General features: G+C 40.0%; 2 protein-coding genes across 2 annotated transcripts in view; one reads left to right on the top strand and one right to left on the bottom strand.

Annotated features, from left to right (window-relative positions):
- The window catches only part of LOC121847357 (proteasome subunit beta type-6-like), a 12,944-nt gene extending 9,039 nt beyond the window's left edge, over positions 1–3,905 (top strand). Inside the window, exons 5-6 of the mRNA XM_042327954.1 lie at positions 193–337; positions 3,657–3,905. Coding sequence (XP_042183888.1) covers positions 193–337; positions 3,657–3,784 — 273 coding nt within the window. The 3' untranslated portion in view covers positions 3,785–3,905. The remainder of the gene's footprint in view (positions 1–192; positions 338–3,656) is intronic.
- Positions 3,906–15,026: 11,121 nt separating this feature from the next.
- Positions 15,027–110,445, bottom strand: kif1c (kinesin family member 1C). Its single transcript, XM_042327953.1, has 25 exons — positions 109,866–110,445; positions 90,211–90,338; positions 83,029–83,105; positions 82,814–82,928; positions 80,705–80,769; positions 79,837–79,902; positions 79,546–79,724; positions 62,589–62,700; positions 60,311–60,533; positions 59,760–59,838; positions 56,888–57,036; positions 56,519–56,769; positions 54,570–54,649; positions 46,759–46,834; positions 46,582–46,661; positions 41,394–41,488; positions 40,594–40,677; positions 34,499–34,724; positions 33,185–33,257; positions 32,254–32,352; positions 30,505–30,666; positions 22,052–22,339; positions 21,411–21,476; positions 18,003–18,224; positions 15,027–17,721 (listed from the first exon to the last, which is right to left on the bottom strand). The coding sequence occupies exons 2-25, from the start codon at positions 90,314–90,316 to the stop codon at positions 17,554–17,556; spliced, it is 3,141 nt and encodes a 1,046-aa protein (XP_042183887.1). The 5' UTR covers positions 90,317–90,338; positions 109,866–110,445; the 3' UTR covers positions 15,027–17,553.
- Between the last annotated feature and the right edge of the window lie 26,002 nt (positions 110,446–136,447).

Below are 136,447 nucleotides of genomic sequence, written 5' to 3'. Positions count from 1 at the left end.
TGAATTGTTTTGTTCAACAGACCAGAACGTTCCCGTGAATCAACCTTATTGACTATCATAGCTGGGCCTCCGTCTGTTTCATTTCAATCAGTATCTTACACATCCTGATTAACAGACTGAGTAGTTTAATTGAATTGGTTTATGAACATTGAGAACATAATTCTCGTGACACCCCCCCCCCCCCCCCCCCAGGTGTACACTGTCCCAGTAGGAGGTATGCTGGTCAGACAGCCTGTATCAGTTGGAGGGTCAGGATCCACCTATATCTATGGTTACATGGACTCCAACTACAAACCCAACATGACAAAGGACCAGTGTCTTCGCCTGGTATCTGGAGGTACAAACACAAAACAAATCTTGTTCTTTGTTCAGTTTTGAGACTGGAGCGCATGCTACGGGTGGGTGTTGCTATGGTGACTAGTGAGCTGAGATAAGGTGGGGCTTTACCTAGCAAAGACTTATAGATGACCTGGAGCCAGTGGGTTTGGCAACGAATATGAATTGAGGGCCAGCCAACGAGAGCATAGAGGTCGCAGTGGTGGGCAGTATATGGGGCTTTGGTGACAACACGGATGTCACTGTGATAGACTACATCCAGTTTGCTGAGTAGAGTGTTTGAGTTTATTTTGTAAATTACATCACCGAAGTCAAGGATCGGTAGAATAGTCCGTTTTACGAGGGTACGTTTGGCAGCATGAGTGAAGGATGCTTTGTTGCAAAATAGGAAGCCGGTTTTAGATTGGAGATGCTTAATGTGAGTTTGGAAGGAGAGTTTACAATCTAACCAGGTATTTGTAGTTGTCCACATATTCTAGGCCAGATGTGTGACAAACAGGTGCTGTTAGATTACAGTATTATAATTTTTCTGACCATTTGGAACAGTGTAAACAACACTAAATAAATTCTAAGTAATAACAGAGTGTTCTAACGGAAATACATATTTAAAGTTTTTATTACATTAAAAAAATATTAAAAACTGCTATATTATTGTATTAACTGTTTTATAATAGTAACTATATTAACTTGTTAACTTATATTAACTATATTATTATATTAACTGTTTTATAATAGTAACTATATTAACTTAACTTATATTAACTATATTATTATATTAACTATAATTAAATGAACTATATTATTATATTAACTATAATTAAATGAACTATTATATTATATTAACTATAATTAAATGAACTATTATATTAACTATAATTAAATGAACTATTATATTATATTAACTATAATTAAATGAACTATAATATTATATTAACTATAATTAAATTAACTATTATATTAACTATAATTAAATGAACTATAATATTATATTAACTATAATTAAATGAACTATTATATTAACTATAATTAAATGAACTATAATATTATATTAACTATAATTAAATGAACTATAATATTATATTAACTATAATTAAATTAACTATATTATTATATTAACTATAATTAAATGAACTATAATATTATATTAACTAATTAAATTAACTATTATATTAACTATAATTAAATTAACTATTATATTAACTATAATTAAATGAACTATAATATTATATTAACTATAATTAAATGAACTATATTATTATATTAACTATAATTAAATGAACCATAATATTATATTAACTAATTAAATTAACTATAATATTATATTAACTAATTAAATGAACTATTATCTTAACTATAATTAAATGAACTATATTATTATATTAACTATAATTAAATGAACCATAATATTATATTAACTATATTATAAATTAACTATAATTAAAACTATATATTAAATAATTAAATGAACTATATTATTATATATAACTATAATTAAATGAACTATAATATTATATTAACTATAATTAAATATAATATTATATTAACTATAATTAAATGAACTATTATTATATTAACTAATTAAATGAACTATTATATTAACTATAATTAAATGAACTATTATATTAAGTATAATTAAATGAACTATTATATTAACTATAATTAAATGAACTATTATATTAACTATAATTAAATGAACTATATTAACTATAATTAAAGAAACTATAATATTATATTAACTATAATTAAATGAACTATTATATTAACTATAATTAAATGAACTATATTATTATATTAACTATAATTAAATTAACTATAATATTATATTCACTGCTTTATTATTATTTAGTAGTTTCACCCCATTTCTCCTCCCCAATTTTGTGGTTTACACTTATTATTATATTAACAGTATTGTTATATTGTTATATTCCCTGCATCATTATTATTATTATATTAACTATTATGATTATATTAGCTATTATTATATTAACTATTATGATTATATTAGCTATTATTATATTAACTGCTATTATGTTAACTATATTATTCCCCCAACAGCCCTGTTATCATGTTAACTATATTATTCCCCCAACAGCCCTGTTATCATGTTAACTATATTATTCCCCCAACAGCCCTGTTATCATGTTAACTATATTATTCCCCCAACAGCCCTGTTATCATGTTAACTATATTATTCCCCCAACAGCCCTGTTATCATGTTAACTATATTATTCCCCCACAGCCCTGTTATCATGTTAACTATATTATTCCCCGACAGCCCTGTTATCATGTTAACTATATTATTCCCCCAACAGCCCTGTTATCATGTTATCATGTTAACTATATTATTCCCCGATTTATCATGTTAACTATATTATTCCCCACAGCCCTGTTATCAACTATATTATTCCCCGCCCTGTTATCATGTTAACTATATTATTCCCCCGACAGCCCTGTTATCATGTTAACTATATTATTCCCCCGACAGCCCTGTTATCATGTTACAGCCCTGTTATCATGTTAACTATATTATTCCCCCCGACAGCCCTGTTATCATGTTAACTATATTATTCCCAGCCCTGTCCCTGTTATCATGTTAACTATATTATTCCCCCGACAGCCCTGTTATCATGTTAACTATATTATTCCCCGACAGCCCTGTTATCATGTTAACTATATTATTCCCCCAGCCCTGTTACAGCCCTGTTGTTATCATGTTAACTATATTATTCCCCCACAGCCCTGTCCCTGTTATCATGTTAACTATTATTCCCCCGACAGCCCTGTCCCTGTTATCATGTTAACTATATTATTCCCCCGACAGCCCTGTTATCATGTTAACTATATTATTCCCCCAACAGCCCTGTCCCTGTTATCATGTTAACTATATTATTCCCCCGACAGCCCTGTTATCATGTTAACTATATTATTCCCCCCGACAGCCCTGTCCCTGTTATCATGTTAACTATATTATTCCCCGACAGCCCTGTTATCATGTTAACTATATTATTCCCCCAACAGCCCTGTTATCATGTTAACTATATTATTCCCCCAACAGCCCTGTTATCATGTTAACTATATTATTCCCCCGACAGCCCTGTCCCTGTTATCATGTTAACTATATTATTCCCCCAACAGCCCTGTTATCATGTTAACTATATTATTCCCCCGACAGCCCTGTTATCATGTTAACTATATTATTCCCCCCGACAGCCCTGTTATCATGTTAACTATATTATTCCCCGACAGCCCTGTTATCATGTTAACTATATTATTCCCCCGACAGCCCTGTTATCATGTTAACTATATTATTCCCCCAACAGCCCTGTCCCTGGCTATGGAGAGAGATGGGTCCAGTGGAGGCGTGGTCCGGCTGGCAGCCATCTCAGAGACTGGAGTGGACAGACAGGTCATCCTGGGAAACCAGCTACCTAAATGGTCTACTGCTTAAAGACAGGGACACACAGTTCTGATAGGCAGACCAGGAACCAGTGATGCAGCATGAGTTTGTAAAGCCCTTCAGATTTCTAATAAAAATAAGCAAATTTAAATAAAGTTGTTTTGGAAGTAAATATTGTTTATTTTGTGGTCACTGATGAACAGCCAGTTTAATTGTTAATCAGAAAGGGAGAGACTGGAGTGTAGATATACCCTACTATCTGTCTAAAGGACTGGAGATATACCCTACTGTCTGTTTAAAGGACTGGAGATATACCCTACTGTGTTTAAAGGACTGGAGATATACCCTACTGTCTGTTTAAAGGACTGGAGATATACCCTACTGTGTTTAAAGGACTGGAGATATACCCTACTGTGTTTAAAGGACTGGAGATATACCCTACTGTCTGTCTAAAGGACTGGAGATATACCCTACTGTCTGTCTAAAGGACTGGAGATATACCCTACTGTCTGTCTAAAGGACTGGAGATATACCCTACTGTCTGTCTAAAGGACTGGAGATATACCCTACTGTCTGTCTAAAGGACTGGAGATATACCCTACTGTCTGTCTTAAAGACTGGATATATACCCTACTGTCTGTCTAAAGGACTGGAGATATACCCTACTGTCTGTCTAAAGGACTGGAGATATACCCTACTGTCTGTCTAAAGGACTGGAGATATACCCTACTGTCTGTCTAAAGGACTGGAGATATACCCTACTGTCTGTCTAAAGGACTGGAGATATACCCTACTGTCTGTCTAAAGGACTGGAGATATGTCTGTCTTAAAGTCTGTCTAAAGGAAAGGACTGGATATATACCCTACTGTCTAAAGGACTGGAGATACTGTCTGTCTAAAGGACTGTCTGTCTTAAGGACTGGATATATACCCTACTGTCTGTCTAAAGGACCGGAGATATACCCTACTGTCTGTCTTAAAGACTGGATATATACCCTACTGTCTGTCTAAAGGACTGGAGATATACCCTACTGTCTAAAGGACTGGAGATATACCCTACTGTCTGTCTAAAGGACCGGAGATATACCCTACTGTCTGTCTTAAAGACTGGATATATACCCTACTCTCTGTCTAAAGGACTGGAGATAAACCCTACTGTCTAAAGGACGAGATATACCCTACTGTCTGTCTAAAGGACCGGAGATATACCCTACTGTCTGTCTTAAAGACTGGATATATACCCTACTGTCTGTCTAAAGGACTGGAGATATACCCTACTGTCTAAAGGACGAGATATACCCTACTGTCGATCAAGGAACAAGCCCACAGGCTTTGACTATAGACTCCGAACCAAATGTTGTGAGGCACAAGGTAAACATCTCAGTAGCCAATTCCACTCAAACTCCTGATGAGTCGATCTGTTTTCACCATGAACACAAATGACACATCACGTCGTTGCGAACAAAGAACTCAGAGGCAATACCTGGAAACAGTCCTGGAGGACTGCTTAACCTGTGACGCGCTGATTGATTCGGGTTCGACAATATCGTTCATCTCTCAAACATTGTTCCATGATCTCAAAAGGGCTGTGAACCCAACTAAACGTTGGGTGAAAGTGGAACGATGCGACACTACACTTCGAGGGGTCACTCAGACTACCTCGTCTCTCACATTGAGAGTCATGCTGAAACTACACTTCAAGGATGTATCCCTCGTTCACCCTGTGTATGTTACCAGCCTCGAAACTGTAACCCTGCTACTTGGAGCAGACTTGATGGATCGGTTACTCCCATTGATGGATTGGGAAAACAACCAGATTGTTACTAGCCCAACACTCTAACCACTAGGCTACCCTGCCGCACCCCTGCTACTTATTTGAACACATCTAAGATATCGCTGGTTGTAATAGAACACCAGTGGACTTTCCACCTCCCCAACAAATGGTAACAATAATAATTCCTTGCCATGCGTAGTCTCAACTACAATACAACTAGTAAAATGCTCTAATCATGTGTTACGGTAGGATAATATTTCAGAATAAATCGGTAGGATAACTGCCCCCCTTGAGTACGAGTACCAATACCAGCAACAATCAGGAAGAGGATTAGAGACACAAATTACATTTCTATTGATAACAGAGACCGGAGTCACTCAGAGTGCAACACGGGGAAGGGAATCTCCAGAACACTCTCCCAATGGTTAACACACATGCCACTAATAAATAGAACCCTCCATTCAGGAGTCATGAACCATGATCACACCGTGTATGACTGGTTCAGTACTTCCGTCGTGAGGTTAGCTCCTCCGTAGATAACTTAGCTATGAAATAGACTCCTCCTTCAGACCTATCGCCACTACAATGGTGTAAGACACAGTGATGTGTAGTAAAACGACTACAGGTCACCTTGGCATATGGTTTGAGGTCGGCATCGATTCCTACTGACACACGGTCATGGACACGGAAATGATCTGATGACGTCAGGAGTTATTCTGCCCAGGTTGCAGCCTACCAGGACACTTGGTTTTCTTGCCCTTTGACATGTGCGCTTGTGTAAGCATAAACGCTACACGCACAACAACACATTTAATGAGTATTTATACTAAGATCACTTAAGGGTCCGAGCAAAATACCAGTCTTGGTAAAGTTGAAAATAGACCCTGAAATCTCTTTGACTAGCTACATTAATCACCTGTTCATAGGTCATCCCTGTAGACTGTCCGAAGCCTGTAGACACATGTAGTTATCAACTTAGGATTGTGCTGTAAGCAACACAGCACTAAGTAGGATCGCCCTCGATATGACAGACAAAATGCTGTGATAGTCATTTAGTGAAGACCGTATAGAATAGTCCAATTAGCTGATTACGGTGTAACCATAGTTTGTTTGTCTTTTTGTTTGTGTTTTTATTCTTAATTTTTATTTTCATTATCTTTGACACTTAGGAAGTGATACGGCCACAGTTCCTCATACAACCACCAGTTAGTGCCACAACTTGGCTCATTTGGGGAAGAAATGTAATGATGTATTTTGTGAGTGTTGTGCGTTGTTAACGTCTGCCTAAGTTACAGCCTAGATCCACCAGCCTGAACAACCAGACGACGGGTCCGGAACGATGATCCACAACCAGGCCATTCTTGTGGGGCTCTGCAGTTTGCAGAAATCCTACCAGGTTAAACAACTAGAGGGGACTGTCACAATGGTCCACAAACCAGGATACCCTGTGGTCATTCTTGAGGTGGATTGCAACTTGCAGAATCCTTCTAAGATTGAACCCACCAGAAGGGGACTGTCATGACTGTCCTGTGAGGATCCAAATAGGTCAGATCAGGTTTGGAATTAATGACTTCAACCAGACCCCCTCTCATCCGCAGGGGGTGGGGGGGGGTGCGGGTTAACAATTCAAGCCCTGTTGTAAATCAAGGAGAGAAGATTCAGGTCTCGCTCTCCAAATTCACCCAAGGAATGTGCTTTGTTTCAAATAATACTTTTTCCCGCCGACACCCTGACACGTTCAAAAGCAACTACTGGAACAATATTTCTATCATAGAACGTGGGAAATGGTCAGAGGCGATTTATAGAACTCTGTCATATTGTGAGCTATTTTGTGATGTCAAAGATATAATGGCTGCTGTAGAAGGTTTTGATCCCAGGTGTGCAACTACCATTTTTGGCCTTTAAAAAATACTTTACCTTGGAAAGTATACTCACTACATGTACGAAATATGAACAATGATGAAATTGTTTTTGTTAAGATAGGGATATGATTTTAGGAGCCATACAAGTGACAAGTCCGCCCCTGAGTGAGGTCAGAGAGCATGTCAGCCTGATGGAACCACCCCTTTTGAACAAACTGTATACAATGATGGGTTAAGAATTAACACATCAGACCAGAGAGACGTAGAGCTGCAGCTGCACGTTTAAAGTTTGAACTCTGAATCTCAACATAAGGTAGAGACGATAAAGTCACCTCCCGGACAATCAGTGGTACGGCTGAATAACTGTCCTAATTAAAGTATTTAGAAAAGCTCATTGAGGTGGGACCATTCTACTACTCTGCTCAAACCGTAGTACACTATTATCATCACCACCATGGGAACCATCGACAGGGATGGCATATCTTTAAAGAGGCAGCTTCATGATCGAATGGAAGGAAAATCAACTCTGTAGTTCTGTTCCGGATACCGGAGAACTACAAAGAACAACAACAGCATGAGACTTGTCGGAAACATTTTGGACAATCAGGGCCGCAGAAAGGCCCAACCCCCTTTCAAAGGCGGTCCGGTTCCGAGACGGCCTTTCACGTAAACACATTCATGATTTCTTACTCCAAGCGGGCAGTGGTTTGTGTGCAAAGTATGAATACTATAAGTGAGAGTAGTTTCTAAATGTAACAGCGTTAAGTGTGCTTGTCCCTCTCGCCCTCTCCGTGTTTTTTTGTTACAAGCAGCCATATTGTCAGTCCGCTAGGGACCTGTTTTTTGTATTAAGTGTGTATGTTTATCCTGTGTAACCATTTAGTTATTTGGTCAAACAAATATTAAACCCAATTTGTGTAGTACTGAATCATAAGTAAGGCTCTGGTTTTTGCAGATGCAAGGAGGTTATGACTGTTCAGAATGATAGGATACGAGGTTATGATTAATAAGTTGACTGTTTATACAGTTGAAGTCGGTAGTTTACATACACTTAGATTAGAGTCATTAAAACTCATTTTTCAACCACTTTTAACCATTTTTGTAACAAACTATAGTTATGGCAAGTCAGTTAGGACATCTACTTTGTGCATGACACAAGTCATTTTTCCAACAATTGTTTACAGACAGATTATTTCACTTACAATTCACTGTATCACAATTCCAGTGGGTCAGAAGTTTACATACTGTACACTAAGTTGCCTGTGCCTTTAAACTGCTTGGAAAATTCCAGAAATTATGTAATGGCTTTAGAAGCTTCTGATAGGTTAATTGACATAATTTGAGTCAAATGGAGGTGTACCTGTGGATGTATTTCAATGCCTACCTTCAAACTCAGTGCCTCTTTGCTTGACATCATGGGAAAATCAAAAGAAATCAGCCAAGACCTCAGAAAAGTCTGGTTCATCATTGGGAGTAATTTCCAAATGCCTGAAGGTACCACGTTCATATGTACAAACAATAGTACGCAAGTATAAACACCAAGGGACCACGCAGCCATCATACCGCTCAGGAAGGAGACACTTTCTGTCTCCTAGAGATCAACATACTTTGGTGCAAAAAGTGCAAATGAATCCCAGAACAACAGCAAAGGACCTTGTGAAGATGCTGGAGGAAATGGGTACAAAAGTATCTATATCCACAGTAAAAATGAGTCCTATATCGACATAACCTGAAAAGCCACTCAGCAAGGAAGAAGCCACTGCTTCAAAAAGCCAGACTACGGTTTGCAACTGCAAATGGGGACAAAGATCATACTTTTTGGAGAAATGTCCTCTGGTCTGATGAACCATGTTTGGCCATAATGACCATTGTTATGTTTGGAGGAAAAAGGGGAGGCTTGCAAGCCGAAGAACACCATCCCAACCGTGAAGCACGGGGGTGGCAGCATCATGTTGTGGGGGTGCTTTGCTGCAGGAGGGACTGGTGCACTTCACAAAAATAGATGGTGTCATGAGAAAGGAAAATTATGTGGATATATTGAAGCAACATCTCAGGAAATCAGTCAGGAAGTTAAAGATTGGTCGCAAATGGGTCTTCCAAATGGACAATGACCCCAAGCATACTTCCAAAGTTGTGGCAAAAAAGCACGACAAAGTCAAGGTATTGGAATGGCCATCACAAAGCCCTGACCTCAACCCTATAGAATATATGTGGGTAGAATTGAAAAAGCGTGTGCGAGCAAGGAGGCCTACAAACCTGACTCTGTTACACCTGCTATGTCAGGAGGAATGGGCCAAAATTCACCCAACTTATTGTTGGAAGCTTGTGGAAGGAGGCTACCCAAAATGTTTGACCCAAGTTAAACAATTTAAAGGCAATGCTACCAAATACTAATTGAGTGTTTGTAAACTTCCGACCCACTGGCAATGTAACGAAGGAAATAAAAGCTGAAATAAATCACTCTCTACTATTATTCTGATATTTCACATTCTTAAAATAAAGTGGTGATCCTAACTGACCTAAGACAGGGAATTTTTACTCTGATTAAATGTCAGGAATTGTGGAAAAACTATGTTTAAATGTATTTGGCTAAGGTGTATGTAAACTTCTGACTTCAACTGTAGATGTGATAGGTGAAGAGTTTAATTCGGGAGATGGTAACTCTTTTTAAAGAGCCACTCTCGTCCGTCCCTGGAATCTCGCTGTCGTCCATCCCTAGATGTTGCCCGGAGAGAAGCCGCTGTCGTCCATCCCTGGAAGTTGCCCGGGGGAAGGTCGGTCTCATCCGTCCTTGGAAGTCCGCTGTCGTCCATCCCTAGATGTTGCCCGGAGAGAAGCCGCTGTCATCCATCCCTGGAAGTTGCCCGGGAGAAGGCCGCTGTCGTCCATCCCTAGATGTTGCCCGGGAGAAGGCCGCTGTCGTCCATCCCTAGATGTTGCCCGGGGAGAAGGCCGCTGTCGTCCATCCCTAGATGTTGCCCGGGAGAAGGCCGCTGTCGTCCATCCCTGGAAGTTGCCCGGGGAGAAGGCCGCTGTCGTGCATCCCTGGAAGTTGCCCAGGGGAAGGTTGGTCTCGTCACCAGAGGATGGGGATTCTGCTGGAGCTGTATTCTCTAACACCTCGGTAGACAAAGACAACCGCATAGCGTCTTTGTACATCTGGCTCATAGTGTTACGTTTGTAAACTGAGAGCAGATGACGATCCAGCCTCGTAAGTTTGCGCTTACCACAGATAATGCAGTCTCGAATCGGTCTGCCCATGGCAACAAGTCGACAGGAACTGGCTAACTGAACCAGCCATTTAGCTTAACCATAACACACTGTCCCTAACCAAAACACACTGTCCCTAACACACTGTCCCTAAAACACTGTCCCCGACCATAACACACTGTCCCTAGCACACTGTCCCTAACCACAACACACTGTCCCTAAAACACTGTCCCCAACTATAACACACTGTCCCTAGCACACTGTCCCCAACCACAACACACTGTCCCTAACCACAACACACTGTCCCTAACCAAAACACACTGTCCCTAATCAAAACACACTGTCCCTAACCAAAACACACTGTTCCTAACCATAACACACTGTCCCCAACCATAACACACTGTCCCTAACCACAACACACTGTTCCTAACCAAAACACACTGTCCCCAACCATAACACACTGTCCCTAACCAAAACACACTGTCCCTAACCATAACACACTGCATTATTCAGCCTCAATCTCTCTCTAGGACCATCCCTCCTCTGCCATCCTCCCCTCATCCCTCCTCCCCCATCCTTCCCTCTTCTCCTCCTCCCCCATCCTTCCCTCTTCTCCTCCTCCCCCTTCCTTCCCTCATCTCCTCCTCCACCATCCTTCCCTCTTCTCCTCCTCCCCCTATCTCCTCCTCCCCCATCCTTCCCTCTTCTCCTCCTCCCCCATCCTTCCCTCTTCTCCTCCTCCCCCATCCTTCCCTCTTCTCCTCCTCCCCATCCTTCCCTCTTCTCCTCCTCCCATCCTTCCCTCTTCTCCTCCTCCTCCATCCTCCCCTCATCCCTCCTCCCCCATCCTTCCCTCTTCTCCGCCTCCCCATCCTTCCCTCTTCTCCGCCTCCCCCATGCTTCCCTCTTCTCCTCCTCCCCCCATCCTTCCCTCTTCTCCTCCTCCCCCATCCTTCCCTCTTCTCCTCCTCCCCCCCATCCTTCCCTCTTCTCCTCCTCCCCCATCCTTCCCTCTTCTCCTCCTCCCCCATCCTTCCCTCTTCTCCTCCCCCCTCATCCCTCCTCCCCCATCCTTCCCTCTTCTCCGCCTCCCCATCCTTCCCTCTTCTCCTCCTCCCCCATCCCCCTCATCCCTCCTCCCCCATCCTTCCCTCTTCTCCGCCTCCCCTTCCTTCCCTCTTCTCCTCCTCCCCCATCCTTCCCTCCTTCTCCACCTCTTCCCCCCCAACTAATCATCAAGCTTTGATAATTTGAATCAGCTGTGGAGTGTTTGCGCAAAAACCAAAACGTGCACCTATTTGGGTCTCGAGGACCTATTTTGGGAAACGCTGCCTTAGATCATTGCTGACAATCGTCGCCAGCGGTTACCTCTACTTCAGGACAGTTGGCCAATAAGAATTCACGGTGGGAGGGGCCCTTAGGGGAAAGAGGAAGCAGAGCAGTTGTTTGCGGTGAAGTGATGAAGTCACCCTCTGGATACTGATCTGAGGTCAGCTTTGTATTTCCCTCCTAGTGGTTACTGTGAGGGTTTGAGGCCGTTAAGCTGAACCTGTATCTGTGCCAAAAGGCATTCTCTAACCGGAGTTTGTTTTATGTCACAGGAGGGGTATAAAACAGTTTCCTGTTCTCAGCTTTGTCAGTATTGTACCAGCCTGCTGCTACACACAGACACAGCACAGCAGTAACGTTCAGCAGAAGGTAAGAGGTGGGTCTTTGTAGTACAGCGGGGTCAAACTCATTCCACAGACTGCCGAGTGTCAGCGGGTTTTTGGTCTGTCTGTCTGTCAAACCCAGAGAAGAGCGGAGGTATCAGAGATGAAATAACAGCTGTCACTGTTGAGGACTGGATAAAACACAGAGACAAAGACGGTGTTGATCAGTTTGACTCTGTCGATCTTTATTGCCACATCGTTGCATCATCACATTCAGCCTCAACAACCATCAAAGCAGGAAATAAAACAACACAGAAATGAAAAGAAAAGAACGACGAAAGAAAGACCAGCTAGAGGGGACGTGGTCTCAGTCCACAGAACCACCAGAGGAGTTCTAGAACCTCACGGAACCCTGATGGTTCTACTGTCTGGTTACCATGGCAGTGACTCCCCCCTCCTCCTCCAGACCCAAACTAACACACAAACAGGATATTCAAATTAAAAACACACTTTCAGCTTTAAATCAAGAACACCTCCCAAACACACACAAGCGGTTAGCATGAGCGCAACACACAGATGTTCCTTTCAGCAGCTTCGAGTACAACTGGGGTGGTGATGACGAGGGGGTAGTGGTGATGGGGGGGTGACTGGGGGTAGTGGTGACGTGGGTGGTGGTGACGGGGGGGGTAGTGCTGATGGTGGGTAGTGGTGACGGGGGGTTGGGGGTAACTGGGGGTGTGGTGACGTGGGTGGTGGTGACGGGGGGTGTGCTGATGGTGGGTAGTGGTGACGGCGGGGTTGGGGGTGGTGGGGGTAGTGGTGACGTGGGTAGTGGTGGGCGGGGGTTGGGGGTAACTGGGGGTAGTGGTGACGTGGGTGGTGGTGACGGGGGGGGTAGTGCTGATGGTGGGTAGTGGTGACGGGGGGTAGTGCTGATGGTGGGTGGTGAGTGTGCTGATGGTGGGTAGTGGTGACGGGGGGTAGTGCTGATGGTGGGTAGTGGTGACGGCGGGGGCGGGGGTAACTGGGGGTAGTGGTGACGTGGGTGGTGGTGATGGTGACGGTGTGTATCAGCAGAGCAGTAGATTATTATTGAAGAGATCACAAGGCAGATTACATGTAGACAAAGCCAATCTAATATTAAACTGGAGAAGGCTTATGGTTGGAGACACTGCAGATAAAAGAAAAACAAGGAACATACGACTTCCAGAAAGCCTAGAGGCAATGCTCAGATTGTCCTGTGATTGGTCAGAGAGCAGAGAGGGCGGGGGGGTTCCAAGACACTCCCATTCCTGTCTGCGTCTCAGTGCCGGCCAATCAGAACCACTTCCTATGTTCCACATCCTGTGTTTTTTGTCATGGTGACTCCATAGCCATGCGTGAGGCCGAACGGAGCTTTCCCATTGGTTCATATCAAAGGTCAAATGGTTAAAGTGTGGAAAAGCTCCACTAGTCATCTCCCAGAAGCCCCTGCTCCCTGCAGAGGGTGTCAGGGGTCATTCCTCCTAACTTCGTCTCTTCCTACTTGGTTATAGTTCCTACTTTACACCATCCCATCCTCCATCTCTCTCCTGCTTTCCTCTGCTCAATCTCCTGCAGTCTACTCCTTCCATCCTCCATCCTTCTCCAGATTGTGCCTTTGAAGGCTATCTGTAATTCAATGGTCATTTCAGTTCATCCTCTGATTCTTATAGTCTTATAAAGTCCTAGTCGGCAGTAACCATAGTAACACAGAATATTATAAAAACTCAATATAATCCCAAAGGTGTGTGCCATATTCACAATTCCCAACGATGCCAGCTCCTGTTGATCCTGATATCCCAGAATATATTCCCAACCTGATTCCCAAAGTCAATATGGAGGTAGAATCTCCAAGACTGTTTCTATAGCAACACTATGAATCCAACTACGTCCTTTGTAGTGTATATACCTGACCTGGTCTCTCTGTACAGCTGAGCTGAGGCAGGGTGCTGTGGTTCCTCCCAGCCACTAGGGGGCTCCACCACATGCTTCTTTCCTGCTGCTCTGCTCTCTTTGGGTTGAATGCAGCTATGATACATTATAACAACAAGGCTAACAAATGCTGGCAAAGGCTAACCCACACTAACACAGGCTAATACAAAAGCCTTAGGCTAACACATGAGCCCGGCTAGCATAAGGCTAACCCATGCTAACCTGACTAGCACAGTCTAACAAATGCTAACCTGTTTAGCGCAGTATAACATGTTAAACCATTATGATGATAGCATGGCTAACACATGCTAACAGGCTAGCATGCTAAACCATCACGGCGTCTGGTAAGGCAGAAACGTCCGTCTGTTCTGTGATAGAAGTTATCTTCATACAGAAAGAATCTAACTACCATCTTCATTGAAATCTCTTCTGGTGTACAGCGCAGGTGGCAGAACAAATCAGTTGGATGGGCTTTTGACCGGCGGCATGTTTTTATAATGAATGTTATATAAAGACCACAGGCGGCACATGACTTTTAAGTTTGGGGAAGATTACAATTGATTTGCGTATGTGCATTTTTTTTTCGTGGAACAGTTTAATTTTAATAATAACATTTTCACTTCTCAAAATCATTGTCACATGGTTAATCATACAAATCTAAAGGTTAAAAATGAAACCAATGCGAGAGCCTAGAACTCAGAGATAGTCAAAAGGTCAATGTAGCAGTAGGTCTATAACTCAGAGATAGTCTATAGGTCAATGTAGCAGTAGACCTAAAACGCCCGTCACCTACTCAGTAAAATACATATTCCTAAAGCCAACAAATAAAAACAGTCAAAAAATATCCCGATAAAATATTTATTCTTTCATTTTCAATCGCATTCATCTCTCTACTCTGCTGTCTGCCTCCCTTTCCATTGTTCTTGACTTGATCATCAACTGAGTCCAGCCCAAAGGCAAGCGAACCTGCAACATTGTATCAACTATTCCGGCCCAGTGAGGTCGGGACAGAAAGCAGTTTCTGCTGTTTCCACTGGATATATGCGATCATCAGATCATGATATTTAGCTTTTTTCACCCCGAGGCTGGGTGATTCTCATAGGCCAGGAGTGTTTTTTTTCAAAAACCGTGAGGAACTATTATCATTCGCAATGGATGTAAAAAAAAATGTCAGACTTCATTATCTTACTGTGTGAGGAAAAAATGACTGAGAGGCTCAGCTGATTAGTTGTGGCTAAGACAATCAGACATCCCAAATGAGCTTTTCTACATATGCACGCAGCAGGCCAGGTAGGCCTACTGCTAGGCATGCTCAGGTGCACACACTCCCCCAACATTATCAGGGTAGAGAAACCAGACACATGCTCTCCCTCAACACTACCAGGGAAAAGAAACTAGACACATGCTCTCCCCCCAACACAATCAGGGGAGAGAAACCAGACACATGCTCTCCCCCAACACAATCAGGGAAGAGAAACCAGACACACGCTCTCCCTCAACGTTATCATGGCAGAGAGATCAGACACATGCTCGTTGCTCACATTTAGCGCACCAAACAAAAGACAATGAAAAAATGGACAACAGGAGTAATTATATAATTTTGGCAAAACATATATTTTCTTTAAGGGAAGTATCCTAACAGAGACCTGTGCACCTGCCAACTGTCCAATTCCCAAGAGGCTGAAACCAGAGATCTGTATATAATGACTAGATGCTCATGTCTCCGCCCTAACAACGGGAGTCATTGTCCTAATGGCAGGTAGGTAGGCGACATGCTTAGGTCTGCATATTATGCCCATAGAAACGCATTGGGCTTATTCTGGAGAGACTTCCTCTCCGCTGTAACTATCTCACTGGAGAAAGCATTCGAGCCAATCAGCACCCCTCAATGTTACTATATGTCTCTGATGCTGTCTGGCCAGAAATAGTATCACAGAGGACACAGATCAGACAGAGGAGACAGACAGAGGGGACAGACAGAGGAAACAGACAGAGGGGACAGAGGAGACAGACAGAGGGGACAGACAGAGGGGACAGACAGAGGAAACAGACAGAGGGGACAGAGGAGACAGACAGAGGGGACAGACAGAGGAAACAGACAGAGGGGACAGACAGACAGACAGAGGGGTGCTGTTTCTGTCACTCGGATGCTTTATCTGAGATTGATGGGTCTTTGTGTTGACGCGCGTCCAGGTCAAATAAAGGATCAATTTGTAATTTGGACGGGAAAGCAGGTACGGTCGTGTGGGCCAGGCCGCCGAAGGCACCTCCCATAATGCCCTGCCGGTGCATGAAAACTTATCAACAACTAAAACAGAACTGCTGACCTTCAGAAAGACCCTCAGAACTAATATTTAAAAAGACCTGTTGTATATGAGAACGCTAACCACTACAGCAGGAACACACACATACACACACACACAGGCGTTATTTAGTGTTGTGTGTGAGTGACAGAGTGTGCAGACTCATTGTTGTGTGCTAAGCAAAGCGTTGACACACACACTCTGTTCTGTATTCAATTACACAATGGCAGAGACAGAAGCATGCAGACACACACATGCCCCAGTCCATATAGCTACATTATACATCATGTAGTGTAGTAGCATCAGTTATAACAGCAGTATGTAGTGTTATGACAGGTCATAAGCCTGTCAGCTGGATATGCAGTGTCCTTATAGGAAGGTTGTCTGTGTGTGGGGTCAGGGGTGAGAGGTCACACAGGGGTCTCCTTGCTCTTCAGATCGGGGGCACTAAACTGCCTCTTCATGCGAGGGGGGGTGCTGTACCCCTCCTGAAACCACCCTGCACCTCCTCCTCTTCCCTGGGGGGATATGTGGCCCCCTGGTGGAGGGTGGTGGTTACTGCTGCTGTGGTAGAGGTGTTGGTGAGGAGGGATGTAGTAGGGGTGATGGTACCCTCCTCTGTCTCCCCCCTGCTGAAACCTCCCTCCTCCTCCTCTCTGATCCCTCTCCCTTCCTCTTCCCTCCATCCCCCCTCCTCCACGATAACGCGGTCGCCCCTGGTGACCACCTCCGTTGTTGTTGGGGTTGCCGGGGTAGTTGTTTCCCTGGTGATTGTTGTTGTTGCCCTGCGGGGAGCTGTCCAGGGAGTTCCGCCTATATCGCCACGGAGGCGGCCCCTGCTGTTGCCCTGGAACTGGGAAGTGTGGGTTCCCATGGTTACTGTTGCTACGGTGCTGTTGTGGTTGTTGCCAGGTGCGGTGTGGGGAGGGGGTGTGGCCTCTAGGGACCATCTGGAAGGGGAGTGGGAGGAGAGCAGCAGGAGGAGGAGGAGAGGGAGTTGCTTTTCCACCTCCTCCCTCTGCCCGCTCCTCCCACTCACCATCTATCCCCCCCTCCCCCAGCATCATCAGGGCAGTGGCAGGGCTCCATGAGAGACGGTGGTGGGGGTTGCTCTTGAAGGGGAACTTGAGTTTACAGTCCTGTGGGGGATGAAGCGGCCGGTCCCGGGGAGGTGGACCACAGGGGGGTGCACTGGGACCAGAGGGGTGTTGGGGGTTGGGGAGTTCTGGGTGTTCTGGAGGAGGAGAAGAAAGATAGAATGGTTTATATTTTGCGTCACAGGGACTATACTACAGGGCCCCCTGGTGGAGCTGCGTCACAGGGACTATACTACAGGGCCCCCTGGTGGAGCTGCATCACAGGGACTATACTACAGGGCCCCCTGGTGGAGTTGCGTCACAGGGAAAATACTACAGGGCCCCCTGGTGGAGCTGCGTCACAGGGACTATACTACAAGGCCCCCTGGTGGAGCTGCGTCCCAGGGACTATACTACAGAAGGTGGAGTGTATTCGAACCTGTCTGAGTCTTTTAGTAATATTCTGTTGTTGAAGGTTCTGTAGTCGGGTCTGTTCCTGTTTCAGCCACCTCATCCTCCCTCGTCTAAAGGCTGGGTCGTCTGTCATCAGCTTAACTACTCTCTTCTCATTGGGTGGATTGGGCTGTCCGTCATCATCGACCCCGTCACCATCACATTGGGAACCGCCCCCTTCCTCCTCGTCATTTTCCATGTCCTCCTCCTGAGAAGAGAGAAGAGGAATGAGAGAGAGAGAGAGGAGGGATGAGAGAGAGAGAGAGGAAGGATAAGAGAGAGGTATATATAGTGTGTGTGTGTGTGTGTGTGTGTGTGTGTGTGTGTGTGTGTGTATAGTGTGTGTGTATAGTGTGGGTGTAGTGTGTGTGTATAGTGTGTGTGTAGTGTGTGTGTGTGTGTGTATAGTGTGTGTGTGTGTGTGTGTGTGTGTGTGTGTGTGTGTGTGTGTGTATATAGTGCCTTTAGAAAGTATTCAGACCCCTTGACATTTTCCACTTTGTTACTTTACAACCTTATTCTAAAATGCATTAAACAATTTTCCTCAAGCTGATCCTAACCGTTACAGGCCTATTTCTATTATGCCCTGTTTATTGTTGGAAAAAACTTGTCAATAATCAACTGACTGGATTTCTTGATGTCTAGTAGTATAGTATAGTATTCTCTCTGGGATGCAATCTGGTTTCTGCCCAGGTGATGGATGTGTCACTGCAACCTTAAAGGTCCTCAATGATGTCACCATTGCCCTTGATTCTAAGCAATGTTGTGCTGCTATTTTTATTGGCTTGGCCAAAGCTTTTGACACGGTAGGCCATCCCATTCTTGTGGGCTGGCTAAGGAGTATTGGTGTCTCTGAGGGGTCTTTGGTCAAGTTTGCTAACTACCTCTCTCACAGAGTGCAGTGTATAAAGTCCGAAAATCTGCTGTCTCAGCCACTACCTGTCACCAAGGGAGTACCCCAAGGCTCAATCCTAGGCCCCACGCTCTTCTCAATTTACATCAACAACATAGCTCAGGCAGTAGGAAGCTCTCTCATACAGTTACATGCAGATGATACAGTCTTATACTCAGCTGGCCCCTCCCCAGATGTTGTGTTAAACGCTCTACAACAAAGCTTTCTTAGTGTCCAATCAGCTTTCTCTGCCCTTAACCCTGTTCTGAACACCTCCAAAACAAAGGTCATGTGGTTTGGTAAGAAGAATGTCCCTCTCCCCATCAGTGTGACTACTACCTATGAGGGTTTAGAGTTTGAGGTAGTCACCTCATACAAGTACTTGGGAGTATGGCTAGACGGTACACTGTCCTTCTCTCAGCACATATCAAAGCTGCAGGCTAAGGTTAAATCTAGACTTGGTTTCCTCTATCGTAAATGCTCCTCCTTCACCCCAGCTGCCAAACTAACCCTGATTCAGATGACCATCCTCCCCATGCTAGATTACGGAGACATCATTTATAGATCAGCAGATAAGGATGCTCTCGAGTGGCTAGATGTTCTTTACCATTCAGCCATCAGATTTGCCACCAATGCTCCTTATAGGACACATCACTGTACTCTATACTCCAATAATGTTTGCACCATGTGTTGTTGCTACTATGCTGTGTTGTCATGTGTTGTTGCTACTATGCTGTGTTGTCATGTGTTGTTGCTACTATGCTGTGTTGTCATGTGTTGTTGCTACTATGCTGTGTTGTTGCCATGCTATGTTGTTGTCTTAGGACTCGCTTTATGTAGTGTTGTGTTGTCTCTCTTTATGTAGTGTTGTGGTGTCTCTCTTTATGTAGTGTTGTGGTGTCTCTCTTTATGTAGTGTTGTGGTGTCTCTCTTTATGTAGTGTTGTGTTGTCTCTCTTTATGTAGTGTTGTGGTGTCTCTCTTTATGTAGTGTTGTGGTGTCTCTCTTTGTATGTAGTGTTGTGGTGTCTCTCTTTATGTAGTGTTGTGGTGTCTCTCTTTATGTAGTGTTGTGGTGTCTCTCCTTATGTAGTGTTGTGGTGTCTCTCCTTATGTAGTGTTGTCTCTCCTTATGTAGTGTTGTGGTGTCTCTCTTTATGTAGTGTTGTCTCTCTTTATGTAGTGTTGTGTTGTCTCTCTTTATGTAGTGTTGTGGTGTCTCTCCTTATGTAGTGTTGTGGTGTCTCTCCTTATGTAGTGTTGTGTTGTCTCTCTTTATGTAGTGTTGTGTTGTCTCTCTTTATGTAGTGTTGTGTTGTCTCTCTTTATGTAGTGTTGTGGTGTCTCTCTTTATGTAGTGTTGTGTTGTCTCTCTTTATGTAGTGTTGTGTTGTCTCTCTTTATGTAGTGTTGTGGTGTCTCTCTTTATGTAGTGTTGTGGTGTCTCTCTTTATGTAGTGTCTCTCTTTATGTAGTGTTGTGGTGTCTCTCTTTATGTAGTTTTGTGGTGTCTCTCTTTATGTAGTGTTGTGGTGTCTCTCTTTATGTAGTGTTGTGTTGTCTTAGGACTCTCTTTATGTAGTGTTGTGGTGTCTCTTTATGTAGTGTTGTGGTGTCTCTCTTTATGTAGTGTTGTGGTGTCTCTCTTTATGTAGTGTTGTGGTGTCTCTCTTTATGTAGTGTTGTGGTGTCTCTCTTTATGTAGTGTTGTGGTGTCTCTCTTTATGTAGTGTTGTTGTATCTCTTTATGTAGTGTTGTGGTGTCTCTCTTTATGTAGTGTTGTGGTGTCTCTCTTTATGTAGTGTTGTGTGTCTCTCTTTATGTAGTGTTGTGGTGTCTCTCTTTATGTAGTGTTGTCTCTCTTTATGTAGTGTGTGGTGTCTCTTTATGTAGTGTTGTGGTGTCTCTCTTTATGTAGTGTTGTGTGTCTCTCTTTATGTAGTGTTGTGGTGTCTCTCTTTATGTAGTGTTGTGTTGTCTTCTTTAGGACTCTCTTTTATGTAGTGTTGTGTTGTCTCTCTTTATGTAGTGTTGTGGTGTCTCTCTTTATGTAGTGTTGTGGTGTCTCTCCTTATGTAGTGTTGTGGTGTCTCTCTTTATGTAGTGTTGTGGTGTCTCTCTTTATGTAGTGTTGTGGTGTCTCTCTTTATGTAGTGTTGTGGTGACTCTCTTTATGTAGTGTTGTCTCTCTTTATGTGGTGACTCTCTTTATGTAGTGTTGTGTTGTCTCTCTTTATGTAGTGTTGTGTTGTCTCTCTTTATGTAGTGTTGTGGTATCTTAGGACTCTCTTTATGTAGTGTTGTGGTGTCTCTCTTGTCGTGATGTGTGATTTGTCCTATATTGATATTGTATTATATTGTATTTGAATCCCAACCCCGTCCCCACAGGAGGCCTTTTGGTAAATAAGAATGTGTTCTTAACTGACTTGCCTAGTTAAATTGAAGTTAAATAAAGGTTGAATAAAAAACATTTAAAGTGTGGTGTGCAGTGTGTCTCTCTACCTGTCCAGTAGGTATAATGCTCTCCATCTTGACCATCCTGTCTCTCAGAGCTTTGATCTCTTCATCCTTCACAAACAATCACAATTAGAATCAGAATCACAACCAATCACAATTAGAATCAGAATCACAACCAATCACAATTAGAATCAGAATCACAACCAATCACAATTAGAATCAGAATCACAACCAATCACAATTAGAATCAGAATCACAACCAATCACAATTAAAATCAGAATCACAACCAATCACAATTAAAATCACAACCAATCACAATTAGAATCAGAATCACAACCAAGCACAATAAAAATCAGAATCACAACCAATCACAATTAGAATCAGAATCACAACCAATCACAATTAGACACAGAAAGAGAGAGAGACAGACAGAGAGAGAGACAGAGAGACACAGAGAGACAGAGAGAAACAGACACAGAGAGAGAGACAGACAGAGAGAGAGTGAGAGAGACAGAGAGAGAGTGAGAGTGACAGAGAGAGAGAGAGAGGGAGACACACAGAGAGAGATGAGAGAGATTACTGTGAGACTTTAAAAGTCTATAAACGTACAATCAGTACCAAAATAGCACAGCACAACAGCAAGCAGCTGACACTAATTGAGGAGTCCATAAAAAGAGAGACATACCTTCATATTATTCTGAATCTTTACTTCCTGTAGAACATCCGTCAGCCTATCAATATGAGCCTTCAGGTCGTACACACCCCCAGGCCCTGCCCCTCCTCCTCCCTCCTCCACCTCCTCCCTCCTGTCCTCCCCTATCCCCACGGTGTCCCAGACATCCTGAGCCACAGCCCTCCAGCTGTCTGCCTCTGTGTTGTCTTTCTTAGAATACATCCTGGTTAGCTCCTTCATCTTCACAATGGACAGAGCCTCAATCTCCTGACGAGAGTGACGGAAATCCCCCAAGGCAACCTATAGGGAGAGACACAGAGTCCAGGGTTGATATGTATATATTAATATCTCCCAAGGCAACCTATAGGGAGAGACACAGAGTCCAGGGTTAATATGTATATATTAATATCTCCCAAGGCAACCTATAGGGAGAGACACAGAGTCCAGGGTTAATATGTATATATTAATATCTCCCAAGGCAACCTATAGGGAGAGACACAGAGTCCAGGGTTAATATGTATATATTAATATCTCCCAAGGCAACCTATAGGGAGAGACACAGAGTCCAGGGTTAATATGTATCTATTCATTAATATGTATCTATTCCCCCCCCAGGTTAATATATATCTATTCACCCCCCCCCCAGGGTTAATATGTATCTATTCACCCCAGGGTTAATATGTATCTATTCACCCCCCAGAGTTAATATGTATCTATTCACCCCCCCCAGGGTTAATATATATCTATTCACCCCCAGAGTTAATATGTATCTATTCACCCCCCCCAGGGTTAATATGTATCTATTCACCCCCCAGGGTTAATATGTATCTATTCACCCCCCAGAGTTAATATGTATCTATTCACCCCCCCAGAGTTAATATGTATCTATTCACCCCCCCAGAGTTAATATGTATCTATTCACCCCCCCAGAGTTAATATGTATCTATTCACCCCCAGAGTTAATATGTATCTATTCACCCCCCAGAGTTAATATGTATCTATTCACCCCCCCAGAGTTAATATGTATCTATTCACCCCCAGAGTTAATATGTATCTATTCATCCCCCAGAGTTAATATGTATCTATTCACCCCCCCAGAGTTAATATGTATCTATTCACCCCCCCAGGTTAATATGTATCTATTCACACCCCCCAGGGTTAATATGTATCTATTCACCCCCCCAGGGTTAATATGTATCTATTCACCCCCAGAGTTAATATGTATCTATTCACCCCCCCAGGGTTAATATGTATCTATTCACCCCCCAGGGTTAATATGTATCTATTCACCCCCCCAGGGTTAATATGTATCTATTCACCCCCCAGAGTTAATATGTATCTATTCACCCCCCAGAGTTAATATGTATCTATTCACCCCCCCCCAGAGTTAATATGTATCTATTCACCCCCCAGAGTTAATATGTATCTATTCACCCCCCAGAGTTAATATGTATCTATTCACCCCCCAGAGTTAATATGTATCTATTCACCCCCCAGAGTTAATATGTATCTATTCACCCCCCCAGAGTTAATATGTATCTATTCACCCCCCAGAGTTAATATGTATCTATTCACCCCCCAGAGTTAATATGTATCTATTCACCCCCCCAGGGTTAATATGTATCTATTCACCCCCAAAGGAAGAACCTTTGGAAGCCATTACAGCAGTGAATCATTTGTATATCTGTGAATCATTTGGAAGAACCTTCGGAAGCCATTACATCTGTGAATCATTTGGAAGAACCTTTGGAAGCCAGTACATCTGTGAATCATTTGGAAGAACCTTCGGAAGCCATTACAGCAGTGAATCATTACAGCTGTGAATCATTTGGAAGAACCTTCGGAAGCCATTACAGCAGTGAATCATTACAGCTGTGAATCATTTGGAAGAACCTTTGGAAGCCATTTCAACTGTGAATCATTTAAATTGAGATTCAACTCTGGACAACTTTTATTCCACTGTTTATGTCTTAATTGTTCAGGCTCAGCAATATTCAAATGTTGTTTCGGATCCAAGATGGCGTAGTAGTCAGACGTCTTGTCGTGTCGTGTCCCTTGTATATATCGTTTTTTACATATTTTTCTTCGCATATCTTTTAAAACATTTTGCTAAACCTCAACATCTAAATACTCTCCTGCAACCCGCCTCACCCAATGTAGTGTGGATCTGCTTTTTTTTCTAAAGTATTTATATTTACTTCGGATCCGGAACCCCTCAACTGAAGCTAGCCAGCTAACTACCAGCTATCAGTCAGCAAACCATTGCTAGCGGTCTTCAGCTAACCTTTAGCTCGGAAAGCTCTCGCCAGTTTGAACAACACGACTCTAACCAGAGCATAACGGACCTATTATTTTTATCCCCGGATTCCCACCGCAAACGGAACATTTTCAGCTGGATCTTCACATCTAGCTAACCAGCTAACCGCAACCCCGGATGATTACTCCTGGCTAGCATTTCCATCCACTTAGCTTGAAGCTAGCCCGGCCAGAGCTCCTGTGCTACCACCGAAGCATACTCCTGGGCTACAATATCCGGACCCACGACCGGTCTATCGATGTCACCGCATGAAGAGGCATAAACAGACTCACCCCATTGCGACGTCCCCCAAAGGCTAACTTTCTAGCCCTTGCTATCTGCTTGCTTGCTAATTCGGCCTGCTAACTGCTAGCTTGTTTAGCCCCGGTACGATAACTGCTAGCTTGTTTAGCCCCGGCCTACTAACTGTTAGCTTGTTAGCATAGGCCTGCTAACTGTCTAAATCGCCGCGTCCCCAGCCAGCCCAACCACTCACTGGACCCATATATACTTTCGATTTTTAATTTGACTATACCTTCCGGTAACCTGCCTCACCCAATGTGATACGGAATCGCCATTATTTGTAATTTTTAGAACACATTCAAGAACCTCCAGAAGCTAACCAGCTAACTAGCTACAAGCTATTTAGTCATTGTTAGCCACTGCTAGCGGCTTTTACCTTCTACACAGCCAGCCAGTTTTTTAAACCTGGATAATACTCGCCAGTCTAGGTTCCCTGCCCCATCCACCGCTGCCCCCTGGACACTGATCACTTGGCTACATAGTTGATGCCTGCTGGACAGTCCATTAATCACGGTACTCCATTCTGTTTGTTTATGTTTTATCTGTCGGCCCCAGCCGCACTCAGGCTCTGTGTGTAGTTAATCCGACCCTCTGCCTAGTCAACGCCATTTTACCTGCTGTTGTTGTGCTAGCTGATTAGCTGTTGTTGTCTCACCTACTGGTTTAGCTAGCTCTCCCAATTCAACACCTGTGATTACTGTATGCCTCGCTGTATGTCTCTCTCAAATGTCAATATGCCTTGTATACTGTTGTTCAGGTTAGTTATCATTGTTTTAGTTTATAATGGAGCCCCTAGTTCCACTCTTCATACCCCTGATACCTCCTTTGTCCCACATCCCACACATGCGGTGACCTCACCCATTACAACCAGCATGTCCAGAGATACAACCTCTCTCATCATCACCCAGTGCCTGGGCTTACCTCTGCTGTACCCGCACCCCACCATACCCATCTGCGCATTATGCCCTGAATATATTCTACCATGCCCAGAAATATGCTCCTTTTATTCTCTGTCCCCAACGCTCTAGGCGACCAGTTTTGATAGCCGCACCCTCATACTACTCCTCCTCTGTTCCGCGGGTGATGTGGAGGTAAACCCAGGCCCTGCATGTCCCCAGGCACCCTCATTTGTTGACTTCTTTGATCGAAAAAGCCTTGGTTTCATGCATGTCAACATCAGAAGCCTCCTCCCTAAGTTTGTTTTACTCACTGCTTTAGCACACTCTGCTAACCCTGATGTCCTTGCCGTGTCTGAATCCTGGCTCAGGAAGGCCACCAAAAATTCTGAGATTTCCATAGCCAACTATAACATTTTCCATCAAGATAGAACTGCCAAAGGAGGAGGAGTTGCAGTCTACTGCAGAGATAGCCTGCAAAGTACTTTCCAGGTCCATACCCAAACAGTTCGAACTACTAATTTTAAAAATGACTCTCTCCAGAAATAAGTCTCTCACTGTTGCCGCTTGCTACCGACCCCCCTCAGCTCCCAGCTGTGCCCTGGACACCATTTGTGAATTGATCGCCCCCCATCTAGCTTCAGAGTTTGTTCTGTTAGGTGACCTAAACTGGGATATGCTTAACACCCCGGCAGTCCTACAATCTAAGATAGATGCCCTCAATCTCACACAAATCATCAAGGAACCCACCAGGTACAACCCTAAATCTGTAAACAAGGGCACCCTCATAGACGTCATCCTGACCAACTGGCCCTCCAAATACACCTCCGCTGTCTTCAACCAGGATCTCAGCGATCACTGGCTCATTGCCTGTATCCGCTACGGAGCCACAGTCAAACGACCACCCCTCATCACTGTCAAACGCTCCCTAAAACACTTCTGTGAGCAGGCCTTTCTAATCGACCTGGCCCGGGTATCCTGGAAGGACATTGAACTCATCCCGTCAGTTGAGGATGCCTGGTCATTCTTTAAAAGTAACTTCCTCACCATTTTAGATAAGCATGCTCCGTTCAAAAAATGCAGAACTAAGAACAGATATAGCCCTTGGTTCACTCCAGACCTGACTGCCCTCGACCAGCACAAAAACATCCTGTGGCGGACTGCAATAGCATCGAATAGTCCCCGCGATATGCAACTGTTCAGGGAAGTCAGGAACCAATACACGCAGTCAGTCAGGAAAGCTAAGGCCAGCTTCTTCAGGCAGAAATTTGCATCCTGTAGCTCCAACTCCAAGTTCTGGGACACTGTGAAGTCCATGGAGAACAAGAGCACCTCCTCCCAGCTGCCCACTGCACTGAGGCTAGGTCACACGGTCACCACCGATAAATCCATGATTATCGAAAACTTCAACAAGCATTTCTCAACGGCTGGCCATGCCTTCCGCCTGGCTACTCCAACCTCGGCCAACAGCTCCGCCCCCCCCGCAGCTACTCGCCCAAGCCTCTCCAGGTTCTCCTTTACCCAAATCAAGATAGCAGATGTTCTGAAAGAGCTGCAAAACCTGGACCCGTACAAATCAGCTGGGCCTGACAATCTGGACCCTCTATTTCTGAAACTATCCGCCGCCATTGTCGCAACCCCTATTACCAGCCTGTTCAACCTCTCTTTCATATCGTCTGAGATCCCCAAGGATTGGAAAGCTGCCGCAGTCATCCCCCTCTTCAAAGGGGGAGACACCCTGGAAACAAACTGTTACAGACCTATATCCATCCTGCCTTGCCTATCTAAGGTCTTCGAAAGCCTAGTCAACAAACAGGTCACTGACCATCTCGAATCCCACCGTACCTTCTCCGCTGTGCAATCTGGTTTCCGAGCCGGTCACGGGTGTACCTCAGCCACGCTCAAGGTACTAAACGATATCATAACCGCCATCGATAAAAGACAGTACTGTGCAGCCGTCTTCATCGACCTTGCCAAGGCTTTAGACTCTGTCAATCACCATATTCTTATCGGCAGACTCAGTAGCCTCGGTTTTTCTGATGACTGCCGTGCCTGGTTCACCAACTACTTTGCAGACAGAGTTCAGTGTGTCAAATCGGAGGGCATGCTGTCCGGTCCTCTGGCAGTCTCTATGGGGGTGCCACAGGGCTCAATTCTCGGGCCGACTCTTTTCTCTGTATATATCAATGATGTTGCTCTTGCTGCGGGCAATTCCCTGATCCACCTCTACGCAGACGACACCATTCTATATACTTCCGGCCCATCCTTGGACACTGTGCTATCTAACCTCCAAACGAGCTTCAATGCCATACAACACTCCTTCCGTGGCCTCCAACTGCTCTTAAACGCTAGTAAAACCAAATGCATACTTTTCAACCGTTCGCTGCCTGCACCCGCACGCCTGACTAGCATCACCACCCTGGATGGTTCCGACCTTGAATATGTGGACATCTATAAGTACCTAGGTGTCTGGCTAGACTGTAAACTCTCCTTCCAGACTCATATCAAACATCTCCAATCGAAAATCAAATCTAGAGTCGGCTTTCTATTCCGCAACAAAGCCTCCTTCACTCACGCCGCCAAACTTACCCTAGTAAAACTGACTATCCTACCGATCCTCGACTTCGGCGATGTCATCTACAAAATAGCTTCCAACACTCTACTCAGAAAACTGGATGCAGTTTATCACAGTGCCATCCGTTTTGTCACTAAAGCACCTTTTACCACCCACCACTGCGACCTGTATGCTCTAGTCGGCTGGCCCTCGCTACATATTCGTCGCCAGACCCACTGGCTCCAGGTCATCTACAAGTCCATGCTAGGTAAAGCTCCGCCTTATCTCAGTTCACTGGTCACAATGGCAACACCCACCCGTAGCACGCGCTCCAGCAGGTGTATCTCACTGATCATCCCTAAAGCCAACACCTCATTTGGCTGCCTGCAAAATTGGCTGAATTGCAAAAATCGCTGAAGTTGGAGACTTTTATCTCCCTCACCAACTTCAAACATCTGCTATCTGAGCAGCTAACCGATCGCTGCAGCTGTACATAGTCTATCGGTAAATAGCCCACCCATTTTTACCTACCTCATCCCCATACTGTTTTTATTTATTTACTTTTCTGCTCTTTTGCACACCAATATCTGTACCTGTACATGACCATCTGATCATTTATCACTCCAGTGTTAATCTGCAAAATTGTAATCATTCGCCTACCTCCTCATGCCTTTTGCACACATTGTATATAGACTCTCTTTTTTTCTACTGTGTTATTGACTTGTTAATTGTTTACTCCATGTGTAACTCTGTGTTGTCTGTTCACACTGCTATGCTTTATCTTGGCCAGGTCGCAGTTGCAAATGAGAACTTGTTCTCAACTAGCCTACCTGGTTAAATAAAGGTGAAAAAAAATAAAAATAAAATAAAAAATCTGATGTTTTCAGCAGATGTAAATCATGACTAAGACAAGACCACTCAGGAACTCAACACCTTTCAGATTCAGATGTAAATCAGGACTAGATTCAGATGTAAATCATGACTAGATTCAGGACTAGATTCAGATCATGACTAAGACTAGACCACTCAGGAACTCAACACCTTTCAGATTCAGATGTAAATCATGACTAGATTCAGATGTAAATCAGGACTAGATTCAGATGTAAATCATGACTAGATTCAGATGTAAATCATGACTAAGACAAGACCACTCAGGAACTCAACACCTTTCAGATTCAGATGTAAATCAGGACTAGATTCAGGACTAGATTCAGATCATGACTAAGACAAGACCACTCAGGAACTCAACACCTTTCAGATTCAGATGTAAATCAGGACTAGATTCAGGACTAGATTGAGATGTAAATCATGACTAGATTCAGGACTAGATTCAGATCATGACTAAGACTAGACCACTCAGGAACTCAACACCTTTCAGATTCAGATGTAAATCAGGACTAGATTCAGGACTAGATTCAGATCATGACTAAGACTAGACCACTCAGGAACTCAACACCTTTCAGATTCAGATGTAAATCAGGACTAGATTGAGATGTAAATCATGACTAGATTCAGGACTAGATTCAGATCATGACTAAGACTAGACCACTCAGGAACTCAACACCTTCAGATTCAGATGTAAATCAGGACTAGATTCAGGACTAGATTGAGATCATGACTAAGACTAGACCACTCAGGAACTCAACACCTTTCAGATTCAGATGTAAATCAGGACTAGATTCAGGACTAGATTGAGATGTAAATCATGACTAGATTCAGGACTAGATTCAGATCATGACTAAGACTAGACCACTCAGGAACTCAACACCTTTCAGATTCAGATGTAAATCAGGACTAGATTCAGGACTAGATTCAGATCATGACTAAGACAAGACCACTCAGGAACTCAACACCTTTCAGATTCAGATGTAAATCAGGACTAGATTCAGGACTAGATTGAGATGTAAATCATGACTAGATTCAGGACTAGATTCAGATCATGACTAAGACTAGACCACTCAGGAACTCAACACCTTTCAGATTCAGATGTAAATCAGGACTAGATTCAGATGTAAATCAGGACTAGATTCAGATGTAAATCAGGACTAGATTCAGATGTAAATCATGACTAGATTCAGATGTAAATCATGACTAAGACTAGACCACTCAGGAACTCCACACCTTTTAGATTATGGTGCATCTTTTGCATTAAAATGTGTGGAATTGTCTCACTGAAAAATAAACCTCTATCCCAGGGTTAGGTATTCAGAAGAATGAGGCACAACTGGCCCAGCGTCGTCCGGGTTTGGCCGGTGTAGGCCGTCATTGTAAATAAGAATTTGTTCTTAACTGACTTGCCTAGTTAAATAAAGATTAAATAAAACATTTTAAAAACCTCGTAGCAGATCTCTTGCCAGTAATGTGACTGGGACAGAGCCAGTGGGGTGTTGTATTTGGCGTGGTAACAATACTGTACCTCGTAGCAGATCTCTTTGACCGCCTGCATCCTCAGGTCTCTGATGGTAACCCGTTTGGGGTCTTTGCTGATTCGGCGACGCTGAGGGATCTGATAGACCCTGAGTGGCTCCCGACGTTTACCACTACTGGGCAGGCCACAACGCTTTACTATCGACTGGACCTATAGAATTACAACATATACATGTACAGTACCATTCAAAAGTTTAAACACACCTACTCATTCAAGGGTTTTTCTTTATTTTTACTATTTTCTACACTGTAGAATAATAGTGAAGGTATCAAAACTATGAAATAACACATATGGAGTCATGTAGTAACCAAAAAGTGCTAAATCAAAATGTATTCTATATTTGAGATTCTTCAAAGTAGCTACCCTTTGCCTTGATGACAGCTTTGCAAACTCTTGGCATTCTCTCAACCAGCTTCACCTGGAATGCTTTTCCAACAGTCTTGAAGGAGTTCCCACATATGCTGAGCACTTGTTGGCTGCTTTTCCTTCACTCTGCGGCCCGACTCATCCCAAACCATCTCAATTGGGTTGAGGTCGGGTGATCGTGGAGGCCAGGTCATCTGATGCAGCACTCGATCACTCTCCTTCTTGGTCATAAATCCCTTACACAGCTTGGAGGCGAGTTGGGTCATTGTCTTGTTAAAAAACAAATTATAGTCCCACTAAGTGCAAACCAGATGGGATGGTGTATCGCTGCAGAATGCTGTGGTAGTCATGCTGGTTAAGTGTGCCTTGAATTCTAAAGAAATCACTGACAGTGTCACCAGCAAAGTATCCCCACACCCTCACACCTCCTCCATGCTCCTCCATTCACCTACTCTGCGTCTCACAAAGACATTGCGGTTGAAACCAAAAATCTAAAATTTGGACCAAAGGACAGAGTTTCACAGGTCTAATGTCCATTGCTAGTGTTTCTTGGCCCAAGCAAGTCTCATCTTGGTGTCCTTTAGTGGTGGTTTCTTTGCAGCAATTTGAACATGAAGGCCTGATTCACGCTGTCTCCTCTGAACAGTTGATGTTGAGATGTATCTGTTACTTGAACTCTGTGGAGAATTTACTTGGGCTGCAATCTGAGATGCAGTCTACTCTAATGAACTTATCCTCTGCAGTAGAGGTAACTCTGGGTCTTCCTTTCCTGTGGCGGTCCTCATGAGAGCCAGTTTCATCATAGCGCTTGATGGTTTTTGCGACTGCACTTGAAGAAACTTTCAAAGTTCTTGAAATTTTCCGTATTGACTGACCTTCATGTCTTAAAGTAATGATGGACTGTTGTTTCCCTTTGCTTATTTGAGCTGTTCTTGCCATAATATGGACTTGGTCTTTTACCAAATAAGGCTATTTTCTGTATACCACCCCTACCTTGTCACAACACAACTGATTGGCTCAAACACATTCAGAAGGGAAAAAAATCCACAAATGAACTTTTAACAAGGCACACCTGTTAATTGAAATGCATTCCAGGTGACTACCTCAAGAAGCTGGTTGAGAAAATGCCAAGAGTGTGTAACTCAGTCATCATGGCAAAGGGTGACTATTTTGAAGAATCTCAAATAATCTAAAATATATTTTGATTTATTTAACACTTTTTTGGTTGCTACATTATTCCATTTGTGTTATTTCATAATTTTGTTGTCTTCACTATTATTCTACAATAATAGTAAAGAAAAAGCCTTGAATGAGTAGGTGTGTCCAAACTTTTGACTGGTACTGTAGTTATATAACTATGTGTGTGTGTACCTTGTTAGCAGGTAGTTTCTCTCTGAGTGAAGATATCAGTCTCCAGCTCTCTTCACAGGATCTCTTATCAGAGTCGTCTCCACTATCTGAGTCTGTATACTGAGGAGAGGAGAGGGTTAATCCACACATCATGTTTTACCAGTCTCTGTTGTCCCAGTAACAGGTTAGTCTCCTCCTCCTCTCTCCTGTACTAACCCTCAGTCAGTCAGTCAGTCAGTCAGTCAGTCAGTCAGTCTCACCAGTCTCTGTTGTTCCAGTAATAGGTCAGTCAGTCAGTCTTACCAGTCTCTGTTGTTCCAGTAATAGGTCAGTCAGTCAGTCTCACCAGTCTCTGTTGTTCCAGTAATAGGTCAGTCAGTCAGTCTCACCAGTCTCTGTTGTTCCAGTAATAGGTCAGTCAGTCAGTCTTACCAGTCTCTGTTGTTCCAGTAATAGGTCAGTCAGTCAGTCTTACCAGTCTCTGTTGTTCCAGTAATAGGTCAGTCAGTCAATCTCACCAGTCTCTGTTGTTCCAGTAACAGGTCAGTCAGTCAGTCTCACCAGTCTCTGTTGTTCCAGTAATAGGTCAGTCAGTCAGTCTTACCAGTCTCTGTTGTTCCAGTAATAGGTCAGTCAGTCAGTCTCACCAGTCTCTGTTGTTCTAGTAATAGGTCAGTCAGTCAGTCAGTCTCACCAGTCTCTGTTGTTCCAGTAATAGGTCAGTCAGTCAGTCTCACCAGTCTCTGTTGTTCCAGTAATAGGTCAGTCAGTCAGTCTTACCAGTCTCTGTTGTTCCAGTAATAGGTCAGTCAGTCAGTCTTACCAGTCTCTGTTGTTCCAGTAATAGGTCAGTCAGTCAGTCTCACCAGTCTCTGTTGTTCCAGTAACAGGTCAGTCAGTCAGTCTCACCAGTCTCTGTTGTTCCAGTAATAGGTCAGTCAGTCAGTCTCACCAGTCTCTGTTGTTCCAGTAATAGGTCAGCCTCCTCCTTCTCCCTCCGGTACTGAATCTCCATGTCCTGCAGCCTGGGAGAGAGACCCTGGGGGTTTAACCAGTTGAGCTGACAGATGTTTTGCACCGTTTTGCCATGGCCTTAGTCACCAATAAAGTATAGCGCCAATAGTGCCCCACCCCAGAAAACTATGACCTTTGGCTTTCACCTGGAATTGTTCATTTATGTCTGAGAAAAAAACCACTTTTCAACACATTTGATCTACAATACATAAAACCTACATGATGGTGAAACAAGTGAACAATCCTTCTCATACTTTATTATAGGTCAATATATACAGGGCATTCGGAAAGTATTCAGACCCCTTGGATATTTTTCCACATTTTTTTCTGTTACAGCCATTCTGAAATTGATTAAATAGTTTTTTCCCCCTCATCAATCTACATACAATAGCCCATAAAGACAAAGCAACAAAAACTGAAATATCACATTTACATAAGTATTCAGACCCTTTGGCTCAGTACTTTGTTGAAGCAACTTTGGCAGTGATTACAGCCTCTACTCTTCTTGGGTATGATGCTACAAGCTTGGCACACCTGTATTTGGGGAGTTTCTCCCATTCTTCTCTGCAGATCCTCTCAAGCTCTGTCAGGTTGGATGGGGAGCGACGCTGCACAGCTATTTTCAGGTCTCTCCAGAGATGCTCGATATGGTTCAGGTCCGGGCTCTGGCTGGGCCCCTCAAGGACATTCAGAGACTTGTCCAGAAGCCACTCCTGCGTTGTCTTGGCTGTGTGCTCAGGGTCGTTGTCCTGTTGGAAGGTGAACCTTCGCCCCAGTCTGAGGTCCTGAGTGCTCTGGAGCAGGTTTTCATCAAAGATTCTCTGTACTTTGCTCCATCCATCTTTCCCTTGATCCTGACTAGCAAAAATGTTTTTTTTTAAACTGTTTTTACTATGTCATTATGGGTTATTGTGTGTAGATTGATGAGGGGCGAAAAATTATTTAATTAATTTTAGAATAAGGCTGTAACAAAATGTGGAAGAAGGGAAGAGACCTGAATACTTTCTGAATGCACTGTACTTATAATCTGTTTTTTTACCCAAAATATTTCACCTTCTTTATTACTTTACCAAACATATCATGACATTAGTATGCATTTAAAAATATATATAATTCTAGTTGGTTTCAGGTACTGTCAGCTTAAGAGGTTGTCTCTCTCTCTCTCTCTCTGGGAGACATAGAAGGTTGACAGTTGATTTAATGATTGATTAACAAAGCTACATTTGTATATTGTTCCCTTCCTCCCCCACACCTCTTCTCCATCTCCAGTTTGATGTCTATCCCTTGTTTCTCCAGTAGTTCTCGCTGAGCGTAGGTCCAGTCCTCTGGCTCCCCCTGGAGGCCTGTGTTGGCAGTGCATTCGGTCTCCTGGTGGCTGGGACTGGTACTGCTCCTCTCTCTCTGTTCTCTCTCCAGACGGGCCTGTTCTGGGTGGGTGAACCGGAACACATGGTTCTTCCCCATCACTATACGGTTACCTGGGGGGAGGGGAAGGAGAAAGAAGAGGAAGAGGTGGAGGTAGAGGAGGAGGGAAGAGGGTCAGAAAATAGAATACATATTGAACAGTAGTAGTAGTAACAGTAGAAGTAGTAGTAACAGTAGCAATAGTAGTAGTACCAGTAGTAGTAGTAACAGTAGTAGTAGTAGTAGTAGTAGTAACAGTAGTAGTTGTAGTAGTAGTAGTAACAGTAGTAGTTGTAGTAGTAACAGTAGTAGTAGTAGTAGTAGTAGCAGTAGTATTAGTAGTAGTAGTAGTAGCAGTAGTATTAGTAGTAACAGTAGTAGTTGTAGTAGTAACAGTAGTAGTAGTAACAGTAGAAGTAGTAGTAACAGTAGCAATAGTAGTAGTACCAGTAGTAGTAGTAACATTAGTAGTAACAGTAGTAGTTGTAGTAGTAGTAGTAACAGTAGTAGTTGTAGTAGTAACAGTAGTAGTAGTAGTAGTAGTAGTAGTAGTAACAGTAGTAGTAGTAATAGTAGTAGTCGTAGTGACTTTAGCCCAGTAGTAGCAGCAGTAGTAGTAGTAGTAGTAATAGTTGTTGTAGTAGTAGTAGTAGTAACAGTAGTAGTAATATTAGTGACTATAGCCCAGTAGTAGTAGTAGTAGTAGCGACTATAGCCCAGTAGTAGTAGTTATAGTAGTAGTAACAGTAGTAGTAGTAGAAGTAGTAGTGGTAGTAGCGACTATAGCCCATCAGTAGAAGAATTAGTAGTAGTGGTAGTAGTATTAGTAGAAGTAACAGTAGTAGTAGCAGTAGTAGTAGCAGTAGTAGTAGCAAGAGTAGTAGTACTAGTAACAGTAGTAGTATTGGTAGTCGTAACAAAAGTAGTATTAGTAACAATAGTAGTATTAGTAGCAGTATTAGTAGTAGCACCAGTAGTAGTAGTGTTAGCAGTAACAGCAATAGTATTGTTAGCAGTAACCGTAGCAGTATTAGTAGTAGTAACAGTAGTAGTATTAGTGGTAGTAGCAGTGGTGGCAGTAGTAATAGTAACAGTAGTAGTAATGGTAGTAGTAACAGCAGTAGTATTAGTAGTAGTAACATTAGTAGTGGTGGTAGTAGTAGTAACAGTAGCAGTATTAGTAGTAGTACTAGTAGTAGTAACAGTAGTAGTAGTAGTAGTAGTAGTAACAGTAGTCATAGTAGTAGTAGTAACAGTAGTAGTATTAGTAGTAGTAACAGTGGTAGTGGTAGTAGTTGTAGTAACAGTAGTAGTATTAGTAGTAGTACTGGTAGTAGTAGTAGTAGTAGTAACGGTGGTAGTAGTAGTAGTAACAGTAGTAGTAGTAACTGTAGCAGTAGTATTAGCAGTAGTAACAGTAGCATTATTAGTAGTAGTAGTAGCAGTAGTAGCATGAGTAGTAGTAACAGTAGTAGCAGTAGTAGTAGGAGTAGTAGTAACATTAGTAGTAGTAGTAGTAGCAGTAATTGTTGGGGATTTGGTAACAGTAGTAGTAGTAATAGTAGTTGTAGTAGTAATAGTAGTAGTAGTAGTAGCAGTAGTAACAGTAGTAGCAGTAGTAGTATTGGTAGTAGTAACAGTATTATTAGTAGTAGTATTAGTAGTAGCAGTAGTAGCATGAGTAGTAGTAGCAGTAGTAGTAGGAGTAGTAGTAACAGTAGTAGTAGTAGTAGCAGTAATTGTTGGGGATTTGGTAACAGTAGTAGTAGTAATAGTAGTTGTAGTAGTAATAGTAGTAGTAGCAGTAGTAACAGTAGTAGTAGTAGCAGTAGTAACAGTAGTAGTAACAGTAGTATTAGTAGTAGTATTAGTAGTAACAGTAGTATTAGTAGTAGTAGTGGTAGTAGTAGCAGCAGCAGGAGTAGCAGTAACAGTAGTAGTAACAGTAGTAGTAGTAGTAACAGTAGTTGTAGTAACAGTAGTAGTAACAGTAGTAGCAATAGTAGTATTAGTAGTGGTAATGGTAGTATTCATAGTAGTAGTAGTAACAGTAGTATTAGTAATAGTAGTGGTAGTAACATTAGTATTAGTAGTAGTGTAGTAACAGTAGTAGTATTCATAGTAGTACTGGTAGTAGTAACGGTAGTAGTAGTGGCAACATTAGTATTAGTAGTAGCAGTAGTAGTGGTAACAGTAGCATTAGTAGTAACAGTAGTAGTAACAGTAGTATTAGTAGTGGTAACAGTAGTGGTAACAGTAGTAGTAGTAGCAGTAGAAGTAGTAACAGAAGTATTAGTAGTAGTAGTGGTGACAGTTGTATTTGTAGCGGTAACAGTAGTACCATTAGTATTAGTAGTAGTAACAGTAGTAGTAGTAGTAGTAATAGTAACAGTAGTAGTAGTAACAGTAGTAGTGGTAGTAACAGTAGTAGTAGTAACAGTAGTAGTAGTAGTAGTAGTAACAGTAGTAGTAACAGTAGTAGTAGCAGTGGGAGTAACAGTAGTAGTAGTAGCAGTAGTAGTAGTAGTAACAGTAGTAGTAGTAACAGTAGCAGTAGTAGTAGTAGTAGTAACAGTAGTAGTAGCAGTAGTAACAGTAGTAGTAACAGTAGTAGTACTAGTAGTAACAGTAGTAGTAGTAACAGTAGTAGTAGTAGTAGTAGTAACAGTAGCAGTAGTAGTAGTAACAGTAGTAGTAACAGTAGTAGTAGTAATAGTAGTTGTAGTAGTAGTAGTAGTAGTAGTAACAGTAGTAGCAGTAGTAGTATTGGTAGTAGTAACAGTATTATTAGTAGTAGTATTAGTAGTAGCAGTAGTAGCATGAGTAGTAGTAGGAGTAGTAGTAACAGTAGTAGTAGTAGTAGCAGTAATTGTTGGGGAGGTAACAGTAGTAGTAGTAATAGTAGTTGTAGTAGTAATAGTAGTAGTAGCAGTAGTAACAGTAGTAGTAGTAGCAGTAGTAACAGTAGTAGTAACAGTAGTATTAGTAGTAGTATTAGTAGTAACAGTAGTATTAGTAGTAGTAGTGGTAGTAGTAGCAGCAGCAGGAGTAGCAGTAACAGTAGTAGTAACAGTAGTAGTAGTAGTAACAGTAGTTGTAGTAACAGTAGTAGTAACAGTAGTAGCAATAGTAGTATTAGTAGTGGTAATGGTAGTATTCATAGTAGTAGTAGTAACAGTAGTATTAGTAATAGTAGTGGTAGTAACATTAGTATTAGTAGTAGTAGGTGTAGTAACAGTAGTAGTATTCATAGTAGTACTGGTAGTAGTAACGGTAGTAGTAGTGGCAACATTAGTATTAGTAGTAGCAGTAGTAGTGGTAACAGTAGCATTAGTAGTAACAGTAGTAGTAACAGTAGTATTAGTAGTGGTAACAGTAGTGGTAACAGTAGTAGTAGTAGCAGTAGAAGTAGTAACAGAAGTATTAGTAGTAGTAGTGGTGACAGTTGTATTTGTAGCGGTAACAGTAGTACCATTAGTATTAGTAGTAGTAACAGTAGTAGTAGTAGTAGTAATAGTAACAGTAGTAGTAGTAACAGTAGTAGTGGTAGTAACAGTAGTAGTAGTAACAGTAGTAGTAGTAGTAGTAGTAACAGTAGTAGTAACAGTAGTAGTAGCAGTGGGAGTAACAGTAGTAGTAGTAGCAGTAGTAGTAGTAGTAACAGTAGTAGTAGTAACAGTAGCAGTAGTAGTAGTAGTAGTAACAGTAGTAGTAGCAGTAGTAACAGTAGTAGTAACAGTAGTAGTAGTAGTAACAGTAGTAGTAGTAACAGTAGTAGTAGTAGTAGCAGTAGTAGTAGTAACAGTAGTAGTAGCAGTAGTAGTAGTAACAGTAGTAGTAGTAGTAGTAACAGTAGTAGTAGTAACAGTAGTAGTAGCAGTAGTAGTAGCAGTAGTAACAGTAGTAGTAACAGTAGTAGTAGTAGTAACAGTAGTAGTAGTAGTAGTAACAGTGGTAGTAGTAACAGTAGTAGTAGTAACAGTAGTAGTAGCAGTAGTAGTAGCAGTAGTAACAGTAGCAGTAGTAGTAACAGTAGTAGTAGTAACAGTAGCAGTAATAGAGTAACAGTAGTAGTAGCAGTAGTAACAGTAGTAGTAACAGTAGTAGTAGCAGTAGTAACAGTAGCAGTAGTAGTAGTAGTAACAGTAGTAGTAGCAGTAGTAACAGTAGCAGTAGTAGTAGTAACAGTAGGAGTAGTAGTAACAGTAGTAGTAGCAGTAGTAACAGTAGCAGTAGCAGTAGTAACAGTAGTAGTAGTAGTAGTAACAGTAGTAGTTGTAGCAGTAGTAGTAGTAGTAGCAGTAGTATTAGTAGTAACAGTAGTAGTAGTAGTAGTAGTAGTAACAGTAGTAGTAGTAACAGTAGTAGTAGTAGTAACAGTAGTAGTAGTAGTAGTAACAGTAGTAGTTGTAGTAGTAGTAACAGTAGTAGTAGTAGTAGTAGTAACAGTAGAAGTAGTAGTAACAGTAGCAATAGTAGTAGTACCAGTAGTAGTAGTAGTAGTAACAGTAGTAGTAGTAGTAGTAGTAGTAGTAGTAACAACAGTAGTTGTAGTAGTAGTAGTAGTAGTAGTAGTAGTAACAGTAGTAGTAGTAGTAGTAACAGTAGTAGTAACAGAAGTAGTTGTAGCAGTAGTAGTAACAGTAGTAGTAGTAGCAGTAGTAGTAGTAGTAGTAGTAGTAGTAGCAGTAGTATTAGTAGTAACAGTAGTAGTTGTAGTAGTAACAGTAGTAGTAGTAACAGTGGTAGTAGTAGTAACAGTAGCAATAGTAGTAGTAACAGTAGTAGTAGTAACAGTTGTTGTAGTAGTAGTAACAGTAGTAGTTGTAGTAGTAATACTACTGCTACTACTACTACTGTTACTAACAGTAGGAGTAGTTGTAGTAGTAGTAGTAGTAGTAACAGTAGTAGTAGTAGTAACAGTAGTAGTTGTAATAGTAACAGTAGTAGTTGTAGTAGTTGTAGTAGTAGTAGTAGTAGTAGTAGTAGTAGTAACAGTAGTAGTTGTAATAGTAACTGTAGTAGTTGTAGTCGTAGTAGTGACTGCAGTAGTGGTGGAAATAGTGAATCGCTATAAGGATGACTAAATGATTTCCACTGGAAAATCCAATCTCATCTCATATAGTTTAACAGTTGAACTCAAAGTGATGAGTTAGAAGTGGAATTCCACACAGTTCTTGGAGTTCTATCTCAAGGCCATCAGACTGTTAAACAGCAACCACTAACATTGAGTGGCTACTGCCAACACACTGTCAATTGACACTGACTCTACTCCAGCCACTTTAATCATGGGAATTGATGGGAAATGATGTAAATATATCACTAGCCACTTTAAACAATGCTACCTTATATAATGTTACTTACCCTACATTGTTCATCTCATATGCATACGTTGATACTGTACTCTATATCATCGACTGCATCCTTATGTAATACATGTATCACTAGCCACTTTAACTATGCCACTTGGTTTACTTACTTATCTCATATGTATATACTGTACTCGATATCATCTACTGTATCTTGCCTATGCTGCTCTGTACCATCACTCATTCATATATCCTTATGTACATATTCTTTATCCCCTTACACTGTGTATGACAGTAGTTTTTTTTTTGGAATTGTTAGTTAGATTACTTGCTCGTTATTACTGCATTGTCGGAACTAGAAGCACAAGCATTTCGCTACACTCGCATTAACATCTGCTAACCATGTGTATGTGACAAATAAAATTTGATTTGATTTGATTTTTTGATTTGAGAGTTGTTGGAGGTCAATTTGAATGCTTTTCATTTCGCCAGGTGTGCTGCTGTCTGCTCAGTGTGTCACAGGATGAGGTTTACAACACCAGTAAACAGAACGTTCCACATGAAACGACAAGTATTTTACACACACACACACACACACACACACACACACACACACACACAGAGGAGTGTGTACCTTGTTTTAGCACCAGCGCTTCTGTGATCTGTTTCCCATTGACATAAGTCTCTGCCCCCTCCAGAGGTTCCAGGGTTACTATGACTACACATGCGAGCACACACACACACACACACACACACACACACACACACACACACACACAGAGAGAGAGAGAGAGATGTTTTAGAACTAGCAAACACAAAGTCCAACTCCAGAAAAGGCCCTTCAATGTTCACCCAACACTGAAACAATAAAGGTTTCAATGTTCACCCAACACTGAAACAATAAAGGTTTCAATGTTCACCCAACACTGGAACAATAAAGGTTTCAATGTTCACCCAACACTGAAACAATACAGGTTTCAATGTTCACCCAACACTGGAACAATAAAGGTTTCAATGTTCGCCCAACACTGAAACAATAAACACTTTTAGAATTGACACTTGTCTGGTTCCTTCCACTTAAATAACCAATATGACAACACACAGGTACTAGAGGAAGTGTATGAAACACACACACACAGACACACACATGGTAGTGGAGAGTGGAGGGTGAGGAGGTCTCAGGAAACATGAGTGTGGAATGAGGATGGCATCACCATGGAGACGCAAGGGAATGTTGTCGTAGAAACGATACCTGACAGATTTCCCGGCAAACTTTTCCAAACGGAGAGAGACAGAAAGAATGTCACTACCCCACACAAACACACACACACACAAACTGCCCCCACACACACACACACACACACTACAACCCAAATGTGTCCCCAACCATGCAAACGCTGAAATACGTTCCTCCAAACACACACACAGTCTTACCCTCTCCTTGGTGGTTGGTGTGACTGTAGAAGACACAGTGTTGTTCCTTGATGAACTGACCAGAGAGTCTGATGTCCACATCCTGTTGACCAACCCTGGGGGAGAATAATATGATATTACATCACTCAGTCTGATATCCTGTAGACCTGAACCGGGGCCAGGATTGTAGACCTGAACCGGGGCCAGAATTGTAGACCTGAACCGGGGCCAGTATTGCAGACCTACACCGGGGCCAGTATTGTAGACCTGAACCGGGGCCAGTATTGTAGACATGGGCCAGTATTGTAGACCTGGGCCAGTATTGTAGACCTGAACCGGGGCCAGGATTGTAGACCTGAACCGGGGCCAGGATTGTAGACCTGAACCGGGGCCAGTATTGTAGACCTGAACCGGGGCAGTATTGTAGACCTGAACCGGGGCCAGTATTGTAGACATGGGCCAGTATTGTAGACCTGGGCCAGTATTGTAGACCTGAACCGGGGCCAGGATTGTAGACCTGGGCCAGTATTGTAGACCTGAACCGGGGCCAGTATTGTTGACCTGAACCGGGGCCAGTATTGTAGACCTGAACCGGGGCAGTATTGTAGACCTGAACCGGGGCCAGTATTGTAGACCTGAACCGGGGCCAGTATTGTAGACATGGGCCAGTATTGTAGACCTGGGCCAGTATTGTAGACCTGAACCGGGGCCAGGATTGTAGACCTGAACCGGGGCCAGTATTGTTGACCTGAACCGGGGCCAGGATTGTAGACCTGAACCGGGGCCAGTATTGTTGACCTGGACAGGGGACAGTATTGTAGACCTGAACCGGGGCCAGAATTGTTGACCTGGGCCAGTATTGTAGACCTGAACCGGGGCCAGTATTGTAGACCTGGGCCAGTATTGTAGACCTGAACCGGGGCCAGTATTGTTGACCTGAACCGGGGCCAGTATTGTAGACCTGAACCGGGCAGTATTGTTGACCGTGGTCAGTATTGTTGACCGGGCCAGTATTGTTGACCGGGGCCAGTATTGTTGACCGGGCCAGTATTGTTGACCGGGGCCAGTATTGTTGACCGTGGCCAGTATTGTTGACCGTGGCCAGTATTGTTGACCGTGGCCAGTATTGTTGACCGTGGCCAGTATTGTAGACCTGAACCGGGGCCAGTATTGTAGACCTGAACCGGGGCAGTATTGTAGACCTGGGCCAGTATTGTAGACCTGAACCGGGGACAGTATTGTAGACATGGGCCAGTATTGTAGACCTGAACCGGGGCCAGGATTGCAGACCTGAACCGGGGCCAGAATTGCAGACCTGAACCGGTGCCAGTATTGTAGACCTGAACCGGGGCCAGTATTGTAGACCTGAACCGGGGCCAGTATTGTAGACCTGAACCGGGGCCAGTATTGTAGACATGGGCCAGTATTGTAGACCTGAACCGGGGCCAGTATTGTAGACCTGAACCGGGCCAGTATTGTAGACCTGGGCCAGTATTGTAGACCTGAACCGGAACAGTATTGTAGACCTGAACCGGGGCCAGTATTGTAGACCTGAACCGGGGCCAGTATTGTAGACCTGAACCGGGGCCAGTATTGTAGACATGGGCCAGTATTGTAGACCTGGGCCAGTATTGTAGACCTGAACCGGGGCCAGGATTGTAGACCTGAACCGGGGCCAGTATTGTAGACCTGAACCGGGGCCAGGATTGTAGACCTGAACCGGGGCCAGTATTGTTGACCTGGACAGGGGCCAGTATTGTAGACCTGGGCCAGTATTGTAGACCTGAACCGGGGCCAGTATTGTAGACATGGGCCAGTATTGTAGACCTGAACCGGGGCCAGTATTGTAGACCTGAACCGGGGCCAGTATTGTAGACATGGGCCAGTATTGTAGACCTGAACCGGGGCCAGGATGGCAGACCTGAACCGGGGCCAGTATTGCAGACCTGAACCGGGGCCAGTATTGTAGACCTGAACTGGGGCCAGTATTGTAGACCTGAACCGGGGCCAGTATTGTAGACCTGAACCGGGGCCAGGATTGTAGACCTGAACCGGGGCCAGTATTGTAGACCTGAACCGGGGCCAGTATTGTAGACCTGAACCGGGGCCAGTATTGTAGACCTGAACCGGGGCAGTATTGTAGACCTGAACCGGGGCCAGTATTGTAGACCTGAACCGGGCAGTATTGTTGACCGTGGTCAGTATTGTAGACCTGAACCGGGGCCAGTATTGTTGACCTGAACCTGGGCCAGTATTGTAGACCTGAACCGGGGCCAGTATTGTTGACCTGAACCGGGGCCAGTATTGTAGACCTGAACCGGGGCAGTATTGTTGACCGTGGTCAGTATTGTTGACCGGAGCCAGTATTGTTGACCGGGCCAGTATTGTTGACCGGGGCCAGTATTGTTGACCGGGGCCAGTATTGTTGACCGTGGCCAGTATTGTTGACCGTGGCCAGTATTGTTGACCGTGGCCAGTATTGTTGACCGTGGCCAGTATTGTAGACCTGAACCGGGGCCAGTATTGTAGACCTGAACCGGGGCAGTATTGTAGACCTGGGCCAGTATTGTAGACCTGAACCGGGGACAGTATTGTAGACATGGGCCAGTATTGTAGACCTGAACCGGGGCCAGGATTGCAGACCTGAACCGGGGCCAGAATTGCAGACCTGAACCGGTGCCAGTATTGTAGACCTGAACCGGGGCCAGTATTGTAGACCTGAACCGGGGCCAGTATTGTAGACCTGAACCGGGGCCAGTATTGTAGACATGGGCCAGTATTGTAGACCTGAACCGGGGCCAGTATTGTAGACCTGAACCGGGCCAGTATTGTAGACCTGGGCCAGTATTGTAGACCTGAACCGGAACAGTATTGTAGACCTGAACCGGGGCCAGTATTGTAGACCTGAACCGGGGCCAGTATTGTAGACCTGAACCGGGGCCAGTATTGTAGACATGGGCCAGTATTGTAGACCTGGGCCAGTATTGTAGACCTGAACCGGGGCCAGGATTGTAGACCTGAACCGGGGCCAGTATTGTAGACCTGAACCGGGGCCAGGATTGTAGACCTGAACCGGGGCCAGTATTGTTGACCTGGACAGGGGCCAGTATTGTAGACCTGGGCCAGTATTGTAGACCTGAACCGGGGCCAGTATTGTAGACATGGGCCAGTATTGTAGACCTGAACCGGGGCCAGTATTGTAGACCTGAACCGGGGCCAGTATTGTAGACATGGGCCAGTATTGTAGACCTGAACCGGGGCCAGTATTGTTGACCTGAACCTGGGCCAGTATTGTAGACCTGAACCGGGGCCAGTATTGTTGACCTGAACCGGGGCCAGTATTGTAGACCTGAACCGGGGCAGTATTGTTGACCGTGGTCAGTATTGTTGACCGGAGCCAGTATTGTTGACCGGGGCCAGTATTGTTGACCGGGGCCAGTATTGTTGACCGGGGCCAGTATTGTTGACCGTGGCCAGTATTGTTGACCGTGGCCAGTATTGTTGACCGTGGCCAGTATTGTTGACCGTGGCCAGTATTGTAGACCTGAACCGGGGCCAGTATTGTAGACCTGAACCGGGGCAGTATTGTAGACCTGGGCCAGTATTGTAGACCTGAACCGGGGACAGTATTGTAGACATGGGCCAGTATTGTAGACCTGAACCGGGGCCAGGATTGCAGACCTGAACCGGGGCCAGAATTGCAGACCTGAACCGGTGCCAGTATTGTAGACCTGAACCGGGGCCAGTATTGTAGACCTGAACCGGGGCCAGTATTGTAGACCTGAACCGGGGCCAGTATTGTAGACATGGGCCAGTATTGTAGACCTGAACCGGGGCCAGTATTGTAGACCTGAACCGGGCCAGTATTGTAGACCTGGGCCAGTATTGTAGACCTGAACCGAACAGTATTGTAGACCTGAACCGGGGCCAGTATTGTAGACCTGAACCGGGGCCAGTATTGTAGACCTGAACCGGGGCCAGTATTGTAGACATGGGCCAGTATTGTAGACCTGGGCCAGTATTGTAGACCTGAACCGGGGCCAGGATTGTAGACCTGAACCGGGGCCAGTATTGTAGACCTGAACCGGGGCCAGGATTGTAGACCTGAACCGGGGCCAGTATTGTTGACCTGGACAGGGGCCAGTATTGTAGACCTGGGCCAGTATTGTAGACCTGAACCGGGGCCAGTATTGTAGACATGGGCCAGTATTGTAGACCTGAACCGGGGCCAGTATTGTAGACCTGAACCGGGGCCAGTATTGTAGACATGGGCCAGTATTGTAGACCTGAACCGGGGCCAGGATGGCAGACCTGAACCGGGGCCAGTATTGCAGACCTGAACCGGGGCCAGTATTGTAGACCTGAACTGGGGCCAGTATTGTAGACCTGAACCGGGGCCAGTATTGTAGACCTGAACCGGGGCCAGGATTGTAGACCTGAACCGGGGCCAGTATTGTAGACCTGAACCGGGGCCAGTATTGTAGACCTGAACCGGGGCCAGTATTGTAGACCTGAACCGGGGCAGTATTGTTGACCTGGGCCAGTATTGTAGACCTGGGCCAGTATTGTAGACCTGAACCGGGGCCAGTATTGTAGACCTCAACCGGGGCCAGTATTGTAGACCTGAACCGGGGCCAGTATTGTAGACATGGGCCAGTATTGTAGACCTGGGCCAGTATTGTAGACCTGAACCGGGGCCAGGATTGTAGACCTCAACCGGGGCCAGTATTGTAGACCTGAACCGGGGCCAGGATTGTAGACCTGAACCGGGGCCAGTATTGTTGACCTGGACAGGGGACAGTATTGTAGACCTGAACCGGGGCCAGAATTGTTGACCTGGGCCAGTATTGTAGACCTGGGCCAGTATTGTAGACCTGAACCGGGGCCAGTATTGTTGACCTGAACCGGGGCCAGGATTGTAGACCTGGACAGGGGCCAGTATTGTAGACCTGAACCGGGGCCAGTATTGTAGACCTGAACCGGGGCAGTATTGTTGACCGGGGCCAGTATTGTTGACCGTGGTCAGTATTGTTGACCGTGGTCAGTATTGTTGACCGGGGCCAGTATTGTTGACCGGGGCCAGTATTGTTGACCGGGGCCAGTATTGTTGACCGGGGCTAGTATTGTTGACCGGGGCCAGTATTGTTGACCGGGGCCAGTATTGTTGACCGGGGCCAGTATTGTTGACCGGGGCCAGTTTTGAACTAACCTGGTGACTCCCTCCTTGATGTAGTACAGCAGACATTCTGACATCAGAGGATCCTCGTTCAGATTCACCAGGTGGGGAGTCTGGAACACACACAAACACAACATGATCACACAGTTACCAGATTAGATAGAATAGAGTGTGTGTGTGTGCATGCGTAGGTGTGTGTGTGTGTCGTACCCCTTTAGGAGAGAACACCCCTAATGTTCCTCCATCTTCTTTAATGGACACTCCCATCTCAGCCAGCAGAGACTCTCTGGGGGGTCACATAAAGACAACATCTATAATACCCTTTCTGGGGGGACGGACATAAAGACAACATCTATAATACCCTCTCTGGTGGGGGACGGACATAAAGACAACATCTATAATACCCTCTCTGGGGGGACGGGACATAAAGACAACACCTAGAATACCCTCTCTGGGGGACATAAAGACAACATCTATAATACCCTCTCTGGGGGGGGGACGGACATAAAGACAACATCTATAATACCCTCTCTGGGGGTGGGGGGGACATAAAGACAACATCTATAATACCCTCTCTGGGGGGGGCATAAAGACAACATCTAGAATACCCTCTCTGGGGGACGGGGAGGCATAAAGGGGAGGGGGACAAAGACAACATATATAATACAACATCTATAATACAATACAACATCCATAACACAACACAACATCTATAATACAACACAACATCTATAATACAACATCTATAATACAATACAACATCTATAATACAACATCTATAATACAATACACCATCTATAATACAATACAACATCTATAATACAATACACCATCTATAATACAATACCAATAATACAATACAACATCTATAATACAACATCTATAATACAATACAACATCTATAATACAATACCAATAATACAATACAACATCTACAATACAATACAACATCTATAATACAACATCTATAATACAATACAACATCTATAATACAACATCTATAATACAATACCAATAATACAATACAACATCTATAATACAATACAACATCTATAATACAACATCTATAATACAACATCTATAATACAATACAACATCTATAATACAACATCTAAAATACAATACAACATCTATAATACAACATCTAAAATACAATACAACATATATAATACAATACAACATCTATAATACAACATCCACAATACAACATCTATAATACAACATCTATAATACAATACAACATATATAATACAATACAACATCTATAATACAACATCCACAATACAACATCTATAATACAACATCTATAATACAACATCTATAATACAACATCTATAATACAATACAACATCTATAATACAATACAACATCTATAATACAACATCTAAAATACAATACAACATATAAAATACAATACAACATATATAATACAATACAACATCTATAATACAACATCCACAATACAACATCTATAATACAATACAACATCTATAATACAACATCTATAATACAACATCTATAATACAACATCTATAATACAACACAACATCTATAATACAATACAACATCTACAATACAAAACAACATCTATAATACAACATCTATAATACAATACAACATCTATAATACAATACCAATAATACAATACAACATCTACAATACAATACAACATCTATAATACAACATCTATAATACAATACAACATCTATAATACAACATCTATAATACAATACCAATAATACAATACAACATCTATAATACAATACAACATCTATAATACAACATCTATAATACAACATCTATAATACAATACAACATCTATAATACAACATCTAAAATACAATACAACATCTATAATACAACATCTAAAATACAATACAACATATATAATACAATACAACATCTATAATACAACATCTATAATACAACATCTATAATACAATACAACATATATAATACAATACAACATCTATAATACAACATCCACAATACAACATCTATAATACAACATCTATAATACAACATCTATAATACAATACAACATCTATAATACAATACAACATCTATAATACAACATCTAAAATACAATACAACATATATAATACAATACAACATCTATAATACAACATCCACAATACAACATCTATAATACAATACAACATCTACAATACAACATCTATAATACAACATCTATAATACAACATCTATAATACAACACAACATCTATAATACAATACAACATCTACAATACAAAACAACATCTATAATACAACATCTATAATACAAAATCTATAATACAACATCTATAATACAACATCTATAATACAAAATCTATAATACAACATCTATAATACAACATCTATAATACAACATCTATAATACAACATCTATAATACAACATCTATAATACAACACAACATCTATAATACAATACAACATCTACAATACAAAACAACATCTATAATACAACATCTATAATACAAAATCTATAATACAACATCTATAATACAACATCTATAATACAAAATCTATAATACAACATCTATAATACAACATCTATAATACAATACAACATCTATAATACAATACAACATCTATAATACAACATCCACAATACAACATCTATAATACAATACAACATCTATAATACAACTTCTATAATACAACACAACATCTATAATACAACTTCTATAATACAACACAACATCTATAATACAACATCTATAATACAACATCTACAATTCAACATCTATAATACAAAATCTATAATACAACATCTATAATACAACACAACATCTATAATACAATAAAACATCTACAATACAAAACAACATCTATAATACAACATCTATAATACAAAATCTATAATACAACATCTATAATACAACATCTATAATACAACATCTATAATACACCATCTATAATACAATACAACATCTATAATACAATACAACATCTATAATACAACACAAAATCTATAATACAATACAACTTCTATAATACAATACAACATCTATAATACAACATCTATAACACAATACAACATCTATAATACAATACAACATCTATAATACAACATATAATACAATACAACATCTATAATACATTACAACATCTATAATACAACACAAAATCTATAATACAACATCTATAATACAATACAACATCTACAATACAACATCTATAACACAATACAACATATATAATACAATACAACATCTATAATATAACATCTATAATACAACATCTATAATACAATACAACATATAGAATACAATACAACATCTATAATACAATACAACATCTATAATACAATATAGCATCTATAATACAACATCTATGATACAATACAACATCTATAATACAATACAACATCTATAATGCAACATCTATAATACAACATCTATAACACAATACAACATCTATAATACAATACCACATCTATAATACAACATCTATAATACAACATCTACAATACAACATTTATAATACAATACAACATCTATAATACAACATCTATAATACAACACAACATCTATAATACAACATCTATAATACAACATCTATAATACACACAACATCTATAATACAACATCTATAATACAATATCTATAATACAACACAACATCTATAATACAATACAACATCTACAATACAAAACAACATCTATAATACAACATCTATAATACAACATCTATAATACAACATCTATAATACAATATCTATAATACAACACAACATCTATAATACAATACAACATCTACAATACAATACAATATCTATATTACAACATCTATAATACAATACAACATATAATACAATACAACATCTATAATACATTACAACATCTATAATACAACATCTATAATACAACACAAAATCTACAGTACAACATCTATAATACAATACAACATCTATAATACAACATCTACAATACAACATCTATAACACAATACAACATCTATAATACAACATCTATAATTCAACATCTATAATACAACATCTATAATACAACATTTATAATACAACATCTATAACACAACATCTATAATACAATACAACATCTATAATACAACATCTATAATACAACATCTATAATACAATACACCGTCTATAATACAACATCTATAATACAACATCTATAATACAACACAACATCTATAATACAATACACCACCTATAATACAACATCTATAATACAACATCTATAATACAATACAACATCTATAATACAACATCTATAATACAACACCTATAATACAACATCTATAATACAACATCTACAATACAACATCTACAATACAATACAACATCTATAATACAACATCTATAATACAACATCTATAATACAAAATCTATAATACAAAATCTATAATACAACATCTATAATACAAAATCTATAATACAACATCTATAATACAACAGCTACAATACAATACAACATCTACAATACAAAACAACATCTATAATACAACATCTATAATACAAAATCTATAATACAAAATCTATTATACAATATCTATATTACAACATCTATAATACAACACAAAATCTATAATACAACATCTATAATACAACATCTATAATACAACATCTATAATACAACATCTGTAATACAACATCTGTAATACAACATCTATAATACAACATCTATTATACAACATCTATAATACAATATCTATATTACAACATCTATAATACAACACAAAAGCTATAATACAACATCTATAATACAATACAACATCTATAATACAATACAACATCTATAATACAACATCTATAATACAACATCTATAACACAATACAACATCTATAATACAACACAACATCTATAATACATTACAACATCTATAATACAACATCTATAATACAATACAACATCTATAATACAACATCTATAATACAACATCTATAACACAATACAACATCTATAATACAATACAACATCTATAATACAACATATATAATACAACATCTATAATACAATACAACATATAGAATACAATACAACATCTATAATACAACATCTATAATACAACATCTATAATACAACATCTATAATACAACACAACATCTATAATACAATACAACATCTACAATACAAAACAACATCTATAATACAACATCTATAATACAAAATCTATAATACAACATCTATAATACAACATCTATAATACAACATCTATAATACAATACAACATCTATAATACAATACAACATCTATAATACAATACAACATCTATAATACAATACAATATCTATATTACAACATCTATAATACAACACAAAAGCTATAATACAATACAACATCTATAATACAACATCTATAACACAATACAACATCTATAATACAATACAACATCTATAATACAACATCTATAATACAATACAACATCTATAATACATTACAACATCTATAATACAACATCTATAATACAACACAAAATCTATAATACAACATCTATAATACAATACAACATCTACAATACAACATCTATAACACAATACAACATATATAATACAATACAACATCTATAATATAACATCTATAATACAACATCTATAATACAATACAACATACAGAATACAATACAACATACAGAATACAATACAACATCTATAATACAATATAGCATCTATAATACAACATCTATAATACAATACAACATCTATAATACAATAAAACATCTATAATACAACATCTATAATGCAACATCTATAATACAATACAACATCTATAATACAACATCTATAATACAATACCACATCTATAATACAACATCTACAATACAACATCTATAATACAATACAACATCTATAATACAACATCTATAATACAACACAACATCTATAATACAACATCTATAATACAACATCTATAATACAACACAACATCTATAATACAACATCTATAATACAATATCTATAATACAACACAACATCTATAATACAATACAACATCTACAATACAAAACATCTATAATACAACATCTATAATACAACATCTATAATACAATACAATATCTATATTACAACATCTATAATACAATACAACATATAATACAATACAACATCTATAATACATTACAACATCTATAATACAACATCTATAATACAACACAAAATCTACAGTACAACATCTATAATACAATACAACATCTACAATACAACATCTATAACACAATACAACATCTATAATACAACATCTATAATACAACACAAAATCTACAGTACAACATCTATAATACAATACAACATCTATAATACAACATCTACAATACAACATCTATAATACAACATCTATAATTCAACATCTATAATACAACATTTATAATACAACATCTATAATACAACATCTATAACACAACATCTATAATACAATACAACATCTATAATACAACATCTATAATACAACATCTATAATACAATACAACATCTATAATACAATACACCATCTATAATACAACATCTATAATACAACACAACATCTATAATACAATACACCACCTATAATACAACATCTATAATACAACATCTATAATACAACATCTATAATACAACACCTAAAATACAACATCTATAATACAACATCTACAATACAACATCTACAATACAACATCTACAATACAATACAACATCTATAATACAACATCTATAATACAACATCTATAATACAAAATCTATAATACAAAATCTATAATACAACATCTATAATACAAAATCTATAATACAACATCTATAATACAACAGCTACAATACAATACAACATCTACAATACAAAACAACATCTATAATACAACATCTATAATACAAAATCTATAATACAAAATCTATAATACAACATCTATAATACAAAATCTATAATACAACATCTATAATACAACATCTATAATACAACATCTATAATACAATACAACATCTATAATACAACATCTATAATACAACATCTATAATACAATATCTATATTACAACATCTATAATACAACACAAAATCTATAATACAATACAACATCTATAATACAATACAACATCTTTAATACAACATCTATAATACAACATCTATAACACAATACAACATCTATAATACAACACAACATCTATAATACATTACAACATCTATAATACAACATCTATAATACAACACAAAATCTATAATACAACATCTATAATACAATACAACATCTATAATACAACATCTATAATACAACATCTATAACACAATACAACATCTATAATACAATACAACATCTATAATACAACATATATAATACAACATCTATAATACAATACAACATATAGAATCCAATACAACATCTATAATACAATACAACATCTCTAATACAATATAACATCTATAATACAACATCTATAATACAATACAACATCTATAATACAATACAACATCTATAATACAACATCTATAATGCAACATCTATAATACAACATCTATAACACAATACAACATCTATAATACAATACAACATCTATAATACAACATCTATAATACAATACAACATCTATAATACAACACAACATCTATAATACAGCATCTATAATACAACACAACATCTGTAATACAACATCTATAATACAATACAACATCTATAATACAACATCTATAATACAACACAACATCTATAATACAATATCTATAATACAACACAACATCTATAATACAATACAACATCTACAATACAAAACAACATCTATAATACAACATCTATAATACAACATCTATAATACAACATCTATAATACAACATCTATAATACAACATCTATAATACAACATCTATAATACAAAATCTATAATACAAAATCTATAATACAATACAACATCTATAATACAATACAACATCTATAATACAACATCTAAAATACAATTCAACATATATAATACAATACAACATCTATAATACAACATCTACAATACAATACAGCATCTACAATACAAAAAGCAACTGTCCTCACTCTGTTCTCTCCCTCTCCTCCTCTCTAGCCTTCACTCTCCCCCTCTCTCACCTCTCATGTCGTATAGATTCAGTCTTCCTCAGTTTCTCCTCCCATGTCTCGTTCAGCTCAGCAATGATCTTCTCAGTCTCCTAGACAACCCATCAGAACCCAGAATCAGACACAGTAAACTAAACTAGTAGACTACTAGAGACAGAAGTCTAGGACAGTAAACTAAACTAGTAGACTATTAGAGACAGAAGTCTAGGACTAGAAGACTAGAAAAACTAGAAACTAGAAGACTATTAGACACAGAAGTCTAGTACAGTAAACTAGTAGACTACTAGAGACAGAAGTCTAGGACAATAAACTAAACTAGTAGACTATTAGAGACAGAAGTCTAGAACAGTAAACTAGTAGACTACTAGAGACAGAAGTCTAGGACAGTGAACTAGTAGACTATTAGAGACAGAAGTCTAGTACAGTGAACTAGTAGACTATTAGACACAGAAGTCTAGTACAGTAAACTAAACTAGTAGACTATTAGAGACAGAAGTCTAGGACAATAAACTAGTAGACTACTAGAGACAGAAGTCTAGGACAATAAACTAGTAGACTATTAGAGACAGAAGTCTAGAACAGTAGACTACTAGAGACAGAAGTCTAGGACAGGAAACTAAACTAGTAGACTATTAGAGACAGAAGTCTAGTACAGTAAACTAAACTAGTAGACTACTAGAGACAGAAGTCTAGGACAATAAACTAAACTAGTAGACTACTAGAGATAGAAGTCTAGAACAGTAAACTAGTAGACTATTAGAGACAGAAGTCTAGAACAGTGAACTAAACTAGTAGACTACTAGAGACAGAAGTCTAGAACAGTAAACTAGTAGACTATTAGAGACAGAAGTCTAGAACAGTAAACTAGTAGACTATTAGAGACAGAAGTCTAGAACAGTAAACTAGTAGACTACTAGAGACAGAAGTCTAGTACAGTAAACTAGAAGACTATTAGAGACAGAAGTCTAGGACAGTGAACTAGTAGACTATTAGAGACAGAAGTCTAGTACAGTAAACTAAACTAGTAGACTACTAGAGACAGAAGTCTAGGACAATAAACTAAACTAGTAGACTACTAGAGACAGAAGTCTAGAACAGTAAACGAGTAGACTATTAGAGACAGAGGTCTAGGACAGTAAACTAGTAGACTATTAGAGACAGAAGTCTAGAACAGTAAACTATTAGAGACAGAAGTCTAGAACAGTAGACTATTAGAGACAGAGGTCTAGGACAGTAGACTAGTAGACTACTAGAGACAGAAGTCTAGGACAATAAACTAAACTAGTAGACTACTAGAGACAGAGGTCTAGGACAATAAACTAAACTAGTAGACTACTAGAGATAGAAGTCTAGGACAGTAAACTAGTAGACTACTAGAGACAGAAGTCTAGGACAATAAACTAAACTAGTAGACTACTAGAGACAGAAGTCTAGAACAGTAAACTAGTAGACTATTAGAGACAGAGGTCTAGAACAGTAAACTAGTAGACTATTAGAGACAGAAGTCTAGGACAGTAGACTATTAGAGACAGAGGTCTAGGACAGTAGACTATTAGAGACAGAAGTCTAGGACAGTAGACTATTAGAGACAGAAGTCTAGAACAGTAAACTAGTAGACTATTAGAGACAGAAGTCTAGAACAGTAAACTAGTAGACTATTAGAGACAGAGGTCTAGGACAGTAGACTATTAGAGACAGAAGTCTAGAACAGTAAACTAGTAGACTACTAGAGACAGAATTCTAGAACAGTAGACTATTAGAGACAGAGGTCTAGAACAGTGAACTAAACTAGTAGACTACTAGAGACAGAAGTCTAGGACAGTAAACTAGTAGACTATCAGAGACAGAAGTCTAGAACAGTGAACTAAACTAGTAGACTACTAGAGACAGAAGTCTAGAACAGTAAACTAGTAGACTACTAGAGACAGAACTCTAGAACAGTAAACAGATATGGTTCATACCTCCAGTCTCTCAGCCACCTCCTCTTTACTGATGGTCTCAACAAGCTCCTCCCCTTCAGCAAAGTCCGCCGTCATGTGATCAGTCATGTGATCAGCGTCTCCGTCAGTGGTGGAGTCTTCGTCAGGGGCGGAGTTAGAATCTTGGGCAGGGTTCTGTGGGGCTTCTGATTGGCCGTTAGCGGTGATTGGCTGGTGGGTTGGCAGGCCTGAGGGGGAGGAGCCCAGAGCACTGTTGTTGTTCACCTCTCCACCTGAGAGAGACAGAGATAGACAGACAGAGATAGAGAGATGGGTCAGAGCTCTGTGTGTTTGTTACCTGTTACAGCCAGTAGTTCAGACAGCCCCTGTGAGAACAGCAGTGTTTGTTACCTGTTACAGCCAATAGTTCAGACAGCCCCTGTGAGAACAGCAGGTCTCTCAGTCTGTTGACTTCTTCTTTCAGTTCTCTGATCAGTCTGGCGTTGGGATCCTCATTGATTATAGCATTACACCTGATCTGCTTGGCACGGTCCGCATACCTAGAGAGAGAGACACATGGAGACTGAAAGTTATATTAGGAAAATTATAACTTTGCAATCTGAATATTTTCCTTGGTGCCCCAACTTCCTGGTTAATTACATTTACCTGATTAGTTAATCACGTAATAATAATTACAGAGAATTGATTTGATAAACTAACCGTCTTCAGTTTCATGATGCCAAAGACACGTGGAGACCGACAGACAAGACACGTGGAGACCGACAGACAAGACACGTGGAGACCGACAGGCACGTGGAGACCGACAGTCAAGACACGTGGAGACCGACAAGACACGTGGAGACCGAGAGACACGTGGAGCCCGACAGACAGGCACGTGGAGACAGACAGACAGACAGACAAGACACGTGGAGACCGACAGACAGGCACGTGGAGACCGATAGACAAGACACGTGGAGACCGAGAGACAAGACACGTGGATACCGAGAGACAAGACAAGTGGAGACCGACAGACACGTGGAGACCGACAGACACGTGGAGACAGACAGAAAGACACGTGGAGTCCGAGAGACAAGACACGTGGAGTCCGACAGACAAGACACGTGGAGTCCGAGAGACAAGACACGTGGAGACCGACAGTCAAGACACGTGGAGTCCAAGAGACAAGACACGTGGAGACCCGAAAGACAAGACAAGTGGAGACCGACAGACACATGGAGACCGACAGACAGGCACGTGGAGACAGACAGACAAGACACGTGGAGACCGAGAGACACGTGGAGCCCGACAGACAGGCATGTGGAGACAGACAGACAAGACACGTGGAGACCGACAGACAGGCACGTGGAGACCGACAGACAAGACACGTGGAGACCGAGAGACAAGACAAGTGGAGACCGACAGTCAAGACACGTGGAGACCGACAGACACGTGGAGTCCGACAGACAGGCACGTGGAGACCGAGAGGCAAGACACGTGGAGACCGAGAGACAAGACACGTGGATACCGAGAGACAAGACAAGTGGAGACCGACAGACACGTGGAGACCGACAGACACGTGGAGACAGACAGAAAGACACGTGGAGTCCGAGAGACAAGACACGTGGAGTCCGAGAGACAAGACACGTGGAGTCCGAGAGACAAGACACGTGGAGACCGACAATCAAGACACGTGGAGTCCAAGAGACAAGACACGTGGAGACCCGAGAGACAAGACAAGTGGAGACCGACAGACACATGGAGACCGACAGACAGGCACGTGGAGACAGACATACAAGACACGTGGAGACCGACAGTCAAGACACGTGGAGACCGACAGTCAAGACACGTGGAGTCTGAGAGACAAGACCCGTGGAGACCGAGAGACAAGACACGTGGAGACCGAGACAAGACACGTGGAGACCGAGAGACAATACACATGGAGACCGACAGACAGGCACGTGGAGACCGACAGACAAGACACGTGGAGTCCGAAGGACAGACACATGGAGACCGCGAGACAAGACATGTGGAGACCGAGAGACAAGACACGTGGAGACCGAGACCGAGACACAAGACACGTGGAGACCGACAGACAGGCACGTGGAGACTGATAGACACATGGAGACTGATAGACAGACACATGGAGACTGATAGATAGACACATGGAGACTGACAGATAGACACATGGAGACTGATATACAGACACATGGAGACTGATAGATAGACAGACACATGGAGACTGATAGACAGACTGATAGACACATGGATACTGATAGACAGACACATGGAGACTGATAGACAGACACATGGAGACTGATAGACAGACACATGGAGACTGATAGACAGACACATGGAGACTGATAGATAGACACATTGAGACTGATAGACAGACACATGGAGACTGATAGAGAGACACATGGAGACTGATAGAGAGACACATGGAGACTGATAGACAGACACATGGAGTCTGATAGACAGACACATGGAGACTGATAGACAAACACATGGAGACTGATAAATAGACACATGGAGACTGATAGATAGACACATTGAGACTGATAGACAGACACATGGAGACTGATAGAGAGACACATGGAGACTGATAGACAGACACATGGAGACTGATAGACAGACACATGGAGACTGATAGACAGACACATGGAGACTGATAGACAGACACATGGAGACTGATAGATAGACACATGGAGACTGATAAACAGACACATGGAGACTGATAGACAGACACATGGAGACTGATAGATAGACACATGGAGACTGATATACAGACACATGGAGACTGATAGACAGACACATGGAGACTGATAGATAGACACATGGAGACTGATAGATAGACACATGGAGACTGATAGACAGACTGATAGACACATGGATACTGATAGATAGACACATTGAGACTGATAGACAGACACATGGAGACTGATAGAGAGACACATGGAGACTGATAGACAGACACATGGAGACTGATAGACAGACACATGGAGACTGATAGACAGACACATGGAGACTGATACACAGACACATGGAGACTGATATACAGACACATGGAGACTGATAAACAGACACATGGAGACTGATAGACAGACACATGGAGACTGATAGACAGACACATGGAGACTGATAGACAGACACATGGAGACTGATAGACAGACACATGGAGACTGATAGACAGACACATGGAGACTGATAGACAGACACATGGAGACTGATGTGGAGGGTTGAATGGATAGAGACAGAGAGGGAGAGAGAGGAGATGTTTACCGACCTGAGTGTACTGAGTGTTTCTTCATAGTTAATGTCTGCTGGACTGAGAGCTGCTATCATCGCTGTCCTGGAGTTTCCACCTGACAGAGAGAGGTTAATATATCACATAGACCTTCCCTCCATCCATCCTCTGTCCTAAAGTTACCACCTGACACAGAGACAGGTTTATATATCACATAGACCTTCCCTCCATCCATCCTCTGTCCTAAAGTTACCACCTGACACAGAGACAGGTTTATATATCACATAGACCTTCCCTCCATCCATCCTCTGTCCTAAAGTTACCACCTGACACAGAGACAGGTTTATATATCACATAGACCTTCCCTCCATCCATCCTCTGTCCTAAAGTTACCACCTGACACAGAGACAGGTTTATATATCACATAGACCTACTTCACTCTCTCCATCTAGCTCCTCTCCCTCCTCTGCCCTCCATCCCTCCCAAGGGAGCTGTTCATAACACACTGTTCAATGTGTTTGTGACAGTTTCCCAGTGTAAAACAAACAGGTGCTTAATAAGTTGTGTGAAATGTCTAGCAGGACTCTCACCCAGGTTCTCTTTCAGGAGCCAGGTGAGGACCGAGTCTCTGTAGGGGATGAAGTCGGACTTCCTCTTCTTACTGTTCTGCATTTCAGCCAGAGCAGAGATGACCTTCCCCAGGGTGGTGAGAGACTTGTTGATATTAGCTCCTTCCTTCAACCTCAAACCCTTTGCCCCCGACGAGTCAGCTCTCTCACTACCAGCTAGGTCCACCAGACTGACCTTACTGACCTGGAGAGAATAACATGGTTAATACCTAACCCCTGACCTCTAGGTCCACCAGACTGACCTGGAGAGAATAACATGGTTAATTCCTAACCCCTGACCTCTAGGTCCACCAGACTGACCTTACTGACCTGGAGAGAATAACATGGTTAATACCTAACCCCTGACCTCTAGGTCCACCAGACTGACTTTACTGACAGATTGGGAATTTAGCCAGGACACCGGGGTTAACACCCCTACTCTTACGATAAGTGCCATGGGATCTTTAATGACCTCAGAGAGTCAGGACACCTGTTTAATGCCCCATCCGAAAGACGGCACCCTACACAGGGCAGTGTCCCCAATCACTGCCCTGGGGCATTGGGATATTATTTAGACCAGAGGAAAGAGTGCCTCCTACTGGCCCTCCAACACCACTTCCTGCAGCATCTGGTCTCCCATCCAGGAACTGACCAGGACCAACCCTACTTAGCTTCAGAAGTAAGCCAGCAGTGGTATGCAGGGTGGTATGCTGGGTAGTATACAGTGTGGTATGCAGGGTGATATGCTGGGTAGTATACAGTGTGGTATGCAGGGTGATATGCTGGGTAGTATACAGTGTGGTATGCAGGGTGATATGCTGGGTAGTATACAGTGTGGTATGCAGGGTGATATGCTGGGTAGTATACAGTGTGGTATGCAGGGTGATATGCTGGGTAGTGTACAGTGTGGTATGCAGGGTGATATGCTGGGTAGTATACAGTGTGGTATGCAGGGTGATATGCTGGGTAGTATACAGTGTGGTATGCAGGGTGATATGCTGGGTAGTATACAGTGTGGTATGCAGGGTGATATGCTGGGTAGTATACAGTGTGGTATGCAGGGTGATATGCTGGGTAGTATACAGTGTGGTATGCAGGGTGATATGCTGGGTAGTATACAGTGTGGTATGCAGGGTGATATGCTGGGTAGTATACAGTGTGGTATGCAGGGTGATATGCTGGGTAGTGTACAGTGTGGTATGCAGGGTGATATGCTGGGTAGTATACAGTGTGGTATGCAGGGTGATATGCTGGGTAGTATACAGTGTGGTATGCAGGGTGATATGCTGGGTAGTATACAGTGTGGTATGCAGGGTGATATGCTGGGTAGTATACAGTGTGGTATGCAGGGTGATATGCTGGGTAGTGTACAGTGTGGTATGCAGGGTGATATGCTGGGTAGTATACAGTGTGGTATGCAGGGTGATATGCTGGGTAGTGTACAGTGTGGTATGCAGGGTGATATGCTGGGTAGTATACAGTGTGGTATGCAGGGTGATATGCTGCTGGCTATAATGTGATTAGCGTAATATTAGATTAGTCTCCATTTAAAGAACAGAAAAGCATCTATTTCCCATAAGACACGTGTCATGGATCTGTCTCTCTCTCCAACAGGAAATCCCCCTGGTCTGAGTGTGACAGTGATGTTGCAGCGGGCTACCTCATCACCAGAGTTACAGTACATTCATACCAGCCCCCCCCTCCTCATCACCAGAGTTACAGTACATTCATACCAGCCCCCTCATCACCAGAGTTACAGTACATTCATACCAGCCCCCTCATCACCAGAGTTACAGTACATTCATACCAGCCCCCTCCCCTCATCACCAGAGTTACAGTACATTCATACCAGTCCCCCCTCCTCATCACCAGAGTTACAGTACATTCATACCAGCCCCCTCTTCATCACCAGAGTTACAGTACATTCATACCAGCCCCCCTCCTCATCACCAGAGTTACAGCACATTCCTACCAGCCCCCTCCACTTCCTCATCACCAGAGTTACAGTACATTCATACTAACCCCCCTCCTCATCACCAGAGAGTAAGTCTACCTCTCCTCCACCTCACATTCATACTAGCCCCCCTCCTCATCACCAGAGAGTTAGTCTGCCCCCCTCCTCCTCCCTACTACCTTCTCCGTGTCCAGGGAGATGGCGGTCTCTTTGTTTCACACCAACACCTAACACACACACACACACCAAACACACCCTGTCTGTCTGACAAACAATAATGGATTATTATTGTGTGTTTACTCGTACCTTCTCAGTGTCCAGGCTGGTGAGTTGGTCTCTTCGTTTCTGTGTGAACACGATGGTGAAGACGGCGTGGGAACGACTAGACGTCTCATTCATATTTGTTGCCGCCACCGTCCTGAAATCAATACCAATCAATCAGTATATCAATCAACAAGTAATCCCTCAATGAACACACACACACCCCACCGTCCTGAAATCAATAACACAATGAGTTAATCAGTCAACTAGATAGTATACCAATCAGTCAACTAGTTAATATACCAATCAGTCAGTCAACTAGTTTATATATCAATCAGTCAACTAGATAATATACCAATCAGTCAACTAGTTAATATACCAATCAGTCAACTAGATAATATACCAATCAGTCAACTAGTTAATATACCAATCAGTCAGTCAACTAGTTCATATACCAATCAGTCAACTAGTTAATATACCAATCAATCAGTCAACTAGTTAATATACCAATCAGTCAGGCAACTTGTTTACATATCAATCAGTCAACTAGTTTACATATCAATCAGTCAACTAGTTAATATACCAATCAGCCAGTCAACTAGTTTAAATATCAGTCAGTCAACTAATTAATATTCCAATCAGTCAACTAGTGTATATATCAATCAGTCAACTAGATAATATACCAATCAGTCAGTCAACTAGTTAATATACCAATCAGTCAGTCAAATAGTTAATATACCAATCAGTCAGTCAACTAGTTAATATACCAATCAGTCAGTCAACTAGTGTATATATAAATCAGTCAACTAGTTAATATACCAATCAGTCAGTCAACCAGTGTATATATAAATCAGTCAACTAGTTAATATACCAATCAGTCAGTCAACTAGTTAATATACCAATCAGCCAGTCAACTAGTTTAAATATCAGTCAGTCAACTAATTAATATTCCAATCAGTCAACTAGTGTATATATCAATCAGTCAACTAGATAATATACCAATCAGTCAGTCAACTAGTTAATATACCAATCAGTCAGTCAAATAGTTAATATACCAATCAGTCAGTCAACTAGTTAATATACCAATCAGTCAGTCAACTAGTGTATATATAAATCAGTCAACTAGTTAATATACCAATCAGTCAGTCAACCAGTGTATATATAAATCAGTCAACTAGTTAATATACCAATCAGTCAGTCAACTAGTTAATATACCAATCAGCCAGTCAACTAGTTTAAATATCAGTCAGTCAACTAATTAATATTCCAATCAGTCAACTAGTGTATATATCAATCAGTCAACTAGATAATATACCAATCAGTCAGTCAACTAGTTAATATACCAATCAGTCAGTCAAATAGTTAATATACCAATCAGTCAGTCAACTAGTTAATATACCAATCAGTCAGTCAACTAGTGTATATATAAATCAGTCAACTAGTTAATATACCAATCAGTCAGTCAACCAGTGTATATATAAATCAGTCAACTAGTTAAGATACCAATCAGTCAGTCAACTAGTTAATATACCAATCAGTCAGTCAACTAGTGTATATATAAATCAGTCAACTAGTTAATATACCAATCAGTCAGTCAACCAGTGTATATATAAATCAGTCAACTAGTTAATATACCAATCAGTCAGTCAACTAGTTAATATACCAATCAGTCAGTCAACTAGTTAATATACCAATCAGTCAGTCAACTAGTGTATATATAAATCAGTCAACTAGTTAATATACCAATCAGTCAGGCAACTAGTTTATATATCAATCAGTCAACTAGTTTATATATCAGTCAGTCAACTAGTTTATATATCAATCAGTCATCTAGTTAAATTATAAATCAGTCAGTCAACTAGTTTATATATCAATCAGTCAGGCAACTAGTTTAAATATCAATCAGTCATCTAGTTAAATTACAAATCAGTCAGTCAACTAGTTTATATATCAATCAGTCAACTAGTTAATATACCAATCAGTCAGGCAACTAGTTTATATATAAATCAGTCAACTAGTTTATATATCAGTCAGTCAACTAGTTAAATCAGTCAACTAGTTAAATTACAAATCAGTCTGTCAACTAGTTTATATATCAATCGGTCAACTAGTTAATATACCAATCAGTCAGTCAACTAGTGTATATATCAATCAGTCAACTAGTTAATATACCAATCAGTCAGGCAACTAGTTTATATATAAATCAGTCAACTAGTTAATATACCAATCAGTCAGTCAACTAGTGTATATATCAATCAGTCAACTAGTTAATATACCAATCAGTCAGGCAACTACTTTATATATAAATCAGTCAACTAGTTTATATATCAGTCAGTCAACTAGTTTATATATCAATCAGTCATCTAGTTAAATTACAAATCAGTCAGTCAACTAGTTTATATATCAATCAGTCAACTAGTTTATATATCAATCAGTCAACTAGTTTATATATCAATTAGTCAACTAGTTTATATATCAATCAGTCAACTAGTTTATATACCAATCAGTCAGTCAACTAGTTTATATATCATTCAGTCAACTTGTTTATATATCAGTCAGTCAATTAGTTTATATATCAATCAGTCAACTAGTTAATATACCAATCAGTCAGTCAACTAGTTAATATACAAATCAGCCAGTCAATTAGTTAATATATCAATCAGCAAACTAGTTAATATACCAATCAGTAAACTAGTTAATAAACCAATCAGTCAGTAAACTAGTTTATACATCAAACAGTCAGTTAACTAGTTTAAACACCAATCAGTCAACTAGTTAATATACCAATCAGTCAGTCAACTAGTTAATATACCAATCAGTCAGTCAACTAGTTAATATACCAATCAGTCAGTCAACTAGTTAATATACCAATCAGTCAGTCAACTAGTTAATATATCAATCAGTCAGTCAACTAGTTAATATACCAATCAGTCAGTCAACTAGTTAATATACCAATCAGTCAGTCAACTAATTAATATACCAATCAGTCAGTCAACTAGTTAATATACCAATCAGTGAGTCAACTAGTTAATATACAGTGGGGCAAAAAAGTATTTAGTCAGCCACCAATTGTGCAAGTTCTCCCACTTAAAAAGATGAGAGGCCTGTAATTTTCATCATAGGTACACTTCAACTATGACAGACAAAATGAGAAAAAAACAAAGTGAATGGTTCCTGTAGTAATAGTATAGTCTATATAGTAACCTGATCTGAGCCAGAATGGTTCCTGTAGTAATAGTATAGTCTATATAGTAACCTGATCTGAGCCAGAATGGTTCCTGTAGTAATAGTATAGTATATATAGTAACCTGATCTGAGCCAGAATGGTTCCTGTAGTAATAGTATAGTATATATAGTAACCTGATCTGAGCCAGAATGGTTCCTGTAGTAATAGTATAGTATATATAGTAACCTGATCTGAGCCATAATGGTTCCTGTAGTAATAGTATAGTCCATATAGTAACCTGATCTGAGCCAGAATGGTTCCTGTAGTAATAGTATAGTCTATATAGTAACCTGATCTGAGCCAGAATGGTTCCTGTAGTAATAGTATAGTATATATAGTAACCTGATCTGAGCCAGAATGGTTCCTGTAGTAATAGTATAGTATATATAGTAACCTGATCTGAGCCAGAATGGTTCCTGTAGTAATAGTATAGTATATATAGTCACCTGATCTGAGCCAGAGTGGTTCCTGTTTCTGTAGTAACAGTATAGTATATATAGTAACCTGATCTGAGCCAGAATGGTTCCTGTAGTAATAGTATAGTATATATAGTAACCTGATCTGCCAGAATGGTTCCTGTAGTAATAGTATAGTATATATAGTAACCTGATCTGAGCCAGAATGGTTCCTGTAGTAATAGTATAGTATATATAGTAACCTGATCTGAGCCAGAATGGTTCCTGTAGTAATAGTATAGTCTATATAGTAACCTGATCTGAGCCAGAATGGTTCCTGTAGTAATAGTATAGTCTATATAGTAACCTGATCTGAGCCAGAATGGTTCCTGTAGTAATAGTATAGTATATATAGTAACCTGATCTGAGCCAGAATGGTTCCTGTAGTAATAGTATAGTATATATAGTCACCTGATCTGAGCCAGAATGGTTCCTGTTTCTGTAGTAACAGTATAGTATATATAGTAACCTGATCTGAGCCAGAATGGTTCCTGTTGTAATAGTATAGTATATATAGTAACCTGATCTGAGCCAGAATGGTTCGTGTAGTAATAGTATAGTATATATAGTAACCTGATCTGAGCCATAATGGTTCCTGTAGTAATAATATAGTATATATATTAACCTGATCTGAGCCAGAATGGTTCCTGTAGTAATAGTATAGTATATATAGTAACCTGATCTGAGCCAGAATGGTTCCTGTAGTAATAGTATAGTATATATAGTAACCTGATCTGAGCCAGAATGGTTCCTGTAGTAATAGTATAGTATATATAGTCACCTGATCTGAGCCAGAATGGTTCCTGTTTCTGTAGTAACAGTATAGTATATATATAGTAACCTGATCTGAGCCATAATGGTTCCTGTAGTAATAGTATAGTATATATAGTAACCTGATCTGAGCCAGAATGGTTCCTGTAGTAATAGTATAGTATATATAGTAGCCTGATCTGAGCCAGAATGGTTCCTGTAGTAATAGTATAGTATATATAGTAACCTGATCTGAGCCAGAATGGTTCCTGTAGTAATAGTATAGTATATATAGTCACCTGATCTGAGCCAGAATGGTTCCTGTTTCTGTAGTAACAGTATAGTATATATAGTAACCTGATCTGAGCCAGAATGGTTCCTGTAGTAACAGTATAGTATATATAGTAACCTGATCTGAGCCAGAATGGTTCCTGTAGTAATAGTATAGTATATATAGTAACCTGATCTGAGCCAGAATGGTTCCTGTAGTAATAGTATAGTATATATAGTCACCTGATCTGAGCCAGAATGGTTCCTGTAGTAATAGTATAGTATATATAGTCACCTGATCTGAGCCAGAATGGTTCCTGTTTCTGTAGTAACAGTATAGTATATATAGTAACCTGATCTGAGCCAGAATGGTTCCTGTAGTAATAGTATAGTATATATATAGTAACCTGATCTGAGCCATAATGGTTCCTGTAGTAATAGTATAGTATATATAGTAACCTGATCTGAGCCAGAATGGTTCCTGTAGTAATAGTATAGTATATATAGTAGCCTGATCTGAGCCAGAATGGTTCCTGTAGTAATAGTATAGTATATATAGTAACCTGATCTGAGCCAGAATGGTTCCTGTAGTAATAGTATAGTATATTTATAGTAACCTGATCTGAGCCATAATGGTTCCTGTAGTAATAGTATAGTCTATATAGTAACCTGATCTGAGCCAGAATGGTTCCTGTAGTAATAGTATAGTATATATAGTAACCTGATCTGAGCCATAATGGTTCCTGTAGTAATAGTATAGTCCATATAGTAACCTGATCTGAGCCAGAATGGTTCCTGTAGTAATAGTATAGTCTATATAGTAACCTGATCTGAGCCAGAATGGTTCCTGTAGTAATAGTATAGTATATATAGTAACCTGATCTGAGCCAGAATGGTTCCTGTAGTAATAGTATAGTATATATAGTAACCTGATCTGAGCCAGAATGGTTCCTGTAGTAATAGTATAGTATATATAGTCACCTGATCTGAGCCAGAATGGTTCCTGTTTCTGTAGTAACAGTATAGTATATATAGTAACCTGATCTGAGCCAGAATGGTTCCTGTAGTAATAGTATAGTATATATAGTAACCTGATCTGAGCCAGAATGGTTCCTGTAGTAATAGTATAGTATATATAGTAACCTGATCTGAGCCAGAATGGTTCCTGTAGTAATAGTATAGTATATATAGTAACCTGATCTGAGCCAGAATGGTTCCTGTAGTAATAGTATAGTCTATATAGTAACCTGATCTGAGCCAGAATGGTTCCTGTAGTAATAGTATAGTCTATATAGTAACCTGATCTGAGCCAGAATGGTTCCTGTAGTAATAGTATAGTATATATAGTAACCTGATCTGAGCCAGAATGGTTCCTGTAGTAATAGTATAGTATATATAGTCACCTGATCTGAGCCAGAATGGTTCCTGTTTCTGTAGTAACAGTATAGTATATATAGTCACCTGATCTGAGCCAGAATGGTTCCTGTTTCTGTAGTAACAGTATAGTATATATAGTAACCTGATCTGAGCCAGAATGGTTCCTGTAGTAATAGTATAGTATATATAGTAACCTGATCTGAGCCATAATGGTTCCTGTAGTAATAGTATAGTATATATAGTAACCTGATCTGAGCCAGAATGGTTCCTGTAGTAATAGTATAGTATATATAGTAGCCTGATCTGAGCCAGAATGGTTCCTGTAGTAATAGTATAGTATATATAGTAACCTGATCTGAGCCAGAATGGTTCCTGTAGTAATAGTATAGTATATATAGTAACCTGATCTGAGCCATAATGGTTCCTGTAGTAATAGTATAGTCTATATAGTAACCTGATCTGAGCCAGAATGGTTCCTGTAGTAATAGTATAGTATATATAGTAACCTGATCTGAGCCATAATGGTTCCTGTAGTAATAGTATAGTCCATATAGTAACCTGATCTGAGCCAGAATGGTTCCTGTAGTAATAGTATAGTCTATATAGTAACCTGATCTGAGCCAGAATGGTTCCTGTAGTAATAGTATAGTATATATAGTAACCTGATCTGAGCCAGAATGGTTCCTGTAGTAATAGTATAGTATATATAGTAACCTGATCTGAGCCAGAATGGTTCCTGTAGTAATAGTATAGTATATATAGTCACCTGATCTGAGCCAGAATGGTTCCTGTTTCTGTAGTAACAGTATAGTATATATAGTAACCTGATCTGAGCCAGAATGGTTCCTGTAGTAATAGTATAGTATATATAGTAACCTGATCTGAGCCAGAATGGTTCCTGTAGTAATAGTATAGTATATATAGTAACCTGATCTGAGCCAGAATGGTTCCTGTAGTAATAGTATAGTATATATAGTAACCTGATCTGAGCCAGAATGGTTCCTGTAGTAATAGTATAGTCTATATAGTAACCTGATCTGAGCCAGAATGGTTCCTGTAGTAATAGTATAGTCTATATAGTAACCTGATCTGAGCCAGAATGGTTCCTGTAGTAATAGTATAGTATATATAGTAACCTGATCTGAGCCAGAATGGTTCCTGTAGTAATAGTATAGTATATATAGTCACCTGATCTGAGCCAGAATGGTTCCTGTTTCTGTAGTAACAGTATAGTATATATAGTAACCTGATCTGAGCCAGAATGGTTCCTGTTGTAATAGTATAGTATATATAGTAACCTGATCTGAGCCAGAATGGTTCCTGTAGTAATAGTATAGTATATATAGTAACCTGATCTGGGCCAGAATGGTTCCTGTAGTAATAATATAGTATATATAGTAACCTGATCTGAGCCAGAATGGTTCCTGTAGTAATAGTATAGTATATATAGTAACCTGATCTGAGCCAGAATGGTTCCTGTAGTAATAGTATAGTATATATAGTAACCTGATCTGAGCCATAATGGTTCCTGTAGTAATAGTATAGTCTATATAGTAACCTGATCTGAGCCAGAATGGTTCCTGTAGTAATAGTATAGTATATATAGTAACCTGATCTGAGCCAGAATGGTTCCTGTAGTAATAGTATAGTATATATAGTATAGCCAGAATGGTTCCTGTAGTAATAGTATAGTAACCTGATCTGAGCCAGAATGGTTCCTGTAGTAATAGTATAGTATATATAGTCACCTGATCTGAGCCAGAATGGTTCCTGTTTCTGTAGTAACAGTATAGTATATATAGTAACCTGATCTGAGCCAGAATGGTTCCTGTAGTAATAGTATAGTATATATAGTAACCTGATCTGAGCCAGAATGGTTCCTGTAGTAATAGTATAGTATATATAGTAACCTGATCTGAGCCAGAATGGTTCCTGTAGTAATAGTATAGTATATATAGTAACCTGATCTGAGCCAGAATGGTTCCTGTAGTAATAGTATAGTCTATATAGTAACCTGATCTGAGCCAGAATGGTTCCTGTAGTAATAGTATAGTCTATATAGTAACCTGATCTGAGCCAGAATGGTTCCTGTAGTAATAGTATAGTATATATAGTAACCTGATCTGAGCCATAATGGTTCCTGTAGTAATAGTATAGTATATATAGTCACCTGATCTGAGCCAGAATGGTTCCTGTTTCTGTAGTAACAGTATAGTATATATAGTAACCTGATCTGAGCCAGAATGGTTCCTGTTGTAATAGTATAGTATATATAGTAACCTGATCTGAGCCAGAATGGTTCCTGTAGTAATAGTATAGTATATATAGTAACCTGATCTGAGCCAGAATGGTTCCTGTAGTAATAGTATAGTATATATAGTCACCTGATCTGAGCCAGAATGGTTCCTGTTTCTGTAGTAACAGTATAGTATATATATAGTAACCTGATCTGAGCCATAATGGTTCCTGTAGTAATAGTATAGTATATATAGTAACCTGATCTGAGCCAGAATGGTTCCTGTAGTAATAGTATAGTATATATAGTCACCTGATCTGAGCCAGAATGGTTCCTGTTTCTGTAGTAACAGTATAGTATATATAGTAACCTGATCTGAGCCAGAATGGTTCCTGTAGTAACAGTATAGTATATATAGTAACCTGATCTGAGCCAGAATGGTTCCTGTAGTAATAGTATAGTATATATAGTAACCTGATCTGAGCCAGAATGGTTCCTGTAGTAATAGTATAGTATATATAGTCACCTGATCTGAGCCAGAATGGTTCCTGTAGTAATAGTATAGTATATATAGTCACCTGATCTGAGCCAGAATGGTTCCTGTTTCTGTAGTAACAGTATAGTATATATAGTAACCTGATCTGAGCCAGAATGGTTCCTGTAGTAATAGTATAGTATATATAGTAACCTGATCTGAGCCATAATGGTTCCTGTAGTAATAGTATAGTATATATAGTAACCTGATCTGAGCCAGAATGGTTCCTGTAGTAATAGTATAGTATATATAGTAACCTGATCTGAGCCAGAATGGTTCCTGTAGTAATAGTATAGTATATATAGTAACCTGATCTGAGCCAGAATGGTTCCTGTAGTAATAGTATAGTATATATAGTAACCTGATCTGAGCCAGAATGGTTCCTGTAGTAATAGTATAGTATATATAGTAACCTGATCTGAGCCATAATGGTTCCTGTAGTAATAGTATAGTATATATAGTAACCTGATCTGAGCCAGAATGGTTCCTGTAGTAATAGTATAGTATATATAGTAACCTGATCTGAGCCAGAATGGTTCCTGTAGTAATAGTATAGTATATATAGTAACCTGATCTGAGCCAGAATGGTTCCTGTAGTAATAGTATAGTATATATAGTCACCTGATCTGAGCCAGAATGGTTCCTGTTTCTGTAGTAACAGTATAGTATATATAGTAACCTGATCTGAGCCAGAATGGTTCCTGTAGTAATAGTATAGTATATATAGTAACCTGATCTGAGCCAGAATGGTTCCTGTAGTAATAGAATGGTTCCTGTAGTAATAGTATAGTATATATAGTAACCTGATCTGAGCCAGAATGGTTCCTGTAGTAATAGTATAGTATATATAGTAACCTGATCTGAGCCAGAATGGTTCCTGTAGTAATAGTATAGTCTATATAGTAACCTGATCTGAGCCAGAATGGTTCCTGTAGTAATAGTATAGTCTATATAGTAACCTGATCTGAGCCAGAATGGTTCCTGTAGTAATAGTATAGTATATATAGTAACCTGATCTGAGCCAGAATGGTTCCTGTAGTAATAGTATAGTATATATAGTAACCTGATCTGAGCCAGAATGGTTCCTGTAGTAATAGTATAGTATATATAGTAACCTGATCTGAGCCAGAATGGTTCCTGTAGTAATAGTATAGTATATATAGTCACCTGATCTGAGCCAGAATGGTTCCTGTTTCTGTAGTAACAGTATAGTATATATAGTAACCTGATCTGAGCCAGAATGGTTCCTGTAGTAATAGTATAGTATATATAGTAACCTGATCTGAGCCAGAATGGTTCCTGTAGTAATAGTATAGTATATATAGTAACCTGATCTGAGCCAGAATGGTTCCTGTAGTAATAGTATAGTATATATAGTAACCTGATCTGAGCCAGAATGGTTCCTGTAGTAATAGTATAGTCTGATATAGTAACCTGATCTGAGCCAGAATGGTTCCTGTAGTAATAGTATAGTCTATATAGTAACCTGATCTGAGCCAGAATGGTTCCTGTAGTAATAGTATAGTATATATAGTAACCTGATCTGAGCCAGAATGGTTCCTGTAGTAATAGTATAGTATATATAGTCACCTGATCTGAGCCAGAATGGTTCCTGTTTCTGTAGTAACAGTATAGTATATATAGTAACCTGATCTGAGCCAGAATGGTTCCTGTTGTAATAGTATAGTATATATAGTAACCTGATCTGAGCCAGAATGGTTCCTGTGTAGTAATAGTATAGTATATATAGTAACCTGATCTGAGCCAGAATGGTTCCTGTAGTAATAGTATAGTATATATAGTCACCTGATCTGAGCCAGAATGGTTCCTGTTTCTGTAGTAACAGTATAGTATATATAGTAACCTGAAACCTGATCTCTGAGCCAGAATGGTTCCTGTAGTAATAGTATAGTATATATAGTAACCTGATCTGAGCCAGAATGGTTCCTGTAGTAATAGTATAGTATATATAGTCACCTGATCTGAGCCAGAATGGTTCCTGTTTCTGTAGTAACAGTATAGTATATATAGTAACCTGATCTGAGCCAGGTTCCTGTTTCTGTAAACAGTGGTAACCTGATCTGATTCCTGTAGTAATAGTATAGTATATATAGTAACCTGATCTGAGCCAGAATGGTTCCTGTAGTAATAGTATAGTATATATAGTAACCTGATCTGAGCCAGAATGGTTCCTGTAGTAATAGTATAGTATATATAGTCACCTGATCTGAGCCAGAATGGTTCCTGTAGTAATAGTATAGTATATATAGTCACCTGATCTGAGCCAGAATGGTTCCTGTTTCTGTAGTAACAGTATAGTATATATAGTAACCTGATCTGAGCCAGAATGGTTCCTGTAGTAATAGTATAGTATATATAGTAACCTGATCTGAGCCAGAATGGTTCCTGTAGTAATAGTATAGTATATATAGTAACCTGATCTGAGCCAGAATGGTTCCTGTAGTAATAGTATAGTATATATAGTAACCTGATCTGAGCCAGAATGGTTCCTGTAGTAATAGTATAGTATATATAGTAACCTGATCTGAGCCAGAATGGTTCCTGTAGTAATAGTATAGTATATATAGTAACCTGATCTGAGCCAGAATGGTTCCTGTAGTAATAGTATAGTATATATAGTAACCTGATCTGAGCCAGAATGGTTCCTGTAGTAATAGTATAGTATATATAGTAACCTGATCTGAGCCATAATGGTTCCTGTAGTAATAGTATAGTCCATATAGTAACCTGATCTGAGCCAGAATGGTTCCTGTAGTAATAGTATAGTCTATATAGTAACCTGATCTGAGCCAGAATGGTTCCTGTAGTAATAGTATAGTATATATAGTAACCTGATCTGAGCCAGAATGGTTCCTGTAGTAATAGTATAGTATATATAGTAACCTGATCTGAGCCAGAATGGTTCCTGTAGTAATAGTATAGTATATATAGTCACCTGATCTGAGCCAGAATGGTTCCTGTTTCTGTAGTAACAGTATAGTATATATAGTAACCTGATCTGAGCCAGAATGGTTCCTGTAGTAATAGTATAGTATATATAGTAACCTGATCTGAGCCAGAATGGTTCCTGTAGTAATAGTATAGTATATATAGTAACCTGATCTGAGCCAGAATGGTTCCTGTAGTAATAGTATAGTATATATAGTAACCTGATCTGAGCCAGAATGGTTCCTGTAGTAATAGTATAGTCTATATAGTAACCTGATCTGAGCCAGAATGGTTCCTGTAGTAATAGTATAGTCTATATAGTAACCTGATCTGAGCCAGAATGGTTCCTGTAGTAATAGTATAGTATATATAGTAACCTGATCTGAGCCATAATGGTTCCTGTAGTAATAGTATAGTATATATAGTCACCTGATCTGAGCCAGAATGGTTCCTGTTTCTGTAGTAACAGTATAGTATATATAGTAACCTGATCTGAGCCAGAATGGTTCCTGTAGTAATAGTATAGTATATATAGTAACCTGATCTGAGCCAGAATGGTTCGTGTAGTAATAGTATAGTATATATAGTAACCTGATCTGAGCCATAATGGTTCCTGTAGTAATAATATAGTATATATATTAACCTGATCTGAGCCAGAATGGTTCCTGTAGTAATAGTATAGTATATATATAGTAACCTGATCTGAGCCATAATGGTTCCTGTAGTAATAGTATAGTATATATAGTAACCTGATCTGAGCCAGAATGGTTCCTGTAGTAATAGTATAGTATATATAGTCACCTGATCTGAGCCAGAATGGTTCCTGTTTCTGTAGTAACAGTATAGTATATATATAGTAACCTGATCTGAGCCATAATGGTTCCTGTAGTAATAGTATAGTATATATAGTAACCTGATCTGAGCCAGAATGGTTCCTGTAGTAATAGTATAGTATATATAGTAGCCTGATCTGAGCCAGAATGGTTCCTGTAGTAATAGTATAGTATATATAGTAACCTGATCTGAGCCAGAATGGTTCCTGTAGTAATAGTATAGTATATATAGTCACCTGATCTGAGCCAGAATGGTTCCTGTTTCTGTAGTAACAGTATAGTATATATAGTAACCTGATCTGAGCCAGAATGGTTCCTGTAGTAACAGTATAGTATATATAGTAACCTGATCTGAGCCAGAATGGTTCCTGTAGTAATAGTATAGTATATATAGTAACCTGATCTGAGCCAGAATGGTTCCTGTAGTAATAGTATAGTATATATAGTCACCTGATCTGAGCCAGAATGGTTCCTGTAGTAATAGTATAGTATATATAGTCACCTGATCTGAGCCAGAATGGTTCCTGTTTCTGTAGTAACAGTATAGTATATATAGTAACCTGATCTGAGCCAGAATGGTTCCTGTAGTAATAGTATAGTATATATATAGTAACCTGATCTGAGCCATAATGGTTCCTGTAGTAATAGTATAGTATATATAGTAACCTGATCTGAGCCAGAATGGTTCCTGTAGTAATAGTATAGTATATATAGTAGCCTGATCTGAGCCAGAATGGTTCCTGTAGTAATAGTATAGTATATATAGTAACCTGATCTGAGCCAGAATGGTTCCTGTAGTAATAGTATAGTATATATAGTAACCTGATCTGAGCCAGAATGGTTCCTGTAGTAATAGTATAGTATATATAGTCACCTGATCTGAGCCAGAATGGTTCCTGTTTCTGTAGTAACAGTATAGTATATATATAGTAACCTGATCTGAGCCATAATGGTTCCTGTAGTAATAGTATAGTATATATAGTAACCTGATCTGAGCCAGAATGGTTCCTGTAGTAATAGTATAGTATATATAGTAGCCTGATCTGAGCCAGAATGGTTCCTGTAGTAATAGTATAGTATATATAGTAACCTGATCTGAGCCAGAATGGTTCCTGTAGTAATAGTATAGTATATATAGTCACCTGATCTGAGCCAGAATGGTTCCTGTTTCTGTAGTAACAGTATAGTATATATAGTAACCTGATCTGAGCCAGAATGGTTCCTGTAGTAACAGTATAGTATATATAGTAACCTGATCTGAGCCAGAATGGTTCCTGTAGTAATAGTATAGTATATATAGTAACCTGATCTGAGCCAGAATGGTTCCTGTAGTAATAGTATAGTATATATAGTCACCTGATCTGAGCCAGAATGGTTCCTGTAGTAATAGTATAGTATATATAGTCACCTGATCTGAGCCAGAATGGTTCCTGTTTCTGTAGTAACAGTATAGTATATATAGTAACCTGATCTGAGCCAGAATGGTTCCTGTAGTAATAGTATAGTATATATAGTAACCTGATCTGAGCCATAATGGTTCCTGTAGTAATAGTATAGTATATATAGTCACCTGATCTGAGCCAGAATGGTTCCTGTAGTAATAGTATAGTATATATAGTAGCCTGATCTGAGCCAGAATGGTTCCTGTAGTAATAGTATAGTATATATAGTAGCCTGATCTGAGCCAGAATGGTTCCTGTAGTAATAGTATAGTATATATAGTAGCCTGATCTGAGCCAGAATGGTTCCTGTTTCTGTACTGAGGCAGGTTGATGTATCAGTACACCCCCTGGACAGGACACTAGTCTATCTCCTGTTTCTGTAGAGAGGCAGCTTGATGTACAGGACACCCCCTGGGCAGGACACTAGTCTATCTCCTGTTTCTGTAGAGAGGCAGCTTGATGTACAGGACACCCCTGGACAGGACACTAGTCTATCTCCTGTTTCTGTAGTGAGACAGCTTGATGTACAGGACACCCCTGGACAGGACAGGACACTAGTCTATCTCCTGTTTCTGTAGTGAGACAGCTTGATGTACAGGACACCCCCTGGACAGGACAGGACACTAGTCTATCTCCTGTTTCTGTAGTGAGACAGCTTGATGTACAGGACACCCCCTGGACAGGACAGGACACTAGTCTATCTCCTGTTTCTGTAGTGAGACAGCTTGATGTACAGGACACTAGTCTATCTCCTGAATCTATCTTGTAATGTTGCGTGTCAAGCAGAGAGGCATAAAATGGAATCTAACCCATAACCTCTAACCACAAGGCCTCTGAATTGGTAATAGTGATCAATCTACACACCATGTCCTGTCCCCACCCCGTTCTCTACACACCATGTCCTGTCCCCCACCCCGTTCTCTACACACCATATCCTGTCCCCACCCCGTTCCCTACACACCATGTCCTGTCCCCCACAACGTTCCCTACACACCATGTCCTGTCCCCCACCCCCACCCCGTTCCCTACACACCATGTCCTGTCCCCCACCCCCACACTGTTCCCTACACACCATGTCCTGTCCCCCACCCCCACACTGTTCCCTACACACCATGTCCTGTCCCCCACCCCGTTCTCTACACACCATGTCCTGTCCCCCACCCCGTTCTCTACACACCATGTCCTGTCCCCCACCCCGTTCCCTACATGCCATGTCCTGCCCCCACCCCCACCCCGTTCTCTACACACCATGTCCTGTCCCCCACCCCGTTCCCTACATGCCATGTCCTGTCCCCCACCCCCACACTGTTCCCTACACACCATGTCCTGTCCCCACCCCGTTCCCTACACACCATGTCCTGTCCCCACCCCGTTCTCTACACACCATGTCCTGTCCCCCACCCCGTTCCCTACACACCATGTCCTGTCCCCCACCCCCACACCGTTCCCTACACACCATGTCCTGTCCCCCACCCCCACACCGTTCCCTACACACCATGTCCTGTCCCCCACCCCGTTCCCTACACACCATGTCCTGTCCCCCACACCGTTCCCTACACACCATGTCCTGTCCCCCGCCCCGTTCCCTACACACCATGTCCTGTCCCCCACACCGTTCTCTACACACCATGTCCTGTCCCCCACCCCTTCCCTACACACCATGTCCTGTCCCCACCCCGTTCTCTACACACCATGTCCTGTCCCCCACCCCCACACCGTTCCCTACACACCATGTCCTGTCCCCCACCCCGTTCCCTACACACCATGTCCTGTCCCCCACACCGTTCCCTACACACCATGTCCTGTCCCCCACCCCGTTCCCTACACACCATGTCCTGTCCCCCACACCGTTCTCTACACACCATGTCCTGTCCCCCACCCCCTTCCCTACACACCATGTCCTGTCCCCACCCCGTTCTCTACACACCATGTCCTGTCCCCCACCCCCACACCGTTCCCTACACACCATGTCCTGTCCCCCACCCCGTTCCCTACACACCATGTCCTGTCCCCACCCCGTTCCCTACACACCATGTCCTGTCCCCACCCCGTTCCCTACACACCATGTCCTGTTCCCACCCCGTTCTCTACACACCATGTCCTGTCCCCCACCCCCACCCCGTTCCCTACACACCATGTCCTGTTCCCACCCTGTTCTCTACACACCATGTCCTGTCCCCCACCCCCACCCCGTTCCCTACACACCATGTCCTGTCACCCACCCTGTTCTCTACACACCATGTCCTGTCCCCACCCCGTTCTCTACACACCATGTCCTGTCCCCACCCCGTTCCCTACACACCATGTCCTGTCCCTACCCCGTTCCCTACACACCATGTCCTGTCCCCCCCCGTTCCCTACACACCATGTCCTGTCCCCACCCCGTTCCCTACACACCATGTCCTGTCCCCCACACCGTTCCCTACACACCATGTCCTGTCCCCACCCCCACACCGTTCCCTACACACCATGTCCTGTCCCCCACAACGTTCCCTACACACCATGTCCTGTCCCCCACCCCTACACCGTTCCCTACACACCATGTCCTGTCCCTACCCCGTTCCCTACACACCATGTCCTGTCCCCCACACCATTCCCTACACACCATGTCCTGTCCCCCACCCCCCACACCGTTCCCTACACACCATGTCCTGTCCCCCACCCCGTTCCCTACACACCATGTCCTGTCCCCCACCCCCACACCGTTCCCTACACACCATGTCCTGTCCCCCCCCCCACACCGTTCCCTACACACCATGTCCTGTCCCCCACCCCCACCCCGTTCCCTACACACCATGTCCTGTCCCCCACCCCCACCCCGTTCCCTACACACCATGTCCTGTCCCCCACCCCGTTCCCTACACACCATGTCCTGTCCCCCACCCCGTTCCCTACACACCATGTCCTGTCCCCCATCACGTTCCCTCACCTAGCTTTGTTTCCACAGTCCATTAGGTCCTGAATGTCATTGTATCCGGTCACAGCCAGTTTAGACAGATCTTCAACGTACGGTCCCATTATAGGGTGCTCCCTAACACGGAGTGTACCCTTCGACTTAGGGTTCAACAGGTCACGCACCCTCTCACAGTAGATCTCCATGTAGGACACCTGTAATAGAGAACAGACTAGTGAAGGGTGGAAGGGTAGAAGTTAAGGTCACTAAAGGGCCAAGGAAAGGAAGGAAGGAAGGGAGTCTAGAAGTGTGTGTGGCTCCACATACCTCCACTGAGAAGGAGAGATCAGGATCTGTGTTTCCAACTGTCCTCTTAAACAAATCCTCACACAGCTGGAGAGAGAGCGGGATGGGGAGGGAGATGGAGAGAGAGAGGGGGTAGGGAGAGAGATGAAGAGAGGGGGTGGGGAGAGAGATGGAGAGAGAGGGGGATGGGGAGAGAGATGGAGCGAGAGAGAGTGGGGGATGGAGAGAGAGGGGGTGGGGAGGGAGATGAAGAGAGGGGGTGGGGAGAGAGATGGAGAGAGGGGGATGGGGAGAGAGATGGAGAGAGGGGGATGGAGCGAGAGAGGGGGTGGAGAGAGATGGAGAGAGGGGGGATGGGGAGAGAGATGGGGAGAGAGAGAGCAGGTAGGAAGAGAGATGGAGAGAGAGGGGGTGGGGAGAGAGATGGAGAGAGAGTGCGGGTAGGGAGAGAGATGGAGAGAGAGAGAGGGGGGTGGGGAGGGAGATGGAGAGAGAGGGGGATGGGGAGAGAGATGGGGAGAGAGAGAGCAGGTAGGAAGAGAGATGGAGAGAGAGGGGGGATGGGGAGAGAGATGGAGAGAGAGAGAGCAGGTAGGAAGAGAGATGGAGAGAGAGGGGGGGGAGGGGAGAGAGATGGAGAGAGAGAGCGGGTAGGGAGAGAGATGGAGAGAGAGAGAGGGGGGTGGGGAGGGAGATGGAGAGAGAGAGACAGAGAGAGAGGGTGATGGGGAGAGAGATGACGAGAGGGGGATGGGGAGAGAAAGATAACAATATAAATCATTTACAATAAAAGTGTTAAATTCAGTTCAGTTTAGCTGTTTAAATGAACATGACTATGAGGTATATCAGAATGATGATATAGAGGTGTCAGAGGTCAGGGGTCAGTTACCTGGGGAATGATCCCCTCCTGTCCCTCTTCCTGTCTTCCCATCATGGTGTAACTCTTCCCTGCTCCTGGAAACATAACAAACAGCAGAACAACATTCAGTATATCATGAGTAACAATAACAATATAACAAACAGCAGAACAACATTCAATATATCATGAGTAACAATAACATAACAAACAGCAGAACAACATTCAGTATATCATGAGTAACAATAACAACATAAACAGCAGAACAACATTCAATATATCATGAGTAACAATAACATAACAAACAGCAGAACAACATTCAATATATCATGAGTAACAATAACAATATAACAAACAGCAGAACAACATTCAATATATCATGAGTAACAATAACAATATAACAAACAGCAGAACAACATTCAGTATATCATGAGTAACAATAACATAACAAACAGCAGAACAACATTCAGTATATCATGAGTAACAATAACAACATAAACAGCAGAACAACATTCAGTATATCATGAGTAACAATAACAATATAACAAACAGCAGAACAACATTCAGTATATCATGAGTAACAATAACAACATAAACAGCAGAACAACATTCAGTATATCATGAGTAACAATAACAATATAACAAACAGCAGAACAACATTCAGTATATCATGAGTAACAATAACAACATAAACAGCAGAACAACATTCAGTATATCATGAGTAACAATAACAATATAACAAACAGCAGAACAACATTCAATATATCATGAGTAACAATAACAATATAACAAACAGCAGAACAACATTCAATATATCATGAGTAACAATAACAATATAACAAACAGCAGAACAACATTCAATATATCATGAGTAACAATAACAATATAACAAACAGCAGAACAACATTCAATATATCATGAGTAACAATAACAATATAACAAACAGCAGAACAACATTCAGTATATCATGAGTAACAATAACATAACAAACAGCAGAACAACATTCAGTATATCATGAGTAACAATAACAACATAAACAGCAGAACAACATTCAGTATATCATGAGTAACAATAACAATATAACAAACAGCAGAACAACATTCAGTATATCATGAGTAACAATAACAACATAAACAGCAGAACAACATTCAGTATATCATGAGTAACAATAACAATATAACAAACAGCAGAACAACATTCAGTATATCATGAGTAACAATAACAACAAACAGCAGAACAACATTCAGTATATCATGAGTAACAATAACAATATAACAAACAGCAGAACAACATTCAATATATCATGAGTAACAATAACAATATAACAAACAGCAGAACAACATTCAATATATCATGAGTAACAATAACAATATAACAAACAGCAGAACAACATTCAATATATCATGAGTAACAATAACAATATAACAAACAGCAGAACAACATTCAATATATCATGAGTAACAATAACATAACAAACAGCAGAACAACATTCAATATATCATGAGTAACAATAACAATATAACAAACAGCAGAACAACATTCAGTATATCATGAGTAACAATAACAACATAAACAGCAGAACAACATTCAGTATATCATGAGTAACAATAACAATATAACAAACAGCAGAACAACATTCAGTATATCATGAGTAACAATAACAACATAAACAGCAGAACAACATTCAGTATATCATGAGTAACAATAACAATATAACAAACAGCAGAACAACATTCAGTATATCATGAGTAACAATAACAATATAACAAACAGCAGAACAACATTCAGTATATCATGAGTAACAATAACAACATAAACAGCAGAACAACATTCAGTATATCATGAGTAACAATAACAATATAACAAACAGCAGAACAACATTCAATATATCATGAGTAACAATAACAACATAACAATCAGCAGAACAACATTCAATATATCATGAGTAACAATAACAACATAAACAGCAGAACAACATCTCAATATATCATGAGTAGTATCTATAAATAGACAGGTCAATATATCATGAGTAGAATCTACAATAGACAGGTCAATATATCATGAGTAGTATCTACAGTATAGTATCTACGGTATAGTATCTACAGTATAGTATCTACGGTACAGCTAGATGGGTGAACCAACCGGTCTGTCCGTAGGCGAAGATACAGACATTGTATCCTTCAAAAGCATGAAGCAGCATTTCCTCTCCGATGTCCTTATAGACTTGTCTCTGGGAGGCAAATCTCTCATCCTCCGCCTGGGGAGACAGGACACAACATGGACACACAGTTACCAGATTTACTATGAAGAAGAGAGAAACTGTGGGTCCTTGGGCTCACTGAGAGAGAGAATCTCACCGTAGTGTGTGACCAGTAAGAGTAGTCGAAGGTGAAACTCTTGCCTTCATTCTTGGGCTGTTTGGGGTTGGAGATGCCTGAAGAGGACAGGCAGGCGTTAGTCCACACACACAGTAGTACAGACAAAGACACACACAGTGTTGATAAAGGCCTGGGGGTTAGGGTTGTGTTTCCTGAACAAACACCTAGCTCAGACCCTAACCTCAACACACACCCTGTAACCTCCTAGCTCAGACACTAACCTCAACACACACCCTCTAACCCCCTAGCTCAGACCCTAACCTCAACATAAACCATAACCCCCTTCGAACTGAATGTGCAAAAATAACAGACTCTAGGGTCACATGACTGGCACAGGAATTCTGGGATTGCTGCTGAGGCCTGTTCCATGGGACGCATATGACTCTCAGACACACACACACACACTCAGACACACACATACACACTCAGACACACACATACACACACTCAAACACACACTTAGACACACTCACACACTCAGACACACGCACACTCAGGCACACACTCAGACACAGACACACACACACACTCAGACACACTCAGACACACTCACACTCAGACACACACACACACTCAGACACACACACACTCTCAGACACACACACACTCAGACACACACACACACTCAGACACACACACACACACACACTCAGACACACACACACACACACTCACACACACACTCACACACACACACACACACACACACACACACACACACACACACACACACACACACACACACACACACACACACACACACACACAGGCTCAGACACACACAGACTCAGACACACACACACACAGACTCAGACACACACACACACACGCAAACACACACACACACGCAGACACACACACACGCACTCTCAGACACACACAAACGCACACTCAGACACACACACACACAGACACACACACACTCAGACACACACACACTCAGACACACACACACTCAGACACACACACACACACACTCAGACACACACACACTCAGACACACACACACTCAGACACACTCAGACACACACACACACACAGACTCAGACACACACACACACAGACTCAGACACACACACACACACACACACACACACACACAGACACACACACACACACGCAGACACACACACACGCACTCTCAGACACGCACACACGCACTCTCAGACACACACAAACGCACACTCAGACACACACACACACTCAGACACACACACACTCAGACACACACACACACACACACACACTCAGACACACACACACACTCAGACACACACACACACTCAGACACACTCACACTCAGACACACACACACTCAGACACACTCAGACACACACACACACACACAGACTCAGACACACACACACACAGACTCAGACACACACACACACAGACTCAGACACACACACACACACACACACACACACACGCACACACACACGCACTCTCAGACACACACACACGCACTCTCAGACACACACAAACGCACTCTCAGACACACACAAACGACACACTCAGACACACACACACACACACACACACTCAGACACACACACACACTCAGACACACTCAGACACACAGACACACACACACTCAGACACACTCAGACACACACACACACACACTCAGACACACACACACACACACACTCAGACACACACACTCAGACACACACACAGCCAGGGTTTATTTATAGGCTCAGAGAGGGGTGCTTTGCTTTGATCTCTGGCACTCTGATGCAACACAGAGAGCCTGACTCACCCTCTCAGCCTCACCCTGAACACACACACACTCAGACACACACATACACACACTCAGACATACACACACTCAGCCTCACCCTGAACACACACACGCGTTATGTAACCTGTTGGAGATTTTATACAATCACCATGACGGGGAGAGAGCACCCTACAGAGAGAAGGGGAGTGGAGGAGTGTACCCTACAGAGAGAAGGGGAGTGGAGGAGTATACCCTACAGAGAGAAGGGGAGTAGAGGAGTGTACCCTACAGAGAGAAGGGAAGTGAAATTCCTCCACCGTGATGTGAGACTGATCAACAACTACAGGAAGTGTTTGGTTGGACTCATTGCAACTAAAGATGGCACCACCAGTTATTGAGTGTAAGTGGGAAGTGGCACCACCAGTTATTGAGTGTAAGGAGGAAGTGGCACCACCAGTTATTGAGAGTAAGGGGGAAGTGGCACCCCCAGTTATTGAGAGTAAGGGGAAGTGGCACCACCAGTTATTGAGTGTAAGGGGGAAGTGGCACCCCCAGTTATTGAGAGTAAGGGGAAAGTGGCACCCCAGTTATTGAGAGTAAGGGGAAAGTGGCACCCCAGTTATTGAGAGTAAGGGGGAAGTGGCACCACCAGTTATTGAGTGTAAGGGGAAGTGGCACCACCAGTTATTGAGTGTAAGGGGGAAGTGGCACCACCAGTTATTGAGGGTAAGGGAAGTGGCACCACCAGTTATTGAGTGTAAGGGGGAAGTGGCACCACCAGTTATTGAGTGTAAGGGGGAAGTGGCACCACCAGTTATTGAGTGTAAGGGGAAGTGGCACCACCAGTTATTGAGTGTAAGGGGGAGGTGGCACCACAAGTTATTGAGTGTAAGGGGGAAGTGGCACCACCAGTTATTGAGTGTAAGGGTGAAGTGGCACCACCAGTTATTGAGTGTAAGGGGGAAGTGGCACCACCAGTTATTGAGTGTAAGAGGGAAGTGGCACCACCAGTTATTGAGAGTAAGGGGGAAGTGGCACCACCAGTTATTGAGTGTAAGGGGAAGTGGCACCACCAGTTATTGAGGGTAAGGGGGAAGTGGCACCACCAGTTATTGAGTGTAAGGGGAAGTGGCACCACCAGTTATTGAATGTAAGGGGAGGTGGCACCACCAGTTATTGAATGTAAGGGGAAGTGGCACCACCAGTTATTGAGTGTAAGTAAGGGGGAAGTGGCACCACCAGTTATTGAATGTAAGAGGGAAGTGGCACCACCAGTTATTGAGGGTAAGGGGGAAGTGGCACCACCAGGTACACATTTATTTATTTTTTTGTTCCCTCTATCTAATATTTTATTTGGTGTTTTGGTTGAAGATCTGATAACATTGACAATCAAAAACATGCAAAAATAGAGAAAATCAGAACTTCAGCCAGTGACCTGTTTTATCTTCAGGGTTCATATGGAAATTGGGGATGCCGCCCTTCTAGGCAGAGTTGCCAAGAAAATGCCATATCAGACTGGCCAAGAAAAATAAAAGATTAAGATGAGCAAAAGAACAGAGACAGAGGAATTCTGCCAGCATTCCGGAATCACCTCTTCACTGTTGACGTTGAGACTGGACAGAGGAACTCTGCCTAGAAGGCCAGCATCCTGGAGTCACCTCTTCACTGTTGACATTGAGACTGGACAGAGGAACTCTGCCTAGAAGGCCAGCATCCTGGAGTCACCTCTTCACTGTTGACATTGAGACTGGACAGAGGAACTCTGCCTAGAAGGGCAGCATCCTGGAGTCACCTCTTCACTGTTGACGTTGAGACTGGACAGAGGAACTCTGCCTAGAAGGCCAGCATCCTGGAGTCACTTCTTCACTGTTGACGGTGAGACTGGACAGAGGAACTCTGCCTAGAAGGCCAGCATCCTGGAGTCACCTCTTCACTGTTGACGGTGAGACTGGACAGAGGAACTCTGCCTAGAAGGGCAGCATCCTGGAGTCGCCTCTTCACTGTTGACGTTGCGGGTACTATTTAATCCTGCCCTGCCTATCTAAGGTCTTCGAAAGCCAAGTCAACAAACAGGTCACTGACCATCTCGAATCCCACCGTACCTTCTCCGCTGTGCAATCTGGCTTCCGAGCCGGTCACGGGTGCACCTCAGCCACACTCAAGGTACTAAACGATATCATAACCGCCATCGATAAAAGACAGTACTGTGCAGCCGTCTTCATCGACCTTGCCAAGGCTTTCGACTCTGTCAATCACCATATTCTCATCGGCAGACTCAGTAGCCTTGGTTTTTCGGATGACTGCCTTGCCTGGTTCACCAATTACTTTGCAGACAGAGTTCAGTGTGTCAAATCGGAGGGCATGCTGTCCGGTCCTCTGGCAGTCTCTATGGGGGTACCACAGGGTTCAATTCTCAGGCCGACTCTTTTCTCTGTGTATATCAATGATGTTGCTCTTGCTGCGGGCGATTCCCTGATCCACCTCTACGCAGACGACACCATTCTATATACTTTCGGCCCGTCATTGGACACTGTGCTATCTAACCTCCAAACAAGCTTCAATGCCATACAACACTCCTTCCGTGGCCTCCAACTCCTCTTAAACGCTAGTAAAACCAAATGCATGCTTTTCAACCGATCGCTGCCTGCACCCGCATGCCCGACTAGCATCACCACCCTGGATGGTTCCGACCTTGAATATGTGGACATCTATAAGTACCTAGGTGTCTGGCTAGACTGCAAACTCTCCTTCCAGACTCATATCAAACACCTCCAATCAAAAATCAAATCAAGAGTCGGCTTTCTATTCCGCAACAAAGCCTCCTTCACTCACGCCGCCAAGCTTACCCTAGTAAAACTGACTATCCTACCAATCCTCGACTTCGGCGATGTCATCTACAAAATGGCTTCCAACACTCTACTCAGCAAACTGGATGCAGTATATCACAGTGCCATCCGTTTTGTCACTAAAGCACCTTATACCACCCACCACTGCGACTTGTATGCTCTAGTCGGCTGGCCCTCGCTACATATTCGTCGCCAGACCCACTGGCTCCAGGTCATCTACAAGTCCATGCTAGGTAAAGCTCCGCCTTATCTCAGTTCACTGGTCACGATGGCAACACCCATCCGTAGCACGCGCTCCAGCAGGTGTATCTCACTGATCATCCCTAAAGCCAACACCTCATTTGGCCGCCTTTCGTTCCAGTACTCTGCTGCCTGTGACTGGAACGAATTGCAAAAATCGCTGAAGTTGGAGACTTTTATCTCCCTCACCAACTTCAAACATCAGCTATCTGAGCAGCTAACCGATCACTGCAGCTGTACATAGTCTATTGGTAGATAGCCCACCCATTTTCACCTACCTCATCCCCATACTGTTTTTATTTATTTACTTTTCTGCTCTTTTGCACACCAATATCTCTACCTGTACATGACCATCTGATCATATATCACTCCAGTGTTAATCTGCAAAATTGTAACTTTTCGTCTACCTCCTCATGCCTTTTGCACACATTGTACATTGTATATAGACTCCCCCTTTGTTTTCTACTGTGTTATTGACTTGTTAATTGTTTACTCCATGTGTAACTCTGTGTTGTCTGCTCACACTGCTATGCTTTATCTTGGCCAGGTCGCAGTTGTAAATGAGAACTTGTTCTCAACTAGCCTACCTGGTTAAATAAAGGTGAAATAAAAAAAAATTAAAAAAAATAATGAAGCTGCCAGTTGAGGACTTGTGAGGTGTCTGTTTCTCAAACTAGACACTCTAATGTACATGTCCCTCTTGCTCAGTTGTGCAACAGGGGCCTCCCACTCCTCTTTCTATTCTGGTTAGAGCCAGTTCGCGCTGTTCTGTGAAGGGAGTAGTATACAGAGGGAGGTGTTTAGTCCCAGGGTCCTTAGCTTAGTGATGAGCTTTGTGGGAACTATGGTGTTGAACGCTGAGCTGTAGTCAATGAATAGTATTCTCATGTAGGTGTTACTTTTGTCCAGGTGGGAAAGGGCAGTGTGGAGTGGAATAGAGACTGCATCATCTGTGGATCTGTTTGAGTGGTATGCAAATTCGAGTGGGTCTAGGGTTTCTGGGATAATGGTGTTGATGTGAGCCATTACCAGCCTTTCAAAGCACTTCATAGCTACGGACGTGAGTGCTACGGGTCTGTAGTCATTTAGGCAGGTTGCCTTTGTGTTCTTGGGCACAGGGACTATGGTGGTCTGCTTGAAACATTTTGGTATTACAGACTCAATCAGGGACATGTTGAAAATGTCAGTGAAGACACCTGCCAGTTGGTCAGCACATGCCCGGAGCACAAGTCCTGGTAATCCGTCTGGCCCCGCAGCCTTGTGTATGTTGACCTGTTTAAAGGACTTACTCACATCGGCTACGGAGAGCGTGATCACACCATCGTCCGGAACAGCTGATGCTCTCATGTATGTCTCAGTGTTGCTTGCCTCAAAGCCAGCAGATAAGTAATTTAGCTCGTCTGGTAGGTTCGTGTCACTGGGCAGCTCTCGGCTGTGCTTCCCTTTGTAGTCGGTAATAGTTTGCAAGCCCTGCCACATAAGACGAGCGTCGGAGCCGGTGTAGTAGGATTCAATCTTAATCCTGTATTGAGGCTTTGCCTGTTTGATATTGTTTTCCTGTGAAGCACATTGCGTTGCATTCCATGTCTTCAATGTTCTGAATAAATAACACTTGATTTCATTTGATCTGGACTAGACCATCTCTCTCTAGAGGGGGGTATTCTGGACTTGACCATCTCTCTCTAGAGGGGGGTATTCTGGACTTGACCATCTCTCTCTAGAGGGGGGTATTCTGGACTTGACCATCTCTCTCTAGAGGGGGTATTCTGGACTTGACCATCTCTCTCTAGAGGGGGTATTCTGGACTTGACCATCTCTCTCTAGAGGGGGTAATTCTGGACTTGACCATCTCTCTCTAGAGGGGGTATTCTGGACTAGACCATCTCTCTCTAGATGGGGGTATTCTGGACTAGACCATCTCTCTCTAGATGGGGGTATTCTGGACTAGACCATCTCTCTCTAGATGGGGGTATTCTGGACTAGACCATCTCTCTCTAGATGGGGGTATTCTGGACTAGACCATCCCTCTCTCTCGATGGTTATGCAAATCACTCGGAGAACAACCAGACCTCAACTGTGGGATTTAGGCAAATGCTCAGTGTGTGTGTTGTACACAGTCAATTGCAGACAGTAGCCAAACAGAGCAAGGTTGAGCAGACTGTTCAGAGCTGCTGAACCCAGGGTCACACACTTCTCCTGTAGTGCACACTTGCACACTTTCTCACATGGGTTTACCAATGTTGAAAACTCCCTCCAGCCAAAGTCTTCACCAATCATATGCTTTTAAATCCATATGCACACATTGGGGGAATCGTGACTGTGTGTGTGTGTGTGTGTGTGTGTGTTACTTACAGGTGGAGTTGCCCTGCATCTGTATAACACACTTGGCATCTCGGCTGGTCTCCCGGGAGTTGAAAGGTCGCACGCGTACTGCCACCTTCACTGAGGCTCCTGCCATCCTCACCTCTGAGCCCTTACCCCTAGAACACAGAACACATCTTTAGAACACAGAACACATCTTTAAAACAGGGAACTTTGCCTTCCTATTCCCTGTGTCCTACATTAGACCAGAGCCTCTTGACTAAAGCTGTGCCCTACATTAGACCAGAGCCTCTTGACTAAAGCTGTGCCCTACATTAGACCAGAGCCTCTTGACTAAAGCTGTGTCCTACATTAGACCAGAGCCTCTTGACTAAAGCTGTGCCCTACATTAGACCAGAGCCTCTTGACTAGAGCTGTGTCCTACATTAGACCAGAGCCTCTTGACTAAAGCTGTGTCATTAGACTACATTAGACCAGAGCCTCTTGACTAAAGCTGTGCCCTACATTAGACCAGAGCCTCTTGACTAAAGCTGTGCCCTATATTAGACCAGAGCCTCTTGACTAAAGCTGTGTCCTACATTAGACCAGAGCCTCTTGACTAAAGCTGTGCCCTACATTAGACCAGAGCCTCTTGACTAAAGCTGTGTCCTACATTAGACCAGAGCCTCTTGACTAAAGCTGTGTCCTACATAAGACCAGAGCCTCTTGACTAAAGCTGTGCCCTACATTAGACCAGAGCCTCTTGACTAAAGCTGTGCCCTACATTAGACCAGAGCCTCTTGACTAAAGCTGTGTCCTACATTGTCCCTCCTGTTTCTAATGTTCTGGTTGAACATCAGGGAGAACGGTCCTTTAGACACAGAACATAGCCAGTCGTATGTCGTTAGATAACCTCCCTCCCTCCCTCTCCCTAACCTCTCTCCCCCCAAACTCTCTCCCTCCTAACCTCTCTCCCTCCTAACCTCTGTCCCTCCTAACCTCTCTCCCTCCTAACCTCTCTCCCTCCTAACCTCTCTCCCTCCTAACCTCTCTCCCTCCTAACCTCTCTCCCTCCTAAACTCTCTCCCTCCAACCTCTCTCCCTCCAAACTAATAGTGACTACTCCATCACCCATTTAGTGGTTAATAGTGGCTACTCCATCACCCATTTAGTGGTTAATAGAGGCTACTCCATCACTCATTTAGTGGTTAATAGAGGCTACTCCATCACTCATTTAGTGGTTAATAGAGGCTACTCCATCACTCATTTAGTGGTTAATAGTGGCTACTCCATCACTCATTTAGTGGTTAATAGTGGCTACTCCATCACTCATTTAGTGGTTAATAGTGGCTACTCCATCACTCATTTAGTGGTTAATAGTGGCTACTCCATCACTCATTTAGTGGTTAATAGTGGCTACTCCATCACTCATTTAGTGGTTAATAGTGGCTACTCCATCACTCATTTAGTGGTTAATAGAGGCTACTCCATCACTCATTTAGTGGTTAATAGTGGCTACTCCATCACTCATTTAGTGGTTAATAGTGGCTACTCCATCACTCATTTAGTGGTTAATAGTGGCTACTCCATCACCCATTTAGTGGTTAATAGTGGCTACTCCATCACTCATTTAGTGGTTAATAGTGGCTACTCCATCACTCATTTAGTGGTTAATAGAGGCTACTCCATCACTCATTTAGTGGTTAATAGAGGCTACTCCATCATTCATTTAGTGGTTAATAGTGGCTACTCCATCACTCATTTAGTGGTTAATAGTGGCTACTCCATCACTCATTTAGTGGTTAATAGTGGCTACTCCATCACCCATTTAGTGGTTAATAGAGGCTACTCCATCACCCATTTAGTGGTTAATAGTGGCTACTCCATCACTCATTTAGTGGTTAATAGTGACTACTCCATCACTCATTTAGTGGTTAATAGTGACTACTCCATCACTCATTTAGTGGTTAATAGTGGCTACTCCATCACTCATTTAGTGGTTAATAGTGGTTAATAGTGGCTACTCCATCACTCATTTAGTGGTTAATAGTGGCTACTCCATCACCCATTTAGTGGTTAATAGTGGCTACTCCATCACTCATTTAGTGGTTAATAGTGACTACTCCATCACTCATTTAGTGGTTAATAGTGGCTACTCCATCACTCATTTAGTGGTTAATAGTGGCTACTCCATCACTCATTTAGTGGTTAATAGTGGTTAATAGTGGCTACTCCATCACTCATTTAGTGGTTAATAGTGGCTACTCCATCACTCATTTAGTGGTTAATAGTGGCTACTCCATCACTCATTTTGTGGTTAATAGTGGTTAATAGTGGCTACTCCATCACTCATTTAGTGGTTAATAGTGGCTACTCCATCACTCATTTAGTGGTTAATAGTGGCTACTCCATCACTCATTTAGTGGTTAATAGAGGCTACTCCATCATTCATTTAGTGGTTAATAGTGGCTACTCCATCACTCATTTAGTGGTTAATAGTGGCTACTCCATCACTCATTTAGTGGTTAATAGTGGCTACTCCATCACCCATTTAGTGGTTAATAGTGGCTACTCCATCACTCCAGGTGCTAAGTGGTTTTTAGTGGGCGTATATCTCTCCACGTGCCTCTTGTCATTTCTCTGCACCTTCCTGCTGCGTCAGAGGTGAAATGGACTGCTGTACCTAATTATTCTATATCAACATTTTTATGTGGTTATTGAGGGAAGTAATTACCTCGATAATTATTGATATGGATTTATCGTCCAGCCCATTTATCGACTGCCCTTTGAGACATGTTACAACTACAACTTTACTACAACACTACTACAACCTTACTACAGACTGCCCTTTGAGACATGTTACAACTACAACTTTACTACAACCTTACTACTGACTGCCCTTTGAGACATGTTACAACTACAACTTTACGACAACACTACTACAACCTTACTACAGACTGCCCTTTGAGACATGTTACAACAACAACGTTACTACAACCTTACTACAGACATGTTACAACTACACCCTTACTACAACACTACTACAACCTTACTACAGACTGCCCTTTGAGACATGTTACAACTACAACTTTACTACAACCTTACTACAGACTGCCCTTTGAGACATGTTACAACTACAACTTTACTACAACACTACTACAACCTTACTACAGACTGCCCTTTGAGACATGTTACAACTACAACTTTACTACAACCTTACTACAGACTGCCCTTTGAGACATGTTACAACTACAACTTTACTACAACCTTACTACTGACTGCCCTTTGAGACATGTTACAACTACAACCCTACTACAACCATGTTACAACTACAACATGAATACAACCTTACTACAGACTGCCCTTTGAGACATGTTACAACTACAACTTTACTACAACACTACTACAACCTTACTACAGACATGTTACAACTACAACCTTACTACAGACTGCCCTTTGAGACATGTTACAACTACAACCTTACTACAGACTGCACTTTGAGACATGTTACAACTACAACTTTACTACAACACTACTACAACCTTACTACAGACATGTTACAACTACAACCTTACTACAGACTGCCCTTTGAGACATGTTACAACTTTACTACAACACTACTACAACCTTACTACAGACATGTTACAACTACAACCTTACTACAACACTACTACGACACTACTACAACCTTACTACAGACATGTTACAACTACAACCTTACTACAACCTTACTACAGACTGCCCTTTGAGACATGTTACAACTACAACGTTACTACAAAACTACTACAACCTTACTACAGACATGTTAGAACTACAACCTTACTACAACATTACTACAACATTACAACAACCTTATCACAGACATGTTACAACTACAACTTCACGACAACACTAAATCAAATCAAATTTATTTATATAGCCCTTCGTACATCAGCTGATATCTCAAAGTGCTGTACAGAAACCCAGCCTAAAACCCCAAACAGCAAGCAATGCAGGTGTAGAATGCAGGTGTAGAAGCACTACTACAACCTTACTACAGACATGTTACAACTACAACTTTACTACAACACTACTACAACCTTACTACAGACATGTTACAACTACAACTTTACTACAACACTACTACAACCTTACTACAGACATGTTACAACTACAACTTTACTACAACACTACTACAACCTTACTACAGACATGTTACAACTACAACTTTACTACAACATTACTACAGACATGTTACAACTACAACTTTACTACAACACTACTACAACATGACTACAACCTTACTACAGACTGCCCCTTACTACAGACTGCCCTTTGAGACATGTTACAACTACAACTTTACTACAACATTACTACAACACTACAACATTACTACAACCTTACTACAGACATGTTACAACTACAACTTTACAACAACCTTACTACAGACTGCCCTTTGAGTCATGTTACAACTACAACACTACTACAACACTACTACAATGTTACTACAACACTACTACAGACTGCCCTAACAGGTGGTATTCTAGTCTAAATGTTTGTTGCAGGGGAATCAGTCAGAACAACCATAGGACACACACACACACACACCACAGCTCGACATATAGGAAGTGAGTAGAGGTGCACCTTCTCTGAGTCACTTCCCCATCCAACCACACACACACACACACACACACACACACACACACACACACACACACACCACAGCTCGACATATAGGAAGTGAGTAGAGGTGCACCTTCTCTGAGTCACTTCCCCCATCCAACACACTCACTCACTCACTCACTCACTCACTCACCTCTTACTTTGTAACCTGCAGCTACATTCAAAACACAATTCATTTTCACAGGCGCTTTCAACTCTGAATAGACAGACAAAACACTTGTACACAGAGTCAATGAAACACAGCGTTGGATTCTCCACACACAGCAGGCTGGTAGAGGTACCAGGGTCAGATACAGCAGGCTGGTAGAGGTACCAGGGTCAGACACAGCAGGCTGGTAGAGGTACCAGGGTCAGACACAGCAGGCTGGTAGAGGTACCAGGGTCAGACACAGCAGACTGGTAGAGGTACCAGGGTCAGACACAGCAGGCTGGTAGAAGTACCAGGGTCAGACACAGCAGGCTGGTAGAGGTACCAGGGTCAGACACAGCAGGCTGGTAGAGGTACCAGGGTCAGACACAGCAGGCTGGTAGAGGTACCGGGGTCAGACACAGCAGGCTGGTAGAGGTACCGGGGTCAGACACAGCAGGCTGGTAGAGGTACCAGGGTCAGACACAGCAGGCTGGTAGAGGTACCAGGGTCAGACACAGCAGGCTGGTAGAGGTACCGGGGTCAGACACAGCAGGCTGGTAGAGGTACCGGGGTCAGACACAGCAGGCTGGTAGAGGTACCGGGGTCAGACACAGCAGGCTGGTAGAGGTACCGGGGTCAGACACAGCAGGCTGGTAGAGGTACCGGGGTCAGACACAGCAGGCTGGTAGAGGTACCGGGGTCAGATACAGCAGGCTGGTAGAGGTACCGGGGTCAGATACAGCAGGCTGGTAGAGGTACCAGGGTCAGATACAGCAGGCTGGTAGAGGTACCAGGGTCAGATACAGCAGACTGGTAGAGGTACCAGGGTCAGATACAGCAGACTGGTAGAGGTACCAGGGTCAGACACAGCAGGCTGGTAGAGGTACCAGGGTTAGACTGTCTATGGTTAGTTAGCTACAGCCCTCATCTCTTCTCCTCTCCTCTTTTCATTGTTCATAACTTGTTTTGTACATAATGTTGCTGCTACCGTCTCTTATGACCGAAAAGAGCTTTTGGACATCAGAACTGGGATTATTCACCTCAGATTAGACAAATACTTTTTCTTCAATAGTCTAACGGAGGGAGATACAACAGATTTGGGTGCATCAGGTGCCGAGTGGATAATCTGCCTGACTTCTGTCCAGCTGGAAAATAAATGTCAAATGTTAAAAACTGTCAAATCTTATGTTTCACCGAGTCATGGCTGAACGACGACATTATCACACAGCTGTATCGGCATCGTGGAACAGCAGCCTCTGGTAAGATAAGGGGCGGAGGCCTATGGGTTATACTCTGTATCGGCATCGTGGAACAGCAGCCTCTGGTAAGATAAGGGGCGGAAGCCTATGGGTTATACACTGTATCGGCATCGTGGAACAGCAGCCTCTGGTAAGATAAGGGGCGGAGGCCTATGGGTTATATGCTGTATCGGCATCATGGAACAGCAGCCTCTGGTAAGATAAGGGGCGGAGGCCTATGGGTTATACACTGTATTGGCATCGTGGAACAGCAGCCTCTGGTAAGATAAGGGGCGGAGGCCTATGGGTTATACTCTGTATCGGCATCGTGGAACAGCAGCCTCTGGTAAAATAAGGGGCGGAGGCCTATGGGTTATATGCTGTATCGGCATCATGGAACAGCAGCCTCTGGTAAAATAAGGGGCGGAGGCCTATGGGTTATATGCTGTATCGGCATCATGGAACAGCAGCCTCTGGTAAGATAAGGGGCGGAGGCCTATGGGTTATACACTGTATTGGCATCGTGGAACAGCAGCCTCTGGTAAGATAAGGGGCGGAGGCCTATGCATAAGGAAGTCTCAAGGTTTTGCTTTTTTACCTTTATTTAACTAGGTAAGTCAGTTAAGGATGGCCTAGGAACAGTGGGTTAACTGACCTAGGAACAGTGGGTTAACTGCCTTGTTCAGGGGCAGAATGACAGTCAGTTAATGACGGCCTAATGACGGCCTAGGAACAGTGGGTTAACTGCCTTGTTCAGGGGCAGAATGACAGATTTTCACCTTGTCAGCTCGGGGATTCGAGCTTGCAACCTTTCGGTTACTAGTCCAACACTCTAACCACTAGGCTACCCTGCCGCCCCAAGTATCTCATGATAAGGTGTAGACCACACTATTTACCAAGAGAGTTTACATCTATATTTTACATCTATAAAGTTAGTGAGGGAGATATGAGTCTCCAGCTTCAGTGATTTTTGCAATTAGTTTCAGTCATTGGCAGCAGAGAACTGGAAGGAAAGGTTGCCAAAGGAGGAACTGGCTTTGGGGATGACCAGTGAAATATACCTGTTGGAGCGCGTGCTACGGGTGGGTGCTGCTATGGTGACCAGTGAGCTGAGATAAGGTGGGGCTTTACCTAGCAAAGACTTTTTGATGACCTGGAGCCAATGGGTCTGGCGACGAATATGAAGCGAGGGCCAGCCAACGAGAGCACACAGGTCGCAGTGGTGGGTAGTGTATGGGGCTTTGGTGACAAAACGGATGGCACTGTGATAGACTGCATCCAATTTGCTGAGTAGAGTGTTGGAGGCTATTTTGTAAATGACATCGCCGAAGTCAAGGATCGATAGGATAGTCAGTTTTACGAGGGTATGTTTGGCAGCATGAGTTAAGGATGATTTTTGCGAAATAGGAAGCCGATTCTAGATTTAATTTTGGATTAGAGATGCTTAATGTGAGCCTGGAAGGAGAGTTTACAGTCTAACCAGACACCAAGGTATTTGTAGTTGTCAGAAACATCCAGAGTAGTGATGCTGGATGGGCGGGCAGGTGCGGGCAGTGATCGGTTGAAGAGCATGCATTTAGTTTGACTTGCATTTAAGAGCAGTTAGAGGTCACGGAAGGAGTGTTGTATGGTATTGAAGCTTGTCTGGAGGTTAGTTAACACAGTGTCCAAAGAAGGGCCAGAAGTGTAGAGGTGGATCAGAGAATCACCAGCAGCAAGAGCGACATCATTGATGTATATAGAGAAAAGAGTCGGCCCGAGAATTTAACCCTGTGGCACCCCCATAGAGACTGCTAGAGCTAAGGACCCTGGGACTAAACACCTCCCTCTGCAACTGGATCCTGGACTTCCTGACGGGCCGACCCCAGGTGGTAAGGGTAGGCAACAAAACATCCGCCACGCTGATCTTCAACACAGGGGCACCTCAGGGGTGCGTGCTCAGTCCCCTCATGTACTCCCTGTCCTCTCAAGACTGCACGGCCTGGCACGACTCCAACTCCATCATCAAGTTTGCTGATGACACAACAGTGGTAGCCCTGAACACCGACAACAACGAGACAGCCTATAGGGAGGTCAGAGAACTGGCAGTGTGGTGCAAGGACAACAACCTCTCCCTCAACGTGATCAAGACAAATGAGATGATTGTGGACTACAGGAAAAGGAGGACCAAGCACGCCCCCATTCTCATCGTAAAGGCTGTAGTGGAGCTTCAAGTTCCTTGGCGTCCACATCACCAACAAACTAACATGGTCCAAGCACACCAAGACAATTGTGAAGAGAGCACAACAAAACCTATTCCCCCTCAGGAATCGAAAAAGATTTGGCATGGGTCCTCAGATCCTCAAAAGGTTTTACAGCTGCACCATCGAGAGCATCCTTACGAGTTGCATCACTGCCTGGTACGGCAACTGCTTGGCCTCTGACCGCAAGGCACTACAGAGTGTAGTGCGTACGGCCCAGTACATTGCTGGGACCAAGCTTCCTGCCATCCAGGACCTCTATACCAAGCGGTGTCAGAGGAAGGCCCTAAAAATGGTCAAAGACCCCAACCACCCCAGTCATTGACTGTTCTCTCTACTACCGCACACCAAGCGGTACCGGAGCACCAAGTCTAGGTCCAAGAGGCTTCTAAACAGCTTTTTACCCCTAAGCCATACGTCTCCTGAACAGCTACTCAAATGGCAACCCAGACTATTTGCAGGTACCTCCTGTATACAGCCCAGCTATTGTTATTTACTGCTGCTCTTTAATTATTTGTTATTTTCTTAACATTTTCTTAAAACGGCATTATTGGTTAAGGGCTTGGAAGTAAGCATTTCACTGTAAGGTCTACCTGTTGTATTCGGCGCATGTGACTAATACACTTTCATTTGATCTATCGGTCTTTAGTCTTCAATCACTCTCTCAGTCTGTCTGTCTCTGTGTGTTGTGGTCTACACCACAGTCTGTGTCTGTGTTTTAACAACATTCCCAACTATCACACAGAATTCACTGGACTGTATATACACGACATGACCGAAAGTATGTGGACACCTGCTCGTCAAACATCTCGTTCCAAAATCATGGGCATTAATATGTAGTTGGTCCCCCTTTGCTGCTATAACAGCCCCCACTCTTCTGGGAAGGCTTTCCACTAGATGTTGGTACATTGCTGTTATAACAGCCTCCACTCTTCTGGGAAGGCTTTCCAGTAGATGTAGGAACATTGCTGCTATAACAGCCCCCACTCTTCTGGGAAGGCTTTCCACTAGATGTTGGAACATTGCTGCTATAACAGCCCCCACTCTTCTGGGAAGGCTTTCCTCTTGATGAAGGAACATTGCTGCTATAACAGCCCCCACTCTTCTGGGAAGGCTTTCCACTAGATGTTGGAACATTGCTGTTATAACAGCCTCCACTCTTCTGGGAAGGCTTTCCACTAGATGTTGGAACATTGCTGTTATAACAACCTCCACTCCTCTGGGAAGGCATTCCACTAGATGTTGGAACATTGCTGCAGGGACTTGCTTCCATTCAGCCACAAGAGCATTAGTGAGGTCGGGCACTGATGCTGGGCGATGAGGTCTGGCTCGCAGTCGGCGTTCCAATTCATCCCAAAGGTGTTCGATAGGGTTGAGGTCAGGGCTCTGAGCAGGCCAGTCAAGTTCTTCCACACCGATCTCACAAACTATTTGTTTGGACTTGGCTTTGTGCACGGGGGCATTGTCATGCTGAAAGAGGAAAGGGTCTCCCCAAACTGTGTGGAAGCACAGAATCATCTAGAATGTATGATGTAGCATTAAGATGTCCCTTCATTGGAACCAATGGGCCTAGCCCGAACCATGAAAAACAACCCCAGACCATTATTCCTCCTCCACCAAACTTTACAGTTGGCACTATGCATTGGGGCAGGTAGCGTTCTCCTGGCATCCGCCAAACCCAGATTCATTCATCAGACTGCCAGATGGTGAAGCGTGATCCATCACTTCAGAGAACGCATTTCCACTGCTCCTGAATCTAGTCACTGAGCTCTACGGGCCGTTCCACTGCTCCTGAATCTAGTCACTGAGCTCTACGGGCCGTTCCACTGCTCCTGAATCTAGTCACTGAGCTCTACGGGCCGTTCCACTGCTCCTGAATCTAAAGTCACTGAGCTCTACGGGCCGTTCCACTGCTCCTGAATCTAGTCACTGAGCTCTACGGGCCGTTCCACTGCTCCTGAATCTAGTCACTGAGCTCTACGGGTTCCACTGCTCCTGAATCTAAAGTCACTGAGCTCTACGGGCCGTTCCACTGCTCCTGAATCTAGTCACTGAGCTCTACGGGCCGTTCCACTGCTCCTGAATCTAGTCACTGAGCTCTACGGGCCGTTCCACTGCTCCTGAATCTAAAGTCACTGAGCTCTACGGGCCGTTCCACTGCTCCTGAATCTAAAGTCACTGAGCTCTACGGGCCGTTCCACTGCTCCTGAATCTAGTCACTGAGCTCTACGGGCCGTTCCACTGCTCCTGAATCTAGTCACTGAGCTCTACGGGCCGTTCCACTGCTCCTGAATCTAAAGTCACTGAGCTCTACGGGCCGTTCCACTGCTCCTGAATCTAGTCACTGAGCTCTACGGGCCGTTCCACTGCTCCTGAATCTAAAGTCACTGAGCTCTACGGGCCGTTCCACTGCTCCTGAATCTAGTCACTGAGCTCTACGGGCCGTTCCACTGAATCTCCTGAATCCACTAGTCACTGAGCTCTACGGGCCGTTCCACTGCTCCTGAATCTAAAGTCACTGAGCTCTACGGGCCGTTCCACTGCTCCTGAATCTAGTCACTGAGCTCTACGGGCCGTTCCACTGCTCCTGAATCTAGTCACTGAGCTCTACGGGCCGTTCCACTGCTCCTGAATCTAAAGTCACTGAGCTCTACGGGCCGTTCCACTGCTCCTGAATCTAAAGTCACTGAGCTCTAATCTAAAGGGCCGGGCCGTTCCACTGCTCCTGAACTAAAGTCACTGAGCTCTACGGGCCGTTCCACTGCTCCTGAACCTAGTCACTGAGCTCTACGGGCCGTTCCACTGCTCCTGAATCTAAAGTCACTGAGCTCTACGGGCCGTTCCACTGCTCCTGAATCTAGTCACTGAGCTCTACGGGCCGTTCCACTGCTCCTGAATCTAGTCACTGAGCTCTACGGGCCGTTCCACTGCTCCTGAATCTAGTCACTGAGCTCTACGGGCCGTTCCACTGCTCCTGAATCTAAAGTCACTGAGCTCTACAGGTCGTTCTACTGCTCCTGAATCTAAAGTCACTGAGCTCTACGGGCCGTTCTATTGCCAATGTTTGTCTATGGAGATTGTATGGCTGTGAGCTCAATTTAATACACCTGTCTAGCATGTGATCCACCACCGCAGTAGCATGTAAACAAAATCAAGTGCACACGCACACAACATATGCACACACACTACGCAAACACACACACACTACGCAAACACACACACACACTATGCAAACACAGGGACAGACAGACACAGGGACAGACAGAGACAGAGATAGACAGACACAGGGACAGACAGACACAGGGACAGACAGACACAGGGACAGACAGACACAGGGACAGACAGACACAGGGACAGACAGAGACAGAGATAGACAGACACAGGGACAGACAGACACAGGGACAGACAGACACAGGGACAGAGACAGAGACAGGGACAGAGACAGAGATAGACAGACACAGGGATAGACAGAAACAGAGACAGACAGAGACAGAGATAGACACAGGGACAGACAGAGACAGGGACAGACAGAGACAGACAGAGACAGAGATAGACACAGGGACAGACAGGGACAGACAGAGATAGACACAGAGATAGACAGAGACAGACAGAGATAGACAGAGACAGGGACAGACAGAGACAGAGATAGACAGACACAGGGATGGACAGACAGACAGAGACAGACACAGAGATAGACAGACACAGGGACAGACAGAGACAGACAGACACAGGGACAGACAGAGACAGACAGAGACAGAGATAGACACAGGGACAGACAGAGACAGGGACAGACAGAGACAGAGACAGACAGACCCAAAATCTTTTGATTTTCAGGTTTGACTCGTATGATCAGGGTTCAAAGACACACAGAACACGTGTGTGTGTGTGTGTGTGTGTGTGTGTGTGTGTGTGTGTGTTAGGTACAGAGTACTGAAGGAGCAGAGTGGAATGTGTTCTAGGAGGAAGAGAGAAACCCTGACATCACAGCAAAGGTATTCTAAAACACACAGTGCTGTGGCCGTGTTTCCAGTGCAGGGTATTATACAGTGCTGTGGCCGTGTTTCCAGTGCAGGGTATTATACAGTGATAGGGCCGTGTTTCCACTGCAGGGTATTATACAGTGAAGGGTATTATACAGTGCTGTGGCCGTGTTTCCAGTGCTGTGGCCGTGTTTCCACTGCAGGGTATTATACAGTGATGTGGCCGTGTTTCCAGTGCAGGGTATTATACAGTGATAGGGCCGTGTTTCCAGTGCAGGGTATTATACAGTGCTGTGGCCGTGTTTCCAGTGCTGGGTATTATACAGTGATGTGGCCGTGTTTCCAGTGCAGGGTATTATACAGTGCTGTGGCTGTGTTTCCAGTGCAGGGTATTATAGTGATAGGGCCGTGTGTAGGGTTGGGTGTTATCCACATTTTCATACTGTCATACCATTTCTGTACCATACCGGGGGAAAACCGTATTACCTGAGGGGATTGGATGTCTCTAGTCTGGATACCAGTCTCTTCATACAGTAGGGGATGGATGTCTCTAGTCTGGGTACCAGTCTCTTGATACAGTAGGGGATGGATGTCTCTAGTCTGGGTACCAGTCTCTTGATACAGTAGGGGATGGATGTCTCTAGTCTGGGTACCAGTCTCTTGATACAGTAGGGGATGGATGTCTCTAGTCTGGGTACCAGCCTCTTGATACAGTAGGGGATGGATGTCTCTAGTCTGGGTACCAGTCTCTTGATACAGTAGGGGATGGATGTCTCTAGTCTGGGTACCAGTCTCTTGATACAGTAGGGGATGGATGTCTCTAGTCTGGGTACCAGTCTCTTGATACAGTAGGGGATGGATGTCTCTAGTCTGGGTACCAGTCTCTTGATACAGTAGGGGATGGATGTCTCTAGTCTGGGTACCAGTCTCTTGATACAGTAGGGGATGGATGTCTCTAGTCTGGGTACCAGTCTCTTGATACAGTAGGGGATGGATGTCTCTAGTCTGGGTACCAGTCTCTTGATACAGTAGGGGATGGATGTCTCTAGTCTGGGTACCAGTCTCTTGATACAGTAGGGGGTGGATGTCTCTAGTCTGGGTACCAGTCTCTTGATACAGTAGGGGATGGATGTCTCTAGTCTGGGTACCAGTCTCTTGATACAGTAGGGGATGGATGTCTCTAGTCTGGGTACCAGTCTCTTGATACAGTAGGGGATGGATGTCTCTAGTCTTGGTACCAGTCTCTTGACACAGTAGGGATTGGATGTCTCTAGTCTGGATAGTTGACCTTCCACTCCTTGCCTCTGCTGCAACCAATAAGCTGGATCTTAACATCTAGCCAATCAGCTAGCAAGATATCAAACCAAGTGCATAGCTGGAGTCCTGAGCTGGACATTTGACACATCTTTGATTTCTGACAGTTATAAGGGGCTGTCAGGGTAGCCTAGTGGTTAGAGTGTTGGACTTGTAACCGAAAGGTTGCAAGTTCAAATCCCCGAGCTGACAAGGTACACATCTGTTGTTCTGCCCCTGAACAGGCAGTTAACCCACTGTTCCTAGGCCGTCATTGAAAATAAGGATTTGTTCTTAACTGACTTGCCTGGTTAAATAAAGGTAAAATAAAAAAATAAACAGTGGTGTCACACGCAGCCGGTATACGGTTCAAACGCTACAAGGCCCAAGCCTAGTGTTAAGGGGTCCACATGCTTCCCATCCAAATCAGAATAATGACCCTCCACCCTATTTCTATAGAGTTATAGCCTAGTGTTAAGGGGTCCACATGCTTCCCATCCAAATCAGAATAATGACCCTCCACCCTATTTCTATAGAGTTATAGCCTAGTGTTAAGGGGTCCAGCCTCCCATCCAAATCAGAATAATGACCCTCCACCCTATTTCTATAGAGTTATAGCCTAGTGTTAAGGGGTCCACATGCTTCCCATCCAAATCAGAATAATGACCCTCCACCCTATTTCTATAGAGTTATAGCCTAGTGTTAAGGGGTCCACATGCTTCCCATCCAAATCAGAATAATGACCCTCCACCCTATTTCTATAGAGTTATAGCCTAGTGTTAAGGGGTCCACATGCTTCCCATCCAAATCAGAATAATGACCCTCCACCCTATTTCTATAGAGTTATAGCCTAGTGTTAAGGGGTCCACATGCTTCCCATCCAAATCAGAATAATGACCCTCCACCCTATTTCTATAGAGTTATAGCCTAGTGTTAAGGGGTCCACATGCTTCCCATCCAAATCAGAATAGTTTGTGCGTATATTGTGACGTTTTGGTCAACAATGTTTTTTTCAGCTGTTTGTGCACACAACATTTTTTCTCGAGGCAAGCCAAATTTCGGTTGCCGAAGTTTATACCCCTTCAGCGGTCATTGGTCAACAGTAGGGATTCTTCAATGAAGAGTTTGTTGTCGTTCAACAATAGACGACTCATTTTCATGCACATGTTTTCATTGGGAAATACTGCACCAAACATCTTTGTTAGATGTAAAATTGTGCGACTAAGATCTCCTCAGCAAAAAACTTTGAAATGAATGACGGATTTCCTGAGTCATCTCAGGTTCATTCGGACTCATTTTCATGAAGTGTATATTGGCTACGGCATCTCAAAATGGACAAACAGTACTATTACCGCTTTTTTTCAGTTTTTTCAAGCGAAGGTCTTTTAAGGAGTATGGAGCACCCTTGTTCGGTTCACCTCGCCAAGTTCGGTTCACCTCGCCGATTTCGGCTGATGCCTTTACAAGCCTTTAGAAACATACGCACTTAGGCTAAAACAAAGGATGCGTAATCCTTAGGGTCCAGTAGGATCTGAGTGTTTTAAACTGTTTAGAGAGAACAACCCATAACTACTGTAAGAACCCAAGTCTAAGATGTGGAAGGACCACCAGAGGGCAGGCTGCTCCCATAGACAGTAGCCCGGCCCGGCATGTGAGTCAAGGTGATCAGAGGCAATTAAGCACAGCTGACTGTACTAATGAGCTATTCTCTTTCCCCTATAAGAGAGAGGAGGGAACCGGCAGAGGAGAGAGGAGGGAACCGGCAGAGAAAAGTGAAGGGAACCGGCAGAGAGGAGTGAAAGAAAAGAGTGCTTGCTTCTCCAAATGAGAGGACGGTACCTTTCGGAAGGGAGAAGTAGGGGACAAACTACTTCTGGGGAATGGCCACCACAGATCCACACCACCACCTGAAGGGAGCTCTCCACGGACGGACCGTTAAACCGGTGACACACCTGTGATGTATGTTATAGTCTAAAGATACTCTCCTTATGTTCCTTGTTCTTGTAAAGGAAGAACATGTGTTTTCAGATCATCCTTGATTGTTGGAGTGTTTAATAAATAAATAGATAGAGAATAAATAGAGAAAACTTGTTTCCGACTCGTTTATTCCACCTTTTCACTTTAGAGCGACCTCAAAGTATGTGGTCCGCTCACAAAGACTACAGTTATACAGTTTGTCTTGTTTTTAAACTGTTTAGAGAACCCATAACACTGGTCTAAGACTACAGTTTGTCCTGTTTAATCACCCAGCTGTTAGAAGTTCTGAGAGATGCTGCCTTAAACACATCACCACTAAACAGGTTTAGGTCTGAAGGAGACAGAGAGAAACAGACAAAAGGTGAGAGAGAGAGAGGGAGACAGACAGATGACTGATGGAATGTAGTATTGATGGTGTATCAGGCTGCTTGCTGTCTGTCCAGCTGTCACAATGTGCTTCTACAACCTACTCCTTTAATGTACACAGACAGATACCCATCCCTAGGCCCTCCACCCTATGTCTATAGTTATAATGACCCTCCACCCTATGTCTATAGTTATAATGACCCTCCACCCTATGTCTATAGTTATAATGACCCTCCACCCTATGTCTATAGTTATAATGACCCTCCACCCTATTTCTATAGTTATAATGGCCCTCCACCCTATTTCTATAGTTATAATGACCCTCCACCCTATTTCTATAGTTATAATGACCCTCCACCACCCCCTCCACCCTATTTCTACCCTATTTCTATAGTTATAATGACCCTAGAGTTATAATGACCCTCCACCCTATTTCTATAGACCCCCTCCACCCTCCACCCTATTTCTATAGTTATAATGACCCTCCACCCTATTTCTATAGTTATAATGACCCTCCACCCTATTTCTATAGTTATAATGACCCTCCACCCTATTTCTAGTTATAATGACCCTCCACCCTATTTCTACCCTATTTCTAGTTATAATGACCCTCCACCCTATTTCTATAGTTATAATGACCCTCCACCCTATTTCTATAGTTATAATGACCCTCCACCCTATTTCTAGTTATAATGACCCTCCACCCTATTTCTATAGAGTTATAATGACCCTCCACCCTATTTCTCCACCCTATTTCTATAGTTATAATGACCCTCCACCCTATTTCTATAGTTATAATGACCCTCCACCCTATTTCTAGTTATAATGACCCTCCACCCTATTTCTATAGAGTTATAATGACCCTCCACCCTATTTCTAGTTATAATGGCCCTCCACCCTATTTCTATAGTTATAATGACCCTCCACCCTATTTCTATAGTTATAATGACCCTCCACCCTATTTCTATAGTTATAATGACCCTCCACCCTATTTCTATAGTTATAATGACCCTCCACCCCCTATATTTCTAGTCTATAGTTATAATGACCCTCCACCCTATTTCTAGTTATAATGACCCTCCACCCTATTTCTATAGACCCTCCACCCTATTTCTAGTTATAATGACCCTCCACCCTATTTCTATAGTTATAATGACCCTCCACCCTATTTCTAGTTATAATGACCCTCCACCCTATTTCTATAGAGTTATAATGACCCTCCACCCTATTTCTAGTTATAATGGCCCTCCACCCTATTTCTATAGTTATAATGACCCTCCACCCTATGTCTATAGTTATAATGACCCTCCACCCTATTTCTATAGTTATAATGACCCTCCACCCTATTTCTATAGTTATAATGACCCTCCACCCTATTTCTATAGTTATAATGACCCTCCACCCTATTTCTATAGTTATAATGACCCTCCACCCTATTTCTATAGTTATAATGACCCTCCACCCTATTTCTATAGTTATAATGACCCTCCACCCTATTTCTATAGTTATAATGACCCTCCACCCTATTTCTATAGTTATAATGACCCTCCACCCTATTTCTATAGTTATAATGACCCTCCACCCTATTTCTATAGTTATAATGACCCTCCACCCTATTTCTATAGTTATAATGACCCTCCACCCTATTTCTATAGTTATAATGACCCTCCACCCTATTTCTATAGTTATAATGACCCTCCACCCTATTTCTATAGTTATAATGACCCTCCACCCTATTTCTATAGTTATAATGACCCCCTCCACCCTATTTCTATAGTTATAATGACCCTCCACCCTATTTCCACCCTATTTCTATAGTTATAATGACCCTCCACCCTATTTCTATAGTTATAATAACCCTCCACCCTATTTCTATAGTTATAATGACCCTCCACCCTATTTCTATAGTTATAATGACCCTCCACCCTATTTCTATAGTTATATGTGTGTGTGTTATATGTGTGTGTGTATATGTGTGTGTGTGTGTGTGTGTGTGTGTGTGTGTGTGTGTGTGTGTGTGTGTGTGTGTGTGTGTGTGTGTGTGTGTGTGTGAGTAACAGAGAGTGTGTGTGTGTGTGTGTGTGTGTGTCAGTGCTTTATGGCAGTAATAATTGTAATAATTGTGATGACATCACATCGATGAAGGACAGAGACTTTAAGACAAATGGCACCCTATTCCCTATATAGTGCACTACGTGGTTAGAGCGTTGGACTAGTAACCGGAAGGTTGCAAGATCGAATCCCCGAGCTGACAAAGTAAAAAAATCTGTCATTCTGCCCCTGAACAAGGCAGTTAACCCACTGTTCCTAGGTCAGTTAACCCACTGTTCCTGGGCCGTCATTGAAAATAAGAATGTGTTCTTAACTGACTTGCCTAGTTAAATAAAGGTCTAAAGAAAAAAATCGTCCAAAAACACAGATTTCCGATTGTTATGCAAACTTGAAATCGGCCCTAATTAATTGGCCATTCAGATTAATCGGTGAACTGAACTGAACTGACCCTGTATATAGTCCCCTTCCCCCTATACATATCTACCTCCATCACTCCAGTATCCCTGTCTCCTTCCTCCTATACATATCTACCTCCATCACTCCAGTATCCCTGTCTCCTTCCCCCTATACATATCTACCTCCATCACTCCAGTATCCCTGTCTCCTTCCTCCTATACATATCTACCTCCATCACTCCAGTATCCCTGTCCCTTCCCCCTATACATATCTACCTCCATCACTCCAGTATCCCTGTCTCCTTCCCCCTATACATATCTACCTCCATCACTCCAGTATCCCTATCTCCTTCCTCCCTATACATATCTACCTCCATCACTCCAGTATCCCTGTCCCCTTCCCCCTATACATATCTACCTCCATCACTCCAGTATCCCTGTCTCCTTCCCCCTATACATATCTACCTCCATCACTCCAGTATCCCTGTCTCCTTCCCCCTATACATATCTACCTCCATCACTCCAGTATCCCTGTCTCCTTCCCCCTATACATATCTACCTCCATCACTCCAGTATCCCTGTCTCCTTCCCCCTATACATATCTACCTCCATCACTCCAGTATCCCTGTCTCCTTCCCCCTATATATATCTACCTCCATCACTCCAGTATCCCTGTCTCCTTACCCCTATACATATCTACCTCCATCACTCCAGTATCCCTGTCTCCTTCCCCTATACATATCTACCTCCATCACTCCAGTATCCCTGTACATATCTACCTCCATCACTCCAGTATCCCTGTACATTGGTTATATGATACCTGAAATATTTCCTGTATATAGTATGCTTACTTAATTGTATTTTTCTTATTCTTATTTCTCCTGTGTTTTTTTCTAGTAATACATTGTTATTGATTATTGCTTTGTTGGGTTTTGAGTTCGCAAGAAAGGCATTTCACTGTAGTTGTTCATGTGACATTACAACTGGAAACCTGAAACTTAACAGGCTGGACCTCCGGCAGGTCCACGTGATCCCTCAGGCGACGTCAGCAGAGACGGGCTTGGTGCCACCAGGGCCAGCGAGACTACCGACAGTCAGTCAGGGTGGCATTTAGAACGATCTGACTAGGTGACTTTAATCATAATCTAATTTGTTGTCCTAAAACTATGTCAAAAAAAATAAAAAAAATAAAAAACAATTGCTGTAAATAAACGCGTCATAGCCTGAAGGATGATTGGAATGTTTCTGATTAACTCTAGAGTTACTGATCACACACACCGTGTCTCTGAGCTGGCCAGGCCTACCCGTCCGGTCCCGTGTCTCTGAGCGGATCAGGCCTACAGGGCTGGTCCCCAGACCAAGTTATGACTCACCTTTACTGGAGAACAAATGGTGGGTCTAGTGGCTCAGCGACGTCCAGTTAGATAATCCTCGTCATGCCCCGTTACCGCACCAGACAGAAATAAGAACCACGGAGAAAAGTGTTTCAGAAGTTGGGTGGGGGCGCTGTGTCCTTTAGGCGAATTACAACTCCTCGCGACCTGAAAGTAAAAGTTCCCAAACGATTAAAAGTGTCGTTAATACAGGGAGATTAAGTGTCGATGAGAGAGGATTTAGTCCCGGGAGAGAGAAACGGAAAGTTTAGCGTCGGCCGATCGGTGTGGTCTGATCTCGGATTGGGCTGAATCACTGCAGAGGAAAAGGCAGGCAGAGTTCTGGTCCCGTTAACGTTCTGTCTGTCCAGTGAACCGGAGTTAGTTTGACCTCAGGTCCCGGTCTGACAGCTGGACGGGGAAGTCCTCTCTCCGTTATTTACCGGGCCGGTTGGAAAGGAAAAATAAAAATAAAAAATAAAAAAATAAAGTGTGCGGCCCTCGCCTCAAGCGCTCCTCCTCTCCTCACCTCTCGCACTACTCAGAGGAACCAGCCGGTCGCCATCACCCGCGTGACGTCAGGGGTAGGACCGGACCGCGAGCTCAGTTAAAGGGGCAGTGTATTCGGGTGTGTTAGAGCAGGGCTCGAGCAAAAACCTGCGCACACAGTAGCGCTCCAAATCAAATCAAATGGTATTAGTCACATGCGCCGAATACAACAGGTGTAAACATTAACGTGAAACACTTACTTACAAGCCCTTAACCAACAATGTGGTTTTAAGAAAAATAAGAGTTAAGAAAATAGTTACTAAATAAACTAATGTTTAAAAAATAGTAACACAATAAAATAACAATAACGAGGCTATATACAGGGGGTGGTACCGAGTCAATGTGCGGGAGTACAGGTTAGTTGAGGTCATTGAGGTCATATGAGGAGGGTTGACCAAATTAAAACAAATGTGTCACATGTGCGGAATACAACTGGTGTAGACTTTACCGTGAAATACAACTAATAAGGTATTTGAGGTAGATATGTACATGAAGGTAAAGTGACTAGGCATCAGGATAGATAATAATAAGGTATTTGAGGTAGATATGTACATGAAGGTAAAGTGACTAGACATCAGGATAGATAATAATAAGGTATTTGAGGTAGATATGTACATGAAGGCAGGGTAAAGTGACTAGACATCAGGATAGATAATAATAAGGTATTTGAGGTAGATATGTACATGAAGGCAGGGTAAAGTGACTAGACATCAGGATAGATAATAATAAGGTATTTGAGGTAGATATGTACATGAAGGTAAAGTGACTAGACATCAGGATAGATAATAATAAGGTATTTGAGGTAGATATGTACATGAAGGCAGGGTAAAGTGACTAGACATCAGGATAGATAATAAGGTATTTGAGGTAGATATGTACATGAAGGCAGGGTAAAGTGACTAGGCATCAGGATAGATAATAAGGTATTTGAGGTAGATATGTACATGAAGGCAGGGTAAAGTGACTAGGCATCAGGATAGATAATAAGGTATTTGAGGTAGATATGTACATGAAGGCAGGGTAAAGTGACTAGGCATCAGGATAGATAATAATAAGAGTAAAATACAGAATGTGTAATGTGTGTATATATACTATAGCAGGAAAATTGTGTCTATAAACCTGTCATAACTAATAGCTGTTTTTAACCTGTCATAAACTAATAGCTGTCTATAAACCTGTTATAAACTATTAACTGAGGGAAAGTGTGTGTCTATAAACCTGTCATAAACTAATAGCTGTCTATAAACCTGTTATAAACTAATAGCTGTCTATAAACCTGTCATAAACTAATAGCTGTCTATAAACCTGTTATAAACTAATAGCTGTCTATAAACCTGTTATGAACTAATAGCTGTCTATAAGCCTGTTATAAACTAATAGCTGTCTATAAACCTGTTATAAACTAATAGCTGTCTATAAACCTGTTATGAACTAATAGCTGTCTATAAGCCTGTTATAAACTAATAGCTGTCTATAAACCTGTTATGAACTAATAGCTGTCTATAAACCTGAAATAAACTAATAGCTGTCTATAAACCTGTAATAAACTAATAGCTGTCTATAAACCTGTCATAAACTAATAGCTGTCTATAAACCTGTTCTAAACTAATAGCCTGAGAAAAAGTGTGTGTCTATATACCTGTCATAAACTAATAGCTGTCTATAAACTTGTTATAAACTAATAGTTGTCTATAAACCTGTTATAAACTAATAGCTGTCTATAAACCTGTTATAAACTATTAGCTGAGGGAAAGTGTGTGTCTATAAACCTGTCATAAACTAATAGCTGTCTATAAACCTGTTATAAACTAATAGCTGTCTATAAACCTGTCATAAACTAATAGCTGTCTATAAACCTGTTATAAACTAATAGCCTGAGAAAAAGTGTGTGTCTATAAACCTGTTATAAACTAATAGCTGTCTATAAACCTGTTATAAACTAATAGCTGTCTATAAACCTGTTATAAACTATTAGCTGAGGGAAAGTGTGTGTCTATAAACCTGTCATAAACTAATAGCTGTCTATAAACCTGTTATAAACTAATAGCCTGAGAAAAAGTGTGTGTCTATAAACCTGTTAAAAACTAATAGCTGTCGATAAACCTGTTATAAACTAATAGCCTGAGAAAAAGTGTGTGTCTATAAACCTGTTATAAACTAATAGCCTGAGAAAAAGTGTGTGTCTATAAACCTGTCATAAACTAATAGCTGTCTATAAACCTGTCATAAACTAATAGCTGTCTATAAACCTGTCATAAACTAATAGCTGTCTATAAACCTGTTATAAACTAATAGCTGTCTATAAACCTGTTATAAACTAATAGCTGTCTATAAACCTGTTATAAACTAATAGCTGTCTATAAACCTGTTATAAACTAATAGCTGTCTATAAACCTGTTATAAACTATTAGCTGAGGGAAAGTGTGTGTCTATAAACCTGTTATAAACTAATAGCCTGAGAAAAAGTGTGTGTCTATAAACCTGTTATAAACTATCAGCTGAGGGAAAGTGTGTGTCTATAAACCTGTCATAAACTAATAGCTGTCTTTAAACCTGTTATAAACTAATAGCTGTCTATAAACGCGTTATAAACTAATAGCTGTCTATAAACCTGTTATAAACTAATAGCTGTCTATAAACGTGTTATAAACTATTAGCTGAGGGAAAGTGTGTGTCTATAAACCTGTCATAAACTAATAGCTGTCTATAAACCTGTTATAAACTAATAGCTCTCTATAAACATGTTATAAACGAATAGCTGTCTATAAACCTGTTATAAACTATTAGCTGAGGGAAAGTGTGTGTCTATAAACCTGTGATAAACTAATAGCTGTCTATAAACCTGTTATAAACTAATAGCTGTCTATAAACCTGTGATAAACTAATAGCTGTCTATAAACCTGTTATAAACTATTAGCTGAGGGAAAGTGTGTGACTATAAACCTGTCATAAACTAATAGCTGTCTATAAACCTGTTATAAACTAATAGCTGTCTATAAACCTGTTATAAACTAATAGCTGTCTATAAACCTGTCATAAACGAATAGCTGTCTATAAACCTGTTCTATACTAATAGCCTGAGAAAAAGTGTGTGTCTATAAACCTGTTATAAACTAATAGGTGTCTATAAACCTGTTATAAACTAATAGCTGTCTATTAACCTGTTATAAACTAATAGCTGTCTATAAACCTGTTATAAACTAATAGCTGTCTATAAACCTGTTATAAACTATTAGCTGAGGGAAAGTGTGTGTCTATAAACCTGTCATAAACTAATAGCTGTCTATAAACCTGTTATACACTAATAGCTGTCTATAAACCTGTCATAAACTAATAGCTGTCTATAAACCTGTTATAAACTAATAGCCTGAGAAAAAGTGTGTGTCTATAAACCTGTTATAAACTAATAGCTGTCTATAAACCTGTTATAAACTAATAGCTGTCTATAAACCTGTTATAAACTAATAGCCTGAGAAAAAGTGTGTGTCTATAAACCTGTTATAAACTAATAGCTGTCTATAAACCTGTTATAAACTAATAGCCTGAGAAAAAGTGTGTGTCTATAAACCTGTTATAAACTAATAGCTGTCTCTAAACCTTTTATAAACTAATAGCCTGAGAAAAAGTGTGTGTCTATAAACCTGTCATAAACTAATAGTTGTCTATAAACCTGACCTAAACTAATAGCTGTCTATAAACCTGTCATAAACTAATAGGTGTCTATAAACCTGTTATAAACTAATAGCTGTCTATAAACCTGTTATAAACTAATAGCTGTCTATAAACCTGTTATAAACTATTAGCTGAGGGAAAGTGTGTGTCTATAAACCTGTCATAAACTAATAGCTGTCTATAAACCTGTTATAAACTAATAGCCTGAGAAAAAGTGTGTGTCTATAAACCTGTTATAAACTAATAGCTGTCTATAAACCTGTTATAAACTAATAGCTTGAGAAAAAGTGTGTCTATAAACCTGTTTTAAGCTAATAGCTGTCTATAAACCTGTTATAAACTAATAGCCTGAGAAAAAGTGTGTGTCTATAAACCTGTCATAAACTAATAGCTGTCTATAAACCTGTTATAAACTAATAGCTGTCTATAAACCTGTCATAAACTAATAGCTGTCTATAAACCTGTCATAAACTAATAGCTGTCCATAAAACTGTTATAAACTAATAGCTGTCTATAAACCTGTTATAAACTAATAGCTGTCTATAAACCTGTTATAAACTAATAGCTGTCTATAAACCTGTTATAAACTAATAGCTGTCTATAAACCTGTTATAAACTATTAGCTGAGGGAAAGTGTGTGTCTATAAACCTGTTATTAACTATTAGCTGGGGTAAAGTGTGTGTCTATAAACCTGTCATAAACTAATAGCTGTCTATAAACCTGTTATACACTAATAGCTGTCTATAAACCTGTCATAAACTAATAGCTGTCTATAAACCTGTTATAAACTAATAGCCTGAGAAAAAGTGTGTGTCTATAAACATGTTATAAACTAATAGCTGTCTATAAACCTGTTATAAACTAATAGCTGTCTATAAACCTGTTATAAACTATTAGCTGAGGGAAAGTGTGTGTCTATAAACCTGTTATAAACTAATAGCCTGAGAAAAAGTGTGTGTCTATAAACCTGTTATAAACTATCAGCTGAGGGAAAGTGTGTGTCTATAAACCTGTCATAAACTAATAGCTGTCTTTAAACCTGTTATAAACTAATAGCTGTCTATAAACCTAATAGCTGTCTATAAACCTGTTATAAACTAATAGCTGTCTATAAACCTGTTATAAATTATTAGCTGAGGGAAAGTGTGTGTCTATAAACCTGTCATAAACTAATAGCTGTCTATAAACCTGTTATAAACTAATAGCTCTCTATAAACATGTTATAAACGAATAGCTGTCTATAAACCTGTTATAAACTATTAGCTGAGGGAAAGTGTGTGTCTATAAACCTGTGATAAACTAATAGCTGTCTATAAACCTGTTATAAACTAATAGCTGTCTATAAACCTGTGATAAACTAATAGCTGTCTATAAACCTGTTATAAACTATTAGCTGAGGGAAAGTGTGTGACTATAAACCTGTCATAAACTAATAGCTGTCTATAAACCTGTTATAAACTAATAGCTGTCTATAAACCTGTTATAAACTAATAGCTGTCTATAAACCTGTCATAAACTAATAGCTGTCTATAAACCTGTTCTATACTAATAGCCTGAGAAAAAGTGTGTGTCTATAAACCTGTTATAAACTAATAGGTGTCTATAAACCTGTTATAAACTAATAGCTGTCTATAAATAAACTAATAGCTGTCTATAAACCTGTTATAAACTAATAGCTGTCTATAAACCTGTTATAAACTATTAGCTGAGGGAAAGTGTGTGTCTATAAACCTGTCATAAACTAATAGCTGTCTATAAACCTGTTATAAACTAATAGCTGTCTATAAACCTGTCATAAACTAATAGCTGTCTATAAACCTGTTATAAACTAATAGCCTGAGAAAAAGTGTGTGTCTATAAACCTGTCATAAACTAATAGCTGTCTATAAACCTGTTATAAACTAATAGCTGTCTATAAACCTGTTATAAACTAATAGCCTGAGAAAAAGTGTGTGTCTATAAACCTGTTATAAACTAATAGCTGTCTATAAACCTGTTATAAACTAATAGCCTGAGAAAAAGTGTGTGTCTATAAACCTGTTATAAACCAATAGCTGTCTATAAACCTGTTATAAACTAATAGCCTGAGAAAAAGTGTGTGTCTATAAACCTGTCATAAACTAATAGCTGTCTATAAACCTGTTATAAACTAATAGCCTGAGAAAAAGTGTGTGTCTATAAACCTGTTATAAACTAATAGCTGTCTATAAACCTGTTATAAACTAATAGCTGAAAAAGTGTGTCTATAAACCTGTTTTAAACTAATAGCTGTCTATAAACCTGTTATAAACTAATAGCCTGAGAAAAAGTGTGTGTCTATAAACCTGTCATAAACTAATAGCTGTCTATAAACCTGTTATAAACTAATAGCTGTCTATAAACCTGTTATAAACTAATAGCTGTCTATAAACCTGTTATAAACTAATAGCTGTCTATAAACCTGTTATAAACTAATAGCTGTCTATAAACTGTGTCTATAAACCTGTTATAAACTAATAGCTGTCTATAAACCTGTTATAAACTAATAGCTGTCTATAAACCTGTTATAAACTAATAGCTGTCTATAAACCTGTTATAAACTAATAGCTGTCTATAAACCTGTTATAAACTAATAGCTGTCTATAAACCTGTTATAAACTAATAGCTGTCTATAAACCTGTTATAAACTAATAGCTGTCTATAAACCTGTTATAAACTAATAGCTGTCTATAAACCTGTAAATAGCTGTCTATAAACCTGTCATAAACTAATAGCTGTCTATAAACCTGTTATAAACTAATAGCCTGAGAAAAAGTGTGTGTCTATAAACCTGTTATAAACTAATAGCTGTCTATAAACCTGTTATAAACCTGTTATAAACTAATAGCTGTCTATAAACCTGTTATAAACTAATAGCTGAGGGAAAGTCTATAAACCTGTTATAAACTAATAGCTGTCTATAAACCTGTTATAAACTAATAGCTGTCTATAAACCTGTCATAAACTAATAGCTGTCTATAAACCTGTTATAAACTAAAGCCTGAGAAAAAGTGTGTGTCTATAAACCTGTTATAAACTAATAGCTGTCTATAAACCTGTTATAAACTAATAGCTGTCTATAAACCTTTTATAAACTAATAGCCTGAGAAATAGTGTGTGTCTATAAACCTGTTATAAACTAAGAGCTGTCTATAAACCTGTTATAAACTAATAGCCTGAGAAAAAGTGTGTCTATAATCCTGTTATAAACTAATAGCTGTCTATAAACCTGTTATAAACTAACAGCTGTCTCTAAACCTTTTATAAACTAATAGCCTGAGAGAAAGTGTGTGTTTATAAACCTGTCATAAACTAATAGCTGTCTATAAACCTGTTATAAACTAATAGCTGTCTATAAACCTGTCATAAACTAATAGCTGTCTATAAACCTGTTATAAACTAATAGCTGTCTATAAACCTGTTATAAACTAATAGCTGTCTATAAACCTGTTATAAACTAATAGCTGTCTATAAACCTGTTATAAACTAATAGCTGTCTATAAACCTGTTATAAACTATTAGCTGAGGGAAAGTGTGTGTCTATAAACCTGTTATAAACTAATAGCTGAGAAAAAGTGTGTGTCTATAAACCTGTTATAAACTATCAGCTGAGGGAAAGTGTGTGTCTATAAACCTGTCATAAACTAATAGCTGTCTATAAACCTGTTATAAACTAATAGCTGTCTATAAACGCGTTATAAACTAATAGCTGTCTATAAACCTGTTATAAACTAATAGCTGTCTATAAACGTGTTATGAACTATTAGCTGAGGGAAAGTGTGTGTCTATAAACCTGTCATAAACTAATAGCTGTCTATAAACCTGTTATAAACTAATAGCTGTCTATAAACATGTTATAAACGAATAGCTGTCTATAAACCTGTTATAAACTATTAGCTGAGGGAAAGTGTGTGTCTATAAACCTGTGATAAACTAATAGCTGTCTATAAACCTGTTATAAACTAATAGCTGTCTATAAACCTGTGATAAACTAATAGCTGTCTATAAACCTGTTATAAACTATTAGCTGAGGGAAAGTGTGTGACTATAAACCTGTCATAAACTAATAGCTGTCTATAAACCTGTTATAAACTAATAGCTGTCTATAAACCTGTTATAAACTAATAGCTGTCTATAAACCTGTCATAAACAAATAGCTGTCTATAAACCTGTTCTATACTAATAGCCTGAGAAAAAGTGTGTGTCTATAAACCTGTTATAAACTAATAGGTGTCTATAAACCTGTTATAAACTAATAGCTGTCTATTAACCTGTTATAAACTAATAGCTGTCTATAAACCTGTTATAAACTAATAGCTGTCTATAAACCTGTTATAAACTATTAGCTGAGGGAAAGTGTGTGTCTATAAACCTGTCATAAACTAATAGCTGTCTATAAACCTGTTATAAACTAATAGCTGTCTATAAACCTGTTATAAACTAATAGCTGTCTATAAACCTGTTATAAACTAATAGCCTGAGAAAAAGTGTGTGTCTATAAACCTGTCATAAACTAATAGCTGTCTATAAACCTGTTATAAACTAATAGCTGTCTATAAACCTGTTATAAACTAATAGCCTGAGAAAAAGTGTGTGTCTATAAACCTGTTATAAACTAATAGCTGTCTATAAACCTGTTATAAACTAATAGCTGTCTATAAACCTGTTATAAACTAATAGCTGTCTATAAACCTGTTATAAACTAATAGCCTGAGAAAAAGTGTGTGTCTATAAACCTGTCATAAACTAATAGCTGTCTATAAACCTGTCATAAACTAATAGCTGTCTATAAAACTGTTATAAACTAATAGCTGTCTATAAACCTGTTATAAACTAATAGTTGTCTATAAACCTGTTACAAACTAATAGCTGTCTATAAACCTGTTATAAACTAATAGCTTGAGAAAAAGTGTGTCTATAAACCTGTTTTAAACTAATAGCTGTCTATAAACCTGTCATATAATAAACCTGTTATAAACTAGCCTGAGAAAAAGTGTGTCTATAAACCTGTTATAAACTAATAGCTGTCTATAAACCTGTTATAAACTAATAGCTGAGAAAAAGTGTGTCTATAAACCTGTTTTAAAACTAATAGCTGTCTATAAACCTGTTATAAACTAATAGCCTGAGAAAAAGTGTGTGTCTATAAACCTGTCATAAACTAATAGCTGTCTATAAACCTGTTATAAACTAATAGCTGTCTATAAACCTGTCATAAACTAATAGCTGTCTATAAACCTGTCATAAACTAATAGCTGTCTATAAACTAAAACTAGCTGTCTATAAACCTGTTATAAACTAATAGCTGTCTATAAACCTGTTATAAACTAATAGCTGTCTATAAACCTGTTATAAACTAATAGCTGTCTATAAACCTGTTATAAACTATTAGCTGAGGGAAAGTGTGTGTCTATAAACCTGTTATTAACTATTAGCTGGGGGAAAGTGTGTGTCTATAAACCTGTCATAAACTAATAGTTGTCTATAAACCTGTTATAAACTAATAGTTGTCTATAAACCTGTTATAAACTAATAGCTGTCTATAAACCTGTTATAAACTAATAGCTTGAGAAAAAGTGTGTCTATAAACCTGTTTTAAACTAATAGCTGTCTATAAACCTGTTATAAACTAATAGCCTGAGAAAAAGTGTGTGTCTATAAACCTGTCATAAACTATTAGCTGAGGGAAAGTGTGTGTCTATAAACCTGTTATAAACTAATAGCCTGAGAAAAAGTGTGTGTCTATAAACCTGTTATAAACTATTAACTGAGGGAAAGTGTGTGTCCATAAACCTGTCATAAACTAATAGCTGTCTATAAACCTGTTATAAACTAATAGCTGTCTATAAACGTGTTATAAACTAATAGCTGTCTATAAACCTGTTATAAACTAATAGCTGTCTATAAACGTGTTATAAACTATTAGCTTAGGGAAAGTGTGTGTCTATAAACCTGTCATAAACTAATAGCTGTCTATAAACCTGTTATAAACTAATAGCTGTCTATAAACCTGTTATAAACTAATAGCTGTCTATAAACCTGTTATAAACTATTAGCTGAGGGAAAGTGTGTGTCTATAAACCTGTGATAAACTAATAGCTGTCTATAAACCTGTTATAAACTAATAGCTGTCTATAAACCTGTGATAAACTAATAGCTGTCTATAAACCTGTTATAAACTATTAGCTGAGGGAAAGTGTGTTTCTTTAAACCTGTCATAAACTAATAGCTGTCTATAAACCTGTTATAAACTAATAGCTGTCTATAAACCTGTTATAAACTAATAGCTGTCTATAAACCTGTCATAAACTAATAGCTGTCTATAAACCTGTTCTATACTAATAGCCTGAGAAAAAGTGTGTGTCTATAAACCTGTTATAAACTAATAGCTGTCTATAAACCTGTTATAAACTAATAGCTGTCTATAAACCTGTTATAAACTAATAGCTATAAACCTGTTATAAACTAATAGCTGTCTATAAACCTGTTATAAACTAATAGCTGAGGGAAAGTGTGTGTCTATAAACCTGTTATAAACTAATAGCTGTCTATAAACCTGTTATAAACTAATAGCTGTCTATAAACCTGTTATAAACTAATAGCTGTCTATAAACCTGTTAAAACTAATAGCCTGAGAAAAAGTGTGTGTCTATAAACCTAATAGCTGTCTATAAACCTGTTATAAACTAATAGCTGTCTATAAACCTGTTATAAACTAATAGCTGAGAAAAAGTGTGTGTCTATAAACCTGTTATAAACCTAGCTGTCTATAAACCTGTTATAAACTAATAGCCTGAGAAAAAGTGTGTGTCTATAAACCTGTCATAAACTAATAGCTGTCCATAAAACTGTTATAAACTAATAGCTGTCTATAAACCTGTTATAAACTAATAGCTGTCTATAAACCTGTTATAAACTAATAGCCTGAGAAAAAGTGTGTGTCTATAAACCTGTTATAAACTAATAGCTGTCTATAAACCTGTTATAAACTAATAGCTTGAGAAAAAGTGTGTCTATAAACCTGTTTTAAACTAATAGCTGTCTATAAACCTGTTATAAACTAATAGCCTGAGAAAAAGTGTGTGTCTATAAACCTGTCATAAACTAATAGCTGTCCATAAAACTGTTATAAACTAATAGCTGTCTATAAACCTGTTATAAACTAATAGCTGTCTATAAACCTGTTATAAACTAATAGCTGTCTATAAACCTGTTATAAACTAATAGCTGTCTATAAACCTGTCATAAACTAATAGCTGTCTATAAAACTGTTATAAACTAATAGCTGTCTATAAACCTGTTATAAACTAATAGTTGTCTATAAACCTGTTACAAACTAATAGCTGAGGGAAAGTGTGTGTCTATAAACCTGTTATAAACTATTAGCTGAGGGAAAGTGTGTGTCTATAAACCTGTCATAAACTAATAGCTGTCTATAAACCTGTTATAAACTAATAGCTGTCTATAAACCTGTCATAAACTAATAGCTGTCTATAAACCTGTCATAAACTAATAGCTGTCTATAAACCTGTCATAAACTAATAGCTGTCTATAAAACTGTTATAAACTAATAGCTGTCTATAAACCTGTTATAAACTATTAGCTGTGTGTGTCTATAAACCTGTTATAAACTAATAGCCTGAGAAAAAACCTGTGTGTCTATAAACCTGTTATAAACTATCAGCTGAGGGAAAGTGTGTGTCTATAAACCTGTCATAAACTAATAGCTGTCTATAAACCTGTTATAAACTAATAGCTGTCTATAAACTAATAGCTGTCTATAAACCTGTTATAAACTAATAGCTGTCTATAAACCTGTTATAAACTAATAGCTGAGGGAAAGTGTGTGTCTATAAACCTGTCATAAACTAATAGCTGTCTATAAACCTGTTATAAACTAATAGCTGTCTATAAACCTGTTATAAACGTAGCTGTCTATAAACCTGTTATAAACTATTAGCTGAGGGAAAGTGTGTGTCTATAAACCTGTCATAAACTAATAGCTGTCTATAAACCTGTTATAAACTAATAGCTGTCTATAAACCTGTGATAAACTAATAGCTGTCTATAAACCTGTTATAAACTATTAGCTGAGGGAAAGTGTGTGTCTTTAAACCTGTCATAAACTAATAGCTGTCTATAAACCTGTTATAAACTAATAGCTGTCTATAAACCTGTTATAAACTAATAGCTGTCTATAAACCTGTGATAAACTAATAGCTGTCTATAAACTTGTTATAAACTATTAGCTGAGGGAAAGTGTGTGTCTATAAACCTGTTATAAACTAATAGCTGTCTATAAACCTGTTATAAACTAATAGGTGTCTATAAACCTGTTATAAACTAATAGCTGTCTATAAACCTGTTATAAACTAATAGCTGTCTATAAACCTGTTATAAACTATTAGCTGAGGGAAAGTGTGTGTCTATAAACCTGTCATAAACTAATAGCTGTCTATAAACCTGTTATAAACTAATAGCTGTCTATAAACCTGTTATAAACTAATAGCCTGAGAAAAAGTGTGTGTCTATAAACCTGTTATAAACTAATAGCTGTCTATAAACCTGTTATAAACTAATAGCTGTCTATAAACCTGTTATAAACTATTAGCCGAGGGAATGTGTGTGTCTATAAACCTGTCATAAACTAATAGCTGTCTATAAACCTGTTATAAACTGAGAAAAAGTGTGTGTCTATAAACCTGTTATAAACTAATAGCTGTCTATAAACCTGTTATAAACTAATAGCTCTATAAACCTGTTATAAACTAATAGCTGTCTATAAACCTGTTATAAACTAATAGCTGTGTGTGTATAAACCTGTTATAAACTAAGCTGAGCCTGTCTAAACTAAACTGTCTATAAACCTGTCATAAACTAATAGTTGTCTATAAACCTGTTATAAACTAATAGTTGTCTATAAACCTGTTATAAACTAATAGCTGTCTATAAACCTGTTATAAACTAATAGCTTGAGAAAAAGTGTGTCTATAAACCTGTTTTAAACTAATAGCTGTCTATAAACCTGTTATAAACTAATAGCCTGAGAAAAAGTGTGTGTCTATAAACCTGTCATAAACTAATAGCTGTCTATAAACCTGTCATAAACTAATAGCTGTCTATAAACCTGTCATAAACTAATAGCTGTCTATAAACCTGTTATAAACTAATAGCTGTCTATAAACCTGTTATAAACTAATAGCTGTCTATAAACCTGTTATAAACTAATAGCTGTCTATAAACCTGTTATAAACTAATAGCTGTCTATAAACCTGTTATAAACTATTAGCTGAGGGAAAGTGTGTGTCTATAAACCTGTCATAAACTAATAGCTGTCTATAAACCTGTTATAAACTAATAGCTGTCTATAAACCTGTTATAAACTAATAGCTGTCTATAAACCTGTTATAAACTATAGCTGAGGGAAAGTGTGTGTCTATAAACCTGTCATAAACTAATAGGTGTCTATAAAACTGTTATAAACTAATAGCTGTCTTTAAACCTGTCATAAACTAATGGCTGTCTATAAACCTGTTATAAACTATTAGCTGAGGGAAAGTGTGTGTCTATAAACCTGTCATAAACTAATAGCTGTCTATAAACCTGTTATAAACTAATAGCTGTCTATAAACCTGTGATAAACTAATAGCTGTCTATAAACCTGTCATAAACTAATAGCTGTCTATAAACCTGTTATAAACTAATAGCCTGAGAAAAAGTGTGTGTCTATAAACCTGTTATAAACTAATAGCTGTCTATAAACCTGTTATAAACTAATAGCTGTCTATAAACCTGTTATAAACTAATAGCTGTCTATAAACCTGTTATAAACTAATAGCTGTCTATAACCCTGTTATAAACTATTAGCTGAGGGAAAGTGTGTGTCTATAAACCTGTCATAAACTAATAGCTGTCTATAAACCTGTTATACACTAATAGCTGTCTATAAACCTGTCATAAACTAATAGCTGTCTATAAACCTGTTATAAACTAATAGCCTGAGAAAAAGTGTGTGTCTATAAACCTGTTATAAACTAATAGCTGTCTATAAACCTGTTATAAACTAATAGCTGTCTATAAACCTGTTATAAACTAATAGCTGTCTATAAACCTGTTATAAACTAATAGCTGTCTATAAACCTGTTATAAACTAATAGCTGAGAAAAAGTGTGTGTCTATAAACCTGTTATAAACTAATAGCTGTCTATAAACCTGTTATAAACTAATAGCTGTGAGAAAAAGTGTGTGTCTATAAACCTGTTATAAACTAATAGCTGTCTATAAACCTGTTATAAACTAATAGCCTGAGAAAAAGTGTGTGTCTATAAACCTGTTATAAACTAATAGCTGTCTATAAACCTGTTATAAACTAATAGCTGAGAAAAAGTGTGTGTCTATAAACCTGTTTTAAACTAATAGCTGTCTATAAACCTGTTATAAACTACCTGAGAAAAAGTGTGTGTCTATAAACCTGTCATAAACTAATAGCTGTCTATAAACCTGTTATAAACTAATAGCTGTCTATAAACCTGTTATAAACTAATAGCTGTCTATAAACCTGTTATAAACTAATAGCTGTCTATAAACCTGTTATAAACTAATAGCTGTCTATAAACCTGTTATAAACTAATAGCTGTCTATAAACCTGTTATAAACTAATAGCTGTCTATAAACCTGTTATAAACTAATAGCTGTCTATAACCCTGTTATAAACTATTAGCTGAGGGAAAGTGTGTGTCTATAAAACCTGTTATAAACTATTAGCTGAGGTAAAGTGTGTGTCTATAAACCTGTCATAAACTAATAGCTGTCTATAAACCTGTTATAAACTAAAAGCTGTCTATAAACCTGTCATAAACTAATAGCTGTCTATAAACCTGTTATAAACTAATAGCCTGAGAAAAAGTGTGTGTCTATAAACCTGTTAAAAACTAATAGCTGTCGATAAACCTGTTATAAACTAATAGCTGAGGGAAAGTGTGTGTCTATAAACCTGTTATAAACTAATAGCCTGAGAAAAAGTGTGTGTCTATAAACCTGTTATAAACTATCAGCTGAGGGAAAGTGTGTGTCTATAAACCTGTCATAAACTAATAGCTGTCTATAAACCTGTTATAAACTAATAGCTGTCTATAAACGCGTTATAAACTAATAGCTGTCTATAAACCTGTTATAAACTAATAGCTGTCTATAAACGTGTTATGAACTATTAGCTGAGGGAAAGTGTGTGTCTATAAACCTGTCATAAACTAATAGCTGTCTATAAACCTGTTATAAACTAATAGCTGTCTATAAACCTGTTATAAACTAATAGCTGTCTATAAACCTGTTATAAACTATTAGCTGAGGGAAAGTGTGTGTCTATAAACCTGTCATAAACTAATAGCTGTCTATAAACCTGTTATAAACTAATAGCTGTCTATAAACCTGTTATAAACTAATAGCTGTCTATAAACCTGTTATAAACTATTAGCTGAGGGAAAGTGTGTGTCTATAAACCTGTCATAAACTAATAGCTGTCTATAAACCTGTTATAAACTAATAGCTGTCTATAAACCTGTTATAAACTAATAGCTGTCTATAAACCTGTCATAAACTAATAGCTGTCTATAAACCTGTTCTATACTAATAGCCTGAGAAAAAGTGTGTGTCTATAAACCTGTTATAAACTAGTAGCTGTCTATAAACCTGTTGTAAACTAATAGCTGTCTATAAACCTGTTCTAAACTAATAGCTGTCTATAAACCTGTTATAAACTATTAGCTGAGGGAAAGTGTGTGTCTATAAACCTGTCATAAACTAGTAGCTGTCTATAAACCTGTTATACACTAATAGCTGTCTATAAACCTGTCATAAACTAATAGCTGTCTATAAACCTGTTATAAACTAATAGCCTGAGAAAAAGTGTGTGTCTATAAACATGTTATAAACTAATAGCTGTCTATAAACCTGTTATAAACTAATAGCTGTCTATAAACCTGTTATAAACTATTAGCTGAGAGAAAGTGTGTGTCTATAAACCTGTCATAAACTAATAGCTGTCTATAAACCTGTTATAAGCTAATAGCCTGAGAAAAAGTGTGTGTCTATAAACCTGTTATAAACCAATAGCTGTCTATAAACCTGTTATAAACTAATAGCTTTCTATAAACCTGTTACAAACTAATAGCTGTCTATAAACCTGTTATAAATTATTAGCTGAGGGAAAGTGTGTGTCTATAAACCTGTTATAAACTATTAGCTGAGGGAAAGTGTGTGTCTATAAACCTGTCATAAACGAATAGCTGTCTATAAACCTGTTATAAACTAATAGCTGTCTATAAACCTGTTATAAACTAATAGCCTGAGAAAAAGTGTGTGTCTATAAACCTGTTATAAACTAATAGCTGTCTATAAACCTGTTATAAACTAATAGCTTGAGAAAAAGTGTGTCTATAAACCTGTTTTAAACTAATAGCTGTCTATAAACCTGTTATAAACTAATAGCCTGAGAAAAAGTGTGTGTCTATAAACCTGTCATAAACTAATAGCTGTCTATAAACCTGTCATAAACTAATAGCTGTCTATAAACCTGTTATAAACTAATAGCTGTCTATAAACCTGTTATAAACTAATAGCTGTCTAAACCTGTTATAAACTGTAGCTGTCTATAAACCTGTTATAAACTAATAGCTGTCTATAAACCTGTTATAAACTAATAGCTGTCTATAAACCTGTTATAAACTATTAGCTGAGGGAAAGTGTCTATAAACCTGTCATAAACTAATAGGTGTCTATAAAACTGTTATAAACTAATAGCTGTCTTTAAACCTGTCATAAACTAATGGCTGTCTATAAACCTGTTATAAACTATTAGCTGAGGGAAAGTGTGTGTCTATAAACCTGTCATAAACTAATAGCTGTCTATAAACCTGTTATAAACTAATAGCTGTCTATAAACCTGTGATAAACTAATAGCTGTCTATAAACCTGTTATAAACTATTAGCTGAGGGAAAGTGTGTGTCTTTAAACCTATCATAAACTAATAGCTGTCTATAAACCTGTTATAAACTAATAGCTGTCTATAAACCTGTTATAAACTAATAGCTGTCTATAAACCTGTCATAAACTAATAGCTGTCTATAAACCTGTTCTATACTAATAGCCTGAGAAAAAGTGTGTGTCTATAAACCTGTTATAAACTAATAGCTGTCTATAAACCTGTTATAAACTAATAGCTGTCTATAAACCTGTTCTAAACTAATAGCTGTCTATAAACCTGTTATAAACTAATAGCTGTCTATAAACCTGTTATAAACTATTAGCTGAGGGAAAGTGTGTGTCTATAAACCTGTCATAAACTAATAGCTGTCTATAAACCTGTTATAAACTAATAGCTGTCTATAAACCTGTCATAAACTAATAGCTGTCTATAAACCTGTTATAAACTAATAGCCTGAGAAAAAGTGTGTGTCTATAAACCTGTTATAAACTAATAGCTGTCTATAAACCTGTTATAAACTAATAGCTGTCTATAAACCTGTTATAAACTAGCTGAGAAAAGTGTGTGTCTATAAACCTGTTATAAACTAATAGCTGTCTATAAACCTGTTATAAACTAATAGCCTGAGAAAACCTGTGTATAAACCTGTTATAAACTAATAGCTGTCTATAAACCTGTTATAAACTAATAGCTGAGAAAAAGTGTGTGTCTATAAACCTGTCATAAACTAATAGCTGTCTATAAACCTGTTATAAACTAATAGCTGTCTATAAACCTGTTATAAACTAATAGCTGTCTATAAACCTGTTATAAACTAATAGCCTGAGAAAAAGTGTGTCTATAAACCTGTCATAAACTAATAGCTGTCTATAAACCTGTCATAAACTAATAGCTGTCTATAAAACTGTTATAAACTAATAGCTGTCTATAAACCTGTTATAAACTAATAGCTTTCTATAAACCTGTTACAAACTAATAGCTGTCTATAAACCTGTTATAAATTATTAGCTGAGGGAAAGTGTGTGTCTATAAACCTGTTATAAACTATTAGCTGAGGGAAAGTGTGTGTCTATAAACCTGTCATAAACTAATAGCTGTCTATAAACCTGTTATAAACTAATAGCCTGAGAAAAAGTGTGTGTCTATAAACCTGTCATAAACTAATAGCTGTCTATAAACCTGTTATAAACTAATAGCCTGAGAAAAAGTGTGTGTCTATAAACCTGTCATAAACTAATAGCTGTCTATAAACCTGTTATAAACTAATAGCCTGAGAAAAAGTGTGTGTCTATAAACCTGTTATAAACTAATAGCTGTCTATAAACCTGTTATAAACTAATAGCTGAGAAAAAGTGTGTGTCTATAAACCTGTTATAAACTAATAGCTGTCTATAAACCTGTTATAAACTAATAGCCTGAGAAAAAGTGTGTGTCTATAAACCTGTCATAAACTAATAGCTGTCTATAAACCTGTTATAAACTAATAGCTGTCTATAAACCTGTTATAAACTAATAGCCTGAGAAAAAGTGTGTGTCTATAAACCTGTTATAAACTAATAGCTGTCTATAAACCTGTCATAAACTAATAGCTGTCTATAAACCTGTTATAAACTATTAGCTGAGGGAAAGTGTGTGTCTATAAACCTGTTATAAACTATTAGCTGAGGGAAAGTGTGTGTCTATAAACCTGTCATAAACTAATAGCTGTCTATAAACCTGTTATAAACTAATAGCTGTCTATAAACCTGTTATAAACTATTAGCTGAGGGAAAGTGTGTGTCTATAAACCTGTCATAAACTAATAGCTGTCTATAAACCTGTTATAAACTAATAGCCTGAGAAAAAGTGTGTGTCTATAAACCTGTTATAAACTAATAGCTGTCTATAAATGTGTTATAAACTAATAGCTGTCTATAAACCTGTTATAAACTAATAGCTGTCTATAAACGTGTTATAAACTATTAGCTTAGGGAAAGTGTGTGTCTATAAACCTGTCATAAACTAATAGCTGTCTATAAGCCTGTTTTAAACTAATAGCTGTTTATAAACCTGTTATAAACTAATAGCTGTCTATAAACCTGTTATAAACTAATAGCTGTCTATAAACCTGTCATAAACTAATAGCTGTCTATAAACCTGTTATAAACTAATAGCTGTCTATAAACCTGTTATAAACTAATAGCTGTCTATAAACCTGTTATAAACTAATAGCTGTCTATAAACCTGTTATAAACTATTAGCTGAGGGAAAGTGTGTGTCTATAAACCTGTTATTAACTATTAGCTGGGGTAAAGTGTGTGTCTATAAACCTGTCATAAACTAATAGTTGTCTATAAACCTGTTATAAACTAATAGTTGTCTATAAACCTGTTATAAACTAATAGCTGTCTATAAACCTGTTATAAACTAATAGCTGTCTATAAACCTGTTATAAACTAATAGCCTGAGAAAAAGTGTGTGTCTATAAACCTGTTATAAACTAATAGCTGTCTATAAACCTGTTATAAACTATTAGCTGAGGGAAAGTGTGTGTCTATAAACCTGTCATAAACTAATAGCTGTCTATAAACCTGTTATAAACTAATAGCTGTCTATAAACCTGTTATAAACTAATAGCTGTCTATAAACCTGTTATAAACTATTAGCTGAGGGAAAGTGTGTGTCTATAAACCTGTTATAAACTAATAGCTGTCTATAAACCTGTTATAAACTAATAGCCTGAGAAAAAGTGTGTGTCTATAAACCTGTTATAAACTAATAGCTGTCTATAAACCTGTTATAAACTAATAGCTGTCTATAAACCTGTTATAAACTAATAGCTGTCTATAAACCTGTCATAAACTAATAGGTGTCTATAAAACTGTTATAAACTAATAGCTGTCTATAAACCTGTCATAAACTAATAGCTGTCTATAAACCTGTTATAAACTATTAGCTGAGGGAAAGTGTGTGTCTATAAACCTGTCATAAACTAATAGCTGTCTATAAACCTGTTATAAACTAATAGCTGTCTATAAACTAAAACTAGCTGTCTATAAACCTGTTATAAACTAATAGCTGTCTATAAACCTGTCATAAACTAATAGCTGTCTATAAAACTGTTATAAACTAATAGCTGTCTATAAACCTGTTATAAACTAATAGTTGTCTATAAACCTGTTACAAACTAATAGCTGTCTATAAACCTGTTATAAACTAATAGCTTGAGAAAAAGTGTGTCTATAAACCTGTTTTAAACTAATAGCTGTCTATTAACCTGTTATAAACTAAAAGCTGTCTATAAACCTGTTATAAACTAATAGCTGTCTATAAACCTGTTATAAACTATTAGCTGAGGGAAAGTGTGTGACTATAAACCTGTCATAAACTAATAGCTGTCTATAAACCTGTTATAAACTAATAGCTGTCTATTAACCTGTTATACACTAATAGCTGTCTATAAACCTGTCATAAACTAATAGCTGTCTATAAACCTGTTATAAACTAATAGCCTGAGAAAAAGTGTGTGTCTATAAACCTGTTATAAACTAATAGTTGTCTATAAACCTGACCTAAACTAATAGCTGTCTATAAACCTGTCATAAACTAATAGCTGTCTATAAACCTGTTATAAACTAATAGCTGTCTATAAACCTGTTATAAACTATTAGCTGAGGGAAAGTGTGTGTCTATAAACCTGTCATAAACTAATAGCTGTCTATAAACCTGTTATAAACTAATAGCTGTCTATAAACCTGTTATAAACTATTAGCTGTCTATAAACCTGTTATAAACTAATAGCCTGAGAAAAAGTGTGTGTCTATAAAACCTGTTATAAACTAATAGCTGTCTATAAACCTGTGATAAACTAATAGCTGTCTATAAACTTGTTATAAACTATTAGCTGAGGGAAAGTGTGTGTCTATAAACCTGTTATAAATTAATAGCTGTCTATAAACCTGTTATAAACTAATAGCCTGAGAAAAAGTGTGTGTCTATAAACCTGTCATAAACTGATAGCTGTCTATAAACCTGTTATAAACTAATAGCCTGAGAAATAGTGTGTGTCTATAAACCTGTTATAAACTAATAGCTGTCTATAAACCTGTTATAAACTAATAGCTGAGAAAAAGTCTATAAACCTGTTATAAACTAATAGCTGTCTATAAACCTGTTATAAACTAATAGCCTGAGAAAAAGTGTGTGTCTATAAACCTGTCATAAACTAATAGCTGTCTATAAACCTGTTATAAACTAATAGCTGTCTATAAACCTGTTATAAACTAATAGCTGTCTATAAACCTGTTATAAACTAATAGCTGTGTCTATAAAACCTGTTATAAACTAATAGCTGTCTATAAACCTGTTATAAACTATTAGCTGAGGGAAAGTGTGTGTCTATAAACCTGTTATAAACTATTAGCTGAGGGAAAGTGTGTGTCTATAAACCTGTCATAAACTAAATAAACCTGTTATAAACTATTAGCTGAGGGAAAGTGTGTGTCTATAAACCTGTCATAAACTAATAGCTGTCTATAAACCTGTTATAAACTAATAGCATGAGAAAAAGTGTGTGTCTATAAACCTGTTATAAACTAATAGCTGTCTATAAACCTGTTATAAACTAATAGCCTGAGAAAAAGTGTGTGTCTATAAACCTGTTATAAACTAATAGCTGTCTATAAACCTGTTATAAACTAATAGCCTGAGAAAAAGTGTGTGTCTATAAACCTGTTATAAACCAATAGCTGTCTATAAACCTGTTATAAACTAATAGCCTGAGAAAAAGTGTGTGTCTATAAACCTGTCATAAACTAATAGCTGTCTATAAACCTGTCATAAACTAATAGCTGTCTATAAAACTGTTATAAACTAATAGCTGTCTATAAACCTGTTATAAACTAATAGCTGTCTATAAACCTGTTACAAACTAATAGCTGTCTATAAACCTGTTATAAATTATTAGCTGAGGGAAAGTGTGTGTCTATAAACCTGTTATAAACTATTAGCTGAGGGAAAGTGTGTGTCTATAAACCTGTCATAAACTAATAGCTGTCTATAAACCTGTTATAAACTAATAGCTGTCTATAAACCTGTTATAAACTATTAGCTGAGGGGAAGTGTGTGTCTATAAACCTGTCATAAACTAATAGCTGTCTATAAACCTGTTATAAACTAATAGCCTGAGAAAAAGTGTGTGTCTATAAACCTGTTATAAACTAATAGCTGTCTATAAACCTGTTATAAACTAATAGCTTGAGAAAAAGTGTGTCTATAAACCTGTTTTAAACTAATAGCTGTCTATAAACCTGTTATAAACTAATAGCCTGAGAAAAAGTGTGTGTCTATAAACCTGTCATAAACTAATAGCTGTCTATAAACCTGTCATAAACTAATAGCTGTCTATAAACCTGTCATAAACTAATAGCTGTCCATAAAACTGTTATAAACTAATAGCTGTCTATAAACCTGTTATAAACTAATAGCTGTCTATAAACCTGTTATAAACTAATAGCTGTCTATAAACCTGTTATAAACTAATAGCTGTCTATAAACCTGTTATAAACTAATAGCTGTCTATAAACCTGTTATAAACTATTAGCTGAGGGAAAGTGTGTGTCTATAAACCTGTTATTAACTATTAGCTGGGGTAAAGTGTGTGTCTATAAACCTGTCATAAACTAATAGCTGTCTATAAACCTGTTATAAACTAATAGTTGTCTATAAACCTGTTATAAACTAATAGCTGTCTATAAACCTGTCATAAACTAATAGCTGTCTATAAACCTGTTATAAACTAATAGCCTGAGAAAAAGTGTGTGTCTATAAACCTGTTATAAACTAATAGCTGTCTATAAACCTGTTATAAACTATTAGCTGAGGGAAAGTGTGTGTCTATAAACCTGTTATAAACTAATAGCTGTCTATAAACCTGTTATAAACTAATAGCCTGAGAAAAAGTGTGTGTCTATAAACCTGTTATAAACTAATAGCTGTCTATAAACCTGTTATAAACTATTAGCTGAGGGAAAGTGTGTGTCTATAAACCTGTCATAAACTAATAGCTGTCTATAAACCTGTTATAAACTAATAGCCTGAGAAAAAGTGTGTGTCTATAAACCTGTTATAAACTAATAGCCTGAGAAAAAGTGTGTGTCTATAAACCTGTCATAAACTAATAGCTGTCTATAAACCTGTCATAAACTAATAGCTGTCTATAAACCTGTCATAAACTAATAGCTGTCTATAAACCTGTTATAAACTAATAGCTGTCTATAAACCTGTTATAAACTAATAGCTGTCTATAAACCTGTTATAAACTATTAGCTGAGGGAAAGTGTGTGTCTATAAACCTGTCTTAAACTAATAGCTGTCTATAAACCTGTTATAAACTAATAGCTGTCTATAAACCTGTTATAAACTAATAGCTGTCTATAAACCTGTTATAAACTAATAGCTGTCTATAAACCTGTTATAAACTATTAGCTGAGGGAAAGTGTGTGTCTATAAACCTGTCATAAACTAATAGCTGTCTATAAACCTGTTATAAACTAATAGCTGTCTATAAACCTGTGATAAACTAATAGCTGTCTATAAACCTGTTATAAACTATTAGCTGAGGGAAAGTGTGTGTCTATAAACCTGTTATAAACTAATAGCTGTCTATAAACCTGTTATAAACTAATAGCTGTCTATAAACCTGTGATAAACTAATAGCTGTCTATAAACCTGTTATAAACTATTAGCTGAGGGAAAGTGTGTGTCTATAAACCTGTCATAAACTAATAGCTGTCTAAAATATAAACTAATAGCTGTCTATAAACCTGTTATAAACTAATAGCTGTCTATAAACCTGTCATAAACTAATAGCTGTCTATAAACCTGTTATATAAATAGCTGAGAAAAAGTGTGTCTATAAACCTGTTATAAACTAATAGCTGTCTATAAACCTGTTATAAACTAATAGCTGTCTATAAACCTGTTATAAACTAATAGCTGTCTATAAACCTGTTATAAACTAATAGCTGAGAAAAAGTGTGTGTCTATAAACCTGTTATAAACTAATAGCTGTCTATAAACCTGTTATAAACTAATAGCTGTCTATAAACCTGTTATAAACTATTAGCTGAGAGAAAGTGTGTGTCTATAAACCTGTCATAAACTAATAGCTGTCTATAAACCTGTTATAAACTAATAGCCTGAGAAAAAGTGTGTGTCTATAAACCTGTTATAAACCAATAGCTGTCTATAAACCTGTTATAAACTAATAGCCTGAGAAAAAGTGTGTGTCTATAAACCTGTTATAAACCAATAGCTGTCTATAAACCTGTCATAAACTAATAGCTGTCTATAAACCTGTCATAAACTAATAGCTGTCTATAAAACTGTTATAAACTAATAGCTGTCTATAAACCTGTTATAAACTAATAGTTGTCTATAAACCTGTTACAAACTAATAGCTGTCTATAAACCTGTTATAAACTATTAGCTGAGGGAAAGTGTGTGTCTATAAACCTGTTATAAACTATTAGCTGAGGGAAAGTGTGCGTCTATAAACCTGTCATAAACTAATAGCTGTCTATAAACCTGTTATAAATTAATAGCTGTCTATAAACCTGTTATAAACTATTAGCTGAGGGAAGTGTGTGTCTATAAACCTGTCATAAACTAATAGCTGTCTATAAACCTGTTATAAACTAATAGCCTGAGAAAAAGTGTGTGTCTATAAACCTGTTATAAACTAATAGCTGTCTATAAACCTGTTATAAACTAATAGCTAGTGTGTCTATAAACCTGTTTTAAACTAATAGCTGTCTATAAACCTGTTATAAACTAATAGCCTGAGAAAAAGTGTGTGTCTATAAACCTGTCATAAACTAATAGCTGTCCATAAAACTGTTATAAACTAATAGCTGTCTATAAACCTGTTATAAACTAATAGCTGTCTATAAACCTGTTATAAACTAATAGCTGTCTATAAACCTGTTATAAACTATTAGCTGAGGGAAAGTGTGTGTCTATAAACCTGTTATTAACTATTAGCTGTCTATAAACCTGTTATAAACTAATAGCTGTCTATAAACCTGTTATAAACTAATAGCTGAGGGAAAGTGTGTGTCTATAAACCTGTCATAAACTAATAGCTGTCTATAAACCTGTTATAAACTAATAGCTGTCTATAAACGTGTGTTATAAACTAATAGCTGTCTATAAACCTGTTATAAACTAATAGCTGTCTATAAACGTGTTATAAACTATTAGCTTAGGGAAAGTGTGTGTCTATAAACCTGTCATAAACTAATAGCTGTCTATAAACCTGTTATAAACTAATAGCTGTCTATAAACCTGTCATAAACTAATAGCTGTCTATAAACCTGTTATAAACTAATAGCTGTCTATAAACCTGTTATAAACTAATAGCTGTCTATAAACTTGTCATAAACGAATAGCTGTCTATAAACCTGTTCTATACTAATAGCCTGAGAAAAAGTGTGTGTCTATAAACCTGTTATAAACTAATAGCTGTCTATAAACCTGTTATAAACTAATAGCTGTCTATTAACCTGTTATAAACTAATAGCTGTCTATAAACCTGTTATAAACTAATAGCTGTCTATAAACCTGTTATAAACTATTAGCTGAGGGAAAGTGTGTGTCTATAAACCTGTCATAAACTAATAGCTGTCTATAAACCTGTTATACACTAATAGCTGTCTATAAACCTGTCATAAACTAATAGCTGTCTATAAACCTGTTATAAACTAATAGCCTGAGAAAAAGTGTGTGTCTATAAACCTGTTATAAACTAATAGCTGTCTATAAACCTGTTACAAACTAATAGCTGTCTATAAACCTGTTATAAACTAATAGCTGTCTATAAACCTGTTATAAACTATTAGCTGAGAGAAAGTGTGTGTCTATAAACCTGTCATAAACTAATAGCTGTCTATAAAACTGTTATAAACTAATAGCTGTCTATAAACCTGTTATAAACTAATAGCTGTCTATAAACCTGTTATAAACTAATAGCTGTCTATAAACCTGTTATAAACTAATAGCTGTCTATAAACCTGTTATAAACTATTAGCTGAGGGAAAGTGTGTGTCTATAAACCTGTCATAAACTAATAGCTGTCTATAAACCTGTTATAAACTAATAGCTGTCTATAAACCTGTTATAAACTATTAGCTGAGGGAAAGTGTGTGTCTATAAACCTGTCATAAACTAATAGCTGTCTATAAACCTGTTATAAACTAATAGCTGTCTATAAACCTGTTATAAACTAATAGCTGTCTATAAACCTGTTATAAACTAATAGCTTGAGAAAAAGTGTGTGTCTATAAACCTGTCATAAACTAATAGCTGTCTATAAACCTGTC

Source organism: Oncorhynchus tshawytscha, linkage group LG10 (assembly GCF_018296145.1).
Source record: "Oncorhynchus tshawytscha isolate Ot180627B linkage group LG10, Otsh_v2.0, whole genome shotgun sequence".
NCBI classification, from domain to species: Eukaryota; Metazoa; Chordata; class Actinopteri; order Salmoniformes; family Salmonidae; genus Oncorhynchus; species Oncorhynchus tshawytscha.
The sequence above is the reverse complement of the archived record's forward strand: the minus strand, read 5'-3'. Positions and strand labels throughout refer to the sequence as shown.

Coding starts and splice junctions, on each gene's coding strand:
- kif1c (XM_042327953.1), bottom strand. CDS start 90,316: ATGGCAGGAGCCTCAGTGAAGGTGGCAGTACGCGTGCGACCTTTCAAC. Junction 56,770..56,887: donor TGAACTATTGGCTGTAACAG/GTAACAAACACT, acceptor TGTCTCTCTCAG/GTGGAGAGGTGAACAACAAC. Junction 18,225..21,410: donor GCATTATACCTACTGGACAG/GTAGAGAGACAC, acceptor CTCTCTTCTCAG/GAGGAGGACATGGAAAATGA.